The 144,179-nt window shown below is 41.6% G+C and overlaps 2 protein-coding genes and 1 long non-coding RNA gene across 3 annotated transcripts; 2 read left to right on the top strand and 1 right to left on the bottom strand.

Moving 5' to 3' along the window:
• Positions 1-18,904: 18,904 nt before the first annotated feature.
• GOT1 (glutamic-oxaloacetic transaminase 1) lies at positions 18,905-36,680 on the top strand. The gene is made up of 9 exons (XM_075843080.1): positions 18,905-19,171; positions 28,708-28,889; positions 29,413-29,536; positions 30,543-30,655; positions 31,818-31,922; positions 32,192-32,342; positions 32,922-33,087; positions 34,165-34,307; positions 34,951-36,680. Exons 1-9 carry the CDS (start codon positions 19,051-19,053, stop codon positions 35,088-35,090), a joined length of 1,245 nt encoding a protein of 414 aa, XP_075699195.1. The 5' UTR covers positions 18,905-19,050; the 3' UTR covers positions 35,091-36,680.
• An 8,259-nt stretch (positions 36,681-44,939) lies between these two features.
• CNNM1 (cyclin and CBS domain divalent metal cation transport mediator 1) lies at positions 44,940-70,276 on the bottom strand. The gene is made up of 12 exons (XM_075843079.1): positions 68,732-70,276; positions 61,793-61,936; positions 59,683-59,823; positions 58,723-58,892; positions 58,502-58,601; positions 58,012-58,059; positions 56,387-56,449; positions 53,549-53,712; positions 50,313-50,496; positions 48,648-48,755; positions 47,693-47,800; positions 44,940-45,576 (listed from the first exon to the last, which is right to left on the bottom strand). Exons 1-12 carry the CDS (start codon positions 70,113-70,115, stop codon positions 45,500-45,502), a joined length of 2,691 nt encoding a protein of 896 aa, XP_075699194.1. The 5' UTR covers positions 70,116-70,276; the 3' UTR covers positions 44,940-45,499.
• LOC142664118 (uncharacterized) lies at positions 69,359-142,892 on the top strand. The gene is made up of 5 exons (XR_012851203.1): positions 69,359-70,505; positions 84,372-84,503; positions 111,832-111,908; positions 138,800-138,845; positions 142,847-142,892. It is a non-coding gene; the product is annotated as an uncharacterized LOC142664118 (long non-coding RNA).
• The last annotated feature ends 1,287 nt before the right edge of the window (positions 142,893-144,179 follow it).

Genomic DNA, 144,179 nt, shown 5'->3' with positions numbered 1-144,179 from the left:
TAGACATCACGTCCTGGCTGGAGGTGATGTATATTCACTGTCTAAACACTTCAGTATCGTTAATATGTCAGTATAAGACACCACATAGTCATCTAGCAGGATCCCTATGCGCTGAGTAAATGAATGGAGAGAAGTGCATGACGCTGATTGGTCAGCGTCATACGCTTCTCTCCACGACGCCCACATGGTAAAAAGTAAAAACACGCCCACTTGGGCATTAAGAAAGTAATTAGCATAAAGCTAAAATCGCTCCTAACGTGGTAAAAATAGAGTTTTTCTAAATAAAAAGCACTGCTGTCACCTACATTATAGCGCCCATCACCTTATGTAGAAGATACGGCACTTATAATGTGGTGACAGAGCCTCTTTAAAGCGAGGACACATCGGCACCAGGCGACAGAGGCTACAGTTCATTCTGCAGCAGCATCGGCGTTTGCAGGTAAGTCAATGTAGCCTCTGTCGCCTGGTGCCGATGTGTCCTCGCTCGTCCGACACGATGCAGGACCTGGGGCAGGAAGTGACGTCACAGCGTGATCTCTCGAGAATACGCTGTGTGTCTGTGCACTGCCAGAAGTTGGGTGTTAACGAAGAGAAGTGGATGATGCTGATTCGTCAGCATCATACACTTCTATTCACAACGCCCAGCTAGTAAAACATGTAAAAACGCCCAGATGTACACCCACAATACACGCCCACTTGGACATAACTTTAAACACGCCCAGTTGTACTTAAGAAAGGCTCATTTGCATAAATATAAAAATGGTCATAACTTGGCCAAAAATGCTCGTTTTTGAAAAAAAAAAACAAACGTTACTGTAATCTACATTGCAGCGCCGATCTGCTGCAATAGGAGATAGGGGTTTGAAAATCTGGTGACAGAGCCTCTTTAAGTGGAAAAGTGCCATACAGTGGTTAAAGGCGGTACTGCACCTCTTTTATATTTTCACTTTTAGGCCTCATACACATGGCACTTTTTTTTTTTTTTTTTTTACTCCTGTATGACTGTGGCATACGAAGGTACAGAAGACCCCAACAGAATTTTTTATGAAATTAATAACTTTTGATGGCAGCATTGCAAGATTGGGTTTACACTACTGCTTTCCTTGACATTGCTGTGACAAGTATAAGAGCATAAATAGAATTGGTCCCACTGAGAGCTCCGCCAAATGTGCTACACTGTTAATTAAAATAATTTCCACCATTTCGTTGTACTAAAGTTCTGTTCCAATAATTTCCTAATATATCTGTATAGGGGAGCTAAATAAAATATATAATTCTGGCTGCATGCAGCCACCACTAGAGGGAGCTAACGGCATATGGGTTTATACAGCTGGAATTGAACTCAAAGGAAGTTGTATACAACTGTATGCAGTGAGCTCCCTCTAGTGGTGGCTGGAGGTAGCTACTATGACAGCGTCAGGACAAGCAGGGAAAGCAGTTCAATGCTGGCTGTTTCTCATAATTTCATTTATTAAATATCCCATGACACATTCATAAATATCTTGTCGATTCAGGGGCATGTAATTAAAACATAACGCTTGATCTTTGATGTCTTTGAGTCCTGTAACTGCAAATAACAAAACAAATAGTAGAAAATAAATAGGCTATAATAATTGTATTATATTTAATTTGATTAGCTATTAGAATGATAGAGACCTTTGTAGAAGTTTTTTTTTTTGCCTCTGCCTTTCTCTACATTCACAATGTCCAGTCTTATATGTACTTAGATATAAGACTATTGAGAGCAGAGCCGATAACTCCCGGCCTCCCTCTGTTTTGTCATAAAGCGAGCTGAAAAGTTGTTCTACTTGTTTGCAGGTATAACTTTAGCATTATATTTCTCAGCAAGGCAGAAGTCCACTAGCGTGAACGCCTCATTGAGACCATTTTCCTGCTCAACCATCTGTGTCATTGTTTACAAAGAATGCAAGGAATCCAAGAACCGTGCTCATTTTTATGGTATTGCGGTTCCTAGTTATATAATATAAATGCTATGTACAAATAATAAGTATGTATATAGAAAGACATGTATATGTCTGCAGCCAGTAGTGCCATACAAATGGATCAATAGCGGCACCTGCTGGTAAGAACTGGCAGAGACTACGTCAGCGAGTATGTTTTTACTAGCGTTTGGATCCCTTGAAAACCAGTGTAATATTTGATAAATTAAAGAGGTTTTACAGGATTAGAAAACATGGCTGCTGTTTTTTTTTTTTTTTTTTTTAAAAACAGCACCACACCTGTCCACAGGTTGTGTGTGATATTGCAGCTCGGCCCTATTTACTTCAATAGAGCTTAGCTACAATACCAGACACAACCCATGGACAGGAATAGATTTCAAAGTACTGCACCTCTTAATAAATTTGGCGCATTTTATTCCAATGAATAAGTATGACGTTTTAGTAAATCTATCCCTATATCTATGCAGGGGATTTGGAGCACTGTATATAAAAAAAAAGCAGAAAATAATCATCACAGAATGTGGAGCGGGTATTAAAAGGTGAACGTTCACTTTCATTTAAGGATTCCCATGAATTTTTGGAAAGACAGTGAATAGAATTTAGTTACCAACAAACGGCATAAAACCCATCAGGGTGAAACTATCCGTATCGGAATTTCCTCCGCAGATGATTAAACTGGCTAAAAATGAAGTCTGAACTCCAGGAATTTAATTTATGTAAACTCAATTTTTCAAATGGGAAAATTTTGTTTTCCCAAGAAAAACTTGATGATAAATAAGCTGGAGGACTGACCCGGGAATATAAACTGATGACAATTTATGGGATCAGAAGTAAAAAAAAAGAAAAAAATCCAACTTCTCTTTCTATAAAGTTGGCAAGTAGTTCTCCACACATTGGCTATCCTGAGCTATTAACTACATAGCTCACTGGCGCCACACGCTGGCTTTAATTTGATTTGTCAGTTTCTGAAAATAAAATACAGAAACTATGGACATATTACATATTTGGCTCTGTTCTCATCTGCGTCGGAGGCTAGCTGTGCTATTTTGTCTAGCAAAATGGCGGACACCATGATGGAAACCCGACAGAATCCATTAAAGTCAATGGGATTGGTCGGGCACCATTCGTTTCCATCATGCTCTGCTCCTATGATGGAGCAGAACAACGGAAAAACCGAAACGCAGAGGTGAACGAAGCCGAACAGTGATTTATTTAAATAGCTCCAGCGCATTAGGCCAAGCTGTGCATGTAAAGTAACAATGGAAGAACAAGAAGGAAATGATGTCGTATTTATTTCCTTTACGACTGGTCTAAATAGATAAAACAAATGAAGTTCTTGTGCCCCAAAACAATATCTGTAACAAGGCCCTTAAATATGACAGGTCATATATTGCACTGGTACTAAGCAGAGGGACCTTTGGAGCCCCCTCAGCCTCCAGAGCCTCAGCCTCTTCACCCCCTATTACGCCCCTGGTTTTACCAACCTACCACTAAGTTTTCTGTCCCATTCAATAGAGAAGAAACAAAAATCCATTGTGACCTGTGATGATCATCTTTCTGAAGTTAGGCTCTGCTCATATCTCAGAGCTGCACTGCAATCAACAGCGCCCCCCTGGTTGTAGAGTAGGGAGCACCCCCCCTGGTCGTAGAGAGCGCCCCCCCTGGTCGTACAGAGCACCCCCCCTGGTCGTACAGAGCACCCCCCCATGTCGTACAGAGCACCCCCCCTGGTCGTAGAGTAGGGACCCTCTTAAAGGACACCTGGGGGGAGCTTATTCAGTTTTTTCAAAATATTTACTAAGAAACTCATGCTCATTTTGGAAAATTTTACTTAGCAGAAAAAGATCACAAACAATATTGGATGTGTGGAACATTTATTTTAAAATAAAATAAAGTAAATTAAATATGCCATAAATGACTAAATGATGGAAGTCCAATCCATTGGGACCACCTATAATACAGAGAAAGGGGGACGTACAGTCACTCTCCATTTTAGGGAGTGTCAGGTTTGGAAACATCTGAGTGAGTTAAAGAACTTTCCATTTACTGTTCTGTTACAGGCTATGTCCATCTTCATCATCCAATTTTTTTATTGCGCCAACAGCTCCTATGCACACCTATGCATCTCCATGGTAACAGATTACAAAAAACACCTGTGTAGTCTGATGCTGCATTCATATTCTCTTCCATCTATCCCCTACTACTTTTTGCTAAGCTACCAAATATGCATTAGCATAGAATATAGGTTACCATGAAGACACATAGGTCCCGGCTTTCATACACTTATCACCTATCCTGCTAGACAGTATAACAGCACGTTGTATGAGTAAAGTCCGTCGCAGCAGCTCCATGGATTTAGTTTTCATTAAGCAAATTTTCCAAAATTAAAAATATCCTTCAAGTCTTCTGTGTGTTATAATAGTATTTACCCTCTGCACATACGCCCCCTTGTGTCAACAGTTTAGACCTGCATCTCCTGCCATGCCATCCATAGTGACAAGAAGGTTATGTCAGGATAAAATTAGCTATTGGCCTCAGAGGCATGTGTCCTTGACAAGGTCGGAGCAAACATCACAGACACGTTAACCTTTGGCAAGTCATCTCAGGACTATGAGTAGTGATCGCGGGCAGACATTTGTGTGAACTTCCTGTCAGTAATACCGTAGAAATACCCTGCAGTCAGCCTCTCCGCAGCCTGAAATGGTTAACAACAGGGAATGATAGAATAACTTCAAATAGAGATATGATAGACTTCATGTTTTAAAGAGTAACTGCACTTTCACAAAACGTTTGATATGTCTAAGAGACACATCTAAGAGACACATGAGAAGTTTTGATGAGTGTGGGGTCCGAGTGCTGAGACCCCTACCATTGCTTGCGAGCAGGGTCCTCACTCCCCAGGTTTGAATTGTAAATGAACTTTGTCACTATGTAATGTCTGATATTGTTTTCATGTTCCCTCTACATTGTAAAGTGCTGCGTAATATGTTGGCGCTATATAAATAAAGATTATTATTATTATTATTATTAAGGTACAGAAGCAGACAGCAACTTCGGTTGTGATCGCCACTCCTCGTTAGGCTGAAGGCTCCTAATGAGGAGTGCCAATCACGACCGAAGGTGCAGAGCGCTCAGCTTAGCGTTTCTGCATGTTCGTTTCACCAACATCTGGACCTGGACCCCACCAATCAAAACTTCTCATGTGTCTCTTAGACATATCAAAATAAATGTCCAGCAGAGTTTCCTTTAATAAACGATGCCAGCAGAGTGCCCTCAATAATCACTGGCAGCAGAGTGCTCTCAATAATCACTGGCAGCAGAGTGCCCTCAATAATCACTGTCAGCAGAGTGCCCTCAATAATCACTGTCAGCAGAGTGCTCTCAATAATCACTGGCAGCAGAGTGCTCTCAATAATCACTGTCAGCAGAGTGCTCTCAATAATCACTGGCGGCAGAGTGCCCTCAATAATCACTGTCAGCAGAGTGCTCTCAATAATCACTGTCAGCAGAGTGTTCTCAATAATCACTGTCAGCAGAGAGCTCTCAATAATCACTGGCAGCAGAGTGCTCTCAATAATCACTGGCAGCAGAGTGCTCTCAATAATCACTGTCAGCAGAGTGTTCTCAATAATCACTGTCAGCAGAGAGCTCTCAATAATCACTGGCAGCAGAGTGCTCTCAATAATCACTGGCAGCAGAGTGCCCTCAATAATCACTGTCAGCAGAGTGCCCTCAATAATCACTGTCAGCAGAGTGCCCTCAATAATCACTGTTAGCAGAGTGCCCTCAATAATCACTGGCAGCAGAGTGCTCTCAATAATCACTGTCAGCAGAGTGTTCTCAATAATCACTGTCAGCAGAGTGCCCTCAATAATCACTGGCAGCAGAGTGCTCTCAATAATCACTGTCAGCAGAGTGTTCTCAATAATCACTGGCAGCAGAGTGCTCTCAATAATCACTGTCAGCAGAGTGCCCTCAATAATCACTGTCAGCAGAGTGCCCTCAATAAACACTGCCAGGAGAGTTCCCCTTAATAAACAGTGCCAGGAGAGTATCCACTGATAAACAGTGCCACTGGTAAAATCCCCTCAAAAATTAATGGAAAATAGATGAAGATGAGAATTCCATTATTTTATCATCCTTTAAAGAGGTTATTTCATCACAGACAAACCCATTCAGATTGAAAACCGTGGGTACAGCTTTTGGAACCCTTGGCTAATTTTGCCATGTGAAGGCACTGCCAGCCTGAAATGTAGTGCCATGTGTCGGCCAGTCAGGTAACGGCTGTCCATGTAATAAATGGATGGTTTGAGTCCTACAATGCAGCTCATCTGTTTGGCTCATAGATGGGGTCCAAGCTTTTATGATGGTCATATATACTAAAAGCACATATGGACTTTAAAACGTTCTAATCTAGTTACAGGCGTTTAAGCAAATGTGTATGCTGTAACCCCCATTACCAGATGTATGTAGAGATGATGTAAAATCATAAAGATATTAAATAACTACAAAACTGCAGCTTTTGTTGTCACATTGCACAAAAGTAACGAAATTTAGAGAAATAGTTTGGGGTCCATCAGATTTCCTGTAACTTTTCTGCTAGCGTTGCGTTAAATGACTAGAACCCTGATTACACAATGGTAGATGAGGCGTCAGTCCTGCAGGTCTAGAAATTCAAGTTATTCTCACAATTATCTTGTCTGGGATTAGGGAACTAATTTACACTACAGAAAAATCAAGATAAACCAAATTACGGCTGTCCAAAAACCATGGGAGAATGGACACATAAGGGTATGTTCACACGCAGTGTTTTCAGGCGTATTTCGGGGCCTGAATACCTTGAAATACTCCTTGTAAAACGCTACTGAAATGCAGACCTTCACATTGTAATCAATGGGAAAAACGTAGTTTAGTTCAGACGGGGAGTTTTTTTGACGCCGTTGTTTTAAAAAAACGGCACATAAAAAAAGCTGCGTAAAAAGAAGGAGCACCTCACTTCTTGAGACGTTTTTGGAGCGTTTTTTGTTAGGGTCAATTGAAAAACAGCTCCAAAAATGTCTGGGTATGTTCACACTGAGTTTTTTGCAGGCAGAAAATTCCGCCTGGAAAAATCAGCTCCGGTTTTTTTTAAGTGCTTTTGCATCACATGCGTTTTTTACCGCCGTTTTTCTTTACCTATTTCTTCAACAGACAAAGCGAAAAACCGCAAGCTTTTTTTGCCGAAAGACGCATCAAATAAACGCGTCACAAAAAAACATTTATTTTTGTCTCCCATTGATTTGGTTTTTGAGGTGAACGCCCCAAGATAGGACATGTCGCTTCTTTTTCCCATGAGCGTTTTATTTTGCTCGCTGGAAAAAAACGCCTCCACCTCCTATTGAAATCAATGGGTCAATTTTGACCCTTTTTTTGCGGCAAAAACCTCCATGTGAACAGGGCCTTAAACTCTTCTGCTTCAAAGACAGCTAAAAATCAGGGGCTGTATTCCCTTGAAAACAGCTCCGTTATTTTCAGCCGTTTTTACTTGTGCGTATGAACATAGTCTAAGTTATAACTAGAAGCTTGTGGATAAATGTGATTTGACCTGTCACCAAGACAGATTGCCTTTAGAATAGGGCATTTGCCAAAACTGAACTAGTGGTCACATATGCAAACACATGGGAACCTGCACTGAAAATCACGGGGACAAAATAAGTCCTGCCTCCCAGACTCTAGAAATAGAACTCCTCTTGTGTCTAAGGAGTCGAGGCTGGAGATGTCACGTGACTCCCACAGTTCTGCAATCAATATTGATTATGCTGCTTGAGGGGTTACCCCCTTGAGGACCCGAAAAACATTTCCATATTTGCTTCCTTGCAATCCGACGGTCATAGATTTTTTTTATCTTTGTCGACGTGGTTGTATGAGACTGTTTTTTGCATGATGGGCTAAGAATTATGTTAACATTATTATATGGGTTGTGACACTAACAGCTCATGCACATGACCGTTGTGCCACTCTGGCCGTTTTTGATGCCATCCGAGTGGCACCCGATAGTCTTCACGGATCCATTCACTTTAGCGGGTGAATCGGGTCCGTGAAAAATGATCCGAGTCACTGATCTGAGGAAAGTTAGGACATGTTCTATCTTTCCTCGGATCACTGATGGGACTCGGCCGGCGCACACTGAGCGTTATGTGTTTATGGAATCTGCATATGTTACGGTTTTGTGACGTTTATTCAAATGGTTATTGTTATGTTGTATTGTGTTTTTGTTTTTTTTGCAAATTTATTTTACATTAACCCCTTAATGACCGGGCCTGAAAAGACCTTAATGACCAGCTAAATTTTTCTGTTTTTGCTTCTCTGCCTTCCAGCAGTCATAACTTTTTTATTTTTTCATTGACGTGGCTGAGGCCTTGTTTTATGTGAGAGAAATAAAAAAAAATTTCCACGCAGTTTGGGGGTAAACATTTATTTTGATCCCGTTCACGTTTCACGCTAAATAACCTGTTAAATTAATTTGTCAGGTTATTACGGTCGTGTAGATACCTAATATGTGTAGGTTTTTTGTTTTTATGTAATGCGGGGGCAATAAAATATATTTTATGCAAAATAGTGACTTTTATTTGGGACTTTCTTATTTATTTATTTTTTTGTTACTTTTTTTTTTTAATCCCATTAAAGGGGTTGTCCCAAGTTGACTCAAATTTTTTTTTTAAACATTCTAAGCAGGAAATGAATTTTAAAACATTTGCTGTTAAAAAAAATTAAAAATTCATTTCCTAAGTGCCTTTTTTTTACACTTGATAACTCAGCAAGTGCTGGTTATCTTTTCTAAAAAGGGGCATGAGCGGCTCGATGTCAATCAAGCCGCTCCGCTCTGCAGTGTGCGCGCTCCCGATGTTGCTAGATACTGTAGTTCTAGCAACATCGGGAGAATGTTCGTCTCAAGCGGGCATGGTAAGCCAGATTGAGACGAATTTACCGTGAATGTCAACTACACTACACTACACTACATTCACCCCGTTTCGGCAAACAACTTCTCCCCCCCCCCCCCAACCCAACCCTGTCACTACATGTAATTCTTGTACCCGCCGCATCGGTGGTGCATCAGCACCCGGCGAACAACTAAAAATATATAAAAAAAATAAACTCACCTAAGACGTTCTAACGGCGCTCTGAACGGTCCCGTCACTTGCCATCTTCCTTCTTCTTGGTAACAATGCGTTGTGGCGCAGATGACGTAATCATATCAGGCCCACGTGATTACGTCATCTGCGCCCACCGCTCTGTTATTGTGAATGGGAGAAGAAAAGTGACGGGACCGTTCAGCTCTTCGTGGGAACGTTTGAGGTGAGTTTATTTTTGTATGTATGTTGTCATGTATGTGTATATGTGCATGTATGTTTGCATGTATGTATGTATGTATGTTTGCATGTATGTTTGCATGTATGTATGTTTGCATGTATGTATGTATGTTTTCATGTTTGTATGTATATATGTGCATTTTATGTTTGCATGTATGTATGTTTCCATGTATGTATGTTTTCATGTATGTATGTATGTTTGCATGTATGTATGTTGTCATGTTTGTATGTTTTCATGTATGTTTGCATGTATGTATGTTTGTATGTATGTTTTCATGTATGTATGTTGTCATGTTTGTATGTGTATATGTGCATGTATGTATGTTTCCATGTATGTATGTATGTTTGCATGTATGTATGTTTTCTTGTATGTATGTTGTCATGTTTGTATGTTTTCATGTAAGTATGTTTGCATGTATGTATGTATGTTTTCATGTATGTATGTTGTCATGTTTGTATGTGTATATGTGCATGTATGTTTGCATGTATGTAAGTTTTCATGTATGTATGTTTGCATGTATGTATATATGTACATGTTTGTATGTATGGTTGAATGCAAGTATGTATATTTGCATGAATGTATTTTTGCATGTATGTATATTTGCATGAATGTATGTTTGCATGTATGTATGTTTGCATGTATGTATGTTTGCATGCATGTTTGCATGTATGTTTGCATGTATGTATGTTTGCATGTATGTTTGCATGTATGTATGTTTGCATGTATGTTTGTATGTATGTTTGCTTGTATGTATGTTTTCATGTATGTATGTTGTCATGTTTGTATGTGTATATGTGCATGTATGTTTGCATGTATGTATGTTTTCATGTATGTATGTTTTCATGTATGTATGTGTATATGTGCATGTATGTATGTTTGCTTGCATGTATGTATGTTTGCTTGTATGTATGTTTGTATGTATGTTTTCGTGTTTGTATGTGTATATGTGCATGTATGTGTATGTTTGCATGTATGTATGTTTGCATGTATGTATGTTTGCTTGTATGTATGTATGTTTGCTTGTATGTATGTATGTTGTCATATTTGTATGTGTATATGTGCATGTATGTTTGCATGTATGTATGCATGTATGTATGTTTGCATGTATGTATGCATGTATGTTTGCATGTATGTTTTCTTGTATGTATGTTGTCATGTTTGTATGTGTATATGTGCATGTATGTGTATATGTGCATGTATGTTTGCATGTATGTATGTTTGCATGTATGTATGTTTGCATGTATGTATGTTTGTATGTATGTTTGCTTGTATGTATGTCTATATGTGCATGTATGTTTGCATGTATGTATGTATGTTTGTTTGTATAAATGTCTGTATGGCCATGTATGATACTCTCTGCTGGCGCCCTGTATCTAAGCCAACTTTGCCGCAGGCTTCTATACATGGTATAACAGTCAGTATCACACATGAAAGTGAAACTAAGCCTACGACATGTTTTATTTCATTTTTTTTTTAATATTTTTTATATTTTACAGGTTTGGTGTTTGGACTACGTCGGTTTCGAGGACTACTTAGATGACGTTTTTTTTTTTCATCAATAAAATGGTTAATGAGGGTTGTGTTGGGGGTGCTTTATTTCAATAAAATTTTTTATCTATATCTTTGTGCTTTATTTTCAAGTTTTATTACTATCACTTTAGTAATGGCCGCTGTCTGAGTGACAAGGTCCATTACTAAGGGGAGGCTTAGTGTTAGCCGGTACAGAGGCTAACACTAAACACCATTATTACCCCGGTACCCACCACCACCAGGGGTGCCGGGAAGAGCTGGGTACGATCCAGTACCCGACCATCTATTGTGATGGTAGGGCTCTGGGGCGGCCGCAGGCTGGTATTATGAGGCTGGGAAGGGCCAAAAACAGTGGACCTTCCCACCCTTGTAATGCTAGGCTACTGCTGCTGTGTTGTATCGGGCTGGTTATAAAAATGGGGGGGACCCCACGTCGGTTTTTTTTTATTATTTATTTATTATTTTTATTAAAAAGACATGGGGTTCCACCCAATTTATCATAACCAGCCACAAACAACACAGTGTTATTAGCCTGGGAATGTACTAAACCAGTGGCCCTTCCCACCCATGTAATGCCAGACTGCTGCGGCCTTGTATATGGCTGGTTATTAAAAATGTGGGGGACCCAACGTCTATTGTTACATTTTAAAAAAAAAACGACGTGGGGGTCCCCCACATTTTTATAACCAGCCCGATACAACACAGCAGCAGCAGCCTAGCATTACAAGGGTGGGAAGGTCCACTGTTTTTGGCCCTTCCCAGCCTCATAATACCAGCCTACGGCCGCCCCAGTACCCGACCATCACAACAGATGGTCGGGTACTGGATCGTACCAAGCTCTTCCCGGCACCCCTGGTGGTGGTGGGTACCGGGGTAATAATGGGTGGTTAGTGCTAGCCTCTGCACCGGCTAACACTAAGTACCGCCTTAATAATGGACGCTGTCAATCAGCCAACTGCCATTATCTAGGCACTAATAAAGTTTGAAAAAAAAACACAAAGACAATTTTTTTTTATTGAAATAAGAAATCCCCAACAAAACCCTCGTTAACCATTTTATTAAACACACCCATATATTACACAAACACACACATAAACACATACACACAAACATATACAAAAACACACACATATACACACAAACACACACATATACACACAAACATATACACAAACACATGCACACAAACACCCATATATACACAAACACACAAACATATACACACAAACATATACACAAACACACACACATATACACAAACACACACACATATACACAAACACACACACATATACACACACATAAACACATACACACAAACATATACACAAACACACACATATACACACAAACACACACATATACACACAAACATATACACAAACACATGCACACAAACACCCATATATACACAAACACACAAACATATATACACAAAAATATACACAAACACACACACATATACACAAACACACACACACATATACACAAACACACACACATATACACAAACACACCCACATATACACAAACACACCCATATATACACAAACACACACATATACAAAAACACACAAACATATACACATGCACAAACACACAAACATATACACAAACACATGTACACAAACTCACCCAAATATACACAAACACACATACACAAACACATACACACACACACACACACACACACACACACACACACACACATATACACACACAATCATATACACAAACACATGTACACAAACACACCCAAATATACACAAACACACATACACAAACACACACACGCATACACACCCATATATACACAAACACACCCATATATACACAAACACACACACACACATATACACACAATCATATACACAAACACATGTACACAAACACACCCAAATATACACAAACACACATACACAAACACACACACACACATACACACCCATATATACACAAACACACCCATATATACACAAACACACATATACACACACACACACATATACACACAAACATATACACAAACATATGTACACAAACACACCCAAATATACACAAACACACATACACAAACATATACACAAACACACCCATATATACACAAACACACCCATATATACACAAACACACCCATATACACACAAACATATACACATATACACACAAACATATGTACACAAACACACCCATATATACACAAACACATACACAAACCCACACATATACAAAAACACACACACAAACATATACACACAAACATATACACACACACACACACACACACACATACATATACACAAACATATACACAAACATATACACATACACACAAATACACCCATATATACACTCACACATAAACACACACACACACACACACACACACACAAACAAACACACCCATATATACACAAACACAGACACACACACACACACACACACAAACATATACACACTTACCTTTAGCGGAGCCCAGACTTCTCCTTGCGACGGGTGCCTTCCACTGCATCTTCTGCGCATGCGCCGAGAAGCGCCGAGATGCGCGTTCACGAGTAAATGACATCCTGTGCTCCGGACGCAGAGGATGTCATTACGCATGCGCGGCCACCGCTAAAGGTAAATAGCGGTGGCCGGGAACCTAGGCAACGAGCAGGATACAAAGAGGGACCGACCGCAACTTCAATCAAGAATAGGAAGAAAACGACATCGCTGGACGACGGACAGGTAATTAGAATTCTTCTTATTTTTACATGGGGGAGCTTTATAGCTCCATTTATCAACTTGGGACAACCCCTTTAAGGGATAACTTTATGTTTTACTTGTAATGTATTAGCATACTCCTGTATGCTAATACATTATACTATAACACAGGCTGCTGATCGGGCAGCCCATAGTGTGCCCGAACAGCAGGCAAACGGAACAGACATCCCTGGGGTCCTTTGTTGGTCCCCAGGGCTGAGTGCAGAGGGATTCCCCGGTGTTTGATCGCATCACCGGAATCCCGGCGATGCAATCAAAGAGGGGAATTCCCTTTGATCATGCCGCGGTCACGGACCACGGTAATCAAAGGGTTAAACAGCTGGGCTCCTAGCGTCGTACATAACTATGATGCTAGGAGCCCGGCTCCCTGCACTGTGTACGGTCCGGTACTTGCGGCCGAAATACGTCCGTCAATTACGGACGTAATGACCTCGTGTGAACATACCCTGAGAGGACGAGCGCTCACACGAGCGCTCATCAGCCTCATCTACAGTGACGCCAAAAGACGTCATTGTAGACTGGGGACCTGCACCGCCTGATGTCAAAAGACGGTGGGCGGTCGGGAAGGAGTTAAAGAAGTTGTTCAGAATTAGAAAAACATGGCTGCTTTCTTTCAAAAACAGTGCCACATCTATCCATAGGTTGCATGTGGTATTGCAGCTCAGTCCCATTTACTTTATTGGAGATGAGCTGCAATACCAGACAAAACCCATGGACAAGTGTGGTGCAGTTTTTGGAAGAAGGAAGCCATGTTTTTCTAATTCTACAACCCCTTTAAGTCTATTCCCCATGGAATGACTAGGACAAAAACATGGGTTGCAGGAAACATCTCCCACCTAGGCAGTATATATTTTCATCAAGGAGCGTCAACATGCACCTTTTCAGAATAGAATATCTGGTTTTCTGGAATTTGGGCTCCTGGTATTCCAATCATGTGGAAATAAAGAAGACTTAGATTAATAAGGGTAAACTATACACACACCTGCAGAAACTCACAGTTAGGCCTGATTTACAAGAGCGTGTGTTTTGCGCACGCAAAAAACGTGGCGTTTTGCGTGCGGAAAAGGCACTTAACAGCTGCGTGTGTCATCAGTGTATGATGCGCGGCTGCAGGACAACTGTCCCGTACTGAAAACATGATTACAGTTGTCCTGCAGCGAGGCAGGGACTCCTAGCGTCGTACATAAGTATGATGCTAGGAGCCCGGCTCCCTGCACTGTGTTCGGTCCGGTACTTGCGGCCGAAATACGTCCGTCAATTACGGACGTAATTAGTGTGTGTGCACATACCCTGACACTCCGTTTGGATGTTTGTAAACAGAAAAGCACGTGGTGCTTTTCTGTTTACAATCAGAGTTTGACAGCTGTTGCGCGAATCACGCAGTTCGCACGGAAGTGCTTCTGTGCGGCATGCGTGGTTTTCACTCACCCATTGACTTCAATGGGTGCGTGATGCGCAAAATACGCAGAGATATTGACCATGTCACGCTTTTTGCGCAGCGAAAAAAACGCTGCGCAAAAAGCACGGACTGTCTGTACTGCCCCATAGACTTGTATTGGTCTCTGCGTAGCGCGTGAAAACCACGCGGCCCGCACGGACGCAATACACGAGCACATTACGTCCGTAATGGACGGAACGTATTTCGGCCACTAATCCCGGACCAAACACACTGCAGGGAGCCGGGCTCCTAGCATCATAGTTATGTACGACGCTAGGAGTCCCTGCCTCTCCGTGGAACTACTGTCCGGTACTGAAAACATGATTACAGTACGGGACAGTTGTCCTACAGCGAGGCAGGGACACCTAGCATCGTACATAAGTATGATGCTAGGAGCCCGGCTCCCTGCACTGTGTTCGGTCCGGGATTAGTGGCCGAAATATGTTCCGTCCGTTACGGACGTAATATGCTCGTGTGAATCCAGCCTTAGGCCTGATTTACACGAGCGTGTGCGTTTTGCGTGCGCAAAAGGCACTTGACAGCTCCGTGTGTCATCCGTGTATGATGCGCGGCTGGTGATTTTCGCGCAGCCGCCATCATAGAGATGAGGCTAGTCGACGTCAGTCACTGTCCATGGTGCTGAAAGAGTTAACTGATTGGCAGTAACTCTTTCAGCACCCTCGACAGTGCATTCCGATCACCATATCGAGTAACCTGTTTAAAAAAAAAAGAGGTTCGTACTTACCGAGAACTTCCCGGCCGTTGCCTTGGTGACGCGTCCTTGGTGACGCGCCTCTCTTGACATCTGGCCCCACCTCCCTGGATGATGCGGCAGTCCATGTGACCGCTGCAGCCTGTGCTAGGCTTGTGATTGGCTGCAGTGGTCACTTGGTCTGAATTGTCATCCCGGGAGGTCAGACTGGAGGAAGAAGCCGGGAGTTATCGGTAAGTCAGAACTTTTTTTTTATTTACACGTTCACGTATATTGTAATCGGAAGTCACTGTCCAGGGTGCTGAACCAGTTTAACTCTTTCAGCACCCTGCACAGTGACTGTCTCCTGCCGGGTTCGGTCAAAACGAGTTCGGCCGAACCCGGTAAAGTTCGTTTCGCTCATGTCTATGACACTCCGTTCGGATGTTTGTAAACAGAAAAGCACGTGGTGCTTTTCTATTTACATTCAGTTTGACAGCTCTTGCGCGAATCACGCAGTTCGCACGGAAGTGCTTCCGTGCGGCATGCGTGGTTTTCACGCACCCATTGACTTCAATGGGTGCGTGATGCGCGAAAAACGCACGATTATAGAACATGTCGTGAGTTTTACGCAACGCACTCGCGCTGCGCAAAATTAATGCATCGTCTGCACTGCCCCATAGAGTAATATAGGTGTGTACGACACGCGTGAAAAGCATGCGCGTTGCACGCGCGTATATTACGCTCGTGTAAATGAGGCCTTAGAGGGACTTGTACGGATGTTGACATGAATAGGGCAGCCATAGGGAAGATTTATTATATTACATCCAAATAACAACAGTAAAAAAATAAATAAATTAAAAGCAGACACTAGGTTATGATGTATAACAAAGAGAATCTGAGATAGCGTCGGACTGAAACCCACTCACCCCAATATGATATAGAACAGACTTGACTACACTCCAGAATAGTCTGGGAGTCTTCTGAAAATAGGGGAATTTCCTGAACTCCAGAAAAAGCAGGCGGGTCTCCTGCAAAGCTTGCTGGGAGCAGTCCCTACACACAGTAAGGCCTTATTTACACAAACGTGTGCATTTTGCGAGCGCAAAAAACACGTTTTTTGCGTGTTGCAGTTCCGTGTGTCATCAGTGTTTGCTGCGTGATTTTCGCGCATATGGCATCATTATGACACGCGGTTTTGTGGTTTAGAAAAATAAATGAAGGAGGTGGTTTTATTTTTTCCTTCATTTCTTGATCTACTGTTGTGCGAATCACGCGCAGCACACGGAAGTACGTCCGCGTGCTGCGCGTGATTTTCACGCACCCATTGACTTCAATAGGTGTGTGATGCGCAAAAAACGCTCACGTATAGGACATGTCGTGAGTTTTACGCAGCGGACATACGAGTGAAAAACACGGAATGTCTGAATGGCCCCATTGACTTACATAGGTCCGTGCGACGTGCGTGATTGTCACGCGCATATCACGGACGTGAACTACGCTCGTGTAAATAAGTTCACACAGTGCTGATATGCTGCAGATTAGGCATGCATTTTTTAAAGCCCAAATCAGAATTTAATCCAGCAGAGCAGAGCTATAGGGCCTTCCTTTATATCGTTTTTCTGTTTAGGTTCTGTTCCTGGTTTTGGCTTAAAAAACAAAAATACTTGCACAATCTGCACTGTGTGAACAAGGCCTATAAGGGATACATACCTGATCGCTGGTGGCCCCACCGATGGGACGCCCCACTATCACTAGAATCACGAGTCCCCCTATTCCCCTTCACTGCACAACCACAGTGAGGAGGAGTTTGAATAAAGCGGCGGTTGAGCGTTTGCGCTGCCGCTCCATTCAAAGTCTAGCAGAGTGCAGCACACGGATGTTTCCGTCAGCCCCATAAACTTTGAATGGCGCGGCAGTGCACATGACCGACCGCTGCGTTATTCAAACTCTTCCTCACTGCGGTTCTAGTGACCGGAGGAGTCCCCGGGGATCAGACTTTCATCACCTAACCTGCGCGTAAAGTGATAAATGTCGATCTTTTGATAAGCCCTTATTCACACTGTCATTTTTACGAGGCGTTTCTCTAATTCAGCAGCGTACAAAATACGTCTCATACGACCTACAGTGTATTTCCCATTAAAAACAGCTGTTTGCAGGTGTATTTCCAGTGTACGTTGCGGTGCGGTATTTCGGACGCAATTTCCACTGCGTAAAAAGCGCTCATACTTACCCCCTCCCGCCTTTGACGTCCGCTCCAGCCTGTGATTGGCTGCAGCGGTCACATGGGAAGAAACATCATCCCAGGAGGCCGGACTGCAGCAAGGAGTTCTGGGTAAGCATAACATTTTTTTTTTTACGGAATTGCGATTTTGGCGACTTAAACGCTGCGATTACACCGCAAAAGTCGCAACACTTGGCTTTGTTGCGGGATTTGCATACCCATTGAATTCAATAGGGAAAACCTGCAACAGAAAATCAACAAAAACGCAGCCTAAGTTGACATGCTGCAGAATTAAATTCCGCACCGCAGGTCAATTAACGTTTACGCTGCGTTTTTTTTCCGCAGCGTGGGCATGAGATTTACTAAATCTCATCCACTTTGCTACTACTGTAAATGCTGCGGAATTTCCGCTCAGAAATTCCGCAGCGTTAACGCTATGTGGGAACCCGGTCTTAACGTGCAGAGGTTAAATATCTATCCTGGTCCTGTGATGCTTACACAGGTGCACGGCTCATTACTAGATCTGGAATGGGCCCAAATAATAGAAGGACACATCTATTTGATTTAAAGTGCATAGACTAAGGGTATGTGCACACACACTAATTACGTCCGTAATTGACGGACGTATTTCGGCCGGAAGACCCGGACCGAACACCGTGCAGGGAGCCGGGCTCCTAGCATCATAGTGATGTACGATGCTAGGAGTCCCTGCCTCGCTGCAGGACAACTGTCCCGTACTGTAATCTGATACTCTACGCACTGGTGCCTCTCACACTGGCACATGTCTCTACCGTTCGTTGTTATTGGTTACTGAGGCTGTGACGCCCGGGAACCAATCAGCAACTCTGTCTAATAAGTCTCCGTCTAGCCAGCCAATACCTGCTCGACTATTATGAATTTTATAATCCGCTCTTTGATTGGTCACTTCACACAGCCTTAGGGGAGTGACGCAAAGGACCGAGTTTTGACAGGCGCTGTCAGCTTCTAGCGTTCTAATTGGCTGCATGTGTCCCCGCCCCCCATATTAAGCTAGTGAAGGTGAAGGTGAACGCTGTAGTGTGTGGTTCCCTGGTAACTGGATACGGTTGTCGCTATGGCTTCTTCTTCTTCCATCTTCGTTGCTGTTCCTCAGGCTCCTCCAGTGGCTGTTTTTAAGCTTACAGCGGACTTCCGCGCAGACAGCGACTCTCGCAAGGTCAACCTGGGAGTGGGAGGTGAGTGAGGCCCTAGGAGCAGTGTATGAGTGACAAGGCATGCTGGGACATGTAGTTCCGCTGTGGTAGAGTTGTCCAGAACAAGTGCTGTAGTCTGGTATGTTCCGCTCAGAGGTGAACTTCTTTTAGGGAACATCATGATCGCTGCTCCTACAAATTAAAGGGTCTGTCCATTTTAACAACCCATGTCCAGCAGCTGCTCCCTCTACTGTAGTGGAGGATTTAGTTGATGCCGCTGTGGCCCCCGCTTTTATTGCACGCCTCTGTGTGTTGTATGGACGCATTTGGGTTCACCAGAGTGGCTTGTAGTGACTACTCTCAGCTAATAGAGGGGGTCCTGTATGTTTGACCCCTGTCTTCCCTCGTTATGCCGAACAGGCAATATAAAAAGTGGACTATCCCTTTAAATCCCACTCTCCCCATGTCATACTGGTGTGTGTGTGTGTGTGTGTGTGTGTGTGTGTGTGTGTGTGTGTGTGTCTTGACTGAATTTATAGGTGTCACGTGAGGTTAGGCTTCAACTCAGGGGTTATGCTACGACTTCTAACATTGCAATAACATGACCGGTGCCACGGATTGCTTTGCACTGCCATCTTTTGTTATATTGTACAACGTTTCCATTGGCTTCTATGACACACCCTGTACCGATCCCGAGTTACATCCTGTATTAGGGCACGGCCAGACGTGGCGGATTTCCTCCGCAGCTGTCCGCATCAATGCCGCACCTAATCCGGGTTGCGGATTACGGCTGCGGATCTGCCCAAAATGTGCAGTAAATTGATGCGGACTAGCTGCTGCGGACTGCGGAAAAAGTGCTTCCCTTCTCTCTATCAGTGCAGGATAGAGAGAAGGGACAGCACTTTCCCTAGTGAAAGTAAACGCATTTCATACTTACCGGCCGTTGTCTTGGTGACGCGTCCCTCTTTCGGCATCCAGCCCGACCTCCCTGGATGACGCGCCAGTCCATGTGACCGCTGCAGCCTGTGATTGGCCTGTGATTGGCTGCAGCCGTCACTTAGACTGAAACGTCATCCTGGGAAGCCGGACTGGAGACAGAAGCAGGGAGTTCTCGGTAAGTATGAACTTCTATTTTTTTTACAGATACATGTATATTGGAATCGGTAGTCACTGTCCCGGGTGCAGAAACAGTTACTGCCGATCGCTTAACTCTTTCAGCACCCTGGACAGTGACTATTTACTGACGTCTCCTAGCAACGCTCCGGTAATTCCGGGAGCCCCATTGACTTCCTCAGTCTGGCTGTAGACCTAGAAATACATAGGTCCAGCCAGAATGAAGAAATGTCATGTCAAAAAAGCAAGACGCATCCGCAGCACACATAACATGTGCATGACAGCTGCGGACTTCATTGCGGAATTTAGAATCTCCATTGAAGTCAATGGAGAAATTCCGCCATGAGTCCGCAACCAGTCCGCCACTGGTCCGCAACAGACAGAGCATGCTGCGGACACCAAATTCCGCTCCGCAGCCTATGCTCCGCAGCGGAATTTTACTCAACGTCTAAACGAACACTTCTAAATAGAAGTGGAAGTCAATGCAGAAACGGCTCCGCTGCGGATTAACGCTGCGGAGTGTCCGCAGCGGAATTCAAGTGAAATTCCGCCACGTGTGAACCCAGCCTTATACTCCAGAGCTGCGCTCCCTATTCTGCAGACTTCTAATCTGAAATCTCTCAGTATTCCCTGCTTGTTCTTTACAGTCCAGAAACTGAAGTCACAGTATAGTAATCTGATGTAGCAAAAACTGTTAATAGTGTGTCTGCCGACCAGCTTGCTGACTGTTTCCAGAAGCCTCCAACAGAACTTTAAATTCAGCTCTGGACTATAAAACCGGCTGTAGCTCCTTACAAGAAATCATTGTAGCAGATCCAAGCCCAGTGGTTGACCACAGTCTAATCCCCCCCCCCCCGACACCCCAGTAGGGTATATGATGTAGTGCGGGATCCGTATTATGTGAAAAACCTTTTAAGCAATCGCAATAGGTTTGTTCCTCCTTCATACAGCCATTTTTTTTCCTCCATATACTTTTCTATCATATCCCAGTATAAATGAGTCAGTGGTCCCCAACCTGTGAATCTCCAGCTGTTGGAAATGACAACTCTCAGCATGTCCTCACCGCTTCTGCTTGTCAGAGCATTCTAGGAGTTGTAGCTTCACAACAGCTGGATAGTCACGGGTTGGGGACCACTGAGTGCAGGCTGCAGTTCTGGTTTTTTTCTTTACTGCTTGGGTTGTCCCTGTGATCCTCTGTCCTTGTTCCTGGCAGAGATCATGTGCTGGATAGAATAGTCCGGTCTCAGCGATATATTACATCCTGTTCATTGTCCGACGGACTCGTGTTCAAAGATTTCTAATGACGTCGGGTCCAGAGAGATAATCCAGACCTTGCGTAACCTGGTGCAGTGAGAAAGCGCACGGATCACCCACCTGCACCAGGCCACGTGGTTTGCTATGACCCAACACCCAGCACTGCCCCCCTTCTGCATCCATAATTCTTTTCACGACCGTGGGTGAGCGTTTCCAGTCCTATGATGGGTATAACCTACAGGTGGTGCGCGCATCTATACAACCAATCCTGTTTTGTTGCTCTAAAAAAGTTTTTCCAGTACATCCCTCATGACAGCACTACAGGAGGTTGCCCTCTTGACCTCTGTAGGGACAGGAAGACAGAGAGGTTAAAAGGCCCCTCCCACCACCCACTTGCCAGTGTTCTTCCTGTCCCCACAAGGGTCAGGAGCAGAGAGCGTCGCTCCTGTATTAGTGCAGGAAAAAACTCGGGCAGGGGGCAAGATCGGGGGGTCCGTGCACTCCCCCTTCTCTTCCCCCTAAAGCCCAGGCTAACACCCCTCATACGACGGGTCCCTTAGCTCCCTCCCTAAGACACCTACCGGAGGAATCCTAGGCAGGGTTCTGGTAGTGTGTGGGGGCTGGGGTTTCCCAAGCAGGCTTCGGCCGGACCGCGGACCAGGCGGGGACCGGCAGCTCCATAGGCATGGACGCACCGGCAGGGATCCTCGCTGCACCGCATAGCAAGCCTTAGCGCCGGCTATGGCGGCTGCACTCCAGGTACACGCTGGACGAATAGCCGACCGGATATGACGTCGGGCTACTTCCGGTCCGCGGCCATCTTGGAAGGCGGGAAATTCAAAACGCCCGCATTTAAAGGGACACGCACAGGTATGTAGTTAGAGCTGATAACTCTAACTTGGATTTATTTTTTGTGGTTTGCATATTGCATTGCCTGTTACCTGTCGCGATATGGAACTTCCTCGTCCTGATGGAACTCCAGATATGTCCCAGGGTCACGTGAGTCTCACCCTTGGGGAAGGGTATGACCCCTTATGTATGTACACCATACTTTACCTACCTTCTGTTTTCTCTAGGAAAAAGATTTCTCTCAGAGACAAACTGATAAAAAGAAGGTTAAAAAATGTGCGACTTGTGCAAAAAAATTGCCAGAGTCCCATAAAAAACAATTGTGTCAGGATTGTATTGCCAAAATACTAAAGGAGGAACAACCAACGTTCATGTCCGAACTTAGGACTATGATTCGTGAGGAAGTGGGTCAGTCAGTAGCCTCCCTCGCCCCTCCGCAAGAAACTCCCTCACACTCCCGGGCAAAAAGACCACGGATTGAAGTGGATCAAAAATATTGGCCTCCTTCTCAGGGGTCGGACTCTGAACAGGAGTGCTATTACCTATCGGAAGATGAGTTAGAAGAAAGAGACGAACTCTTACCTTCAACTTCTTCCACTCAAGAGAAAAAAATTTTCTTCTCTTCCGAGATGTCTGATACCCTAATTCAAGCAATACGGGAAACTATGGATATTCCCGAAGTGGACCAACCACATACCATCCAGGATGAGATGTTTGGAGGTCTAACGGGAAAGAAAACAAGGGTTTTTCCGGTAAACGAAAATCTTAAAAGAATGGTGACAACTGAATGGGAAGATTCAGAAAAAAGGCTCTTCATTTCAAGAGATTTTAAGAACAGACTTCTCTTTGATCCAGAGGACACTAAGCCTTGGGATGAAATCCCAAAAGTAGATGTCCCAGTCGCCAGGGTTGCTAAAAAAACCGCAATCCCCTTTGAAGATTCCTCTCAGTTGAGGGACGCCATGGACCGAAAGGCAGACGGACTACTAAAAAGAGCGTGGGAATCTTCCTCTGCCTTGATCTCAACTAATATCGCGGCCACATCCGTAGCAAGAGCAATGTTCATATGGCTAAACCAGCTAGAGACCCATCTGATGATGAAGACATCACGACAAGAGCTACTAGAATCTCTACCGTTACTAAAAATGGCAACCGGATTCTTGGTAGACGCTTCAGCAGAATCTATTAGATTTGCTGCCAGGAATGGGGCTCTCTCAAATGCTGCTAGAAGAGCATTATGGCTCAAAATGTGGTCAGGAGATACTAAGTCCAAAAACAAGTTGTGTTCTATCCCATTTACAGGGTCTCTGATGTTCGGTCCTCTCCTTGATAACATACTGGAGAGTGCAACAGATAGAAAAAAGGGGTTTCCTGAAGAGAAACCAAAAAAACCCCCTCAATTTGGAAGATTTCGCCAACAGAGGGATCCTACTTCACAGAACTACAGCGGGAAAGGGAAGTCAGGTCGCTGGAGTTACCCCAAAGGGAAAAGGGGTCGAGGATATCTCCTTAACCCAAATAATTCATTCCAGCCCTCAAAGCAATGACGCCAAGAGTGTGGGGGGAAGACTCCTACAATTTTATCCCAAATGGTCGAGAATAACCCAGAACCCCTGGGTTCTAAAGATAATAGAAGAAGGATACAAAATAGAATTTTCCTCCATTCCTCCAGAGAAATTCCTAATAACCCAGTACCAAGCAAAAGATCTTCATCAGGTACTTATCCAGGACGTCCAGAAATTACTCAGATTGAGAGCCATTTCCCCAGTTCCCCACAACGAGATATGCAAGGGCCACTATTCGAAAATCTTCTTGGTCAAAAAACCAGATGGTTCCTACAGGACAATAATCAACCTGAAGTTCCTAAACAAATGGGTGAATTATCGGAAATTCAAGATGGAGTCTATCAGATCGACTATTCCTCTAATAAGGGAAGAGGCATCAATGTGTACGATCGATTTAAAGGATGCGTATTATCACGTTCCTATCCACCCCGCGTTCCAGAGATTCCTCAGATTCGCAATTCAGGACGGTCCTTCCATTCTCCACTTCCAGTTTGTCTGCCTCCCCTTCGGCCTTTCCTCCGCCCCCAGAATTTTTACAAAAATTATGGCAGAGATCATGGCATTCATAAGAAGTCAAGGTATAGTAATTATCCCATATCTAGACGACTTCTTGTTGACAGCAGATACTCCTGCTATCTTAGTCAGTCATCAGTCACAGGTTCTTTCCCTACTACAAAAATTGGGATGGATAATCAACTTTCAGAAGTCGAGTCTTCCTCCCCAGAAACAGAAGGTCTTCTTAGGAGTACTGCTAGACTCCTCCCTTCAACATTCCTTCCTCCCAAGAGAGAAACAAATACTCCTACTGGCAGAAGTAAGAAAATTTTGGGGGAAAGATGCCTGTTCCATAAGGGAATGTATGCGGATGTTGGGAATGATGACATCTTGCATCCAATCTATTCCATGGAGCCAATTTCACTCCAGACCCTTACAGAATCTGATCTTGTCCCGGTGGGATCGAAAACAAAACTCCCTGAATTTAAAAATGCAAATTTCCGAGACTGTGAAATCATCTCTCCTGTGGTGGCTCTGCACAAACAACATAGACAAGGGAGTCCCCTGGAGAACTTCTCCTTATGTAGTGATTACCACAGATGCCAGCAAACACGGCTGGGGGTCAGTAATCCAAGACCAACACTTTCAGGGCACATGGACTGGTCAAATGAAGATGATGTCTTCAAACTTCAAAGAACTAAGAGCTGTATGGGAGACACTTATAAGAGCTTCACCCACCATAAAAGGGAAGCATATAAGAATTTTATCGGACAACACGACAGCAGTGTCCTTTCTTCGCCATCAAGGGGGAACAAGACACACTCTTCTTCAGGGCCTCTCTGCACAAATTTTCAGTTGGGCAGAAGAAAACGTCCTATCAGTCACGGCAGTCCACCTAAAAGGCTCAGAGAACCTATCAGCAGATTTCCTGAGTCGGGAAAAAGTAGACCCAGGAGAATGGTCCCTAAACAAGGAAGTCTTTCGTTGCCTAACCCGAAATTGGGGTTATCCACAAATAGACCTGTTTGCCACGAGGAAAAACACTCAAGTAGAGACATTCTTCTCCCTAAATCTCAGAGACAACCCATTGGGAGTAGATGCATTGTCCCAACACTGGGACATGGATCTGGCCTATGCCTTTCCTCCGTTTCCTCTAATACCAATGGTATTAAGAAAAATCCAGGAAGATTTGACAAAGCTCATCATTATTCTTCCCTATTGGCCGAAAAGAAGTTGGTTTCCAATCGTACAATACCTAGCGTTGGAAGATCCTATCATGCTCCCAGTCAAGGAGAATCTTCTCTCCCAGGGTCCCTTATTCTTCCAGGGAATAGAGACTCTGAAATTGTCAGCCTGGATCCTGAAAGGCAGATCTTGAGGAACCACGGTCTGTCAGACGAGGTAATTTCAACTATCTTATCAAGTCATAAAGAAGTTACCTCAAAAATCTATCAAAAGATTTGGAAGAAATTCTGTTCCTGGCATGGAATCCCAGGACCAGATCCCTTTTCTCCCAACATTGCAAAAATCCTAGATTTTTTACAATCGGGATTCAAAAAAGGACTTAGCCCTAGTACCTTAAAGGTACAGATTTCAGCCTTAGGTAATTTTTTTAACACTCCTCTGGCTGAACATCGGTGGATCAGAAGATTCTGCCAAGCGGTCTCTAAACTGAAACCTTCCCTAAAGAAATCAGTTCCTACCTGGGATTTGAATGTGGTGCTAACGACTCTTTGTGAGCCCCCCTTTGAGCCGCTCGACAAAATTAGTATGCATTTTTTAACTCTAAAAGCTGCATTCTTAGTCGCTATTACTTCAGCAAGAAGGATTGGAGAAATCCAATCTCTATCAATCATAGAACCGTACCTAAAAGTACAAGAGGATAAGATCATCCTAAAGCTGGATCCCTCATTTATTCCAAAGGTATCTACCGCTTTCCATAGAGAACAAGAAATAATTCTACCTTCCTTTTATCCAGATCCAAAAAACCAACAAGAAGAAAAATTCCATTGCCTGGATGTCAGGCGAACAATTCTTCAGTATCTGGATAGAACCTCCTCCTGGAGACGAGATAAAAATCTATTTGTCCTATTCGGGGGAAAGAATAGAGGAAAGAAAGCCTCAAAAGGCTCTCTAGCGAGATGGGTAAAAACCACCATACAAGAAGCCTACAAGTCCCAAGGACTATGTGCCCCACAAGGCATCAGAGCCCATTCAACAAGGGCAGTCTCGGCATCCTGGGCAGAAAGAAGAGAAGCCTCTATTGACCAAATCTGCAAAGCTGCCACTTGGTCAAGCCATCATACGTTTTACAAACATTATAGACTCGATGTGCTGTCCGATACGGATTTAAGTTTTGGACGGAAAGTCCTCCAATCCATAGTCCCGCCCTGAGCATTATAATCTGGTATTGCTCCTGTAGTGCTGTCATGAGGGATGTACTGGAAAATAGCAATTAGACCTACCGGTAATTGTATTTCCAGGAATCCATCATGACAGCACCATTATATTCCCTCCCTTATTGAATTCTGATTTGTGCATTTAACATGTCAGTTATTATCCCTAGAAATAAAATAGGGTTGCATCCATCCTGGTGTAGTAATTGAAAAACACTGGCAAGTGGGTGGTGGGAGGGGCCTTTTAACCTCTCTGTCTTCCTGTCCCTACAGAGGTCAAGAGGGCAACCTCCTGTAGTGCTGTCATGATGGATTCCTGGAAATACAATTACCGGTAGGTCTAATTGCTATTTTTAGCAACTACTCCATTTTTGGATGAACTCCTTCCAGACCTGCACCGTATGTTGACAACACTGGCAGAAGTGCCTTAAATCAAAGCATGAGATGTATGGATATGTGATTGACAGCTGTCGCCTGGCAACCGCAAGACCCGGGTTTAAAGAAAACGCTGATCCCTTCTATTTAACCCCTTAGATGACTATGGGCTGTAAAGAAAGGGAGAGGGCTCTCCGTTAGCCTTGGGATTGCCATCACTGGGGCTGATGGTTTCACAGTGATGGATTTCCAGGGCTGACCGGTGATTATGCCGGTTTGGCTAGGGGCTACGTGGCGACTTTGGCTGCGACGCAGGTGGCACAACATCATTTGTGACCCGCAAGTTGCTGCAACGCCACAGTCACGAGGAAGACAAACCTGCTGGACTTCTTGCAACATTGATGTCGTGGTTGTAGCAACTTGACTTTTAATACCTATAATTCAGACAGCGCAGCACAGCAATATTTGGCCGTGCGATGGCCAAGGTCACCGTGTAGCCGTAGGGCATACTTTTTTTTAATAATTTTTTTTTTACTGCAGTCTCTCTTTAAAACAAGATGATATAATATGAACGGCGTTTTATTTACCCTAAAATGGTGACATAGAAAATGTAACTCCTACTGCAAAAAAAAAAGCCAATCCAAAATAAGCAGAAGGCCTCACGCACAAGACCGCAATATATCTGCAGTTACGGATCCGTAAGTGCGGATAAAAATACTCATCCATTCCTTTCTCGGGGCCGCGGATACCTTCCCGTATATTTACTGGAAATGACCGTTGAAATGACCCACAAAAATAAGACTTGTCCTATTTTTAAATTTTCTTATACCCAATGTTCTTATACCCAATGTGAGCGTGGGTGACACTCCGTAGCCTGACCATACTTCATGGACGTGTTCATGGGGTGTATTTCTATGTTTTTGGGATTGCAGGGTAAAAAAAAAATAGTTTTTGTGTATACAGCTCCTGTCTCCATGGTTCCCTGTGTGGGGTCGGCTGCTGCAGTCATGTGTTACTCTTCTCTATAGGTGAACAAGAGGGGGACATGGAAGAGTTACACATGACTGCAGGATCAGACTACACGGTTTGATTGTAGTCTGTAACCATGGAGACGCATGGGTCTGCACAGGAACGGTAGACACAAAGATGCTTTTTAATCATGCAATTTTAGCCTGATGTTTTTGGATTTATAACTATAGATCACTCGCCTAGATGTAGGTTGTGAGAGGTTTACATGGAGATGTCGGTCATAAAGAGCAGCGGTCCCAGTGCCGTGTTAATAACTGACTCGCTGCTGTATTTCTTATAGAGGATCAATGATGTGTGGGGGTTGTTGCATCTGTGTGAGTTGTGTAATCTGATTCATGGTTGTGTTGCTCGGTGCCACGCTCTGTTCTCCGTACTTTGGATCACAGCCTGTAATAAAACTGATCTTTGATCGTCAGGCCTCCTAATGACTTGTTTTTGCAGTTCTGGAGTATTGAGTGTGTCAGTGATACAGAATATTCCCATAATCCTTATACTTCTGCAGCCTACCGTACCGATGACTCTCAGCCCTGGGTCCTGCCAGTGGTGAAAAAGGTGGAACAGAAGATCGCCAACGACAAGACATTAAATCATGAGTACCTACCAATCCTTGGATTTCCAGAGTGTCGTGCCAGTGCTTCCAGGATTGCCCTGGGTGATGACAGTCCAGCCTTAAAAGAGGATCGGGTATCTATTTATTTGACTACCATATTGACCTGGTCTTTGGTTGTTTACAATTTTTAGAAAGGGCCTCGATCATTCAAGTGTCCTGCTGGCCATAAACCTGAGATCATGCGCGATCAATCGATCCCTCCCCATTAATTCAATTTTATGGGTGGGGGGGGGGACTGCTTTCAGACACCGCTGGCACCGCTTATCTCCTGGTGGAACCATAGAGGTGGATGGGTAAAATTCCATCTGGTCTGTTTCTGGCGTCATAGACCTTACATTGTAGGTGGATGGTGTAGAAGTTGATGGGATCTGCTCACTAAAATCTCATGTTTTTGGTCATGCAAATTTGATAATTGTGTCTCAAAGTTCCCCCGGAAGATGAGCTCGGCCAATGGTATCCGACAGCAGCTTATCTCCCCTTTGAAATAAATATGCAAGCAGATCTGTTCTTGTGTTACAAAGAATTCGCTACTACATATATATTTCTCCCTAGAAAATAACTTGGTTAAAATGCTCTTTTTATATTCTATTTTTGAAGGTAGGTGGTGTCCAGTCTCTCGGTGGTACCGGGGCTCTACGCATTGGAGCAGAGTTTTTAAGACGCTGGTACAATGGAACCAATAACACTGCAACCCCCATCTACATCTCCGCTCCTTCCTGGGGTGAGATTATCGTGTTGTATTTGTGCACACATTGTTGTACCAGAGCTCGAATGTTGCATTTTCCACATATTACAAAAAAAAATTGAATTATTTGCCATTATTGGGTTTGAACAAATGTGCTTTTTACCCCAATTTTTTTTTTTAAAAAAGTCCCTTAGTCATGGACCAAAGCCTGAAGCTGCTGAACTGAGAAACATTAGAATGAGAATTGTTTTAATGGAGACTGTGGATCCAAATCACATTTACGTAAATATCTGCACCTTAATTGGCTTGAGTTGTGACCGGACCAATCACGACACTGCCCCTGACAAAAACGTCAAGGTGACCTGTTATCAGAATCTCAGTAGTGCAGCCTCAGGCTTTAGGCCTGTAACTTCAATGCCCGTATATCCGCATAAAAGTAATGCTGTGTTCACGTTTGCTTCGAAGTCTCTGTTGCAAATTCCATCATATTTCCCAGGAGGAATAGCGCTACGTTCTGCTCTATTCTTCTAGTGAAAATGAAGGAACCCATAAGTGAAGGGGGGGGGGTCCGTCGGGCATTACCCATAAGGAACGACCAGACCTGTGAAGCCACCTCTCCACCAGGAAAGGAGACTCAGGCACCCCTGTTTTCAGGATGGCCGTGGTAATTCTAGTAGTGGGACCCACGCTGATCAGATATTTTTGACATGTTCTATTGATATTATATACATGTCTCTTTAAATATCATTAAATGGAATCGTTGTCCATAATTACTTGCAGTTCCGCTTCTATATTATAAAAACATCTGTATTCCAGGCTCAAGACCTGGACCGCCTGTTCTGCTGAACTGAACCCAGACCCCCCTGTAGTGAGCCACGTTTGGTTCAGTAGAATCACAGGCGGTCCACATCTCGGCTATAATGCGGGCGTAAAAATGGGACTGGATTACTGCCTTCTCTGATTGTCCTAACTTGTAATATGATTGCTGGATCAGGACTATTCTCTTTCCTTTAAACTTTGGTCTGTTACTTTATGTCTACAGAGAACCACAACGCTGTATTTATTGATGCTGGCTTTAAAGATATCAGAAGTTACCGGTACTGGGATGCTGCTAAACGAGGACTGGACCTTAAGGGATTCCTGGAAGATTTAGAGGTGAGCGTGGGTCTAAGGCTCTGTTCACACGTAGCGTATTACAGTTGCAGCAAAGTTGATGAGCTTTTAAAATTTGCAGCACGCGTTATTCCGTGTGGATATTTTCACCAGTGTGTGAATTGGGTATAAAATAATTTTCTATCTAAGCTATGAGTTCTGAAATAAAATAAGCGCAGACTTTTCCCTCACGTAATATGCAGCATTTGTGAAAAAAACCAATGATCTTCGGCTCTTGGTCTGGGAAAGTTCCACCATTTGATAATTACTATTCATACTTAAGGGATTGTCCGGGCACGGGGTGGTTTTTCGTACTGATGACCTATCTCATCCGTATATAATCAGTGGTGGTCCAACACCCAGACCATGCACTGATCTGCTGTTCTGGCTGCCTCCAGTACCGGATGCTATGCAGTGGCTGGTGTTGGAAGCAGTTGGCTCCGTACACTGTACAGCGGCCGTGCTGCAGAATTGCAACTCTGCTCCTACTCACTTGAATAGGAGCAGCACTGCAGCTCGGCCGCTATACTGTGACGGGAGCCGTCTGCCTCCGGCACACGGACGTCCGGTCTCCAGAGGCAGCTGATCGGTGCGGGGTCTGGGTGTCGAATCCCAACTGATTATATACTGATGAGATCGGCCATCCGTATGGTAAACCAGTCCATGCTCTGACAACCCCTTTTTTAAAGGGGTATTACAGTTTCTGAAAATCGTATTCTTTGTATAATTAAGTTATACAATTTCCCAGTATGATTTCTGTATTTGCTCATCATTTTCAAGGTCTCTGCTTGCTGTCATTCAGCAGGGACCTTCATGATTTACTTCCAGTGGATAAAAATCTGTCCTGGTCATGTGGCGAGCACACAGCTGCACGTCTCGTCACAAGACTGACTGGCACATCCGTTCATTACACGGACAGCTCATTGATTTCTATGGGCAGCATGTAATTCTTCATGGGCGCTGTGGTTCCCCTGCAGATTACAGCTGATCACTGGTCTTTCAGCGATCCATTTAGGTTTGGTAAAATGTGAAGAACCCCGTTACGTCTATTGTCAGATGTGCGTTAATGTTTCAGAGGATTATAGGAATAAAAGAAAATGCCATAATAATGTGAATGATCCTACGACCCGGCCATAACTCTAGTTGTGATGCATTTCCCTTCCAGAATGCTCCGGAGCACTCCATCTTTGTTCTGCATGCATGTGCACACAATCCCACTGGAACGGACCCCAAACAAGAGGAGTGGAAGCAGATTGCTGATGTCATGAAGGTATGTCAAGAGGCCGCCAGGCAGAACTTATTTATTTTTTTTTTTGGTAATTATTCAGTTGAAAAGATACTGTATGTCCCATTAAATAACCTTGCTGGATCACCTTTTTTTTTTTTTTTTTTTTTTTTTTTAACCAAAAAAAGTTGCCCCAGTATTGTTTTATGGGGAATATAAGTATATAATAAAACTATATTCATATGCCTGACCGTCCTCTAGTGATTCCTGCTAGACCTCTGTAACCGGGTCTTTCATCTTCCTGCCTTTTTCAGAGACGCTATCTCTTTGCATTCTTCGACTCCGCCTATCAAGGGTTCGCCTCCGGAAATCTTGACAAGGACGCCTGGGCCATACGCTACTTTGTGGCTCAGGGCTTTGAGCTGTTTTGCGCCCAGTCATTCTCCAAGAACTTTGGTTTATACAGTGAGTACTGGAACCGCGCGTTACATCGTCACAGGAGTTTTCCTACAAAAGTATGTTATGATGGGTTAATAAGACGTGTGATAAAACACGGATGAGCGTGATTCTGGCTCCTGAGACCCCCCTCGCCAATCATAAGAGCAGGCCCGATTAAGAATATTTGGTACTTTCTGTAACTTTTTCATTTCCGTGGAGTTTGACTGCAAGTGCGACCTGCTCCTTACCAACTAGCAGGACTGTAACATCTCATTCTAGGGGTCGGCAGGTCGGTCCCAGTTACCAGTCTGCCACCCAGAGGTAGCTCCAGGTATATGTGGATCCTTGGGTGACAGTCACAATGGACCCTCTCTTCTATGCCACCCTCAGCTGATGAGCATAGAGCTTCTTTATGCAGACCACCATGGGTACCCCAGATTGCAGGGGGCCCTGCCGTCTGCTCAGGTTTGACCGCTGCCTCCACAGACTACTGTTCTGACTTGCACTCCAGCTCTTTTTGAATGAAACCCTTTAACATTTTTATGTAGTTGCATTGTAGTAGACTTGGAATATTGAACAATACTTCTACTTTTTTTTTTCTTGTAGATGAGAGAGTTGGAAACTTGACTGTTGTGGGCAAAGACAGTGACAATGTTGGACGTGTTCTCTCTCAGATGGAGAAGATTGTGCGTACAACCTGGTCGAATCCTCCTTCACAGGGCGCTCGCATTGTTGCCACCACTCTGACCACCCCTGAACTTTTTGATGAATGGTAAGAATAGAATTGAGGTTCAATTTCCAAGAGGCCGTAAGATTAAAGTTTATTTTGTATTGCCCAATCTAATATATCTTCCACGCCCCCTCGTCTTACACTGTCAACCCCATTAGGTCACCTCCTAATTGTTCCTACCTCCAAAGACCAGCTGGAGCTTCTGTGGGTGTAAACCCACCCCTCTTGCCTCAATCCAATCTGAACCCGCCACCCCCCGGTTTAGGGGATTTTCACATTTGTCATATTCGACACGTTCTGTTTTTGATGGGGTTTGCAGAAATCCATGGACACGCTTCAGAAACAACCCCATTCAGATGTATGGACCAGATCTTTAGTCACAGAAATTTCTGAAACCATTTAGCGGAGCGTTAATATACCCTAAAGTGTAAGGCCGGACACAGGTATTCTCCACCATGGATTTCACTGAAAATCCGCTGCGAACCCCACCGCAAAATCCACATGTATTACACACAAATTTTGTTGCGGTTTTCACCCCATGCATTGCAAAGGGTACAAAATACAAAAAAAATCTGCAACAGTATTGACATGATGCAGATTTGAAAATCTGCATAATGCCCTTAATTCTGTGCTGATTTTTTTCTTTTTTTTCCCGCTACATGTGGATGGGGTTTAAAAAAACAAACAAAAAAAGAAAAACACTCTGATCCACTTGTATTGCAGATTTGCGGTGTGGAATGCCAGCTAAAAATCTGCAACGTGTGAATTCGGCGCAATACTCCTCGTGGAAACTGCTTTACTCCTCACCCATTTTTGGCTATTTGCATGGAGTTTGTATGTTCTCCCCCTGTTTGCATGGCACGCTGCCAAAAGCTACAGACTGCGTCATTGGCTTCCTGTGAAATTGGTCCTGGTGTCTGAGGTGGTCGTAAAAATCTCTGTACAGCGATGCAGAATATGTTGGTGCTACAGAAGCGGCAGAAATAAATACTATAATGGGGTTACTGAGACCTTCTGTCGCTCTTTATAGACGTGTGATGTTTTCTGTAGCCCTTTTAAATGTATTGTAGTTCAGTATTGCTATTCATGTATAAACTTTCCATCGTCCTCTGACCACAGGAGGGACAATGTGAAGACTATGGCAGAACGAGTGCTTTTAATGAGAGCAGAACTGAAATCCAGGCTGGAGGCTCTTAACACACCAGGAACATGGAAACATATTGTGGAGCAGATAGGAATGTTCAGCTTTACCGGCCTCAATCGTAAGTAGAGATTCATGTTTTTTGTGTGTCGTCTTAATGACTGACCAATCACCTTTCTACGATGGTCATTAAGGCCTTGTTTACGTAGTGCAGATTTGTTTCAGATTTTGCTTGTATTTTTCAAGTCAAAACCAGGAACGGAACCTAAACAGAAGAAATATATAAAGGAAGACCTTCATAACTTTTCACCTATCCACAGAATAGGTGATAAGTGTTTGGTCGCTGGGACCCCACCGATCTAGAGAACAGGGGTCCCGAATCCCCTTATGACTGGATTGGCAGGTCACGCGTGCTGCTGCTGCTCCCTTCATTCTCTGTGACTGCCGGAGATAGCAGAGTACAGCGCTCTGGTATCTCCTGCAGTTCCATAGAGAATGAATGGAGCGGCAGCATGTGTGACCTGCCACTCCATTCATAAGGGGATTCGGGACCCCTGTTCTCCTGATCGGTGGGGTCCCAGCGACCAAACACTTATCACCTATCCACAGGATAGGTGATAAGTTGTTGTGGGGGAACAACCCTTTAAGGCTAAAACCGGCATGGTCATGAAGAGGTTAAGTGACTTTACTAGCTGTTATGTCGGGGGGCTATGTAGTAACAACATGGCTGACAATTTATTCTTTGCATTTTTTTTTTCTTGCAGCAAAGCAAGTTGAATATTTAATTAAGGAAAAGCACATTTATCTGATGGCGAGTGGACGCATCAACATGTGTGGGCTGACCACCAAGAACATCGACTACGTAGCCCAGTCTATTTATGAAGCAGTCACCAAGATCCAGTAGACAAAAGCCCCAAACGGCAGTGATTGGTGTCTGTTAATGTGTTTTTTTTTTTTTTTGTTTTTTTTTCATGGCTTTAAATTGAACAAAGTAATGCAGGGAGAAAATAGTTACATATGTGATGTCCCGTCTGACCAGAGCGGGGACAGGTGAGAAGATCCTACACTTGTGTTGTGCTTTGTTCACTTGGATAGGTCTCACCTTTGTCACATCAGAACGGTTTGGCCAGTAACAGCCTCCGGTTTTGCACTGTAGAATGACATGCTTTGCAGAGCATGCTGGGAGATGTAGTGCACCCCAGAGTATGTTATATATGCTGTCTGCTATGAGTGCTATAAAATCCGTATTTAAGATGATCAATTCTAAGGTTTTGTTATTTCCCCCCCCCCCCCCCCATTCCAGTTTCACACAGCCCCCACAACAGTGGCCTAATTTCTGGTGCGTAGTCACACTGGCTGGTTGTGTGCTGTGCGTTTTTACCATGCATGTCAGCGCTTTTACAGGTGAAACACCTGAAAGTACAGATTTGACATCGCCGTGGTACTGGCACATGTGAATACATCCTCCATTAAAAATAGTAAACACAAAGGGGTAGATTTAGTAAGTGTCGGAAACTGAGACCACATAAAACTAGATGAGTTGGGCTGCAGATGCACCAAATTTAACACCTTGGCACATTCTGTAAAATTTGGCGCATATCCCAATTTTTTTTTAATGCCATGTCTTGTGTAGTTTATACGTCATAATGCTAATCTGTGTCTAAATTATGGTGCCTGGCAGTAATCTGGCGGAAAATCCATTTAGAAATGCCGTTCTTTCTAGGGGTTGTCCTCTGGATAGGCCATCAATATCTGATTGGTGGGGGCTGACTTGGCACCCCCTGCCGATAAGCTGTTTTGTAGGGGCTGTGGCGCTCCCCTGCATTTCTTATCTGCTCGTATTGTGAATTGCTGACACTTGAATGGAAGGCTGTAATACTGTGAACCGCCACTACAAGTGTGTTGGCGTTTCACAGGAGCAGATAAGGAATGAAGGGGGAGCCGTTCTCATGAGCGCTGCGAGCCCCTTTAAAACAGCTGATCGCCGGGGGAGCCGAGAGTCTGACACTGACCGATCGCATGTTGATGGCCTATCTGGAGGACTGGACAACTCCTTTAAAGTGTGTAGTGTGGCGCAAAAAGTAAATGTGGTGCATTATGAATAGTAAATTTGCCCCAGAAAGTCAAGAACCCATGAGGACAAATGATATTGTTTCAATGATGTCTAAGCCATGCTAAAAAACTATCCTCTAACCTCTGCCCTCCGTACTCCGCTGCGCTTTGTGATTGTGTCATGTTGTAGTGAGTGATGGCTGCCGGGCTCTCCCACAAACTTGCCTTTATTTTGATAGCCTCCTTCTCCACTTTCCAGATCCTCCTGCAGACATGGAATACGTGACACTGCAATAGTTGATGATGGCCTCACACGGCCTGTAATATTGTGCAACTCTAAGAAGCCAAAAATCTGTGTAAAAAATCTGTGTAAAAATTGCTGGGAAATTAAATATAATAAAGTAAATGTCAAAACTGATGTAATAAATGCCATTCTATGGTGGATTGTGACTGATTTATAGAAAACGTCATGTGGTGACTTCTACACTGGACGCTTGAATATGAAGTCCAGGGCTTTAGGACTGTGCGAGGTTATTCTCTTCATATTATTGAATTGTGACTGGAGGTAAACGTGCAAATATATTTGGGAACTGTATGCTGTGCGTGTGCGCGTGTGTCCATAGTGTCCTGAAATTTAGAAAATAAAATAGACAAACTAGACTACCATGAAGGTTGTCTGTAAGTTGCTGTCTGTCACCAATGGCCACTGCAAAAACGTTTTTTTACCTTGAAGCAGGAAGAATTGAGTATATGAGAAGATAAATGGCGCTACGTGTAATATTAGGGCAGGACTGCATACTGCTGGTCCCCCTACATTTCTGGATGTCTTTCCTAGGAAAGCCGAGCAAACGGTGTACAGATTCATAGACTTTCTGTTGAGCCCGTTCACCGCTCTGAGGAAAGCTGATCAGAAACAAAGCGGCATGTCATTCACCCGAGCGCTTCTGCCGGTTCTCTTCAGCAATCGGTGGGGGTCTTAGTGCTTAGACCCCCACTGATCAAAACTCCTGACATGTCAAAAAATTTAGTTACCATTTAATCGGTAGACGGCCTTTTTTTTTTTCTTTCTATTGGTGTTAACTGCTTGCCACTCCAAGAACCTTGCTTGCTGTCAGTGAATAGGAACATTATTTACATCCAGGGGTTGGAAACCTGTACTGACATAATACTTCTCACAATGGAGAATGTGGCAATTTTATCCGGTCTGGACAATCCTCTGGGTTACACAGCCTGGATAGATTTTACCTGCACTGAAATCTATGATAAAATAGCAGAACTGCAGAGATTTACGCTGCGGATGGATTTGGCGAAGGCTAGAGTCACATTTCTTACATAGAATAGACCTGTCCCTGTAATATGCTGACATTAGGGCGTCATATTGAGCTGACAGATCTGCTTTTGTGTGTAAATCACAAGGAGTATCAAAGTGTCTGTTATTGTTTTTTTCCCCCCTCTAGAAACACTAGCCCACTTGGCCACGGGTCATGTCTGGTATTTCACCTGAATGTTACAACACCAGACGTGGCTTCAGGGACTTTTGTCTAATCTCGTACATTACATTAATGTGGTCAGTATAGAATTAACTTCTCACCTGGAACTCAAGAAGACTGGATGAGCTGTGACCTGAGAGCGACAAAATCACCAGTAAGACAAATGGCAAATCATTATTTTTTTTTTTTTTTTTAAATTCTTTATTTAAAAATTAAACTTCACAAATTAGGAAATTGTGTCTTTTTAATGTAACGTGTTCATTCCAGAATACATTGATTGAGGATTTCTCCCATTTTCTGCATGACATGTGAATAAATTCCTCTATTTGAGCCTGTTACACATAGTGGGTAAACATGTCGTGGAATGCAAGCCGAACAGAACAGAGCAGGCGCTTCGAGGCTGGATTCCCACGTGTCTTATTTTTACGCCACAGGTTTGGCCGTAGCAAATCTGCCACCAAATCTGTGTGATTTTTACCTGCAGATTTGGATGCAGAATCGCTGCAGATTTCACCCCTTTGGCTATGTTCACACGCACGAGTAAAAACAGCTGAAAATTACAGCGCTGTCAATTTTCAAAGCAGAAAAAGTTTTTAGAGGTGTTTTTCACTTGACCCAATGAAAAACCGCTCCAAAAAAATGGCTCAAGAAGTGACGTGCGCTTTACCTGCTGTTTTTAAAACCGCGGCGTAAAAAAAAAAAAACTCCTTCTGAACTAAATGCCTTTTTTTCAAGATTACAATGGGAAGCTGTTTATCAGCGTTTCACTAGCGTATTCCAAGGCGTTTACCCCTGAAAACACTGCGTGTGAACGTACCTTTTACATTGCAATGGGGCGAATCCACAACATGAAGATTTGCTGCTGCCAAATCTATGGCGTAAAAATACGAGACGTGAATCCACCGATAAGCCTGATACTACTAGTGACTAAACAATTACCAGGATCTAGCTTCTTCAGGCCCCGTGGTCTGGCGTGGCTCTGTATGCTGTCATACCGTGTGTAGTTGACTGCCACATTCATGGAGCTAGTCTCTCCTAAAAGCAATGCTGCTTCTAGTAGAGGATCGCTCTGTGCATACAGCATCTGATAGAGAATTTGGATTTGTACTGAAAACTAGGAGATCTAGTAAGGCCCAATGCCCCTCTATGGGTGCCCTATAACGGCTCTGTACAAAACGGACTCATAGTATGGATGTGTGGGAGGCCTCGTAGTGTGGGTCAGGCCATAGGGGCCTAAAATTTAGAAAATAAAATATCTTGATCTATTCTGTTATCAGTGGGTAAGGTTACAGGCCTTATTTGAGAACCTGTGCCTATATCTCCCATGACAACACTTCCTGTTCCAATGTGCTGCTGGTCCTCCTGTCACCCAATCAGAAAAGTCTTAATTTTTTTTTTACCTTTTACCTAAAAATGATTAGTTGAATTGTGTTATAACGCTGAGCTATTTGTGTAAAGAAACAAGAAATGTTCTCATGGGGACAGAAGCTGCTCTCTGACGCAGCCTGTAACTTCAACTTAAAATTACTCTAAGAAAAAATATTTTAAAATGTAAATACACTTACAAGGCTTAACCATCAGTAACTAGTGCCATATATTTGAAAAATCTGATGCAGTCTATTTTTTATGTGTCGATGGAGAGTTAAAAACCTGGTTGCTTCTGAATGTCACCAGTATTATAAAGGAGCAGTCTCATGTAATTCTGTTTCCTTCCTATACAACAGCCCATCGGTGTTGGGAAGTAGGAAATCCTTAACTTTTGGAAAGGTTTTCCTACTTCCCTCTGCTGTGATCGGTTTCCTTTTTAGTCCACAGAAAAAAAAATAAAAGCACAAACCATGGACTGAAAATACAGCGATGTGAATGCAGCCAGTAAACTAAGGCCGGGATGGCGAATGAGATGGCTTAACTAGTGGCAAGTTACTTTGTCCCCTCTGGTTTCCGTAAAAATGACAATTTACACAAGGTAAACTGGTTGCTAGGGATGTAGAAGCCCTAACTACTACAGCCTTTCAAACTAGCCTGTGCGTCATTGGATCCTTGGCCACAACCAGTCTCGCCACTTCAGCTAATGGACATATTGGCGCTAAGCTCGCGGCAGATACATCAGGCATGGTAGTACTTACTGCCCTAACAGATTCTTGTAAACAAAGTTTGGCCTCGTTCACACTTGTGTATTTTGCATCACTATTTGTAAGCCAAGACCAGGATTGGAGAATAAACAGAGAAAACCGATAACACCAAGATGTGCGCCTCTTCTGTGTTTTGGACCCGCTTCTAATTTTGGATTCCAAATACAGGTGCAAAATACTGCCCAAGATCCTGCGGTGTGAAAGCTACCTTAGAGAATGTCTTTCATAAGTGACACTTTATCTTATGCTGTGGACATTGTGACTGACAACAGACACAGGACATCATTAAGGCCCTTTTACACGGGCCAATGAGGGTTCATTGGCTGATCTGCTGGTTTATGCTGCAATAAATGCTGTCGGTGTTGAAATAAAAAAAAAGATGTGCTGCCGACAAACGAGCGTACTTGTCCCCATACATAACCAAGCGTTGCTCCTTGTGAAAGGAGCCAACGAGCTGCCTCGTTGATCGGCACTCGTTTTCACGGCCCAGATTGGGCCATGCAATGGTACCTTAACTTTCTCTGCATAGTGCGTAAAACTTCTATAGAACAATAGCAGCAAGAAAAATTCCCTTTTAAAGACCGTCACCATGTGCTTTTCTCAGATTACGAGAAGAGCAGCAAACTGGTTAGTGCAAGACTATGGCGGCAGCGGGACTGTACTCCCTTCTGTTTATCTTAGAAGCGGGATCATAAAGCAAGTTTTAAGATTATGTTCCCTCTTCCGCGACACTTTCCTGTTATAGGAGAGAGGGAGAGCTTGAGCCTTATGATTGTTGGACGCGGCCATGTTTTAGAGTCCATATTATGGCCATAACACCCAGACCCCATGAACCAACTTAAGACCACCATAGGGTTATCATAGCTCTGTGCATGAGCCATATTTTAAGCATCAAGGACTGGTCTGAATCCCGTCCTGTGGGATCAGGAAGCCTTTCTCAAAGCCTTGTTTAGGACCCGATCTCGTCCTTGGCTCTAATTTATGGCTATCGCCATATGGCTTAATGTATATTAGTACTAGGAAAACATACAATCTCTAATACTGTCCTACTGAAGATCTGTTCACCTTTTGTGGACTTGCGTTCTCTCTTACAGTTAATCCGTCCAACATGCTATTCAACATAGTCACCACAACATCTTGCCAACCTATAAACCGTTAATGAGGTTGCTAAGCGGGATGTCTTTATATCATTCATGGACTGCAGATGCTGAGAACATGCCTAGAACATACCTATAAAATGTGCCCTTATCTATTCTGCCTTTATGAAGTATAATTCTGCTGATCCTGTTCAGTGCCTACAGGGACCAGCAGACAGAACAAAAATTCTGTACAATAAACTAATCTGAAGTGTCAGCTGAATATACGTCTTTGGTGTTTTAACCTATTGGACAAGAAGTGAGTACTCTGGCATAATCTCCGCATATGCAAACAAGGTCTTCTGAAATAGAGAAGAAACCCGAGAGCTCCTACCGGGGTCTGTTTTGCAGTACAATTGCCCACCTGGCTCTTTGCAAGAATGTTAAAATAATTCAAAAACATTCAGTCCCCCCCAAAAGGTGTATGAAGCTGCAGTTTCTTTCTGTCTTTTTGCTAGACTGATTGCTGTGAGAGGGGAGGGGGGGGGGCGGGGGCGGTGCAGAAATGGGGAGTCATTGGCATCCCACTCGTGAGGTAACGTTTTTAAGAAGCCCTTATTCAGCCCAGTTTACTTGGATTGTTTTACACAGGGAATAAGTTGGTCATTAGCCATAAAAGGCAACAGGACTGGCTCCAGGTGTATGTGGCTCCTTGGCCAACAGAGTCACAGTATGGCCTCTGTCTACACCTCCCTTTGCTTGACAAGCATAAAGCGTGTTTATCCAGATCACCATGGAACCCCAAACCCAGTGGGCCCTGCCACCTGCCCAGGTTTGCCTGACCCTGAATGACAAAATCTCAGCTTTTGGCCTTGACTTGCACCAATGGGTCTAAACCTTCCTCCTTGTTTACATAGCAAGAATCTGACATTTATAGACTTCCTAAAACGACTCACTAGCGAATAATAACAAGGGGCACAATGAGTTTCCACAGCTGTACTGGTTCTGTATTTCTAAATCTGATGAAGCACAAATACCCCACATGTATTCCAAGTACTAGAAGAAGAAAAAAAAAAAAAGGATTCCCACGTCGTGTCAAGGTATACATTGCGTAATATGGCTGCTTTTGTTTTGAGGTCATATTCCCATGTTGAGTTGCAACATGATTTATAATAAAATGTCTTCTGTATTGGTATTTTTCATAACCGATAAAAATAAACTTTTGCTAAATATACCTCTGTATAATAATGTTCATGCTACTGAGCCGTGGAGGAGAGCACAGTATAAAAGGATCATTTAAAGTATTTTAATAATAGAACAGTTTTCTCTGCTTCCTTTCTATCTTTCCTATTCAAAATATATGTTTCTATTTCCATCATAAATTAAGAATATCCAACCTAGATATCTGAATATAAATGATTAATTCTGGTAGAATTGTGCCATCGGATAAGACTGTCACCAGCCGTTACATGCAAGTGGTTGTGTGTAATGTGCTTTACATTATAAATTCAGGTTGGTTTCAGTGAAAACAAGAAAAAAACCAAAACTTAAAGTGAATCTCCCCCTTTTAACACTAGGTTATTTATAGATTCAAAATTCTGTGTTGATTAATTTCTTAATATATCTTAAGAGTGGTCAGAGCTTTGTTTTTCTGATACAGAGCTCCAAATCCCCTGCATAGACAAAGACTTATATGGACACTAATATGTTAATCTAATAGTATACCTGATATGGATCTAATTTGTAATTTATTTACTGTTACAAAAAATCTGTCCATAGTTATTAAGCAGTATTGACAGACTACAGGAAGTGGGGAGTGTCTCTTCACTTCCTGCCCATACAAGCTTATGGAGAGGGGAGGGGGAGCAGGGACACAAAGAGACATAGACAGGCTGCCCATAGAAGTCTGTGGAGAGGGGAGGGGAGTAGAAGGAGGGAGCAAAGAAAGAGGCAGCTAAATGCTGCCCATCAAAGTCTATGGAGAGGGAAGAGGGAGAGCAGAATGGCAGAATGTTATGTTTTAAATATATGTCTATACAGGAGATTTAGAGCTCAGTGTGAGAAAAACAGAGCTCTGGACGCTATATGTATTTGGAAATTAATCAGCACAGTATATTAAACCGACTTAGATTAAAAAAAAATTGCATCTAAGGGTGGATATTTACATTAAAAAAAACATGCACTCAGTGATAAAAAATAAACCACAGCAACCTTCTGTGCCACTCAATATCCAAATCTATAGGCAATGGCAAATGCAGATGCTTAAACTCCATCATGAATGAATATTGCTTTACATGCTGTCTAATGGATTATGAAATTTAAGAGCTGTAAAATTAAGATAAAATTAAAGTCCACCATACAGGACGTTCAGTAGGCTATTTGGCACTGCATTCTCAGACGATACAGAACGTCTGGGCCCCTGAAAAGCACAAAATCTGACAGCTTCAATATTGGCAATCAACGTGACATTTCCAAAGACCTAGAGTATGATGCTTGGGCTCCATGTAATATATAATTTTTAAAACAAAGCTGAATCAATGATATCATCACCATCAAATTATAAAAATATTATTTACAGTTTAAATCCGTGTTCGCTTTTTTCATATATCTAATGTTTGTCTACTTACCCGTTGCTTTTCTCTGTATTTTTTTTATGAAAAATATATAACACAAATCTATTTTTAAATTTTATCTAAATGTGTTTCCGGACATGATGTCCTAGGTCTTTCTTAAAGTGAATGTCTACGCTTTGTTTTTTCATCTAAATACGTCTTAAATTCTGTGCATATTAATTTCACAATATATTTATAATGGTCGGTGCTTTTTTTTTGATGCAGAGCTCCAAATCCTATGCATAGGCAAAGCTAATTGATAAAATTCTGGCTGTCTGTAGCCACCACTAGGGGGAGTTTACAGCATATAACATTGAACTCAATAATAAAACGGTATGCAGAAAGCTCCCCCTAGTGGTGGAGATATGCAGCCAGAATTTTATCACGTAACTGTGTGAAGGGAAGCAGGAGATTGAGTTTTGTATCAGAACAATGAAGCTCCAAACTGTATAAACATATATTATGGAATTAATCAGCACATAATGTTGGGCCTAAAAATCAAATGGACATTCACTTTAAACATGTGATTTTTGGTAGCGCATTCACTTTCTAAATACTTAATTATAGTCTATGGAGGTGACCTGATCAGTCAGGAACATTGAAGCACTTTACATGCCCTGCAGCATGGTTGTAGGCTCCTATAGACTATAATCAAGGTTCTGATACAGGTGATCAAGTAGTGAAAACTGCCCATGTCGATTAGGGCTAACTCAGAAACTAGAAAGACTTCCTACATGACCATTTGTGCATGGCACCAACAATCATTATTAAAAGAAGACTTGTCATCAATATCTCCCCCATATAAGCAATACTAATGGAGACCTTTCTATTTTCTCAGTTGGTCTATGGGGGAGATTTGTGCCTAGAAAGGTTTCCAATTACTGATGTATTTAACGGTTTATTTGCAAGAATATTGTATGGCTCCGTGCAGAAGTTGGATATTCAGTGACAAGCTTGAGATCTGATCCCATCCTTGGCACTAAATATACGGTCCCTGCACGGAGCTGTAAGGGTGAGTACATTTTGTTGTCGATTTGACGCGGATCTCACTCTTTGCATTACATGTGAACTCAGCCTAGGAAATCGATTTGCTTTTTTGTTTTTAGTAAATCACATGTGACATAGAATTACTTAATTATAAAAGCGTATCCGGCACGCCAATTTTGAAACAAAGGTATCTTTTATTTTGTTTTTAATGCCAGTGGCAGAGTGCGACGTTTCGGTCTAAGTGACCTTCATCAGGCACTGAGCCGTGCTGGGAAACTGAATAGACGAGCGCCAGCCGCTATCAGCACCACTAGCGCTCGTCTATTCAGTTTCCCAGCACGGCTCAGTGCCTGATGAAGGTCACTTAGACCGAAACGTCGCACTCTGCCACTGGCATTAAAAACAAAATAAAAAATACCTTTGTTTCAAAATTGGTGTGCCGGATACTCTTCTAGATTTATGTTTGGGTTGGGCCCCTATCCGTGCAAAACCTCACCCTTCCACGTATCTGGTGCTGTCTGAACCTATACACAAGTAGAATTACTTAATGTCATTCACTAAAAAGCTGGAAATACTGTAGAAGGTAAAACCAGGACTCTTTTCTGCCCAGGACCTCTACAAACCTGTTTTCCTGGGAACCAAAAAAGATTTTTAGGCAGTCATTGCCCCCATAGACTTGACTTAAAAAAAAATAAACAGGTCAATATTAGTATTACTTAGAGGACACTATACATTGAGATAAGTCATGAATTTGCAATATATGTGCTAAGTTTGCATTTCATAATCTTTGTTTCATTCCATTCTGCATCTTCAAGTACGTGTAGAAAAGGTGTGTTCAGAAAAAGAAAAGTGCATAGGCATGGCAAACAGGCGGCTTGTGTAGAGCAGAAGAGAAGAGGAACTTGTGAAACGCCCATCAATAATCCCGCGATCACATTTGTCTTTTTACATGGATTTGCCTTCATTAGGTCATGAGGTGCAAAACTGAACTTTCTTCGGGACTTTTCTCTGCATCTCTGGATTTTTTTCTTGTTTTGCCACCTGCAAAAAAACAAAAACACACTAACTGTTGTTTTAGGAAACTTTTGATCGGTGAGGGTCCGGTTGGCGAGACCCCCCACTGATCGCTATAAAGAACAGGCATAAGCGCTCACCCGAGTGCTTCTGCCTCTTGGGCTGTGTTCGGCAATGCTCGTATGCCGAACGACGGGCTCACATAGAAAGTCTATGAGCGCGTCCTCAGGCTGATTTTTTATGTGAACATTTAAAGCTGTAAACACACAACATTGATGTTTCAGCTTTGCTGTAATATTGTTTTGCTCCACCCATGTTAGTCCCTAGAGCCTGGGGTTTTCACTTCCCTGTGTAAACCAGTATCTCCAGGTTCCTGCACACTACTGGGGGCCACTGCGGGCATCGTTCTGTGATAAAAGTTTATCTGTTATAAAATATAGAAAAAGTGAAAAATAACAAAGCTAAAATATATTTACACTTCATACTTTAAGGCCATTAATTTCAATGGATGTCGGATTCTTCTTTTTCCCACTAGATTTTTTCAGCTAGTAGACAAAAGAAGCGTCCTGCCTGATCTTTGCGTGGATTCTGCCCGAACCTACCATTGAAGTGAATGCGAGGAGGAATCTTCCTGCCGACGGCAGGAATAATTCCCCGGCGAGTTTGAGTCAGGACCTGCCAAGCAAATTCTGCATGTGAACTGACTCCAAGAGAACCTGTCACCAGATTTCACAATACAAACTACATACATTATTAAATAGATCTCTTAGACCTGATGAGGCTGGTGTACTTACTTTGAAATTCCATGTCAAAATTACTGTATAATCCTTTCCTGCCTGATATTAAAATTAGCATTTTTAGAGTTCAGGTCTCTGACCATCACAATTTGGCCCTTGCCATAGTCGCTCAGATCCTTACACTTACCCATTTTTCCTGCTTCCAACACATCAACTTCAAGAACTGACCGTTTACTTGCTGCCTAATATACTCCCCCCTTGTAACTAGATCACCAATGTTATTCACTCCAGTTGTTTTGTTTTTCCCGTTCACTGGTTTTAATGTTAGGGTTGAACAGTGTATATTAGGAACCTTAGGGATAAGTATATACAATCAGATACAGTACTGCTCTTAAAGGGATTATCCATGTTTAATAATAACAAAATCCATGGTATGAATAAGCAACTTAAATGAACCAAACTATTAATCTCCTATTATGTGGGGATCATGCAATAAAATGGTAAAGGATGTCCTGGAGTTGGAAAAAATACAAAGAAGAGCGACGAAGCTAATAAGCGGCATGGAGAATCTAAGTTATGAGGAAAGATTAAAAGAATTAAACCTATTTAGTCTTGAAAAGAGACGACTAAGGGGGGACATGATTAACTTATATAAATATATGAATGGCCCATACAAAAAATATGGTGAAATCCTGTTCCATGTAAAACCCCCTCAAAAAACAAGGGGACACTCCCTCCGTCTGGAGAAAAAAAGGTTCAACCTGCAGAGGCGACAAGTCTTATTAAGGCCTTATTCACACGAACGTGTTATACGTCTGTGCTATGTGTGTGATTTTCACGCACGTCGCACGGACCTATGTTAGTGAATGGGGCCGTTCAGACAGTCCGTGATTTTCACGCAGCGTATGTGCGCTGCGTAAAACTCACGACGTGTCCTATACTTTCCCGTGTTTCGCGCAGCACTCACCCATTGATGTCAATGGGTGCATGCAAATCTCGCTCGGCACACGAAAGCACTTCCGGGTGACGCGCGTGATTCGCGCTACAGCTGGTAAAGAACAGAAGGGAAACGTAAAATCCCCTCCTTCTTTACTGTGTCGTCACATAAAAAGGGAGTGTCATAATGATGCTGGCTGCGTGAAAATCACGCGGCCACGCACCATATACAGATGTCACATTGAACTTTTGCGAGCACAAAACGCATAGTAGCAGAAGGAAGATACAGCTGTAATAACATGGGGACGTGGCTAATAAACCCAAGAAAACGGCGCTGAACTGCATATAAAGTCAATGGTACGTTTACTAAAATGCGGTTTAGAATGCACTCCTGATAGTTTTCCTAAAGTGTCCAACCCCCTTAAATGTAAAACCTCTTAGATCAGTCACAAAATATATGAAAGACATACTCAGTGTTCTCAATAACTTCTTGCCAAGTGTCTCGTCTCCGCTGTTTAATGTGATCATCTCGCCGCCGCTTTGCTCTATTTCCACGGTGATACTGCAGGACTCCGGATCTGTCATGAAACACGTGCACAATTATTCTTGTGAAATCTCTGTTTGCTGAAAAGATCAACTTTCTCATATTGACAACTCGTTAACAAAGTGTATGACGTAGAGTTCGGGTCCTTTTACACTGGCCAATGTAGACCGTAACAATGAGTGTCGATCAACGAGACAGCTTGCTGATCGGTGCTTGTTTGCGCCTTTCACAAGGAGAGATGATCGGTCATGTATGGGGACGAGTGATTGTTACTACGATCGCTCGTCCCTGTGCATTTCCATCATGTCGGCAGCACGTCTCTGTTTACACTGGGAGATTTGCTGCAGACGATCATATTTTTTCCTGCATAAACAATACGATCAGCCGATGAACGAGCTTTTGCTCGCTCGTCGGCTGATCGTTGCCTTGTTTACATAGGACAATGATTGGGAACGAGCCATCATATGAATGCTTGTTTTCCCGATCATTGGCCTCTGTAAAAGGGCCTTTAGAAATAGATTTTGGAAGCCCAGTGAAATAAATAGCTTTAGTTTTATTGGACCTCACCGGTGAAAAGCAATAATGGAAAAATCCTGTAACTATGGGTCTGTTTTTTTTTTATTTTTTATATCTATTATGATTTTTTTATTTGCACTGTTATATCATTTCACATGGCTGTAATAAGGCGGAATATCACAGCCGCAACACCTGGACGACTCGCGTTTCTTCTAACGGTAATTAAATCACCATAGGGATTAATGATGATCTAAGTTCCCCCCCTTTGACATTCATATGTCCTAATACAAGGTTGTTTATTTATTTAGATCATTAACAAAAAATTGTTACATTTGGGCCAAGTGACAATATTTCTAGAAACCTACCTGTGCAGTTGTAAACGTCTGCCAGCTCTTCCCTTATTTGAGGGATATCTTCCATATGTAAGAACACAGAATCATTTGGACTTTTCAAAACACTTGATCTGCTGCCGGCTGATGAGAGAAGACAAATTACACTCTCCAAGTACCGACACATGAAAAAAAAAAAAAAGGATTTATTTACATGATTTTTATTTAGGAATTCTATCCTAGGTCCCGACTGGTAACTGTAAAGTGAAGCCAATCAGAAGGGGAGGACTAATGCAGGTCATTCTAGCCACAATGATACAATGTCTTACAAATCAACTTTAAATGGGTTGTATGGTTTTAAAAATCCTTTTCATATGCCCTATTACGTAATTCAGGACCCTCAACTATTAGCCAGCACCGGGCGCGGCCACAAGGTGTCTCTTACTTTGGAGGATCCAGCACGTCTGTGTATTACGTGGACAGCCAATTGATTTCAATGGCAGCCGTGCAAATCCTCATTTCCCCTGTGGGGGTGCTGAAGGGGAATTGGACTCTTGCAGCCGGGTTCTCTCACAGATTACAGCTGAACGCTTTGTGTGGTTTTACACGGGTAGACGCCTGCCTGGTAACGAGCGCAGTTCGACGTTAATAACATATCAACCGGCGCTCCTTTGCTGGAGCAATGATCGTGGCTATACGATCGTTAATACGATCATTCGTCCCCATACACTTTTCATATTGTTGATAGCACATCCACTGTTGTCATGTGCTGCCGACAAACAACCATTTATGGCGGTATGAAAGATGCGATCAGCAGACAAAGGCGTGTTTGCTCGTTCGCCTTCTGATCGCTGCCATGTTTACATGGGCCAATGATCTGGAACGAGCGTTAAGCGTAAGGGTAAGTCCACAGATTTTACCTGCCGATTTGCGTGGGTGAAATCATCAGCGGGTGAAACCAGTAGCAGGCAAGTGTTAAATCTCATCCACATGCTGCGGATTTTTAAATGTGCAGCGAGTGAAGTTCTATCGTGGATTGAACACGGATTTATTTCAGACTTTCTGAATTGACTTCAATAGGAAAGAAAACATCTGCAATCAAATCTGCAGGTGATGTAGTGTTGCGGATGCGCAGCAAATCCATTAAGAGCGCATTTTAAATGAATGAATATTTTATTTTGCTCCTTAGGAAACCCGCAGGAGAATTCAGTGTCAAATCCGCACCAAAATCCGTACAATTTGGTGCAGATTTGCCCCTGTATATTTTCCTGTGGATTTGCTGCGGAAATAATACGCAGCAAATCTGACCCGTGCCGATTTTTGCAGCTGAGAGCAGCTATGAATGATGCACGGATAGGAGCGGTGGCTGCAGAGACTGCGTTGACCCACATCTGCTCTCTTACTGGTCCCCATTCCTTATGGCTGCTCTCTTACTGGTCCCCATTCCTTATGGCTGCTCTCTTACTGGTCCCCATTCCTTATGGCTGCTCTCTTACTGGTCCCCATTCCTTATGGCTGCTCTCTTACTGGTCCCCATTCCTTATGGCTGCTCTCTTACTGGTCCCCATTCCTTATGGCTGCTCTCTGTTATGTGTATTTTATTTAGTCTTAGTGCTCCTTGTATCTTTTAATATTCGTTCAAAACCCCCTTTAATATGAAACAAATAAAATAAAATTCTTATGCAATAAAAATGATTTTACCTAAGTTGCAAATTCTGTCACTCACTAATGTGGTCACGGTGTCATCTTTTGGAGATTCAGATACTCTGTGATGCTTTGTAACTTTTGTGGAATCCCCATCACTGAATACTTCTATTTCTGGGGACTGCGGAGAACTGTCCATGCGACTGGCAGCCAATGCATTTTGATACTGCTGCCTTGTAATCTATTGGGAGAAAAATAGAGCAGTCTTAGTCCTCATGCACACGACTGGAAAGGTTTTTTACTGTCCGCAAATACGGTTCCGACGGCTACGGATACACATCCGTAGCCGTCTGCAATTGTGGGCAAGAATAGGACAAGTTGTATATTTTGGGGATAATTTCCGTAAATATACGGAAAGGTGTCCGTGACCAATAGAAATGAATGGGTCCGCAATTTCATCCGTAATTACGGATGAAAACTACGGTCGTGTGTATGGGGGCCTTACTATCAAGGCACAACAGACAAGACGTCTCCAGTACAAACGGCATGGATATGTATTGTAATGCTGTTCAGATGTTCTTTTGACCCCTTGTCGCTCAATAAGAGACATTCTTTTTACTTAAATCTGTTGTACATGCTGAAGAACAAGAATAATTTTTATGCACTTTTTTTATTTCAAATGGAGTTCTACGGGTATGTTTACATGTGGCGGTTTCAGAGCAAATCTGTGTTTTTTTTAAATTGTAGCTAAACGTTTGACAAACTTCTGACATGTCATAAGTTTGGATTGGTGGGGGTCCGAACACGGAGACCCCCACCAATCGCTAGAACGAAGCAGCTGTAGCATTCGTGTGAGCGCTCAGCCGCTTTGTGCCTGTTCGGCTTTTTCCGGAAATAAATGTATCGGAGTACGGGCTCAATAGAAAGTCTATGAGCCCATACTCCGATACATCGGCTTTCCGGTAAAAGCCGAACAGACACGAAGCGGCTGAGTGCTCACACGAGACAAATAAGACATACTTTTGGTTTTTTTTTACTTTAAGATTCAATTTTGGCTTTGACTAAAAGAAAACACATAAAAAATGAAACCAAATGAACAACAGTCGCATACCCATTCCTGATTCTAGCAGAAAGTGGAATATGTGCTTGGTTCTAGTACGACGCCGCAATATAGTGATATTAGTTGTACTGCATGAAGGTAAAAGGTACTTAATCAAGCAAACATTCTCATAAATGTCAACCATCGTACATTACCTACATTTATACCGTGTTCCAAATTATTATGCACATTGGATTTAAGTGTCATAAACATATAATTATTAGTTTTTCAATTAAACTCATGGATGGTATTGTGTCTTAGGGCTCTTTGGATCAATGTAATCAATCTCAGACACCTGTGATAATTAGTTTGCCAGGTGTGCCCAATCAAAGGAAAACTACTTAAAGAGGCTCTGTCACCAGATTTTGCAGCCCCTATCTGCTATTGCAGCAGATCGGCGCTGCAATGTAGATAAGAGTAACATTTTTATTTTTTTTAAAACGAGCATTTTTGGCCAAGTTATGACCATTTTTGTATTTATGCAAATGAGGCTTGCAAAAGTCCAAGTGGGCGTGTTTAAAAGTAAAAGTCCAAGTGGGCGTGTATTATGTGCGTACATCGGGGCGTTTTTACTACTTTTACTAGCTGGGCGTTCTGATGAGAAGTGTCAACCACTTCTCTTCAGAACGCCCAGCTTCTGGCAGTGCAGACACAGCGTGTTCTCGAGAGATCACGCTGTGTCGTCACTCACAGGTCCTGCATCGTGTCGGACGAGCGAGGACACATCGGCACCAGAGGCTACAGTTGATTCTTCAGCAGCATCGGCGTTTGCAGGTAAGTCGATGTAGCTACTTACCTGCAAACGCTGATGCTGCTGCAGAATCAACTGTAGCCTCTGGTGCCGGTGTCCTCGCTCGTCTGACACGATGCAGGACCTGGGGCAGGAAGTGAGTGACGTCACAGCGTGATCTCTCGAGAACACGCTGTGTGTCTGCACTGCCAGAAGCTGGGCGTTCTGAAGAGAAGTGGATGATACTTCTCATCAGAACGCCCAGCTAGTAAAAGTAGTAAAAACGCCCCGATGTACGCACATAATACACGCCCACTTGGACTTTTACTTTAATCACGCCCACTTGGACTTTTGCAAGCCTCATTTGCATAAATACAAAAATGGTCATAACTTGGCCAAAAATGCTCGTTTTTTAAAAATAAAAACGTTACTGTAATCTACATTGCAGCGCCGATCTGCTGCAATAGCAGATAGGGGTTGCAAAATCTGGGGACAGAGCCTCTTTAAGAAGGACGTTCCACATTATTAAGCAGGCCACAGGTTTCAAGCAATATGGGAAAGAAAAAGGATCTTTTTGCTGCCGAAAAGCGTGAAATAGTGCAATACCTTGGACAAGGTATGAAAACATTGGATATTTCAAGAAAACTTAGGCGTGATCATCATACTGTGAAAAGATTTGTAGCTGGTAGGCCCCTTTAGGGTCCCTGACTGTGTGAAAATGCCCTCTTAAAGTACGTAGAGTTTATGACTGACCACTTTTTTCCGTGGTACAAAAAGAAGAACCGTGCCTTCCGTAGCAAAATTACCTTCATGCATGACAATGCACCATCTCATGCTGCAAATAATACCTCTGTGTCATTGGCTGCTATGGGCATAAAAGGAGAGAAACTCATGGTGTGGCCCCCATGTTCCCCTGACCTCAACCCTATTGAGAACCTTTGGAGCATCCTCAAGCAAAATATCTATGAGGGTGGGAGGCAGTTCACATCAAAACAGAAGCTCTGGGAGGCTATTCTGACATCCTGCAAAGATATTCAAGCAGAAACTGTCCAAATACTCACAAATTCAATGGATGCAAGAATTGTGAAGGTGATATCAGAGAAGGGTCCTATGTTAACATGTAACTTGACCTGTTAAGTTTTTTTTTATTGAAAGAGCTTTTGATTTCTGTAAATATGACCTCCTGATGCTGCAAATTCAACAAATTACCATTTTAGTTCTCTTTACAACCTTTAGAATGTTTTGATCTCTGTTGTGCATAATAATTTGCATTTTGAGTTTTCTACTTTAAAAAAAAAAATCTGTTATCATTAGGATATTTGTTCAATAAAATTCGCATTATACTCCAACGGTTGATGGCTTGAAGATTATACTGACTGTCATTTGCATCGACTATTTGGGAAAATCAGCGAAAAATAACGTTTGCATAATAATTTGGAACGAGGTGTATGTTTGATGGGTTACCTTTAAGAACTGGACATCACACAGGATGTGGACGGAGTAATCCGGTATGTAGAGGTTGTTGTTGCTGTTGCTTAGCTGGTTGTTGCTGCCCCCGTAATCATTACGTTCTCTGTTAGGGGATTCAGAACGGTTCAAACCACTGCAGCGAGAAGGGGATCTGTTTACTATGGAGAGCAGGGGAGGGAGGAAAAGAAAGCAGAAAAATTGGACAGAAAATAGGATAAGGAAGACAGCAAGAAAGGAGGTTTACTTTAAAAGAAGGGAATGATCTCTTTCTTGAAAATGGAATATGTCAAGGAGAGTGAAATATAACATGATTTACTTTTCTAAGCACAGACTAATCTGATCTGGGGGAGAAACAGAACCTCTGGGGGAGATACAGAACCTCTGGGGGAGATACAGAACCTCTGGGGGAGATACAGAACCTCTGGGGGAGATACAGAACCTCTGGGGGAGATACAGAACCTCTGGGGGAGATACAGAACCTATGGGGGAGATACAGAACCTATGGGGGAGATACAGAACCTCTGGGGGAGATACAGAACCTCTGGGGGAGATACAGAACCTCTGGGGGAGATACAGAACCTCTGGGGGAGAAACAGAACCTATGGGGGAGATACAGAACCTATGGGGGAGATACAGAACCTATGGGGGAGATACAGAACCTCTGGGGGAGATACAGAACCTCTGGGGGAGATACAGAACCTCTGGGGGAGATACAGAACCTCTGGGGGAGATACAGAACCTCTGGGGGAGATACAGAACCTCTGGGGGAGAAACAGAACCTCTGGGGGAGATACAGAACCTCTGCGGAGGGGGCTGGCATAGATGAGTTGGGAGGGAACATGGGCGCGGGATAATTCGAAGGCAAAATACTCCCCAAATTGTTCAACACTGAAAAGGCTGTAATACTGACAGATTCAGCCTCCGGGCAGATGTGGAAATGCTTTGTGAAATTCTGCACCAAAATTTGCAACACGAATACGCAGCAAATACACCCCAAAACCTGCAAAAGTAATTCCGCCGTAGAATTACTGTTGCAGATTTTGTGCGGATTTTTTGTGCCATGTGTGACTGCATCCTAAGCGTACGTTCACATGGATCAAATCTGCTGCGGAAAACACCGCAGCAAATCCGACCCAGATACTGCAGGGAATTCTGGCCAGGAAAGCCAGATCAAATTATGTTTAATTTGGTGCAGATTTTCCGCTGCAAACACCAAATGAGGTGATAAAAAAAAAAGTCCATACTCCCCTCCCCCCGGTCTCCCATAGCAACACATCAATCCTCCTACCGCTGGTGTCTGTGCTGTCGCCCTCCTAAGATGATGTTTTTTCCCATGTGACCATTGCAACCTGTGATTGGCTGCAGCGGTCACATGGAATGAAACATCATCCCAGAAGGCCGGTAGCACTGCGACCAGATAGGAGTGAGGAGTCGCTGTGGGAGACCAGGGGGAGGTGTGTATTGACTTTTATTTTAAAGTGGAAATGTTTTTTGATTTTTTCTGCGAATTCTCAGTTCTGCAGCAAAAATCGGAACATTTGTTGCACAACTTCACTTCCCCATTTAACTCAATTGGGAAAGTCTGCAACAAATATGCCAACACTCCACAGCATAATGGACATGCTGCTGATAAAATTTCTGCCCTGAAATTTTCTGCAGTGTGTTTATGAAAAATCTGATTCACTTTGCAGCTACTGTAATACGCACTGTGTATTTTCTGTCCGGATTCGCTACGTGTGAACATAGTCTAAATTGGGTTGTTTCTGCAGCATGTGCATGGATTTCGGCATTCCCTGTTAAGATGACATTTCTGCAACTAATCTGCCCTCTGTGAATTTTATCCATAGGCTATGTTCACACGGACCGGATTTGCTGAACCTTTGGACGGAAAATCCGCATCTTATTACAGTAGCAGCTGTAAGAAATCTCATTCACACACTGCAGAAATATTTTGTGCAGATTTTTTAATCCACAGCAGGACAATTTATGCTGAAGAATGGTTACGTGTTTGTTGCAAAATTTCCCCATTAATTTCAATGAGAAAGTAAAAATCTGCAACAAACACCAACTATTTTCCAAATGCAAAAATCGCAAGTAAAAAAAAAAAGCCCATACTCACCTCCCCCAGCATTCCCATAGCGATGCCTCATTGCTCCCCCGTCTGGTCTCTCTGCTGTCAGCCTCCTGGGATGACATTTCATCCCATGTGATCGCTGCAGCCAATCACAGGCTGCAGCAGTCACATGCGACGCAACGTCATCCCAGTACTCTGGCTATAGAGAGACCCACGGGCGAAGCATTGATGTGTCACTATAGGAACGCCAGGAGAGGTTAGAATAGTCCTTTTTTTTTTACTTTCTCTTCTTCGCAGCTGCAAATCCGCTGGAAAATCTGCACAAAATCAAACACGATTTGTTGCAGACTTTCGTTTTCCCTGCGATATCTAGGTTGGATTTGCTGCTGAATATTCCGCAGCAAATCTGACCCGTGTAAACATACCCTTACAGAGCATCAGAGCTCTCTCTTATAATGAGAAGTGCCACTGTGTCAGGGGGAAATAATCAGGACAGGTTTTCAGCCTCTGGAAGTAAACATGAATGTTTCAATTCAGTGACAGCAACCAGAGATCTTGAAAAAGATCTTGAATTGTAACATACAGGCAATAAGGTTTAGTATAAAAACCATGCTAAAAAGAAATGCATATGTGACTTATATATTTTTCATATACACACCAACATATATTAAGAGTGAATTAGAATGAACTATATGCAGGATTCATTTACATATATGAAAACAAGCCATTCTCATATGATCACAGCCGTGCATGTTTACCTGGGGAGCCAGCCAAAGATTCCCCTCTGCTGAAAGCGAAGGTACGAGAGACTGACACAGGTACTGAGAGGGCAAAGCAAAATTGGGAAAAAGAAGAGTTTGAGGGATGACAGAGTAAAAAATGTAAATACAATACACACAACATTACAAATAATGTCATAGGGGGAAATGTTTAGCAAATCACCAATATATTGTAAGAACATCTTCAGTGCGGTCTGGTCTGCACCAACGACAATATATTAAGAGGTAACAGAAAAACTTCAAATAAGACCTAAAAAAGTTACAGAAGCTCGAAAATGGGTTGTGCCAACAACAGGGGGTTTCTGCAAAAGAAAAATATAATGCAATGGGGAAGATTTATCAAAACTAGTGACAGGGAAAAGTGGAGCAGCAACCAATGAGATTGTGCCTCTTATTTTCAATTGCTCATTAGATAATGAAATAAAAGCAGCGACCTAGTTGGTTACTATTGGTAATTCTTCTACTTTTCCCTTCCACTAGCTCTGATGAATCATCCCTATTATCACATCTGTATTGCAGTTCCTTTATGTATCATTGCAACTATATATATATATGTTCCCTGCACAAAAGACTTTAGATGGTGAACAATTCGTTCATGAGTATTTTTCCTCCCTGTCGTTTTGATATATTTAATTTGCCCATCAATAGCAGGGACTACCACCAATGAGTGAGGGCCCTACAAACTGCAGTGCCATGGCAGCTGCACCCAAAAGCAAGTGTGGCCTGTACTGGAGTTGTAGGGTGTCCTTCCCTTTAGTGGCTCCATGCTGGGTGATAATGCCAGATATGTAATGTCACGTGTAATTTCAGTGTGATAACCAGTGTAATGATGTCATAGGTGATGACATCAGCAAGGGGGTATTGGGGACATACAGAAGTAGCCATCTTTAACTTGATTTTTAACGCATTAAAAGTGGCAAGAAACTTTGGCTAACTAAACTTTCATACTGATATGTCAGAAGTTTTGATTGGTGGGGGTCCGAGCACTGACTCGTGTGAGTATCTGAGTACGGGCTCATAGACTTTCTATTGAGCCCGTCCTCCGATACATTGATTTACGGAAAAGGCCGAACAGACACGAAGCGGCTGAGCGCTCACACGAGCGCTTCTGCTACTTTGTTTTAGCGATTGGTGGGGGTCTCAGTGCTCGGACCCCCACCAATCAAAACTTCTGACATGTCAGAAGTTTGTCGAACGTTTAGTTACCCTTTAACTAGACTTTTTTCAATGGTCCAGGTAATAAGTTATCACGCAGAAAGTTTAAAATAAGGATTGCTACATCTGGAGCCTGATAATGTGATGGCATCATAATGGGCAATGCCAGGTATATGCCCCTTCAGCTTTTTTCCTAGTGCCTCTCTTGAACCAGTATTGTTATTGCAAAATAATTTCCGGCATGGCACTAGGTCAGGAGCTGTATTGTTAGGGGAAAATCGCATTGACTTCCATGGAAATTGTGTAATGCTTCATTTACCCTCTGGTAATTCTTCAGGGCAAATTGAACACTTGCTGCCAGGTTCCCCATAAATGACAGCTGGCAGAGGTATCTTGCTTAGACCAGCCAAAGAACCTAAAAAGTACCTGCTAGGAGTAGATCTACTTACAGAGAAAGGATGATCCGGCTAAACTTCCAACTTTTCTCACATCATTGTCTGCAAAGGAAGAAAAAAAACACCAGGAAAGTCATCTACAGTAATATCCACTTTTGTGGAGCTTCAAGGGATTTTATTCTATAAACTTCTACGAGTTATAGAACTGGAAATACTTTTAGATTTGGAATCTGATAATCCAGTGAGTCTGACAGCTCGTAATTTCCTTCCGGCAGAGAAAACCAAAGGCAGAAGAACGAGCAGTGATACAGTAACCAGTAAGGAAATTCTTCTAATTAAAATTTAAAGCTATAGTAGCGGATTTAAAGGGGTATTCCATTTAAAAAAAAAAAAAATGTAATTATTTATTTACAGAATAAGAAACCAAACAATTTTCTATTATAGCCAAGTTAAAAATTCTGCTAAATATTATTTGATAGTTCGTCTTCATTCTAATAGTGGTAAATTAAAGCCACAAATTAAAAAATATAACAAAAATCCTTACCAGAGGACACAGTGGTCACTATAGCAGGAACCCCGTAGTATGTGAAAGCTCCATTCTCAAATCGTAATCCCTCTTTACCAACTTCTACTTCTACTTTACCCTTTAAGGACAAAGAAAGGTTTTATTCTGGAACCTGGTCACCTGTTGGAGATGTTACATAACAAGGTAATCGTAACCTGGGCGGAAAAAAAACAAACCAACAAGCGACACATTATAGATACCTGGAGAATTAAAATAAAATAGTCCACTGGTTTATTGCGTTGGTAAAGGAAATGTTCTGAAGATCTTTTATTTTTGTCATCAAACTTCAGTTCTTGGATCACATTAGGATGTTTTAGCAGCCGTAGCAGAATTTTCTCTGACAGGTATGAGGCTTTGAAAGGCTCAATCTCTGAAATGGACATTTATGGATAATCTTTGTCATTTACATGAAGTAAAAATAATCTAAAAATGTTATTATAAAAAAAAAAGTGCACTAAAAAAAAAATTGGGTGCAAAGGTCTGGAACTGCAGGTCTATACCGTTCCACATGTCTGCTAATATGGAGAGGCAGTGGGAAAAGGGAGGATCCTGTAAGGCGCTGCTGCGTGGCTGTTGGTAGAATTCAACAATGGTAGACGGAGTGATATGAAGAAATATATGTATATTATAAAATAATAATGGCTACGCGTTTCAACGCTGTACCAGCGTCTTCTTCAGGCCATTGGTATAGCGTGGAAACGCGTAGCCATTATTGTTTTATAATAAACACATATTTCTTCATATCACGCCGTCTACCATTGTTGAATTCTACTAACAGCCACGCAGCAGCGCCTTACAGGATCCTCCCTTTTCCCACTGCCTCTCCATATTCTAACAAGCGGTGACCATTTGGTTTACCGATTTGGATCCTGGCAGCAGCATTTGTGGATTTTCTCATCACCTTATCCAAGCACTACCTGGGTGAGCATAATAGACTACGATCAATATTTCACCCCAACCTCATTGACCTGCACTATGTGGCGCCGTGCCATTTGCTTTTCTGTACATGTCTGCTAATGACTTCCATTATAAAAAAAAACTATGCCTTAATGTATGTTTGTGTTAAAACAAAAAAAAAGCCAATACGGGATCTGTCAACAGCAGCTATCCTGCAGGTAGATCTATGCATTCATATTTGAAAAGTCAACAATTGCACAAACCTGTTGCCATGAATCGATGTGTAGCCAGCAGAAGCTGAGGAGAAATCTTTACCTTCATCTCGCTGTCTGACAGCTTGAATAGGGAAAAGTCATGTTGTTTCCTCTCCCGATGGGGAATCCTTTCCTTCTTTCTGTTATCGGCTGTACAAAATGATGGTAAAATTATTGATTTCGGATTTTCATACCCAAAAATAAAATACAAACATTTCAAGCAAACAATGGGCAAGATTTATTATTTTTATTTAGATGGAAGAAACAGAGATTTATTTATCCACTTACTTATAAAGCAAAGTAATGCTGGAGGATATTCACTGATCACTAAACATTCAAAAAACTTCTGACATGTCATAGTGACATGTCAGAAGTTTTGATTGGTGGGTGTCAGAGCAGCAAGACCCCCACCAATCGCTAAAACGAAGCGGCTTCGTTTCTGTTCGGCTCTTTCCGGAAAGCCGATGTATCGGAGTACGGGCTCATAGACTTTCTATTGAGCCCATACTCTGATACATTGATTACGGAAAAAGCCGAACAGAAACTAAGTGGCTCAGCGCTCACACGAGCACTTCTGCCGCTTCGTTTTAGCGATTGGTGGAGGTCTCAGTGCTCGGACCCCCACCAATCAAAACTTGACATGACACTATGACATGTGAGAAGTTTGTGAAACATTTAGTTACCCTTTAAGCTCTTATAGGTAATGTCTAGATCAGAAACGTGCAACTTTGGTCGAAAGACCCCAGGGCCAGACTTCTTGCAAGCAGGGTTAGACTGACCCACCAGCGTACAATAGGATTCTCCAGTGGGCCCAGGTTCTGCCACAATAGTGGGCCTAAAAGAAGTAGAAGACGACCCCATTTGGAGTCAATCACCTGCCACCAGGGTCTTTTTCTTATGGGATGACATGTCCAATTAGACCTTATTGATATGTCCTGTGTGTACAATGATAACAGCAAAGATTACGATGCAATGAAAGGTGGACGTGCACATGTTCTATGTAGATGGAGGGTGACAATCATTTCCGACACTGCTTGCAAGGTTCGCAATAAGAAAAGTGGTGTAAAACTTTGCTAAACGAGTCGCAGTGACCGATTTTAAAGTCTTGCCCACTTTTTCGGACCAAGGCGCACATCAGAAAATGAGCTTCATAAATATATTCAGCCCGAGCCCCATGTCATTCAATGTATGCATTGATAGATCTAAGCTATATTGTCTACCAGTGAGGTGTAATGACGGGGTAGGGAGACAGACAGGTGAGCCCTAATCTACCCGCCACTCAGTCCCTGCCTACTTGCAACGGCCCGTCCTAGGCGACGGCGTACAACTGGGCGACGGTCCCTACGCTCAATAAGTGCACGACAGACAAGGGTACACAGAAGAAAAGGGAAATGGGGCAGTTGCCCACGGTAACACAGTGAGCAACAAGAGTAGTGAACGAGCCGAGTCAAACCAAGAGTGCACGAGATACAAATCGCAGAGCAGGAGCGTAGTCAGTAAAGCCAGGGTCAAAAATTAAGCAAGGTCAATAATCATGGCAGGAGCAGCAGAGCCAGGAAACAGAAAAGAATCACAGGCAAAGGAGGAGCTGGAAATGCAGGTATAAATAGACAGAGGGCGGGAGCTAGCTGAGTCTGGCCAGGCTGTGATAGGCTCTCCCACTCCTCAGCCTCCCAGCCTGACTGTAGAAGATCGTGTCACTCTCTCAGACTTAGGAGCAGGTGCAGACTAAATACCCATGGGCGTCGACACAGAAGCGGTGTCTGGCAGATCCTTTACTCGAGGTGTGCCTAAAACAAAGTAGTAAGATGGCTAAAAAATAGGTCTAGCAGTCTTAATCTATACACCCTATGAATCTGAAAAATGGCATGATCCCTTAAACCTTTTATTAAATCACTCCTAAGGTAAAATATCTCCTAAATACGGTGGCAGGTCGCATGCCGCTGGCTAATTAGTATGGATGAAGACTTATTTTTCTGTTTGTTAAAATAAAAAAAACTATGCACATAATTGGAAACATTTTGGACAAACACAGACAAGTCTTTATTGTGTTCTCCTTTGTGAACAGATATCAGAAAATACAGCAAAATCTGTAGCAAACGGTAAATGTAATACGTACTGTAGAGATCGGTCTCGTCCAGGATCTCTGACTTTATGATCTCTTCTATGATATCCTCCAGTGTAACGATTCCCATCACCTCATAGAACGGATCACCTTCTCCTTCGTTATTGACCCGCTGTACTATGGCCAGGTGAGATTTACCTGTGACAATCAAAAAGTAAAACGGCAGTCAAGCAACTTTTTGTCTACAACAGGAAAATATAAACTGTTACACTGTAACACCCGATACAAAACCTCTGTCAACAATGCTTTTATATCACGGATCCTATGGGAGAAACTGCAGAATGAAATAAACCAAAGAAATCGCAAGTTAGGTTATTTGTCTGTTGCTTCTCTCCTACACTCAATGTATATACAGTATAACTAGTCAATAGGAATATTGTTTTCTGGGGAATTTGGAGGCCAAGTCAACACCTTGGACGGTTTTTCGTGTTCCTAAGACCAGCCCTGAACAATTGTTGCCGTGTGGCCGGGCGCGTTATCCCGCTGAGAGCTCTGCCATTACGTTTTTCTTTAAGAAATTGCTTTTTTTCTGGCCACTTTTCCATAAAGCCGCACTCTGTGAAATGTACAGCTTAGGGCTTGTCCACACGGAACGGAATTCCTGCAGCAATTCCACAGAAACTAGCAGGATTTCCGCTAAGGAAACACCGCACCATTTCCTGCAGTTTTTACTGCAGAAAATGGTGCGGATTTTGCGGCGTTTTTCTCAATGTTGGGAGATGGTGACGTCTCCTCTGAAAAACGCAGCAATTCAGGCCACTTTCTGCAGTAGGGATTGACTTGCTGCGGTACGGAAAATACGCAGCGCAGGTCAATTTATGGTCGGAAATTTTACACGTGTGGATGAGATTTGTTAAATCTCACTAACTTTGCGGCATATTTTCCATCCGGATGGAAAATACGCAATTCCGTTACGTGTGGACATGCCCTGATAGTGGTTCTATGGAAAGATATTTCCATTTTCGCTTTTCGGAGCTCCTTCAGTGTTATTGGTGTCTGTTGAATCTGTGATCAATGCCCTCCTTGCCCGGTTTATGAGGTTTGGTGGGCGGCCTTCTCCTTATCAGGTTTGGTGGGAGGCCTTCTCCTTATCAGGTTTGGTGGGCGGCCTTCTCCTTATCAGGTTTGGTGGGCGGCCTTCTCCTTATCAGGTTTGGTGGGCGGCCTTCTCCTTATTAGGTTTGGTGGGCTGCCTTCTCCTTATTAGGTTTGGTGGGCGGCCTTCTCCTTATCAGGTTTGGTGGGCGGCCTTCTCCTTATCAGGTTTGGTGGGCGGCCTTCTCCTTATCAGGTTTGGTGGGCGGCCTTCTCCTTATCAGGTTTGGTGGGCGGCCTTCTCCTTATTAGGTTTGGTGGGCTGCCTTCTCCTTATTAGGTTTGGTGGGCGGCCTTCTCCTTATTAGGTTTGGTGGGCGGCCTTCTCCTTATTAGGTTTGGTGGGCGGCCTTCTCCTTATCAGGTTTGGTGGGCGGCCTTCTCCTTATCAGGTTTGGTGGGCGGCCTTCTCCTTATCAGGTTTGGTGGGCGGCCTTCTCCTTATCAGGTTTGGTGGGCGGCCTTCTCCTTATCAGGTTTGCTGTTGTGCTATTTTGTTTCCATTTTGTTATAAAGGATTTAATTGTGCTCCATAGGATGTTCAAAGTTATTGATATTTTTTTTTTCTAACCCAGCCCTGATCTTTACCTCACAACTTTGTCTCTGACCTGTTTGGAAAGCTCCTTGGTCCTCACGTTGCAGACTCGAGGGGGCGTTCAGAACAGGTGTATTTCTACGGACATCATGAGCCTCTATTTACTCGCAGGGTGGCCTTATTCAACTCATTGTGTGACTTCTAATGTTAATTGGTTTGACCGGACCTTATTTATAGGTTTCATAGCAAAGGGTGTGAAGAATACATAGGAACTCACAACTTTTACTTTTTTTTTTTAAATTAGGTATTTTTTATATTCCTCTGTAACAATTTTGATTTTTTTTTGTCAGGTCATAAATCATAAATCAAAGCCGTCTCACAGAAGAAGGGTCCACAGCAACCAGAGTTTAGCTTTTACATTCCCAGTGGAGATAGAAGCTGAAGTGGGATGGATATGGGTTACAAAGGACACCATTTCCGTCAGAGTTCTGAGGACTAGGAGTTTATGTAACGTGGATCTAGGACCTTTTTGCTGCGTAACAAAATTTTGTTTGCCTTGCGCTGGATGTTAAAATGTCATTTACTATTCACCAATATTGATATGTTTAGGTGCTGAAAGCAAATCTGGCAGGTATTTATGCCGGCCTGTCTGAGAGCAGCAAAAAGTAATGGCCGGCACGCTGATGTCAACAGCCTGTCACTTAGAGGGGGGGGGGGGGGGCAGAGGGAGCGTGATTATCATGCATATTATATGACGCACGCTGCAAATATAACATGTAAACTCTCCAGAACTACTAAACATTACTAAGGTTAGGGTCTGTTCACACAGAGTTTTTTGCAGGCACAAAACTCTGCCTGGAAAAATCAGCTCCAGGTTTTTTAAGTGGTTTTGCACCACATGCGGTTTTTGACGCATTTTTTTTTTACACGTTTTTGTTACGCGGTTTTTTTTAGACTTTTTTTTGGTTTTAGCTATCTCTTCAACAGAAAGAAGGAGTAACCGCAAGTTTTTTTTGCTGAAAAACGCACAAAAAAAATTGCGGCAAAACGCGTTTATTTCCGTCTCCCATTGATTTCAATGTGGTTTTTGAGGTGAAAATGCCTCAAGATAGGTCATGTCGCTTCTTTTTAGGAGGCATTTTCGGCCGTTTTTTTAAGGCGCTTTCCGCGTCAAAAAAAGTGTGAACTGGCCCTTACAGACCGTTGAAATCAGCATGTCTGTCCTCAGACAGCGCAGCATAAATACCTGCCAGATCCTCTTTAACCCCTTCCAGCTTTTGGACATAACTGCAAAGACATTCCAGAAGCTGTGCCCGCGCCATCCGCAGCGGGTGCTGGCTGTAATATATTGCCCACATTCCATTGCAATGGCCGGGATCTGAGTTACCTCCGATCCAATTTGTTTAAACCCTTAAATGCGGCATTCAATATCGACTTAGGCATTTAGGTGGTTAGACGGGAGGAGCGGGCTCTCTGTCACCCGTCAACGCCCCTGTCAAGGATCCCCGGGCCTGCCATAGCTGAATGCCTATTAGGCCGTGTTTTTGGTATACCAAGTATAGCAAAGCATTATATCAGCGATCAAATGATTGCATTGTAAAGTCCTCTAGTACAACTAAAAAATAAATTAAATAAAGCTTAATAACGTTAATGAAAAAAAGTGTTCACATTAAAAAAACGAAATTACATTTATTCCAAAAATAGTGGTTTGATTTTGCAAAAGTGTAAAAAAAATAAATAAACACACATGTATGGCATCGCCGAAATTGTAACGACCTGTATAATGAAGTTATTAACATTATTTAAACCGCACGGTAAACAGCGTAAAAAAAACAACCAAACGCATTAAAACAACATCGGGATTGCTTTTTTTTTTAATTCCCCCTTACAAAATATAATAAAAGTTAATCTGTAATTAATTATATGTACTCCAAAATGGTTCTATTACAAGATATGACTTGTCCTGCAGAAAACAAGCCCTCATATGGCTACATCGACGGAACAAGCTATGAATGTTGGAATGCAGCGACAAAGACATGAAATGTGATATTATTGTGCGAAAGAGGTAAATAAAAAAGTTATGGCTCTCAGAATGCGGCGATGCAAAAAATTCTGCAGTCATGAAGGCCAAAATAGGCTCAGTCCTAAAGTAGAACGGGCTAAGTCTGGGCTAAGTGATGATAATGGATGCAGATTATAATGTCCCGTTGCCGGGGACTGGTGATGCTGGGGACCGTAGTAAAGAGGTGCTGCGGCCATTGATAAGGGATACAGTTAATGCGGCGGCAGCGCTTATTTGCAGGATAACACGTGAATGGCTCTCATGTTGCTGCGGATTAAAAGTGGGTGAAGAATTTGTGATTTATTGCATTTACTCTGAACATTTATTTCCACACGGATTCTCTCTATTCTGGGACTAATGGTAAAGGTTTAGTGGAGGCCGGATTATCCGCAGTGGATCGGACACATCTGGAGACATTAGATTTTGTTGTAATCACTATATTTCACATACTAGATATGCAATGTAATAAGACGCAGACGCTGTGTGATGATCGCAGTGAGGAGATGACAGGTCTGTGATGTGAGGCAATAACACTAATAATAGGATAATACTACAAGCAGTGGCGTAGCTATAGGGGCCCCCGTTGCCACACAGCGCGCTAATGATTTAATACACCGCAAAATACAATACATTACAAACCGTGGGTCACGACCCCCTGGGGGATCATGTGAAGACCTCCGGGTGGTCGCGAGTCACTCACCGAGGTCCCCGTTCCTGTTGAATTCAATGCTGGAGCAAGGAGCTGACGGCTCCTTGCTCTAGCATTCACTGTGCCCTAAACCACTAGCAGCTCGGCGCTGACAAGCGCGATGTAGTGACGTCAGCACAGACCGCCTGGCGTGGGATCGGGGATAGGTAAGTAAATGTATTTTTTTTCTATTATGCACATATGGGGGGAATTATACTGTCTGGGGAGCTCATATGGGGGGGAATTATACTGTATGGGGGGGCTGATGTGAGGGGGGCATTATACTGTATGGGGACCTGATATGGGGGGAGTATTATACTGTATGGGGACCTGATATGGGGGGCATTATACTGTATGAGGGGCAGCTATGGAGAGCATTATACTGTGTGGGGAGCACTATGGGGGCATTATACTGTGGGGGGGCAGCTATGTGGAGCATTATACTGCGGGGGGGGCAGCTATGTGGAGCATTATACTGTGTGGGGGCAGCTATGGGGGGGGGCATTATACTGTGGGGGCCTCCATGGGGGCTGTGCATAGGTGCTCGCTGGGGTCTGGTGGTGTTAGGGAGGGGTAGGGGGGCCCAATCTGAATTATTGCCCCAGGGCCCATGAGCCTTTAGCTTTGCCTCTGACTAGAAGAATACAAGAAGTACTAGTGATGGTGGATGATGGTGCAGTAGATGAGTGAGGACAATAATTTTAGTCTGGCAATGAAGATACAAGCCGGTGACATGGGAGGAAAATATCTACATTACAGCAGGATGAAAGTAGAGATCAGTGAGGTCCTATTAGCCATAATAACAGTATAAAAGTATTCCATAATAATAAAAACCTATAGGATTAACAGCGGGGATAATAGAGGAAGATGCAGGGAAGTGAGATTCAGGAGACAGCCTGGGAGGGGAGATGAGCAGCGATGTTGAGCTGGTTAATAATAATAATTCCGGATGAATCAGGGGTTGCAGGAAATGGTGCAGCAGATAATGTAGCAGGAGCTGATTAATAATAATTTAGGAGAAAATGTAGAGAAGCAGCAGCTGGCGGATGCTGAGGATTGTACTGAGAAGGAGGATACACTCCAGGGATGGGGGATACTAGATATGTGATGTAGCAGGATGCCGCAGCTGGGGATGATACATGCTGGGGGATAGCAGCAGGAGCTGGGGATGCTGAGGATTGTAGTGAGGATACTAGATATGTGATGCAGCAGGATGCCGGAGCTGGGGATGATACATGCTGGGGGATAGTAGATATGTGATGTAGCAGGATGCCGGAGCTGTGGGATGATGAGGATTGTAGTGAGGATGATACAAGCTGGGGGATAGCAGCAGGAGCTGGGGACGCTGAGGATTGCAGTGAGGATAATAGATATGTGATGTAGCAGGATGCAGAAGCTGTGAATGCTGAGGATTGTAGCGAGGATGATACATACTGGGGGATAGTAGATATGTGATGTAGTAAAATGCAGGAGCTGTGGGATGATGAGGATTGTAGTGAGGATACAGGCTGGGGGATAGTAGCAGGATGCAGGAGCTGTGGGATGATGAGGATTGTAGGGAGGAGGATACAGGCTGGTGGATAATAGATGTGTGATGTAGCAGGATGCACGAGCTGTGGGATTCTGAGGATTGTAGTGAGGAGGATACAGAGTGGGGAATACTAGAGATGTGATGTAGTAGGATGCATAGGGATGTAGCGAGGAGGATACAGGCTGTGGATGGGGTTAATAGATTTGTGATATAGTAAGATGCAGGAGCTGTGGGATGATGAGGATTGTAGTGAGGATGATAGATGCTAGGGGATAGTAGATATGTGATGTAGTAAGATGCAGGTTCTAGGGGATGCTGAGGATTGTAGTGGAGGATACAGGTTGGGGGATAGTAACAGGATGCAGGAGCTGTGGGATGATGAGGATTGTAGTGAGGATGATAGATGCTAGGGGATAGTAGATATGTGATGTAGTAAGATGCAGGTTCTAGGGGATGCTGAGGATTGTAGTGGAGGAGGATACAGGTTGGGGGATAGTAACAGGATGCAGGAGCTGTGGGATGATGAGGATTGTAGTGAGGATACAGGCTGGGGGATAGTAGCAGGATGCAGGAGCTGTGGGATGATGAGGATTGTAGTGAGGAGGATACAGGCTGGGGGATAGTAGCAGGATGCAGGAGCTGTGGGATGATGAGGATTGTAGTGAGGAGGATACAGGCTGGGGGATAGTAGCAGGATGCAGGAGCTGTGGGATGATGAGGATTGTAGTGAGGAGGATACAGGCTGGGGGATAGTAGCAGGATGCAGGAGCTGTGGGATGATGAGGATTGTAGTGAGGAGGATTACAGATGCTGGATGAATATGAAGTAGCAGGGAGGGATGGAGGGAACGCTCCATGTTGAGTCCACAGCTGATATGATATAGGAATACACAGGGGTCGGGGGTACTGCCGCAGGCCGGTGATGTGAAGGCACAGCTGGGTGATGCTGATGACTGGGATATGGGCTGGGGATGGCAGATGCGGGTTGCGCGAGACCGGGGATGGGAGACGTTGTGCTCTCACCCTTCTTGAATTCCTCCAGCACCGCGTCCAGTCGGGTGTCATTGAAGACGCAGTGCAGCGGGCGGTGGTAGAAGCGGGTGACGGTCTGCAGCGGGGTGCAGTCGTCCGGGTCCACGAAGGCCAGGTCCTTGACGAACAGTATATCCACGATGTTGACCCGGTCGTCGCCCTCGTAGACGGGGATGCGGGTGTAGCCGCTGCGCAGGATCTCTGACATGGTGCTGAAGTCGAGCACGGCGTCGGAGCGCAGCATGAAGCAGTCCCCCAGCGGGGTGAGCACGTCCTCCACTGCCTTGGTGCGGAGCTCCAGGGCGCCCTGGATGATGTTCAGTTCTTCCTTCACCAGGTCGTTGTAGGGATCGGCCGCCCGCAGCATCTCCAGCAGCTTCTCCCGAGTGTAGAAAGTGCTGATCTCCTGGGGAAGGGCCCAGTCCAGCAGGCGGCTCAGTGGGTAGGATACCGGGAAGGTGACTGCCATGAGCAGGCGGGTGAGCCACAGGGTGCGGGAAGCGATGGCCAGGCCGTGCCGGGAACACACAGAGTAGGGCGCCACGTCCCCGCATAGAAAGACGCAGCCGGTGCACAGCAGCACTGCCAGCCAGGGCTCCGCGGGGAGGGACGAGCACAGCCAGCCGGCCAGGGAGGCGTTAGCCAGAGCGTTGCCCAGCAGCAGGGTACACAGGAGGTACGAGCCCCGGGCCCGGACCGACTGCACCCTCCAGGCATGCTCCTTCTCCGCTGGGGAACCGCTGTTCTGCAGAACCCGTAGCTCCACCGGGTCCAGCGAGAGCAAGCTGAGGCGGAGGCCGCTGAAGAGCGCAGACATGGCGAGCAGCAGCAGCGCCACCAGCGCCCGCAGCCAGGCCGACATCGCCTCGGCAGCTTCCCGGACCTCCAGAACGAAGTGCTCTCCTCCATGATGCTCCCAGTGCCGCCCGTCAAAAGCGCACAGGGAGAAGAACTTGCCCCGCTCCCCTTTCCGCAGTTCCCGGACTCTGACTTCAACAAGGGCCGAGCTTCCGTGAGGGGAGGGCTGCAGAGGGCCGAGCACCTCCACGTCCGAAGCCCAGGCTCCCTCGTCCAGACACGGGTCACCTCCTGCCCTCGGCTCTTCGATGAACACCAGTCTGGGAGGAGGGCTGGAGCCATTACCGGCGGGGTTCGGCTGCTGATGCTGCAGTTGCTGGGCCGATAGCGGGGGCTGGAAGAAGAGGCGCAGGGTGAAGCGGGTCCCCTCCGCCGCCCTTAGAGTGCCTCCTTCAAGGGACACACGACCGCCCACAGTGTCCTCCGGGCGGAGACCGAGTAGCCAGGAAGACGCGGGTCGTGGAGACAGGGAGATGAGGAAGAGGAGGACGGCACCGGGAGCGGCCGCCTCCGCCATCCTGAGCCCTCCTCACTGCTCTGACAGGGGAAAGGGGGCGCTGACTGCGCGGGGAAGCGGTTGCTTATCACATGACCCTCATTGCTCCTTGGATTGGTCAGTGTAATAACACGTGATTGTTGACGTGACAGCACACCCACAGGAGACGTCACCTGTGTGTGTGGAGAAAAGCTGGAATGGAATAAATGTTGGGAAGATTATGGATGACGTCACAATCTGACAGGACTGAGGGCGCTGCCTGCGCGGGGGAGAGCGGGTACAAGTCATGTAACTTTATGATTGGCCAAATAGTGACACGTGATTAGTGAACGGCGAATAACGGTGGGAGAGGTGAGGTGATGGAGGTTGGAAACTTTCTGTAAAAAATGGGGGGCAGTGTACAATTTTGAGGTAAGGTCACATAGGTATAATAATAGGTAATAATTGTTTTAGATAATTGAGCTGTATTTGGCAAAGAACAATAAGGCCATGTTTACAGGTTCAGTATTCCCTAAGGATATAGGAGTGAATTCTGCCCCTAAATCCTGACAGAAGCCGCGCAGATTCTGCCAGCAAATAGCAACCTATCAGATCTCAGCTTACATGTGCTGGATAAATTAAAGCTGCACTGTGATTGGTTGCTTGGGGAAACAAAATTTGCATTGAAGAGTGTTTTCCATAAATTCACCAGTAAATAAAAGTTGTGAACTAAAAACCGTCTCCAGCCACTTTTTCTGTGAAGTTTGGATGACTATTAATATGGCTGCCAGTACAACTCCTGCAGGGATGTCGCCTCAGTCATCAAAACTGTCTAATGGAAAACTGACCCTGTTGCCAATAGCAACCAATTACAGGGCAGTTTTCTTTTCTTAGACTGCTCTGGAAAAATGGAAGTTACATTGGGATTGGTTGCTTTTGGCACCCAGACTAGTTAAACCGTAAGACTCTGTTCACATCACATTGTCAGAGGTATACAACCAATGAAGGACCCGGGGCTGTCTGACCCATATTGCCAGGAACTTAGATATGTACTAACAACTGCCTGTGTACTATTAGGGTATGTTCACACGCAGTGACTGAAAAGGTCTGAAAACAGCTCCTGATTTTCAGACGTTTTTTTAAAGAGGCTCTGTCACCAGATTATTAAATCCCTATCTCCTATTGCATGTGATCGGCGCTACAATGTAGATAACAGTAACGTTTTTTGTTTTTTTTAAAAACGTTCATTTTTGGCCAAGTTATGAGCTATTTTATATTTATGCAAATGAGCTTTGAAATGGACAACTGGGCGTTTTTTTTTTTTCGTTTTGTCCAACTGGGCGCGTATTGTGTTTTTAAGGGCTGAGCATTTCATTGAATTCAGTCTTCTACTGTTTGTCTGTATGTTCATTACCCTGCACATAAACCAATCACGTTCTCCGAATATTCACAGCGCAACCAATCTGAAAGTTTACAGTGCTTGGGAATAAGTGACTGGGGCAGAAGAGGATGGAGGCGCAGCCTTATATAGTGGATCGAGCGAGTTCCCCAGCAGCATTTAAAAAAAACAGGATCCTGACCTGTCCACAGAGTTTAAGGCAGCACAGAGTATTTCATGAGCCGCGTTCTGCTCCCGTAGGTAAACGGGGTAGCAGCACTGTGAAGACCGCAGGATAGAACGTAGCAGCTAGATGAGGGGAACACACCCAGCTGCTAAGTGAGACACAGCAGGGCGCGCTTCCAACACAACCGTGCTGTTAGCTATACAGCTGACGGCTGTCAGCCGTGCAGTAGGATCTTGTGCGGGGTGGTGACTTGCCAATCATGTGAAGGTGTTATTGAGGACAGGAGTGGAGGAGAGGTAACAGACTGAGAGCTACGTAATGGTAAGAGCAGAGTTCACAGCAGCACAGAATATTTCAGGAGAGGAGTGTGCAGATATTGAGGAGTGTATGACGCTGACTGGTCACGGATTGGTCAGCGTCATACACATAAACACGGCCAGTTAAAAACACAATACACGCCCAGTTGGACATAACGAAAAAAAAACGCCCAGTTGTCCATTTGAAAGCTCATTTGCATAAATATAAAATGGTCATAACTTGGCCAAAAATGAATGTTTTTTTTTTAAAAACACGTTACTGTTATCTACATTGCAGCGCCGATCACATGCAATAGGAGATAGGGGTTTGAGAATCTGGTGACAGAGCCTCTTTAACTACTCGCGTTTTTCGCTGCATATTTTATGGCCGTTTTTGGAGCTGTTTTTCAATGGAGTCAGTGAAAAACGGCTCCAAAAAGTCCCAAGAACTGTCCTGCACTTCTTTTGACGAGCCGTCATTTTACGCGCCGTCTTTTGAGAGCGACGCATAAAATAAAGGCTCGTGGAAACAGAACACCGTAAAACCCATTGAAAGCAATGGGCAGATGTTTGTAAGCGTATAAGGGGCGTTTTTTCAGGCGTAATTTGAGGCGTAAAACGCCCTAATTAAATCTGAAAACAGTGCGTGTGAACATACCCTTAGTACAGTGGCTGATGTACTGGCATACAAATATATCACAGTACATTATAGCAAAACAATCAACATTTGTGATTTAAAAAAAATATATCAGTAAAAAAAAAACACACAAACACATTTTTTTAAAAATTGTATTAACTATAAGTCCCAAGTCACAACATAATATAGACATAGTTGGTATTCCCATAACCACAACAACTAGTATAATAAATGTATAACATAATTTATGATGATCAGTGTACTGTATAAAAAAACATAATAAATAATTGGAGTGGAATTGTTTAGGTAGATAATTTTTTTATGATGATTTAATATCATTTAAATAAACAGTACCAAATATGGCCACCTAAATAAAGTGCAACTAGTCCTGCACATAACAAAGCCTCATACAGCTATGTTGACCCAAAAAATGCTGACCACCAAAATACAAAGCAATACTATATTCTAAAGCAGTGATCTCAAGCACACGGCCCGCGGGGCACTGTAGCTCCCTCGGGAGAGCAGGCCGCAGGAGCAATGCACCGGCGCTTCTTCGTGACGTCATGAAGAAGTGCAGTCAGTTGGTGATAGGTGAGCAATGGCCACACAGCCCCCTGTAGATAGTGCGACCCTCCCTTTAGATATTGCCCCCTCCTCCCGTAGATAGCGCTACAATCACCCCGGGCCATACCTCCCAACCGTCCCAGATTCAGCGGGACAGTCTCGGATTCTGGGCGGTGTCCTACTGTCCCAGGCGGGCCGGGGGTATGTCCCGCTGTCAACTGTATCTGCGTCCTCAGGACACAGATACAGTTGAGCCCAATGCTGAAGCAAGGAACCGTTAGCTCCCTCCTTCAGCATTAGTTCAGAGCGGAGGAGCAGAGGGAGCTCCTCCGCATGCCCAGGACTCCCCGGGCACAGTGCTACTTTAAGCGCTGTGCCCGGGGAAGCCCTTGATGTCACTTTCCATATATGGACAGTGACGTCAGTGGCTACTCCTGGAGAGGAATCCCCGTTGCTGACGCTCTGGCAGGGGATTTCCGCTCCAGGAGTAACTCCTGACATCACTGTCTACATATGGACAATGACATCAAGGGTTCCATCTAGGAGCGGAATCCTTGGCCTATGCTCTGGCTGGGGATTCCACTCCTAGAGGGTGTCCCAATGGCACTATCTACAGGGGGGGGTGGCGCTATCTACAGAGGGCACTGTGGCATTATCTACAGAGTGTACTGTGGTAGTATCTACAGAGGGCACTGTGGCATTATCTACAGAGGGCACTGTGGCATTATCTACAGAGGGCACTGTGGCATTATGTACAGAGGGCACTGTGGCATTATCTACAGAGGGCACTGTGCTAGTATCTACAGGGGGCACTGTGGTAATATCTACAGAGGGCACTGGCATTATCTACAGAGTGTACTGTGGTAGTATCTACAGAGGGCACTGTTTCATTATCTACAGAGGGCACTGTGGCACTATCTACAGAGGGCACTGTGGCATTATCTACAGAGGGCACTGTGGCACTATCTACAGAGGGCACTGTGGCATTATCTACAGAGGGCAGTGTGGCATTATCTACAGGGGGCAGTGTGGCATTATCTATAAAGGGCACTGTGGCACTATCTACAGAGGGCACTGTGGCACTATCTACAGAGGGCACTGTGGCATTATCTACAGAGGGCACTGTGGCACTATCTACAGAGGGCACTGTGGTAGTATCTATAAAGGGCACTGTGGCATTATCTACAGAGGGCACTGTGGCAGTATCTACAGAAGGCACTGTGGCAATATCTATAGAGGGCACTGTGGCAATATCTATAGAGGGCACTGTGGCACTATCTATAGAGGGCACTGGCAATATCTATAGAGGGCACTGTGGCATTATCTAAGAAGGGGCTGTCCTCTTGAAATACATAAGAGAGAAGGTTCAGATATGGAAAAAACTGGATACAGGGTTTGCTGCAAGGGTGTCGCTGATTAAAATGATCTTAAAATGTTATATGTTTTGTCCGATTGGGTTGGCACTTTTGATAGTTTGTTCTCAGAGTTAGTTTAGAGGGGGAAACGTCCTAGAATAAAACTTGAACAGCTGAGGAAACCGGTTGATAGGGGTGGTTTGACAATTTCAGCAATGAGAGACTATTTTTTGGCTGCTGCAAGTTAATAAGATTATTAATACAAAAACTGATCATGGGTTAGGGCCCTAGGATATAGATTCCCATTCTGGCAGAATTATAACATGCTTGAAATTCTGGAATCTGGAATGGGGAGAAGATACAGGATTGAGATTCCCTCTTTGTATATGTTCACTATGGTATGGAAAGTAGTAGCTAAGAGACTGGAAGCAGATGGTTACTATAGTGGTACGCCTATATTTGAGGAGTACAAATATGGGAGATGATTACTTTACTAATGAGTATACATTTTGGAATCAGAAGGGGATATATAAATTAGGACAGATCCTTAAAGAAGGAGGACTAAAACTGTTCCATGAGCTAACGAGGGAATATGGACTTGAGGAGAAAGATGGATTATGGTTCTTACAGCTCAGACCTGCACTTGGTCATAAATGGAGGGAAATGACCAAGGAGTTGGAGGAGAACCCATTTGTAACGTTGATGTTGGGAATAGAGGAATGTGGTAGGAAAGGGAGACTCTCAAAGATATATAAAGAAATGGGTGATAAAAAGAGTCAAAGTATTATAATCCCTGTTCAGGTGAGATGGAAACAAGATATGGGGAAGATACGAGAGCTCCAATGGAAGAGAATACTTGGAAATATTCCTAAACTATCTCATGGACCTCAGCTTAGGGTCACACAACTCTTCTTTGTTAATAGGGCGCATTATTCACCATATAGGTCGGCTAAAATGTTTAAAGATCGGAAAGAAAACTGTCCTAAATGTGCAGGGGAAGAGGCAGACGTAATCCATATGTTGTGGTCATGTCCCCAAATAAAGAGATTCTGTAAAGGATCTGCCAGGCACAGCTTCGGGGTTAACTCCCTTAATTAATCAGTCAGCACCTGAATCTACATCCCTGAGACTGACTCCAGCTTCCACCACTCAGGCTGGCAGGCTTAGGAGTGGGAGAGCCTATCGCAGCCTGGCCAGACTCAGCTAGCTCCCGCCCTCTGTCTATTTATACCTGCATTTCCTGTTCCTCCTTGCTTGTTATTTTTCGTGTGGTTTCCTGGCCCAGCTACAGCTCCTTCTATTTTGTTCCTGCTCCATACAGACCCTGGCTTGCTGACTACTCTTCTGCTCTTTGTTTGGTACCTCGCACACTCCTGGCTTGACTCGGCTCGTTCACCACTCTGGTTGCTCACGGTGTTGCCGTGGGCAACTGCCCCTTTCCCTTGCTTGTATTCCCTTGTATGTTTGTCGTGTTTGTCGTGCACTTACTGAGTGCAGGGACCGCCGCCCAGTTGTACCCCGTCGCCTAGGGCGGGTCGTTGCAAGTAGGCAGGGAAAGAGTGGCGGGTAGATTAGGGCTCACTTGTCCGTTTCCCTACCCCCCGGTCATTACATAATAACAAGCCCATACCTAGTCTACCCTGGTCCCTGACACCACTATGGACCCCCGTGAGACCCTGGCTCAGCAAATGCAGGGCCTCTCCCTACAGGTCCAGGCCCTGGCTCAGAGGGTCAACCAGCCTGATGCTACCTTGGTAGTTCCCCTCACCGCACCTCTTGAACCCCACCTCAAGTTGCCCGACCGGTTCTCAGGGGACCGGAGGGCTTTTCTCTGCTTTCGGGAGAGTTGTAGGCTTTACTTTCGTTTAAAGCCTCATTCCTCAGGTTCTGAGAGCCAGCGGGTGGGTATAATTATGTCCCGGCTCCAGGAAGGGCCCCAAGAGTGGGCCTTCTCCTTGGCTCCTGACGCCCCTGAACTTTCCTCCGTTTATTGTTTCTTTTCTGCTCTCGGACTTATTTATGACGAGACTGACAGGACTGCCTTTGCCGAGAGTCAGCTGGTGACCTTACGTCAGGGTAAGAGACCTGTTGAGGAGTATTGCTCTGACTTTAGGAAGTGGTGCGTAGCTTCTCGGTGAATGACCCTGCCTTAAGGTGCCAGTTTAGGTTGGGTCTGTCGAATGCCCTGAAAGACCTGCTAGTTAGCTATCCCTCTTCTGACTCCCTAGACCAGGCTATGGCTTTAGCGGTACGACTTGACCGACGTCTCAGGGAACGACAACATGAACGTTTATGTGTTTTCTCCTCCGACTCCCCCATGATGCCTCCCGAAGTTCCGTTGCTTCGTTCCTCCAGGAAAGACTCAGAGATACCTATGCAACTCGGGGCCTCCGTGTCCCCCCAACAACGTAGAGAATTCCGCAGGAAGAATGGTCTCTGCTTCTACTGTGGAGATGACAAGCATCAAGTGAACAACTGTCCTAAGCGTAAGAATGCAGCCAGAGAACTTCCGCGCCTAAGTGATCATCGGGGAGGTCACTTGGGCGCACAGGTATTTCCAGTAAATAGGAAACGTACTAAGATCTTGCTTCCCTTTCAGGTCTCTTTTGGTGGTAGGTCTGCTACCGGCAGTGCCTTCGTGGATTCAGGGTCCTCTACTAATATTATGTCTGTGGAATTTGCTATGTCTCTTGCTATGCCTCTGATTGATTTGCCTAAACTTGTCCCGGTAGTGGGTATCGACTCCACTCCTCTTGCTAATGGTTATTTTACACAGCATACCCCTGTTTTTGAACTCCTTGTTGGCTCCATGCATTTGGAGCAATGCTCTGTACTGTTGATGCAGAGATTATCGTACGATTTGGTTCTAGGCCTTCCCTGGTTGCAGTTGCATAATCCCACGTTTGACTGGAATACTGGGGAGCTAACCAAATGGGGTAATGAATGTCGTACGTCATGTTTTTCTGTTAATACTATTTCTCCCCCTGAGGAGGCGAATACGCTACCCGAGTTTGTTCAGAGCTTCGCTGATGTTTTCTCTAGCGAGGCCTCCGAAGTGTTACCTCCTCATAGAGAATACGATTGCGCTATCGAATTGGTACCAGGAGCTAAGCTTCCTAAGGGTAGGATATTTAATCTTTCTTGTCCCGAACGTGAAGCCATGAGAGAGTATATCCAGGAATCCCTAGCCAAGGGTTACATTCGTCCCTCTTCTTCTCCGGTAGGTGCTGGCTTCTTCTTCGTGGGGAAGAAGGATTGTGGTCTTAGGCCATGCATTGACTACCGTAGCCTGAATAAGGTCACGGTAAGGAACCAGTATCCCCTTCCTTTGATTCCTGATCTCTTTAATCAGGTTCAGGGGGCCCAATGGTTCTCTAAATTGGATCTACGGGGGGCGTATAACCTTATTCGCATCAAAGAGGGGGATGAGTGGAAGACTGCGTTTAACACGCCCGAAGGCCATTTCGAATACCTCGTCATGCCCTTTGGGTTGTGTAATGCCCCTGCGGTCTTCCAGAATTTCATAAATGAGATTTTGAGAAATTTCCTGGGGATATTTCTTGTAGTGTACCTTGATGACATACTGGTGTTTTCCAAGGACTGGTCCTCCCACATTGAGCATGTCAGGAAGGTGCTCCAGGTCCTTCGGGAAAACAAACTGTTTGCCAAAACCGAAAAATGTGTGTTTGGGGTACAGGAGATACCATTTTTGGGTCAAATCCTCACTCCTCATGAATTCCGCATGGACCCCGCCAAGGTTCAGGCTGTGGCGGAATGGGTCCAACCTGCCTCCCTGAAGGCGTTACAGTGTTTTTTGGGGTTCGCTAATTATTACAGGAGATTTATTGCTAACTTCTCGGTCATCGCTAAGCCTCTTACGGACCTCACTCGCAAAGGTGCTGATCTCCTCCACTGGCCTCCTGAGGCTGTCCAGGCTTTTGAGGTCCTTAAGAAGTGCTTTATCTCGGCCCCGGTGCTGGTTCAGCCCAACCAAATGGAGCCATTTATCGTGGAAGTTGACGCATCTGAGGTGGGAGTGGGGGCTGTCTTGTCCCAGGGTACCAGGTCCCTCACCCATCTCCGCCCCTGTGCCTACTTCTCCAGGAAGTTTTTGCCAACTGAGAGTAACTATGATATTGGCAACCGCGAACTCTTAGCCATTAAATGGGCATTTGAAGAGTGGCGCCACTTCCTGGAGGGGGCTAGACACCAGGTAACGGTCCTTACCGACCACAAGAATCTGGTTTTCCTAGAATCTGCCCGGAGGCTAAACTCGAGACAAGCTCGATGGGCGTTATTTTTTACCAGATTCAATTTTTTGGTTACCTATAGGGCTGGGTCTAAAAATATTAAGGCTGATGCACTGTCGCGTAGCTTCATGGCCAGCCCTCCTTCGGAGGAAGATCCTGCTTGTATTTTGCCTCCAGGTATAATCATTTCCTCGATCGATTCTGATTTAGTCTCTGAAATTGCTGCTGCTCAAGGTTCAGCTCCCGGGAACCTTCCTGAGAACAAGCTGTTTGTTCCCCTGCAATTCCGGCTAAGGGTACTTAGGGAAAATCATGACTCCGCACTATCTGGTCATCCAGGCATCCTGGGTACCAAACACCTCATTACCAGAAATTATTGGTGGCCTGGGTTGCCTAAAGACGTTAAGGCCTACGTCGCCGCTTGTGAGGTTTGTGCTAGGTCCAAGACTCCCAGGTCCCGACCAGCGGGCTTACTGCGTTCGTTGCCCATTCCCCAGAGACCTTGGACACATATCTCCATGTATTTTATCACCGATTTGCCTCCATCCCAAGGCAAGTCGGTGGTGTGGGTGGTGGTAGACCGCTTCAGTAAGATGTGCCACTTTGTGCCCCTCAAGAAACTACCCAACGCCAAGACGTTGGCTACCTTGTTTGTCAAACACATCCTGCGTCTCCATGGGGTCCCTGTCAATATTGTTTCGGACAGAGGGGTACAATTTGTTTCATTGTTTTGGAGAGCCTTCTGTATGAAGTTGGGGATTGATCTGTCCTTCTCCTCTGCCTTCCATCCTGAAACCAATGGTCAAACGGAGAGGACTAATCAATCTCTAGAACAATACTTAAGGTGTTTTGTCTCTGACTGTCAATATGATTGGGTCTCATTCATTCCCCTCGCCGAATTTTCCCTTAATAACCGGGTCAGTAACTCGTCAGGGGTCTCTCCCTTTTTCTGTAATTTTGGGTTTAATCCACGGTTCTCCTCCGTTTCACCTGGTAGTTCCAACAATCCCGAGGTAGAGGTCGTTCATCGGGAACTGTGCACAGTCTGGGCCCAGGTTCAGAAGAACCTAGAGGCGTCCCAGAGCGTACAAAAAACTCAGGCTGATAGAAAACGTTCTGCTAACCCCCTGTTTATGGTCGGGGATCTGGTGTGGTTGTCGTCTAGGAACTTGCGTCTCAAGGTTCCGTCCAAGAAGTTTGCTTCCCGGTTTATTGGGCCGTATAAGGTCATTGAGGTCCTCAATCCTGTCTCCTTCCGGCTGGAGTTACCCCCGTCTTTTCGTATACACGACGTGATTCATGCCTCCCTCCTTAAACGCTGCTCCCCGTCCTTGGCTCCCTCGAGGAGACCTCCTGTTCCCGTCCTCACCCCTGAGGGGGTGGAATTCGAGGTGGCCAGGATTGTGGACAGCAAGATGGTCCAAGGCTCCCTCCAGTACCCGGGATGTTCACGCTGGGGTATTGGTCAGGAGGTTCCACCTGCGTTTCCCCAGTAAGCCAGGTCCACTTAGAAAGGGTCCGGTGGCCCCTCATAAAAGGGGGGGTACTGTAAAGGATCTGCCAGGCACAGCTTCGGGGTTAACTCCCTTAATTAATCAGTCAGCACCTGAATCTACATCCCTGAGACTGACTCCAGCTTCCACCACTCAGGCTGGCAGGCTTAGGAGTGGGAGAGCCTATCGCAGCCTGGCCAGACTCAGCTAGCTCCCGCCCTCTGTCTATTTATACCTGCATTTCCTGTTCCTCCTTGCTTGTTATTCTTTTTCGTGTAGTTTCCTGGCCCAGCTACAGCTCCTTCTATTTTGTTCCTGCTCCATACAGACCCTGGCATACTGACTACTCTTCTGCTCTTCGTTTGGTACCTCGCACACTCCTGGCTTGACTCGGCTCGTTCACCACTCTGGTTGCTCACGGTGTTGCCGTGGGCAACTGCCCCTTTCCCTTGCTTGTATTCCCTTGTATGTTTGTCGTGTTTGTCGTGCACTTACTGAGTGCAGGGACCGCCGCCCAGTTGTACCCCGTCGCCTAGGGCGGGTCGTTGCAAGTAGGCAGGGACAGAGTGGCGGGTAGATTAGGGCTCACTTGTCCGTTTCCCTACCCCCCGGTCATTACAGATTCTGGGAGAATATCCTTAAAGAGATTGTAGAGAGATATGGGGTTGACATCCCCTGGGATCCGGTTATTTGCGTATTGAGTTATGATGGACTTAAGGGTACAAGGGATATTATTTAAAAAAAAAGTCCTATTGAAACTGCTATATTGGGCGCGTGAGACCATTATGTTTAAATGGATCAAGCAGGATCCACCTACGGGAAATTGCTGGAGGAAATATGCGAGGAGGATGCTACAATACGAAAAAATCGACTACCTAGCGAACAGTAGGAAGGTAGAGTTTGAGGAGTTGTGGGGAAGTTGGTTGCAATAGGAGGTTGAATCAGTGGCGTAACTACCGCTATAGTAGATGTAGTGGCTGCTACGGGGCCCGCGGCATGAGGGGGCACGTGTCGCCCGCCGGCACGGGCCCCCACCATGGCCGGAGGCTTCGCTAGCAGCCGCTATGGCTGCTACAGCGCGACGCCACTGAACCCTACGGCAGAGCAGGGAGGTATCTCCCCGCTCTGCCACTAAACAAAAGACATGTATCCCCTATCCACAGGACAGGGGATACATGTGTGATCGCTGGCAGTGATAGGGAGAACGGGGGACTGAAAGTCCCCTGAAGTTCTCCATCACAAACCTCGGACTTCCGGGGTCTGTGTCAGCAGCTCCGTAGAAATGAATGGAGCGCCGGTCGCGCTTGCGTGACCAGCGCTCCTTTCATTTTTATTGAGCTGCGCAGACGCCGGAAGTCAGAGGTTAGTCATGGAGAACTTCAGGGGACTTTAGGTTCCCCAGTTCTCCCTATCACTGCCAGCGATCACACATGTATCCCCTGTACTGTGGAGAGGGGATACATGTCTTTTGTCTTTTCACACTGTAGGTCGCATTTTTTTGGGGGGTTGGGGACGCTGTATGGCGTTCCCTACAGGGGGGGGCTGTATGGCGTTCCCTACAGGGGGGGCTGTATGCCGTTCCCTACAGGGGGGGCTGTATGCCGTTCCCTACAGGGTGGGGCTGTATGGCGTTCCCTACAGGGGGGGGGCTGTATGGCGTTCCCTACAGGGGGGGCTGTATGGCATTCCCTACAGGGGGGGCTGTATGGCATTCCCTACAGGGGGGGCTGTATGGCGTTCCCTACAGGGGGGGGCTGTATGGCGTTCCCTACAGGGGGGGCTGTATGGCGTTCCCTACAGGGGGGGCTGTATGGCGTTCCCTACAGGGGGGGCTGTATGGCGTACCCTACAGGGGGGGGCTGTATGGCGTTCCCTACAGGGGGAGCTGTATGGCGTTCCCTACAGACCCCCCTGTAGGGAACGCCATACGGATCCCCTGTAGATAACGCCATACAGACCCCCTGTAGATAATGCCATACAGTCCCCCCTGTAGATAACTCCATACAGTCCCCCCTGTAGATAACGCCATACTGCCCCTTCTGTAGAGAACGCCATACAGCCCCCTCTGTAGAGAATGCCATACAGCCCCCCTGTGGATAGCGCCATACAGCCCCCTGTAGATAACGCCATACAGCCCCCTGTAGATAGCACCATACAGCCCCCTCTGTAGATAACGCCATACAGCCCCCTCTGTAGAGAACGCCATACAGCCGCCCTGTGGATAGTGCCATACAGCCCCCCTGTAGATAACGCCATACAGCCCCCTCTGTAGATAACGCCATACAGTCCCCCTGTGGATAGCGCCATACAGCCCCCCCCTGTAGATAACGCCATACAGCCCCCTCTGTAGATAACGCCATACAGCCCCCTCTATGGCGCCATCTACAGAGGGAGCTGTATGGCGTTATCTACAGGGGGGGGCTGTAAAAAAGGCACTATCTACAAATGGGGGGTTGTGTGACACCCAGGGGAGGGGGGCCCCAGTCAAAAGTTTGCTATGGGGCCCAGTCTTTCCTAGTTACGCCCCTGGGTTGAATGTATTCATTCGTGGAGGGCTGGGGGGGAGGGGAGAGAGATGGATATGTTGTGTTTTTTAGGGCATGGCCAGACGTGGCGGAATTGCTCTGGAATTCCGCTGTGGACACGTTTCACCATTGCTTTCCACAGTTTTGTGGTTGGGTTCATTTAGACATTGCGGACAATTCCGCTGCGGAGCATAGGCTGCGGTGCGGAATTTGGTGTCCGCAGCATACACTGGTTGTTGCGGACGTGTAGCGGACTTAAGCGGACTCTTTGCGGAATTTCTCCATTGACTTCAATGGAGAGTCGAAATTCCGCAATGAAGTCCGCAGATGTTATGTGTGCTGCGGAGCGTATTGGTTTTACTAACATGACATTTCTTCATTCTGGCTGGACCTATGTATTTCTAGGTCTACAGCCAGACTGAGGAAGTCAATGGGGCTCCCGTAATTACGGGTGACTACGTGTGTGCCCCCCTAATTATGGGAGCGTTGCTAGGCGACGTCAGTAAATAGTCACTGTCCAGGGTGCTGAAAGAGTTAAGCGATCGGCAGTAACTGTTTCAGCACCCTGGACAGTGACTTCCGATCACAATATACATCAACCTGTATAAAAAATAGAAGTTCCTACTTACCGAGAACTCCCTGCTTCTTCCTCCAGTCCGGCCTCCCGGGATGACGTTTCAGTCCAAGTGACGGCTGCAGCCAATCACAGGCCAATCACAGGCTGCAGCCAATCACAGGCCAATCACAGGCTGCAGCCAATCACAGGCCAATCACAGGCTGCAGCGGTCACATGGACTGCCGCGTCATCCAGGTAGGTCGGGCTGGATGGCGAAAGAGGGACGTGTCACCAAGACAACGGCCGGGTAAGTATGAATTTCTTTTTACTTTTACTAGGGAAAGGGCTGTCCCTTCTCTCTATCCTGCACTGATAGAGAGAAGGGAAGCCCTCTTCCCCTCAATACGCAACGGCTAGTCCGCATGAATTCAATGCCCATTTTAGGCAGAGCCGCAACAGAATCTGCAACGCAGATTCTTTGCGGCATTGATGCGGACAGTGGCGGAAGAAATACGCCACGTCTGGTCATGCCCTTATGTTGTTTTTGTGTCTACTTTTTTGTTGTTGTTTTGTTTGGTGATGGGATAATAATAAAAAAAAAAGGTTGCAATATGGTAAGATAGACAAGGACGCTTCATACGAGTGTACCTGTAGTGGGATCTTTATTAGGGGGACGTATATTTGATGTTTGTTTCCTGCTGTATGTTACTGTGAGGGGGGATATCCTAATGGGACTCACTAGAATTAAAATATAAAGGGGATGATGATAATATATAGAGAAAAGAAAAAGTCTAGTTAAATGGGTGGACAATTTTTTAAGGGTGGGTTTAGAGGTCCCAATGGATCCTTATTATGTGGAAAGGGTGTATTTTGATAGTTTAAAAAGTATTGGGTTGGTTCGGGGACAAGAGTCCGATTCCCATAACCCCTTTATAGATTAAAAGTGTATAGGAAGGAAATTGGTGTTAAAGATTCCTTAAATAAATGGATATATTATATGTTGTCTTGCAATGTATGCTTACTGATTTGTATTTTTACTAATATCATTATAATAAAGAAAAACTTAAACTGCCCAATCTTGACATTCTTGTGTCTGACAAACGCTGCCAACTGAGCCGCCAAACTGCATTTACCGACACTTAAACTGGATTGTTAAAATAAGCACATGGAGTAAACTCGCAAATTTCTGGTAAGTTTAAACCTAACGGTGTTATTATAGTAATGTAGTATTATAGTAATATATTATAGTAATATAGTATTATAGTAATGTAGTATTATTATAGTAATGTAGTATTGTTATAGTAATGTAGTGTTATAGTAATGTAGTATTGTTACAGTAATGTAGTATTATAGTAATGTAGTATTGTTACAGTAATGTAGTATTATAGTAATGTAGTATTGTTATAGTAATGTAGTATTATAGTAATGTAGTATTATAGTAATGGAGTATGGTTATAGTAATGTAGTATTATAGTAATGTAGTATTATAGTAATGGAGTATGGTTATAGTAATGTAGTGTTATTATAGTAATGTAGTATTATAGTAATGTAGTATTATAGTAATGGAGTATTGTTATAGTAATGTAGTATGGTTATAGTAATGTAGTATTATAGTAATGTAGTATTATAGTAATGTAGTGTTATTATAGTAATGTAGTGTTATAGTAATGTAGTGTTATTATGGTAATGTAGTATTATAGTAATGTAGTATTATTATAGTAATTTAGTATTATAGTAATGTAATATTATAGAAATGTCGTATCATAGTAATGTGGTATTATAGTAATGTAGTATTATTATAGTAATGTAGTATTATAGTAATGTAGTATCATTATAGTAATGTAGTATTATTATAGTAATGTAGTGTTATAGTAATGTAGTATTATAGTAATGTAGTATTATTATAGTAATGTAGTATTATAGTAATGTAGTATTATAGTAATGTAGTATTGTTATTATATTAATGTAGTATTATAGTAATGTAGTATTGTTATTATAGTAATGTAGTGTTATTATAGTAATGTCGTATCATAGTAATGTGGTATTATAGTAATGTAGTATTATTATAGTAATGTAGTATTATTATAGTAATGTAGTATTATAGTAATGTAGTATTGTTATTATAGTAATGTAGTGTTGTAGTAATGTAGTATTATAGTAATGCAGTATTATAGTAATGTAGTATTGTTATAGTAATGTAGTATTATAGTATTATAGTATTGTTATTATAGTAATGTAGTATTATAGTAATGTAGTATTGTTATAGTAATGAAGTATTGTTATAGTAATGTAGTATTATAGTAATGTAGTATTGTTATTATAGTAATGTAGTATTATAGTAATGTAGCAATGTTATAGTAATGTAGTATTATAGTAATGTAGTATTATTATAGTAATGTAGTATTGTTATAGTAATGCAGTATTATAGTAATGTAGTATTATATTAATGTAGTATTATAGTAATGTAGTATTATAGTAGTGTAGTATTATTGTAATGTAGTATTGTTATAGTAATGTAGTATTATTGTAATGTAGTATTATTATAGTAATGTAATGTAGTATTATAGTAATGTAGTATTATTATAGTAATGTAGTATTGTTATAGTAATGTAGTGTTATAGTAATGTAGTATTGTTACAGTAATGTAGTATTATAGTAATGTAGTATTGTTACAGTAATGTAGTATTATAGTAATGTAGTATTGTTATAGTAATGTAGTGTTATAGTAATGTAGTATTATAGTAATGTAGTATTATAGTAATGGAGTATGGTTATAGTAATGTAGTATTATAGTAATGGAGTATGGTTATAGTAATGTAGTGTTATTATAGTAATGTAGTATTATAGTAATGGAGTATTGTTATAGTAATGTAGTATGGTTATAGTAATGTAGTATTGTTATAGTAATGTAGTATTATAGTAATGTAGTGTTATTATGGTAATGTAGTATTATAGTAATGTAGTATTATTATAGTAATTTAGTATTATAGTAATGTAATATTATAGAAATGTCGTATCATAGTAATGTGGTATTATAGTAATGTAGTATTATTATAGTAATGTAGTATTATAGTAATGTAGTATTATTATAGTAATGTAGTATTATTATAGTAATGTAGTGTTATAGTAATGTAGTATTATAGTAATGTGGTATTATAGTAATGTAGTATTATTATAGTAATGTAGTATTATAGTAATGTAGTATTGTTATTATATTAATGTAGTATTATAGTAATGTAGTATTGTTATTATAGTAATGTAGTGTTATTATAGTAATGTGGTATTATAGTAATGTAGTATTATTATAGTAATGTAGTATTATAGTAATGTAGTATTATTATAGTAATGTAGTATTATAGTAATGTAGTATTGTTATTATAGTAATGTAGTGTTGTAGTAATGTAGTATTATAGTAATGCAGTATTATAGTAATGTAGTATTATAGTAATGTAGTATTATAGTAATGTAGCATTGTTATAGTAATGTAGTATTATAGTAATGTAGTATTATAGTAGTGTAGTATTATAGTAATGTAGTATTGTTATAGTAATGTAGTATTATAGTAATGTAGTATTATAGTAGTGTAGTATTATAGTAATGTAGTATTGTTATAGTAATGTAGTATTATAGTATTGTTATAGTAATGTAGTATTGTTATAGTAATGTAGTATTATAGTAATGTAGTATTGTTATAGTAATGTAGTATTGTTATAGTAATGTAGTATTATAGTAATGTAGTATTGTTATTATAGTAATGTAGTATTATAGTAATGTAGCAATGTTATAGTAATGTAGTATTATAGTAATGTAGTATTGTTATAGTAATGCAGTATTATAGTAATGTAGTATTATAGTAATGTAGTATTATAGTAGTGTAGTATTATTGTAATGTAGTATTGTTATAGTAATGTAGTATTATAGTAATGTAGTATTATAGTAATGTAGTATTATAGTAATGTAGTATTATTATAGTAATGTAGTGTTATAGTAATGTAGTATTATAGTAATGTAGTATTATAGTAATGTAGTATTGTTACAGTAATGTAGTATTGTTATAGTAATGTAGTTTTATAGTAATGTAGTATTATAGTAATGGAGTATGGTTATAGTAATGTAGTGTTATTATAGTAATGTAGTATTATAGTAATGGAGTATTGTTATAGTAATGTAGTATGGTTATAGTAATGTAGTATTATAGTAATGTAGTATTGTTATAGTAATGTAGTGTTATAGTAATGTAGTGTTATTATAGTAATGTAGTATTATAGTAATGTAGTATTATTATAGTAATTTAGTATTATAGTAATGTAATATTATAGAAATGTCGTATCATAGTAATGTGGTATTATAGTAATGTAGTATTATTATAGTAATGTAGTATTATAGTAATGTAGTATTATTATAGTAATGTAGTATTATTATAGTAATGTAGTGTTATAGTAATGTAGTATTATAGTAATGTGGTATTATAGTAATGTAGTATTATTATAGTAATGTAGTATTATAGTAATGTAGTATTATAGTAATGTAGTATTGTTATTATATTAATGTAGTATTATAGTAATGTAATATTGTTATTATAGTAATGTAGTGTTATTATAGTAATGTCGTATCATAGTAATGTAGTATTATTATAGTAATGTAGTATTATAGTAATGTAGTATTATTATAGTAATGTAGTATTATAGTAATGTAGTATTGTTATTATAGTAATGTAGTGTTGTAGTAATGTAGTATTATAGTAATGCAGTATTATAGTAATGTAGTATTGTTATAGTAATGTAGTATTATAGTAATGTAGTATTATAGTAATGTAGTATTATAGTAGTGTAGTATTATAGTAATGTAGTATTGTTATAGTAATGTAGTATTATAGTAATGTAGTATTATAGTAGTGTAGTATTATAGTAATGTAGTATTGTTATAGTAATGTAGTATTATAGTAATTTAGTATTATAGTATTATAGTAATGTAGTATTATAGTAATGTAGTATTATAGTAATGTAGTATTGTTATAGTAATGTAGTATTATAGTAATGTAGTATTATAGTAATGTAGTATTGTTATAGTAATGTAGTATTATAGTAATTTAGTATTATAGTATTATAGTATTGTTATTATAGTAATGTAGTATTATAGTAATGTAGTACTGTTATAGTAATGTAGTATTATAGTAATGTAGTATTGTTATTATAGTAATGTAGTATTATAGTAATGTAGCAATGTTATAGTAATGTAGTATTATAGTAATGTAGTATTATTATAGTAATGTAGTATTGTTATAGTAATGCAGTATTATAGTAATGTAGTATTATAGTAATGTAGTATTATAGTAATGTAGTATTATAGTAGTGTAGTATTATTGTAATGTAGTATTGTTATAGTAATGTAGTGTTATAGTAATGTAGTATTATAGTAATGTAGTAATGTTATAGTAATGTAGTATTATAGTAATGTAGTATTGTTATAGTAATGTAGTGTTATAGTAATGTAGTATTATAGTAATGTAGTATTATAGTAATGTAGTATTGTTATAGTAATGTAGTATTAGGGCATGACCACACGTGGCGGATTTCCTCCGCAACTGTCCGCATCAATGCCGCACAGAATCTGCGTTGCAGATTCTGCTGCGGATCTGCACAAAATGTGCAGTAAATTGATGCGGACTAGCTGCTGCGGACTGCGGTAAAAGTACTTCCCTTCTCCCTATCAGTGCAGGATAGAGAGAAGGGACAGCACTTTCCCTTGTGAAAGTCAAAGAAATTCATACTTACCGCCCGTTGTCTTGGTGACGCGTCCCTCCTTCGGCATCCAGCCCGACCTCCCTGGATGACGCGGCAGTCCATGTGACCGCTGCAGCCTGTTATTAGCCTGTGATTGGCTGCAGCCGTCACTTAGACTGAAACGTCATCCTGGGAGGCCGGACTGGAGACAGAAGCAGGGAGTTCTCGGTAAGTATGAACTTCATTTTTTTTTACAGATAGATGTATATTGGGATCGGTAGTCACTGTCCCGGGTGCAGAAACAGTTACTGCCGATCGCTTAACTCTTTCAGCACCCTGGACAGTGACTATTTACTGACGTCTCCTAGCAACGCTCCCGTCATTACGGGAGCCCCATTGACTTCCTCAGTCTGGCTGTAGACCTAGAAATACATAGGTCCAGCCAGAATGAAGAAATGTCAAGTTAAAAAAGCAAGACGGATCCGCAGCACACATAACATGTGCATGACAGCTGCGGACTTCATTGCGGAAATTAGAATCTCCATTGAAGTCAATGGAGAAATTCCGCCATGAGTCCGCCACTGCTCCGCAACAGACAGAGCATGCTGCGGACACCAAATTCCGCTCCGCAGCCTATGCTCCGCAGCGGAATTTTACGCCTTGTCTAAACGAACACTGCTAAATTAAAGTGTAAGTCAATGGATAAACGGCTCCGCTGCGGATTAACGCTGCGGAGTGTCCGCAGCGGAATTTAAGTGAAATTCCGCCACGTGTGAACCCAGCCTTATAGTAATGTAGTGTTATAGTAATGTAGTATTATAGTAATGTAGTATTATAGTAATGTAGTATTGTTATAGTAATGCAGTATTATAGTAATGTAGTATTATAGTAATGTAGTATTGTTATAGTAATGTAGTATTATAGTATTGTAGTATTGTTATTATAGTAATGTAGTATTATAGTAATGTAGTATTGTTATAGTAATGTAGTATTATAGTAATGTAGTATTGTTATAGTAATGTAGTATTGTTATAGTAATGTAGTATTATAGTAATGTAGTATTGTTATTATAGTAATGTAGTATTATAGTAATGTAGCAATGTTATAGTAATGTAGTATTATAGTAATGTAGTATTATTATAGTAATGTAGTATTGTTATAGTAATGCAGTATTATAGTAATGTAGTATTATAGTAGTGTTGTTATAGTAATGTAGTATTGTTATAGTAATGTAGTGTTATAGTAATGTAGTATTGTTATAGTAATGTAGTATTATAGTAATGTAGTATTGTTATAGTAATGTAGTATTGTTATAGTAATGTAGTATTATAGTAATGTAGTATTGTTATTATAGTAATGTAGCAATGTTATAGTAATGTAGTATTATAGTAATGTAGTATTATTATAGTAATGTAGTATTGTTATAGTAATGTAGTATTATAGTAATGTAGTGTTATAGTAATGTAGTATTATAGTAATGTAGTATTGTTACAGTAATGTAGTATTGTTATAGTAATGTAGTATTATTATAGTAATGTAGTATTGTTATAGTAATGTAGTATTATAGTAATGTAGTATTGTTATAGTAATGTAGTATTGTTATAGTAATGTAGTATTGTTATAGTAATGTAGTATTATAGTAATGTAGTATTGTTATAGTAATGTAGTGTTATAGTAATGTAGTATTATAGTAATGTAGTATTATAGTAATGTAGTATTGTTATAGTAATGTAGTATTATAGTAATGTAACATTCTAGTAATGTAGTATTGTTATAGTAATGTAGTATTATAGTATTGTAGTATTATAGTAATGTAGTATTATAGTAATGTAGTCTTGTTATAGTAATGTAGTATTATAGTAATGTAGTCGTGTTATAGTAATGTAGTATTATAGTAATGTAGTAGTGTTATTATAGTAATGTAGTATTATTATAGTAATGTAGTCTTGTTATAGTAATGTAGTATTATAGTAATGTAGAATTATCGTAATGTAGTAGTGTAATAGTAATGTAGTGTAATAGTAATGTAGTATTATTATAGTCATGTAGTATTATAGTAATGTAGTATTATTATAGTCATGTAGTCTTGTTATAGTAATGTAGTATTATAGTAATGTAGTATTATAGTAATGTAGTAGTGTTATAGTAATGTAGTATTATAGTAATGTAGTATTGTTATATTAATGTAGTATTGTTATAGTAATGTAGTGTTATAGTAATGTAGTATTGTTATAGTAATGTAGTATTGTTATGGTAATGTAGTAGTGTTATAGTACTGTAGTATTATAGTAATGTAGTATTGTTACAGTAATGTAGTATTATAGTAATGTAGTATTGTTATAGTAATGTAGTATTATAGTAATGTAGTATTATAGTAATGTAGTGTTATAGTAATGTAGTAGTATTACAGTAATGTAGTATTATAGTAATGTAGTATTGTTATAGTAATGTAGTATTATAGTAATGTAGTATTGTTATAGTAATGTAGTATTATAGTAATGTGGTATTGTTACAGTAATGTAGTATTATAGTAATGTAGTATTGTTATAGTAATGTAGTATTATAGTAATGTAGTATTATAGTAATGTAGTATTGTTACAGTAATGTAGTATAGTAATGTAGTAATGTTATAGTAATGTAGTATTATAGTAATGTAGTATTATTATAGTAATGTAGTCTTGTTATAGTAATGTAGTATTGTTATGGTAATGTAGTAGTGTTATAGTACTGTAGTATTGTTATAGTAATGTAGTATTATAGTAATGTAGTATTGTTATAGTAATGTAGTATTATAGTAATGTAGTATTGTTATAGTAATGTAGTATTGTTATAGTAATGTAGTATTGTTATAGTAATGTAGTGTTATAGTAATGTAGTATTATAGTAATGTAGTATTATAGTAATGTAGTATTGTTATAGTAATGTAGTATTATAGTAATGTAACATTCTAGTAATGTAGTATTGTTATAGTAATGTAGTATTATAGTAATGTAGTATTATAGTATTGTAGTATTATAGTAATGTAGTATTATAGTAATGTAGTCTTGTTATAGTAATGTAGTATTATAGTAATGTAGTCGTGTTATAGTAATGTAGTATTATAGTAATGTAGTAGTGTTATTATAGTAATGTAGTATTATTATAGTAATGTGGTATTGTTATAGTAATGTAGTATTATAGTATTGTAGTATTATAGTAATGTAGTATTATTATAGTAATGTAGTCTTGTTATAGTAATGTAGTATTATAGTAATGTAGAATTATCGTAATGTAGTAGTGTAATAGTAATGTAGTGTAATAGTAATGTAGTATTATTATAGTCATGTAGTATTATAGTAATGTAGTATTATTATAGTAATGTAGTATTATAGTAATGTAGTATTATAGTAATGTAGTATTGTTATATTAATGTAGTATTGTTATAGTAATGTAGTGTTATAGTAATGTAGTATTGTTATAGTAATGTAGTATTGTTATGGTAATGTAGTAGTGTTATAGTACTGTAGTATTATAATAATGTAGTATTGTTACAGTAATGTAGTATTATAGTAATGTAGTATTGTTATAGTAATGTAGTATTATAGTAATGTAGTGTTATAGTAATGTAGTAGTATTACAGTAATGTAGTATTATAGTAATGTAGTATTGTTATAGTAATGTAGTATTATAGTAATGTAGTATTGTTATAGTAATGTAGTATTATAGTAATGTGGTATTGTTACAGTAATGTAGTATTATAGTAATGTAGTATTGTTACAGTAATGTAGTATAGTAATGTAGTATTATTATAGTAATGTAGTATTATAGTAATGTAGTATTATTATAGTAATGTAGTCTTGTTATAGTAATGTAGTATTGTTATGGTAATGTAGTAGTGTTATAGTACTGTAGTATTGTTATAGTAATGTAGTATTATAGTAATGTAGTATTGTTATAGTAATGTAGTATTTTTATAGTAATGTAGTATTATAGTAATGCAGTATTGTTACAGTAATGTAGTATTATAGTAATGTAGTATTGTTATAGTAATGTAGTATTATAGTAATGTAGTATTATAGTAAAGTAGTGTTATAGTAATGTAATGTAGTATTATTATAGTAATGTAGTATTGTTATAGAAATGTAGTATTATAGTAATGTAGTATAGTTATAGTAATGTAGTATTATAGTAATGTAGTATTATTATAGTAATGTAGTAGTGTTATAGTAATGTAGTAGTGTTACAGTAATGTAGTATTATAGTAATGTGGTATTGTTATAGTAATGTAGTATTATAGTAATGTAGTGTTATAGTAATGTAGTAGTATTACAGTAATGTAGTATTATAGTAATGTAGTATTGTTATAGTAATGTAGTATTATAGTAATGTAGTATTGTTATAGTAATGTAGTATTATAGTAATGTGGTATTGTTACAGTAATGTAGTATTATAGTAATGTAGTATTATAGTAATGTAGTATTATAGTAATGTAGTATTGTTACAGTAATGTAGTATAGTAATGTAGTATTATTATAGTAATGTAGTATTATAGTAATGTAGTATTATTATAGTAATGTAGTCTTGTTATAGTAATGTAGTATTGTTATGGTAATGTAGTAGTGTTATAGTACTGTAGTATTGTTATAGTAATGTAGTATTATAGTAATGTAGTATTGTTATAGTAATGTAGTATTTTTATAGTAATGTAGTATTATAGTAATGCAGTATTGTTACAGTAATGTAGTATTATAGTAATGTAGTATTGTTATAGTAATGTAGTATTATAGTAAAGTAGTGTTATAGTAATGTAATGTAGTATTATTATAGTAATGTAGTATTGTTATAGAAATGTAGTATTATAGTAATGTAGTATAGTTATAGTAATGTAGTATTATAGTAATGTAGTAGTGTTATAGTAATGTAGTAGTGTTATAGTAATGTAGTATTGTTATAGTAATGTAGAATTATATTAATGTAGTAGTGTTATAGTAATGTAGTATTATTATAGTAATGTAGTATTGTAATAGTAGTTCACATAACTAATTGAATAACAATAATTTTGTTATATTAATGTAGTATTGTTATAGTAATGTAGTGTTATAGTAATGTAGTATTGTTATAGTAATGTAGTATTGTTATGGTAATGTAGTAGTGTTATAGTACTGTAGTATTATAGTAATGTAGTATTGTTACAGTAATGTAGTATTATAGTAATGTAGTATTGTTATAGTAATGTAGTATTATAGTAATGTAGTATTATAGTAATGTAGTGTTATTATAGTAATGTAGTATTACAGTAATGTAGTATTATAGTAATGTAGTATTGTTATAGTAATGTAGTATTATAGTAATGTAGTATTGTTATAGTAATGTAGTATTATAGTAATGTGGTATTGTTACAGTAATGTAGTATTATAGTAATGTAGTATTGTTATAGTAATGTAGTATTATAGTAATGTAGTATTATAGTACTGTAGTATTGTTACAGTAATGTAGTATAGTAATGTAGTATTATTATAGTAATGTAGTATTATAGTAATGTAGTATTATTATAGTAATGTAGTCTTGTTATAGTAATGTAGTATTGTTATGGTAATGTAGTAGTGTTATAGTACTGTAGTATTGTTATAGTAATGTAGTATTATAGTAATGTAGTATTGTTATAGTAATGTAGTATTATAGTAATGCAGTATTGTTACAGTAATGTAGTATTATAGTAATTAGTATTATAGTAATGTAGTATTATAGTAAAGTAGTGTTATAGTAATGTAATGTAGTATTATTATAGTAATGTAGTATTGTTATAGAAATGTAGTATTATAGTAATGTAGTATAGTTATAGTAATGTAGTTATATAGTAATGTAGTATTATAGTAATGTAGTATTATTATAGTAATGTAGTAGTGTTATAGTAATGTAGTAGTGTTATAGTAATGTAGTATTGTTATAGTAATGTAGAATTATATTAATGTAGTAGTGTTATAGTAATGTAGTATTATTATAGTAATGTAGTATTGTAATAGTAGTTCACATAACTAATTGAATAACAATAATTTTGTATTGTATCAAATTTGAAAGTAATTTGTCCCGTCAACTTCAAATTTTGTGTATGTGAAACCCCTGTACTAAAGCCACTAGTGGATGGATCAAGGTTGCAGTACTACTAGTCACCACTAGATGGTAGTCCTCTCCAAGATATTCACACAAACTACAACAATCACGACAACAATACTATTCTATATATTTATAATTTGCTTACTAGATTTACTACATGTCCCAATTATTGATGCTTATTATGTACAATATAAACAGTAATATTATGTTTAATGTAGTTTCCAAAATACTGACAACTTCGTCTCAAATTGTGGGGGGACCCTGAGTAAAACTGATTACAGATAGTGAAGGTCTCACTGGTGCCGCCACAATTACCTGTAATTTGTGGGGAAGGTGCGGTATAATTGCTCATGTTCCCTACGGTGCCTCTGACTAAGAAATTTGCTTTCAGTGGATGCCTGCTTTCCTCCAGAGCTGAAAGCCTTTAGGTTTAGTTCACAGGCAGAAGGTTGCCAAAAGTTCTTGCAGTGTTCTGCCACATAGTTAAACCCCAATCCTGTGGAAACTGAAACTCAACACATTATGTGATTATACCCTAAGTTTTTCATGGGTGTATGGGTATATGCACTTATTATTTGGTCCCACGTAGCGGCATCCACATGTGGCCAAAACCCCGCTCACTTGCCTATACTACTCAGCAAAATCATTTGGCCATTGGCCACTGCAAGGGAGCAGGGTTTTGGCTGCATGCGGGTGCTGCTATGTTGGACCGTTCCCTTTCAGTAACCCTACTAGATGTACCCACTAATTAACCCAAATCTGCCAATTATGTACTAGGAACTCAAATCATCTGGGATTTTCACACATAAGAGTCTCTTGAGCTTGAGACTGTTGAAACTAAAATCATGACTTCTGCTTATCTTTTTTGTGGGATTATCGTAACGATGGCTTAATCCCAATGTTTCCCTAAGAAATATAAATTGCAAGTGACCTTGCAACTATCGCATAAAATCCGACTGTGTCATCCCATCATTTTACTATAATTTGTAAGTGATCTTTATCTATATTTTTTGTGTTTAACTTATGGTTTTCAAGTGGGCCTCGAAACTCAATACACACTGGCATATATTGCTAACTGGAAATGATGATCAATAGTCATTGTAGATTTTTTTTATACTTATAACAAATAAAATGTGCAGGTATAATAGAAAATAATCATTGATTGCATGAGTAGGTTCTGGAATATGGCGCTGGCTGGCATGTTTGAATAATTTGTTTTTTCATCGCCTGGTCTCCTCAAGAGTTATCATCCCCAATATGATTCCCAATACAGAATACTTATGTGCCAAGATGGGTGTGAAGTCAGACACAAAGGGGATCATTTATAAAATATTATGTAGCCAATGTTTAAGAGTAAAATTGGGGCAAAATGGTGTACACATATGTGCCATATTTACATAATGATTGGGCTTTATTTTTTTATCCCTTTAGCACTTGGTCGACAGTTTTATATTTAACAATATTGTCCAAAATGGCATATGTCCCAGTTATAAAGGATATGCAACATATTCTACTCCAAAATACTTTCAACCAGATTACAAAAGGGTCTTTTTAAGAGGGTGAAATGTTGCATGATGACATGTTAGATGAGACATTTATCAGTTATTTTGTGACATTTCGATTATTCTTTGTCAAATAATATTCTAAGTGTATTCTGCTACCCGAATAGATGGATAGATAGAGAGATAGATAAATAGATAGTATAAAGTCTATGTGCCAACTCTGCGATATTGTGCACTTTTGATAAAATAGACTCTATTACAGACAGAAAGCTATTATTAGTGTGTCTGAAGGTCTTCTAACTAATACTGCAAATTCTCTAATATTTCATCATTTAAAGGGGTTGTCCACTACAGGACAACTGATGACCTATTCACCGGATAGGTCATCAGTATATCATCGGTGCGGGTTGGACACCCGGACCCCGCACCGATCAGCTGCTTCAGCTGCCTCCAGGCACCGGATGTTATGGTCCATTATGCGATGTACGGAGCCGGAAGCATTTGGCTCCATACATAGTATAGCGTACATAGCATAGCGGCCGTGCTATTTCTTTGCGAGGTTCAGCAGTGTGATTTAGCAGAGCCATAGGCAGAGACATTTGTCTTTTCTTTGCAAGGTTCAACACTGTGACTCAGCGGAGCCACAGGCAGAGACATATGTCTTTTCTTTGCGAGGTTTAGTACTGTGACTTAGCTGAGCCATAGTTAGAGACATTTGTGTTTACTTTGCGAGCTTTACAATGTGACTCAGCTGAGCCACAGGCAGAGAAATGTATTTTCTTTGCAAAGTTCAGCACTTTGACTCAGCCAAGCCACAAGCAGAGACATTTGTGTTTTCTTTGCGAGGTTTATCTCTATGACTCAGCCGAGCCACAGGCAGAGATATTTACCTTTCCTTTGTGAGGTTTACTACTGTGACTCAGCCGAGCCACAGGCAGAGATATTTTCCTTTTCTTTGCAAGGTGTAGCACTGTCTTTTCTTTGTAGGGTTTATCTCTGTGACTCAGCCAAGCCATGAGCAGAGGCAATTGAGGTTTAGCACTGTAACTCAGTTGAGCCACAGATAAAGGTATTTGTCTTTTTTGCAAGTTTCTGCACATGGACTCAGCCGAACTAAAAGCAGAGACATTTGTCTTTTCTTTGCAAGGTTCAATACTGTGACTTAGCCGAGCCACAGGCAGAGACATTTGTCTTTTCTTTGCGAGGTTCAGCACTTTGACTCAGCCGAGCCACAGGCAGATACATTTTTATTTTCAGTGCGAAGTTTAGCACTGTGACTCAGCCAATACACAGGCAGAGACATTGGTCTTGTGTTTGCGAGGTTCAGCACTGTGACTCAGCTGAGCCACAGGCAGGGACAAATATTTTTTCCTTTCCAGCTTTAGCACTGTGACTCAGCCCTGCCACAGTTAGAGACATTTGTCTTTTCTTTGCATGGTTCAGCACTTTAACTCAGCCAAGCCACAGGCAGAGACATTTGTGTTTTCTTTGCGAGGTTTATCTCTATGATTCAGCTGAGCCACAGGCAGACATTTATCTTTTCTTTGCAAGTTTTTTCTACCTTGACTCAGCCGAGCCACAGGCAGAGATATTTTCCTTTTCTTATGCAAGGTTCAGCACTGTCTTTTTGTTGTAGGGTTTATCTCTGTGACTCAGCCAAGCCATAGGCAGAGGCAATTGAGGTTTAGCACTGTCACTCAGTTGAGCCACAGGTAAAGGTATTTGTCTTTTTTGCAAGTTTCTGCACAGGGACTTTTTCTTTGCGATGTTCAATACTGTGATTTAGCTGGGTCACAGGAAAAAAGACATTTGTATTTTCAATGCAAGGTTCAGCAATGTGACTCTGCAGAGCCACAGGCAGAGACAAATGTTTTTTCCTTTCCAGCTTTAGCACTGTGACTCAGCCCAGGCACAGAAAGAAACATTTGTCTTTTCTTTGCAAAGGTCAGTACTGTGACTTAGCGGAGCCATAGGCAGAGATATTTGTCGTTTCTTTGCAAGGTTTAACACATTGACACAGCGGAGCCACAGGCAGAGACATTTTTCTTTGTAATGTTTATTTCTTTGACTCAACCGAGCCACAGCCAGAGACATTTGTCTTTTCTTTGCAAGTTTCAGCACTGTGGCTGAGCGGAGCCACAGGCAGAGACATTTGTCTTTTCTTTTCGATGTTTAGTACTGTGACTTAGCTGAGCCTCGGGCAGAGACATTTGTGTTTTCTTTGTGAGATTTAGCAATTCGACTCAGCAGAAACACAGACATGGACAAACATTTTTCCTTTCCAGCTTTAGCAATGTGACACAGCCCAGCCACAGGCGTAGACACTTGTATTTTCTTTGTGAGGTTCAATACTGTGACTTAGCTGAGCCACAGGCAGAGACATTTGTATTTTCATTGCGAGGTTCCCCAATGTGACTCAGCAGAGCCACAGGCAGAGACAAATGTTTTTTCCTTTCCAGCTTTAGCACTGTTACTCAGCCCAGCCACCGGCCGATACATTTGTCAATTCTTTGCAAGGTTTCCATACTGTGACTCAGCCCAGGCATAGGCAGAAACCTTTGTCTTTTCTTTGTGAGGTTCAGCACAGTGACTAAACCAAGCCACAGGCGGAGACATTTTTTATTTATTTTGCAAAGTTCAACACTGACTCAGTTGAGCCACAAGCAGAGACAAATAATTTTTACTTTCCAGCTCTAGCATTGACTCAGCTTAGCCACAGGCAGAAACATTTGTCTTTTCTTTGCAAAGGTCAGTACTGTGACTCAGTGGAACCACAGGCAGACGTTTGTCTTTTGTTTGCGAGGTTTAGCATTGTGACTCAGCCAAACAACAGGCAGAGACATTAGTTTTTTCTTTGCAAAGTTCAGCACTGACTCATCCAAACCACAGGCAGAGACATTAGTCTTTTCTTTGCTAGGTTTAGTACTGTGACTTAGTTGAGCCACAGGTAGAGACATTTGTGTTTTCTTTGTGAGCATTAGCAATGTGACTCAGCAGAGCCACAGACATAGACAGATGTTTTTATTTTCCAGATTTAGCAATGTGTCTCAGCCCAGCCAAAGGCAGAAACATGTGTCTTTTCTTTGCAAGGTTCAGCACTTTGACTCAGCCAAGTCATAGGCAGAGACATTTATCTTTTCTTTGAAAGGTTTATCTCTATGACTTAGGCAAGCCACAGGCTGATACATTTGTCTTTTATTTTTGACGTTTACTACTGTGACTCAGCCGAGCCACAGGCAGAGATATTTTCCTTTTCTTTGCAAGGTTCAGCACTGTCTTTACTTTGTAGGGTTTATCTCTGTGACTCAGTCAAGCCATAGGCAGAGGCAATTGAGATTTTGCACTGTCACTTAGTTAAGCCACAGGTAAAGGTATTTGTCGTTTTTGCAAGGTTCTGCACAGGGACTCAGCCGAACTTCAAGCACAGACATTTTTCTTTTCATTGCGAGGTTCAATACTGTGACTTAGCTAAGCCATAGGCAGAGACATTTGTATTTTCTTTGCGAGGTTCAGTATTGTGACTCAGCAGAGCCACAGGCAGAGACATTTGTATTTCCTTTGCAAGGTTCAATACCGTGACATAGCCGCGCCACAGGCAGAGACATTTATATTTTCCTTGCAAGGTTCAGCCTTGTGACTCAGCAGAGCCACAGGCAAAGGCAATTGTTTTTTTCCTTTCCATCTTTAGCACTGTGACTCAGCCCAGCCACAGGCAGAGACATGTTTCTTGTTTTTTTTTGCAAAGGTCAGTCCTGTGACTTAGCGGAGCCATAGGCAAAGACATTTGTCTTTTCTTTGCAAGGTTCGACACTGACTCAGCAGAGCCACAGGCAGAGACATTTGTCTTTTATTTGCGCCGTTTAGCAGTGTGACTCAGCCAAGCCATAGACAGAGACATTTGTATTTTCTTTGCGAGGTTTAGTACTGTGACTTAGCTGAGCCACAGGCAGAAACATTTGTGTTTTCTTTGTGAGGTTTAGCAAATCGACTCAGCAGAGCCACAGGCATAGACAAATGGTTTTCCTTTCCAGCTTTAGCACTGTGACTCAGCCCAGCCACAGGGAGAAACATTTGTCTTTTCTTTGCGACGTTCAGCACTTTGACTCAGCCGAGCCACAGACAGAGACATTTGTCTTTTCTTTGCGAGGATCAGTAATGTGATTCAGCAGAGCCACAGGCAGAGACATTTGTATTTTCTTTGCAAGGTTCAATACCGTGACATAGCTGCGCCACAGGCAGAGACATTTCTATTTTCCTTGCGAGGTTCAGCCTTGTGACTCAGCAGAGCCACAGGCAGAGACAATTGTTTTTTTCCTTTCCATTTTTAGCACTGTGACTCAGCCCAGCCACAGGCAGAGACATTTTCCTTTTTTTTCCCGCAAAGGTCAGAACTGTGACTTAGCGGAGCCATAGGCAGAGACATTTGTCTTTTCTTTGCAAGGTTCAACACTGTGACTCAGCAGAGCCACAGGCAGAGACATTTGTCTTTTGTTTGCGATGTTTAGCACTGTGACTCAGCCAAGCCATAGACAGAGACATTTGTCTTTTCTTTGCGAGGTTTAGTACAGTGACTTAGCTGAGCCACAGGCAGAAACATTTGTCTTTTCTTTGTGAGGTTTAGTACTGTGACTTAGCTGAGCCACAGGCAGAAACATTTGTGTTTTCTTTGTGAGGTTTAGCAAATCGACTCAGCAGAGCCACAGGCATAGACAAATGGTTTTCCTTTCCAGCTTTAGCACTGTGACTCAGCCCAGCCACAGGGAGAAACATTTGTCATTTCTTTGCGACGTTCAGCACTTTGACTCAGCCGAGCCACAGACAGAGACATTTGTCTTTTCTTTGCGAGGTTCAGTAATGTGACTCCGCAGAGCCACAGGCAGAGACATTTGTATTTTCTTTGCAAGGTTCAATACCGTGACATAGCCGCGCCACAGGCAGAGACATTTCTATTTTCCTTGCGAGGTTCAGCCTTGTGACTCAGCAGAGCCACAGGCAGAGACAATTGTTTTTTTCCTTTCCATCTTTAGCACTGTGACTCAGCCCAGCCACAGGCAGAGACATGTTTCTTGTTTTTTTCCGCAAAGGTCAGTACTGTGACTTAGCGGAACCATAGGCAGAGACATTTGTCTTTTCTTTGCAAGGTTCAACACTGTGACTCAGCAGAGCCACAGGCAGAGACATTTGTCTTTTCTTTGCGAGGTTTAGCACTGTGACTCAGCCAAGCCATAGACAGAGACATTTGTCTTTTCTTTGCGAGGTTTAGTACTGTGACTTAGCTGAGCCACAGGCAGAAACATTTGTGTTTTCTTTGTGAGGTTTAGCAAATCGACTCAGCAGAGCCACAGGCATAGACAAATGGTTTTCCTTTCCAGCTTTAGGACTGTGACTCAGCCCAGCCACAGGGAGAAACATTTGTCTTTTCTTTGCGATGTTCAGCACTTTGACTCAGCCGAGCCACAGACAGAGACATTTGTCTTTTCTTTTCTAGCTTTAGCACTGTGACTCAGCCCAGTCACAGGCAGAAACATTTGTCTTTTCTTTGCGAGGTTCAGCACAGTGACTTAGCTGAACCACAGGCAGGTTTGAACCAAATCATGGTCAAAAACAAGTACGCTCATCTCAGAACTCTTCGATAGAATTCGAGGAGGCCAAGGTGTTCAGAAAGCTGGATCTACGCGGGGCTTATAACTTGATCCGTATCTGCAAAGGTGACAGGTGGAAAACCGCCTTCAACACCCGGGACCGTCACTACGAATATCTCATGATGCCCTTTGGACTTTGTAACACTCAAGCTGTGTTCCAGGAGTTCGCAAATTACATCTTCTGGGATCTGCTGTATGTCTGTGTGGTGGTCTATGTGGACGACATCCTGATCTACTCACCTGATTTGTCGACACATCGGAGGCATGTTCGCCAAGTTCTGTCGCAGTTATGGGGGAATCATCTATATGCTAAACTCTTAAAGTGTGTGTTTGAGAGTAACTCTCTGTCCTTCCTGGGCTACAACGTATCTGCCTGTGTACTCAAGACGGATCCAGAGTAGGTGAAATCCGTCTTAATGTTGTAGCCACAGGGTCTTCGGTCTATATAACGTTTTCTGGAATTCGCACACTTCTATTAGCAATTTATCCCGAACTCTTATGTCTGACTGATCCAATCTCTGCCCTCACCAAGAAGGGGGTGAACGCCAAGGTTTGGCAGAGTCAGCATTCACCAACCTCAAGAGCGCTTTCACCATGATGCACCTCAGCAGTTCTTTCTGGAAGTGGACACATCTTCCGTTGGTGCTGGAGCAGTACTATGTAAAAAAAACTCAAAAGCCAAGATGGTGGCCTGCGGCTTCTTTTCAAAATTATTCTCTGCTGCAGAGCACAAATATTCCATCGGGGAGCAGGAGTTGCTGACTGTCAAGTCGGCATTAGAGGAGTAGAGATACTTGCTGGAGGGCGCGGTTCATCCTATTATAATTTATACGGATCACAAGAACCGCACGTACCTACAGTCAGCACAACGAATAAATCCTCGCCAAGCCAGATGGTTGCTGTTCTTCGGTCGATTTCAATTTTTGCTTCACTTCCGTCCTGCAGACAATAATGTGAAGGCTGATGCCCTGTCTCGATCATTTGAAACTATTGACTCTAAGGAAGTTCCTCAATATATTATAGAACCTTCTAGGATTATTGCTGCTAACCCCCTTCAAATTAGAGACATTCCTCCCGGAAAGACTTTTGTTTGTCTTGCAGAATTCTCTGCTGGGGACACAGCTCCAATCTTGTGGGGCACCCTGGTGTTTGAAAAACTCAGGACTTGATAGCACGTCATTACTGGTCGCCCACGCTGCCTAGAGATGTTGCAGACTATGTCTCTTCATGTATGAACTGAGCCTCGAACAAGTCTACCCGCTCCAAACCTGCTGGTGTGCACCTACCCCTGCCTGTCCCTGATACTCCTTGGCAACATATCGCTATGGACTTTATTACAGACCTTCCCTCAGCAGAATGTACTACGGTCTAGGTAGTAGTGGATCGTTTCTCTAAATTGGCACATTTTATTCCGTTGACTGGTTTACGTCTGCTCCTCGCCTGACAAATCTATTTATTCCACACATTTTCTGTCTGCACGAACTTCCTCTGCATATTGTCTCGGATCAGGGTGTAGAGTTTACGTCCAAGTTCTGGAGAGCCCTGTGCAACCTGCTAGATGTTAAGCTGGACTTCTCTTATGCCTATCGCCCACAGTCCAATGGTCAATCGGAAAGGACCAATCAAATTCTGGAGAATTATTTTCGTCATTTCATTTCCACCCAACATGACAATTGGGTACAACTTCTGCCTTGGGCGGAATTCTCCTACAACAATCATACAAGTGAGTCTACTGCCTCTTCACCTTTCTACATCACTTGCATGTTCATGCCACCTGTACTTCAAAATCATCTCCAGAATCCAACCTTTTCTTACTTATAAAACAGTCAAAAGTTTTACTATTCCTAGATTCATTCTTGTCTTGACTGTAGCGCATTACTAATCGGTCTTCCCCTCCCTAAACTCTCCAATCTTTAATCTATCCTGAATGCAGCAGCCAGGGTCATCTATCTGTACAATCACTGAACAGATGCCTCTACCTTGTGCCAGTCATTGCATTGGTTGCCCATTCACTTTCGAATTCAATGTATACTTAGTACTCTCATTTACAGAGCGCTCCACACTGCTGCACCTCCTTACATGACCTCACTCATCTCTGTCTACCACCCCACACATGCTTTATATTCTGTCAATGATCTAAGATTAACGTCCTTCAAAATGTGCTAGAGGTACCCTGGAAAAGGCACACAATTACATACCTTTCAATATTCAAAAATGCAAATAGATCACAGCATTACAGTAACTTCTTGACGTAAAAACGCTGTTCATTCCATTACATCTATATAACAGTGCAATGTTTCGGCAAAATAAACTGCATTTTTCGATCATGTTTGAAAAAGATAGTTTATCCTGTTTATATGAATGCAATTGAATAAACAGCATTTTTTTTTTTTCACCAAGAAGTTCCTATGATGTTGTGATCTATTTGCATTTGTGAATGGTATGGGATTAGCACCCCAAGGATTACGGGCATAGCAGGACTGAAACCCAGTGATGGTTATTTTACCTACAACCCTCCAATAATCAAATATCAAAATAGTTATAACACCAGTAACAGTAGTCAGCCACAGGTGACCCCATAAAAAGGATTGACATGTTGATTTCAACATGTCCGGTCCTTTGTTCCCACAGGAGAAGGGAAAAAGCATTTGGTTGACACCTAAAGTGTATGGGCAGCTTAAAAAAACAATGCCAAAATGTTCTTACATTTTATTATAGACTTTAACCCTTTCACCACAACGCTAACATCTTCTTACATTTTATTATAGAATTTAACCCTTTCCCTACATCCGCTATATGTATACGGTGCAGGTCTGGGGGGGAGTATGGAGTGGGTTCATGGGCTGAACCCGCTTAATAGAACAAGGGGGTCGGCTGTGTGTAAAAACCGACACTTCAGTGTAACGTGTGAGATCTCGCTCGAGCGGGATTCTGATCATTTAACCCCTTAGATACCGCAGTCAAATGCGACCACGACATCTAAGTGGTTACAAACACCACTGTGATTTTGCATCGGCCCCCCACCCTGTGACACGATCGCAGGCTGCCGATGGTTAACATGGCAGTCTGGGGCTTGATGAAGGACCCCAAGGTCTGCCATCTTTGTACTCCTGTAAGGCCCCGACTCCGGCAGCACTTCATAGTAGACTTTCAGTGTAACGATATATTGCAATACATTAGTATTGCTTTATATCATGCAAGCGATACAACAATCACTGGTTCAAGTCCCCTAGCGGGACTAGTAAAAAAAAATAAATACAGTTAAATAAAGTATTTTTAATATATATAAAAAAAATATTAAAAGATAAAAAAACGCCCTTTTCCCATTTTTCCTTAAGTATTTTTTTTTTAAAATGAATATAACTGGTATTGCCGCATCTGTAAAAGTCAGAATTATTACAATATAACATTAGTTAACCCACACGGTGAACACCATTAAAAAAAAAAATTCTAACTCCAGAATCGCTGGTCAATTTTTCATCACTTCATCTCCCACAAAAAGTGAAAAAAAAGTAATCAAAAAGCCTTGTGCACCCCATAGGCCATCAGTACCTGATCGGTGGGGATCAGACTCCCGGCAACCCCGCCGATCAGCTGTTTGGAGAGGCTGTGACGCTCGTACGAACACTACTTCCCCTTCATTTCAACCTGCTCGTACTGTAAATCTTTGACACACTTGTAGCAGCAGTGCATTCTGAGATACGAGAGCGCTTCTCCTTCTTCTGTGCACTCTTCTTACAGGACTTAAGATGACCATTGCAGCACTGGAGAGCATTTGCAGGCACCAGTAAAGCAGGTTCAGATACAGGACAATATGTTTCAGGGACAAAAGGGACAGTAAAGTAGGAGTGGATCTACTTTTTCTTGGGAGAAAGGTCAATCCGGCCTAACATAATAATTTGTTTTGCTTTGGTCAGAAAGCTCTTCCGGCCTAAGAGGATGAATAGGGCAGTTTGATGACCCCTCTGATCACAGTAAAGGCACCTGAGATAATCTCTTGAACCTCCCCATCAAGGACAAAGAAATATGATAAATTTGCATGGGCTTTTCATAAAAAGATAGTTTATCTGTTGTATAAGACATTTGTGTTTTGTCGAGGTCAGGAAGCTTATGTGGTAAACGAGGAGAATGCTAGTTTTCCTTAGCTTTCTCCCTCCACTTGACTAGCAAGGGAAATAATGTCATCAAGTAAAGAGAGAATATCTCAATTAACCAGTTCATTTTTGATATGAGCTGTCAGATGGTAGCGTACAGGGCTTTATTATCCCAAGCTAAATCTGAAGCTGGGGTATGACATTTTATTGAATATTGACTGACAGTCAAGAGCAACAAAGTGTAGGTTGCAGAAGTAATTCGGCGTGGTTCCTCAAAAATAATAAATGCAATTTTTAAATGGTCAAAGGGAAAAAGAGCGGCACAAAAGTTCAAATTAAATGAAGAGTGGTTAAAGAATCCCCGACAAGTTTTAGAATTACCATCATAGGGCTGAGGAGTTGGGAGGTAAGACCTGAATAGAAAGTCTGGAGCAGGAGAATGATTAGGCAACCTTGAGAGTCTATCCAAACAAGAGAAAATTTGCTGAGGCCACTGGAACAATTGATCTTGGCAGGTGCGTTGCTGAGAAAGTTCATGAGCCAAGTCAGAGGGTCCCAGGCAAAGGAATGTCAGAAGGATCCATGGCCAGAGCAAACTGTCACAGGGCCAGCTGTGGATAATGTGAACCCTCTGTGATGCCAACGGATTTAACGTGGTGGTAATCCAGGAAGCAAAGTCTAATGGATTCCCAGGTGTTCACCCTTTACCCTCTGTACGGGGATGTGGTCTTCACTGCTAGGAATCCCCGGGTCGCTACCCCAAAAGTAGTCTCTGTTGGCAACGGTCGACGAACTATGGTATGTGATATGCCGATATGGCAGGGCAGACGATAATTTAGGTTAGACAGGCAGAAGTTAGGGCAGGTGGAGTATGATCACCACGGTAAGACTGGCAGAAGGTCAGGGCAGGCAGAATTCGGTCACTACGGTAGACTGGCAGAAGGTCAGGGCAGATGACAGACAATAAACGTAATCAGTAAACAGGCTGGGTCAATAACAGGAAATCCAACACAGAAGTACTGAATAAAGGGGAATGTCACCTTAAATAGTCTGGCAAAAGCTGAGTAAAAGAGACGGAGCAGTGCTTAACCATTATTGAACTGCAGAAATTAGAGTGTGGTCGCAAGCCCAAGAAATTTAGAGAAAGGTCAAGGTAAAGGAGAAATCCAAAAAAGGCTAAAGTATTGAATAAGTCATCAGCATCCAAGTGTTACTCACAGCAGGAGAGAAAGAAAGTGGCCAGGAGGTGGGTAATAAACCCTCCACTGGACACCACCACATAGTCTGATACCAGCACTTCAGTGGGTTACCTGCAGGGAAGAGGACAAAGGTGTAGAGTCAGGACCAGACGGGCTGAAATTCAGGCCTGGCATTTGAGAGCACACAGGCCCACCCGCTGTGTGGAAAATGTGAAATATGTTTGCGCGCTTGTAGGTTATGAAAAGCTGTGGTAAGTGCAGCATATACATCGTAATCATATACACTATAGCCATGGCTGTGCCTGTTATTACAGCTCAGTGACATTCACTTGAATGGGAGTGAGCTGCTCTGAGATGTAATACAGGGCACAGCTGCTACTAAAAGTATGGACTTCACACTCCGTCCCCCTCACTATTTTTCCTGCATTCCCTCCTCAACCACATACTGTGGAGAGTTTAAATTTGCTGTGTAGCGTGCACCATATCACCTAACTAGGTGTATAGGTAACGGAGAATATGTAGTATGGGCTAATGAAGAATGCCAGGTTGTAAATACCAAGCATAATTCATTTCCACTTTAACATAAAAGTGATGGCAAACTTTAATATTTCACACATGGTATTAATTGAAATACATATAGCTATGCTATCCTGACAGCTCTATTTGTTAACAATGAATCTATTATGAGTATTGATTAAAGAAAATCTGCTGAATATCATCCCATTTTACCATACTTTCCAAGCTCCTTAGAGAAGAAAAAGTAACAGCAATGTCTTGTGCAGGGGTAGACAGATCATATGTGTAACCTGCACAGGGAGTTCAGCAGGTAATGGGGTCCACTGCTACACTGAAAAATATGGTGTTCAGACTGAGCGCTACTAATGTCTACCCTTACCTTTTGTTGAATTTGTCACAAAACAAATTCAATACAATATTGCGACATGCTAGCAAAGCCCTTGACAGGCTGCAACCTACATCACAACCACTGGGTGGCCACATACAGACACATACAGAATAGTACAGACATTTTGTGACATCGCAAAATCATGTTTTTTTTTCAAATCTAGTCATCTCGTGCCAGACATCTCAGGATATGTTGAGATAAGAGGAGAGGTAACGAATTACACATCTGTATATATGAAGCACCTGTTTCATTTTTTCGACATTTCATACCAGTCAAAAGTTTGGACACAACTTTTCATTTCATTGTAGATTCATATTAAAGACATGATAATTATGAGGGGACACATATGGAATTAAAAAGTAAACAAAAAAGTGTTAACCAAGCCAGAATATGTTTTATATTTTCCATTATTCAAAGTAGCCCCCTTTTGCTATGATGACACCTTTTCACACTCTTGACATTCTCACAATCAGCTGCATGAGATGAGGTAGTCACCTGGAATGGTTTGCCAACAGTCTTGAAAGAGCTCCCTAAGGTGCTGAGCACTTGTTGGCTGCTTTTCCTTCAGTCTGCAGTCCAACTCATCCCAAACCATCTTAATTGGGTTTAGGTTCAGTAATTGTGGGGGCCATGTCATCTGACACAACACTCCATTACTCTCCGTCTTGGTCAAATAGCGCTTAGATAGCCTGGAGGTGTATTTGGGGTCATTGTCCTGTTGAAAGACAAATGATGGTCCCACTAAGGGCAAACCAGATGGGATGACATGTCAGCGCAGGATGCTGTGGTAGCCATGCTGGCTGAGTGTTCCTCGAATTTTCAATATATCACCAACAGTGTCACCAAAAAAGCACCCCAGACCAGCACACCTCCTCCTCCATGCTTCACTGTTGGAACCAAACACGTAGAAGCAATCCGCTCGCCTTTTCTGCGTCTCACAAAGACATGGCAGTTGGAACCAAAAATCTCAAATTTTGTTTTACAGACCAAAGTACAGATTTCCACTGGTCTAATGTCCATTCCTCATGTTTTTTGGTCCAAGCAATTCTCCTCTTCTTGTTGTTGTTCCTCCTCAGTAGTGGCTTCTTTGCCTCAATTCGACCATAAAGGACTGATTCTCGCAGTCTCCCCTTAACAGTTGATGCTGTGATGTGTCTGGCACTTGATCTCTGTGAAGCATTTATGTAGCCTCTAATCTGAAGTCCTGTTATTTTGCTATTTCTGAGGCTGGTAACTCTAATGAACTTTTCTGTGCAGCAGAGGTATCTCTTGGTCTTCCTTTCCTGGGGAGGTCCTCATGAGAGCCAGTTTCATCGTAGCGCTTAATGGTTTTTATGACTGCACTTGAGGATACCTTTCAAAGTTCTTGACATTTTCCGGATTGAATGACCTTTATGTCTTAAAGTAATGATGGACTGTCCTTTCTCTTGACTTAGTTGAGTGGTTCTTGCCATAATGGGGATTAGAACAGTAGTTGAATAGGGCTAAACACTGTATAGAAGTGTGTACCAATTCTACCTCTGCACAACACAGCTGATGGTCTTAAACACATTATGAACGCCAGAAATTCAACAAATTAACTCTTGACAAGGCATACCTGTTAATTGAAAATCATTCCAGGTGACTGCCTCATGAAGTTGATTGACAGAATGCCAAGAGAGAATGCTGTCATCAAAGCAAAAGGGGGCTACATTGAAGAATCTAAAATAAAAAACGAATTCTAGTTTGCTTAATACTTTTTTGTTAACCTCTTAATTCCATATGTGTTCCTTCATAGTTATCATGTATTCAATATGATTGTACAATGTAGAAACAAAAAATAAATAAAAGAAAAACCATAGAATGAAAAGGTGTGTCCCAACTTTTGACTGGTACTGAAATAGTCGAGTAATGTTTGTGAGGCTCCAGAGTCGTTCGGAGTACGACGTGTTTAATTTTTACCTAGTAAAGTGTTGGAAAAAGTAAGACCATTTTAACTCAAGCCAGATTTATCAACAGGGAGTGCACCCCAATCTGCTACTAGTTACATAGGGGAGAGACACTGACACACCATTCATATGCTGCATCTCTAATAACAGAACTCCCCCTATAAAGATCTGATATAATATTACAGTAAACATTAACTTAATAAAAAACGACTACATTTTTTGGGGGATTGTGGCCGATCCTAAGTTTTAGTATGAGACCATATGATCTCTGTTTACGCCCCTGTCCCCAACCTGTCCGCCACTGTACACACAGCCTCTCCTTCCCTGCCTCCTGTAAGCACTGAGCATAACTCACTGAGCAACTTGAGATCCACACAGGATTCCATGCTGCTTCTTCAGATTTCTCGGAAGTACGGAGGCTGTATTGTCTGCCCCCAAACTGCCAATTCACAGTGCTCGCTGCACTACACAGCCACCTACAGTCAGTGACTGTAATAGTTTGTGTAGTGCAGAAAGTGCACTGTGCGTTGCTCTGGGGTAGCCAGCTACCAGGGAGGACGAGTAGAGCGGCCAAATGCAGATACTGGCCAATCCGGTCTTTGCCACAATTGCCAGATAGGCAGTCTGACCTTGGTTCCCACTGAAATCAATGGGCAGTCTGTGTAATGCATGAATGTATCAAGAGTCCCTAATGCATGGATGTGTCATGAGCTCCTAACAGGGTATTTAAACATGTGTTTTCTATCTGCGTTGGCCACAGTTTTCGTCAGATTTGATGGGAATGCCGTGCAGTGCTAATCCTGCCGTCAAAATAATGGAAAGACAATGAACCTGATAGATACTATTATAAGTCAAAGGGGTCTGTCGACCATTGGTGGTTTAACCGCAAACTAAGACCCAAATGTGAACAGGGCCTAAACAAGACAACCCTTTTAAAAGTAACTTCTGTGTTGCTTTTTTACTTTAAGTGCCCATAATGCCATTTTTCTTGGAGTTTCTTAACATTATATTATTGAACATATATTCCTAAAACATTATTTTTATCGTGACACGTCATCTGTAGTGTCTACTTCAATTAAATTGGCCTATAATGATTTCAAACAGATCTTTTGATTGGCGTGAGAATTGATGTAAAACAGACAGCATGTAGAATGTATGCCGACATCAATAGAAGCCTTAAAAAGAATGCGGATAAAATATATGTGCAGTTATTATTAGACACGTGCGAGAGCCGTTTTCAGATGTGGAAATTCAGTTTGTTAAATGAAAAGAGATAAACGAGATTTACTAAGCTATGTATTTACACTGCTATCCCAGAGATTAATATAAAGTCATGTTTTTCGTGTCATTTAAAACGTAATTGCATATGTCTCCACATCCATTACATGGAAGATCTTAATAGAAGTCTGTTTTTTTTCAATGTCCTGTACAGGAATGAAACCAAACCCGCAATATAACTGTGTCAAAGATGAAGCGCTGCTTAAGCTTTGATAATCTTTTTTGATGTTGGTAAGCACAGAAAATGTTGTTAAAGTCTTTATTTATTTGCTTATTTTCAATGCTTACAGATTTTATTATTATTATATATAATTATTATTCGTGTACAGGAACAGAATATATTTTATGCAGGTTACACTTAAGCTTTGTTCACACTTATGGTTCCGTTTTGTCAGGTCTCTGTTGCACTTGACGTTTTTTAAAAATGTGAATTGTCTGTTCACTTGCTTCCTCATGACAACATTCCCTGCCCTGCATCCTAGTTGTTTGGACTGGTTGAATGGACAAGTTACTATCCACACCAATGGTGGAAGAAGAGTGTGCTTTCGGTGCTATCACCACATAGGAAACATTACCATTTTTAAAAGTTTTATTAGTCTTAATAATTAACGTGTTTCAGGGTTACTTGCCCCTTCCTTAGGCCCCATGCACACGAATGTATTTTTTTCCTCCCGTAAATACTGGCGTAAATACGGGTCCTTTGTCACACGTATTTGACCCGTATTCCACCAGTATTTACGGACCCGTGCCCGTAAATACGGGTCTGTTGTCACCAGTATTCCACCCGTATTTACGGACCCGTTTTCTCTGCACTAATCGGCAGCCCCTTCTCTCTATCAGTGCTGGATAGAGAGAAGGGGCAGCCCATTCGGGCAGAGTTTCCGCAGCGATTAAAAGAAGTTCATACGTACCCCGTCCATTATCTTGGTGACATCCAGTCTGACCTCCCTGGATGACGCGGCAGTCCATATGACCGCTGCAGCCTGTGATTGGCTGCAGTGGTCACATGGGATGAAACGTCATCCTGGGAGGCCGGACTGGAGGAAGAATCAGGGAGTTCTGGGTAAGTTAACTTTTAATACTATTAACTCCAGCGGTAGTCACAGTCCCGGGTGCTGAAAACGGTACTGCCGATCAGTTAACTCTTTCAGCACCCTGGACAGTGACTATCCCCTGACGTCGCCTAGCAACACTCCCGTAATTACGGGTGCACACACGTAGCCGCCCGTAATTACGGGAGCCCCATAGACTTCTATGGGCCTGCCTGTGCCGTAATTACGGCCTGAAATAGGATATGTTCCATATTTCTCAACGGCCCAGGCACCTTCCCGTAAGCAAACCGGAAGGTACCTGTGGCCAATAGAAGTCTATGGGCCCATAATTACGGGCCATAATTACGGGCGTTTTTACGTTCGTGTGCATAGGGCCTAAGATTGTTGAAACAATATACAAAATATATTCCTGTGCAATTTAAATTGGGGGCAGGCTAGAGCGAGGTTGTCTGGCTAAACAATACATTTGTAAAATTCTCAAAAATATATTAATACTTATTATAGTAGTAGAATAAATGAATAGGTTTGTCTAGTATTTTCTATTGAGACAATGAAAAACAGCTCCAAAAATAGCTTAAGAAGTGACATGCACTTCTTTTTATGGGCCGATATTTTTACGCAGCGTTTTTTCAAACGGCCGCGTAAAAATACGCCTCGTCGGAGCAAACCGCCGTTTTTCCCATTGAAATTAATGGGCAGATGTTTGGAGGCGTTCAGCTTTCGTTTTTTCAGCCATATTTCAATGCGTTTACGCCCCGAAAAATGCCTGAAAACACTGTTTGAACATACCCTAATAAGACTTTCAAAATCTCCAATTCTTGTGTTTCCTATGTGCGGATAGTGCTGAAAGTCAACCTTTTTGCACTCTTCTTCTTCCATTTGTCTGATGCGTGGACACTGAACTCCACGGAGAGACAAGGCTCTGGCCAAGCAGTCATCCTCAATTACCCATTACATTTGTGTCACAAGCTTTTTTACTTACCTTGACATGGTGAGTGTATTTCCTACTGGCTATAAAAGGGCCTATTTTATTGTTCAAAATGTTTTGCACGAAGAGGCACCTGTGTCTTGTTTTTTATCTATAGTGCTCTACACCAATCCATATCTACACCAAAGTCCACATCATTTCTGACAATTGAAATTTTCCCCAAAATGTTTTTTCTCTGCTCATGATTACAAAATAGACCTATTACATGTGTATTATGGAGCAGAACGGGAGTAACTATAAAGGGTGCGGAGGCTGTGGGCGCACCTGGACTCAAGCCCAAAATGTCCCTCTGCCCTATATGAGGAGACCAATACTATATATACTATACTATAGCATGTTAGTTGGGGGGCCATGTTACAAATTGTGTATTGGGGCCTAGGGGCAACAAGGTAAGCCTGTGTGGAATAGCTGTAGGAGAAGACTAGTAGAAGCAGTAGCAGAAGATGTAAATCCTGTCACACATTTCTCCTCAGTGTGGTGTGACTGCTGCTTGCTCTGTGTGTATGTAGTTGGTCAGGTCATGGGTCGGATGACTACTGTTTTGGAAATAGGTGCGAGTCCAGAGATGTGACCCGCATCTATCAGACATTTATGGCATATCCAGTGGATATGCCATAAATGTTTCAGTTGGGAATACCCCCACCTTTAAGTCTTTACAAGCAACTGTCTTCTCTTTTACGAGATTAACCCTTTATAAGCAGCTGTCTCCTCCTCCTCTAGCTGGGCTGCATAATGCACAGGGAAATCTTATTATATGACTGATAAAATACCAATATTCTGCATGAAGTAATGCTCAGGCTCCTGACTGGAGGCGGGGAAATTCTTCGCCTGATTTGCATTTTGCTCATTCCCCCCGCCAATTCTGAGACATTGGGGAAATATTTCACCAGGTTTGAGTTTTGCTTTTGGCGAATTTATGAGAAAATTAGGGGAATAGATTCTCCAAATGTATTCCATGGACAAACACATTGACAAAATGGCAAAAATACCCTGGATCCCGGCCAGATCTGACTACAAGGCTCTACTTTACTCATGAGATTTAAACGTCACGCTCCTGAAAAACGATGTTCTGTAATACTGAGGGAAATCCGCTTTTCTGCTAATAATATGTATAGGAAATAATTCTAATGATTTCATCTACTGTCACTTTTTTCTCAGAAGCAATAGGTCATTTTTAAAGTTTTAGAAATGTATTACTATATGAGACATAAGTCCAATGATGAGGAACATATTGTAAAAATAAAATGGAACAGATTCACTTTAATATCTGATAAATAATTATAGGAGCAGAACAAGTCTGGTAATTGAGCCAGCGTCATGTACGGTCTACCATAATGTCTTTATTTTTGACACAGTAAAAGCCCAATGTTGGCTCCCAATGAAAGGCCCTGGTTAATTGAAAACCGAGCAGATTTATGTCTTGTTCTAATTAACATAATGTGTGTTGTGTTGTCATTGCCTTTTACTTCGTTTACAGACATCTGTGTTTAGATGTCAAACCAGCTTTTCTCTGCTTAAGTTTCCATAACTTTTCTTGTTAAGAAAAAATAAAATTTTGTTTATTATGAAAACATCCTCATAACATGATTGCCTTCAAATGCCCAAGTAAAAAAATCATACCCATTATGCCTCACTTCAAAATAGATCCTGTTTTATTGACATGTTACTAGTTATATGATAATTCCTGGACATATTGAGGATGTTATGTCACTCCAAATGACTCTTTATATGTAATGTTGTGCAGCTTACCTTGTGTAGGAAACAAACTTTTCATGTGAGTCTAAAACCTACAAGCCGAGAGCAATGTAATTATCTAATTGGAAAGTGAAGATCTCTAAAAAAAAATTGTATGTAAACTGTAAACCCCTTTCACACAGTTTTTTGATGCGTTTTTGGTGGCGTTTTTTACGGCATTTTTTTGGGAGGCAAAAAAAAACCCCCAAAAAAACTGCAGCCAGATGTTAGCTTAAAGTCTATAGTGAAATATGAGAATGTCTACATACAAAGCATTTTGGTTTTTGGTGTTCTTTTTTTAAAACCGCAGCATGCTCTAGGTATGGCTTTATATGCTTCTACATAGAACATATACGTGCTCGGTATTAGGGTTATCCTGTGACCAGTATTAGGGTTATCCTGTGTGAAAGAGGCACACAAGAGCCAATGTCAAACGAGCTGTCAGTCCAGCAAACTGACTGATTCGGCTTACAGCGACGCTATGCATTGTCTATGTATAGTGCATACATAAAAAAAGTAAAGCAAATGTTTAAATTGTACCTATACTTTCTAAAAAGTTTTGATTGGTGGGGGTCCGAGGACTGTGATCCCCACTGATCGCTAAAATGAAGCATCAGAAGCGCTCAAGAGAGTAATGTGCCACTTAGTTTCTGCTCGGCTTTCCTTAGCGGTGTACCGGCTCAATAGAAAGTCTATGAGTCGGTACACTGCTCGCTGTACTTTACGAGGAAAGCCGAGCAGAAACTAAATGGCACAGCGCTTCTGTCGCATCTTTTTAGCGATCAGTGGGAGGCTCAATGCTCGGACCCCCACCAATCAAAACTTCTGACATGTCACTATGACACGTCAAAAGTTTTTTGAAAGTATAGGTACACTTTAATAAATGTCAATTTGAAAAATGTTTTTAATCACATTGCACATACATTTCATTAAAAAAAAGGCTTCAAAGCATTTAACAAAGCAATTCAAAGCCCCAAAAAAAAATAATATTCCGCTTTGATTGAAATTCGCCAAACCCTAATTACATTCAGGGTATGTGCACACGATGAGAGGCTTTTACGGCTGAAATGACAGACTGTTTTCAGGAGAAAACCGCTGCCTCGTTTCAGCCGTAAAAGCTCCTCCTCGTATTATGCGAGGCGTCTGTGACGCTCGTAAATCTTGAGCTGCTCGTCATTGAGTTCAATGAAGAACGGCTCAAATTACGTTGCAAAGAAGTGTCCTGCATATAATGTATAGAAGTGTCCCGCATATAATGTATAGAAGTGTCCTGCATATAATGTATATAAGTGTCCCGCATATAATGTATAGAAGTGTCCTGCATATAATGTATATAAGTGTCCCGCATATAATGTATAGAAGTGTCCCGCATATAATGTATATAAGTGTCCTGCATATAATGTATAGAAGTGTCCCGCATATAATGTATATAAGTGTCCCGCATATAATGTATATAAGTGTCCCGCATATAATGTATAGAAGTGTCCCGCATATAATGTATATAAGTGTCCCGCATATAATGTATATAAGTGTCCTGCATATAATGTATATAAGTGTCCTGCATATAATGTATATAAGTGTCCTGCATATAATGTATATAAGTGTCCTGCAGATAATGTATATAAGTGTCCCGCATATAATGTATATAAGTGTCCTGCATATAATGTATATAAGTGTCCCGCATATAATGTATATAAGTGTCCCGCATATAATGTATATAAGTGTCCCACATATAATGTATATAAGTGTCCCGCATAAAATGTATATAAGTGTCCCGCATATAATGTATAGAAGTGTCCCGCATATAATGTATATAAGTGTCCTGCATATAATGTATATAAGTGTCCTGCATATAATGTATATAAGTGTCCTGCATATAATGTATATAAGTGTCCTGCAGATAATGTATATAAGTGTCCCGCATATAATGTATATAAGTGTCCCGCATATAATGTATATAAGTGTCCCGCATATAATGTATATAAGTGTCCCGCATATAATGTATATAAGTGTCCCGCATATAATGTATATAAGTGTCCCGCATATAATGTATATAAGTGTCCCGCATATAATGTATATAAGTGTCCTGCATATAATGTATATAAGTGTCCTGCAGATAATGTATATAAGTGTCCTGCAGATAATGTATATAAGTGTCCTGCATATAATGTAGATAAGTGTCCCGCATATAATGTATATAAGTGTCCCGCATATAATGTATATAAGTGTCCTGCATATAATGTATATAAGTGTCCTGCATATAATGTATATAAGTGTCCCGCATATAATGTATATAAGTGTCCCGCATATAATGTATATAAGTGTCCTGCATATAATGTATATAAGTGTCCTGCAGATAATGTATATAAGTGTCCCGCATATAATGTATATAAGTGTCCCGCATATAATGTATATAAGTGTCCTGCATATAATGTATATAAGTGTCCTGCATATAATGTATATAAGTGTCCCGCATATAATGTATATAAGTGTCCCGCATATAATGTATATAAGTGTCCTGCATATAATGTATATGTGTCCCGCATATAATGTATATAAGTGTCCTGCATATAATGTATATAAGTGTCCCGCATATAATGTATATAAGTGTCCTGCACTTCTTTGCCGAGGCAGTCAATTTACGCGTCGTCGTTTGACAGCTGTCAAACTACGACGCGTAAATGATAGGTTGTCTGCACAGTACGTCGGCAAACCCATTCAATTGAATGGCCAGATGTTTGCCGACGTATTGTAGCCGTATTTTCAGACGTAAATCGAGGCATAATACGCCTCGTTTACGCCTGAAAATAGGTCGTGTGAACCCAGCCTTACACTAGACTAAGCATCTAATTACACTGGAGAATTCAATTATCTGTCTATGAAAAACTGAGGCCATGTTCACACGGCATATTTTAAGGTGTAGTTCGGAGCATAAAATGCTTTTGTTACGCACCGAAAAAGACTTGAGATACGCCTGTAAACAGCTTCCTATTGATTTCCTGAAGCATTTTGCCATTTCGCATTGAGACGTAAAAAAATCACTTAAAAAATACGCTTAACCTACGCTTGAAAAAAATAAATAAAAAAAGCTTTAAAAATGGGGTCCAAAAATGCCTGGATTTCAGAGGCTGTTTTCTCGCGATATCAGACTTGTATTTTTCAGCCAGAACATATGCTGTGTGAGCATGGCCTGGGACAAAGGGCACAAGGCGCTCACATAGGATTTTAATTAATTAAAGGGGTTGTCCACTACCGGACAACTGATGACCTATCCACCCGATAGGTCATCAGTATATGATCTGTGGGGGTCCGACACCCAAATCCCGCACCGATCAGCTGTTCCGGCTGTCATTGCACAGTATGCAGTGTACGGAGCTGGAAGCACTTGAATAGGAGCAGAGCTGCAGTACTGCAGCATGGCCGCTTTTCCGTGACTGGAGCCATCTGCTTGTTCATCCGGTACCGGAGGCAGCTGGAGCGGCTGATCGGTGCGGGGTTTGGTTTCAGACCCTAATAGATCATATACTGATGACTTATCCGGTGGATAGGTCATTAGCTGTCCAGTAGTGGACAACCCCTTTAAAGGCTATGTACACCTTTGAAAGTTTTTTTTGTTTTTTTAAATAAAACTGTGTGTAATTGGTGCAATTTTTTAATTAGACTTTATTAAAAATTACTTTTACTTTTTGAGATACAGCTTCTTTGTATCCTGTATAGGGCACTGACAGGAAATAATACACTGCAATACAGAACTATTGCAGTGTATAATAAAAGCGATCAAAAGATCGCAAAGTGAAGTCCCCTAGTGGAACTAAAATAAAAGTTAAATAAAGTTTATAATAAATAATTAAAAGTCCCAATTAAAAAAAATTTTAAAAACTCACTTTTTCCCCTTACAAAATACTTTATTACGAAAAAAAGTATAAAGTTACACATATTTGGTATCGCCGCGACCGTAACAAGCCCAAGTATAAAAAAATTACATTATTTAACCCACAGGGTGAACGTTGTAAAAAATAAAATAAAAAACAATGCCAGAATTGCTGTTTTCAGTTCATGCTACAGTAAAAAAAAAAAAAAAACTCGCATATACTACAAAATGGTAACAATATAAAGCCCTCATACAGCTATGTCAGCAGAAAAATAAAGATGTTATGGATCTTAAAAACAAATAATTTAGAAAAAAAAGTGTTTTCACTGTGTAAAAGTAGTAAAACATTAAAAAACTAGATAAATTTGGTATTGCCGCAATCGTAACAACCCGCTGAAAAAAAGTCATTATGTTATTTATACCACACAGTAAACGACCTAAATTTAAGACACAAAAAAGAGTGGCAAAATTTCAGGTTTTTTTCCTATTACCCCAGCAAAAAAGTTAATAAAAGTTAATCAATAGATTATATGTACCCCAAAATGGTGCTATTAAAAAATACAGCTTGTCCCGCAAAAACAAGACCTTATACAGCTATGTCGATAGAAATATGAAAAAGTTTTCTTTACCAAATCTCATGGATACTCTTACCCGCTTTGGGTCTTACTCGAGACTAATTGTAAATCCGTTTAAATCCACAGCAATGCAGATTCAAATGTCGATGGAGCAGGTGGACTTGTTAAAACTTAACTTTGGATTTCAGTGGAAACACTCCCGCATGACATATTTAGGAATAGCTCTAGTTAGAGATCCAACTACTTTATACTTAAGTAACTATCCTAAAAAAATTGCGTCTATCAGGAAACTATTAGAGGAGTGGTCTAGGTACCATATATCTTGGATGGGCAGACTCATTGCAGTTCGAATGACCATTCTACCCAAGCTGCTGTATTTATTTAGGGCCCTTCCAGTAAGGGTTCCGCTTTATGCCATCTCACATATACAGCGGATAATAAATAAATTCATATGGGCGAATAAAGGATCAAGAGTTGGTAAGTCCACCTTACATCGCTCCACGGTTAGTGGGGGACTTAGTCTTCCAGACCTGAAATTATATTATTATGCTGCTCAAATCTCGCAGATCGCAGCATGGAACTGTGACCCCAACACCGTAAAATGGGTTCTGTTTGAATCCCTTACCACATCTCCATCCTCACTAAAGGCACTGATGTGGTCTCCGGTTTTAAAATCTCACATTCCTGGCATTGATAATAACATTATCAAACACTCCCTCACACTTTGGTTACTTTGTCGGGAAAAGTTTAAACTGGTATCTAATCCATCCGCATTACAACCATTATTGCTTAATCCTGATTTTCCACCGGGATTGCACCCGGAGGCCTTCCAGTGGTGGACCTCATTAGGTTTCACTTCATTACTTAAATTGTGCAAGGATGGTAAACCCCTTCCTTTTGAGGCCCTACGTCAGGATTCTCAAATCCCGCTCAGGGAATATTTTCGATATCTACAAATACATCATCTTCTCTCGGGATCTGTTTTTCTACCAACGACTCTAGTATAACCTTCTACGAAGCTAACTGTCGAGACTCCCCAAGGGGGAAAGGGCTGATTTCAGTTTTGTACTTCCAATTCAGAAGCGAACCATACAATGGTCCTACTTCATATATGTTGGCTTGGGAACGGGTAGTTCTGATGCTTGTTTCAGAAACTGTGGGGAGAGGGGCACTATGGCTCATATCTGGTGGTCCTGTCCAGTAGTACAGGCTCATTGGAAACGAGTTGAGCGCCTTATTAATTCTAAATTACAGTTACAAATCAAATTAACCCCTTGGTCAGCGGTACTGAATGCAGAAATTCCTGATGTACCCAAACTAAATCGAAAATTAATCTCGCATATTTTATCAGCAGCCAAATGGACAGTAGCCATTAGCTGGAAATCACTATCTATCCCATTCCTGAGGACGCTGAACAAAATTAAAGAGATACACCAATTTGAGAAATTAATTAGTAGGGTATGTGCACACACACTAATTACGTCCGTAATTGACGGACGTATTTCGGCCGCAAGTACCGGACCGAACACAGTGCAGGGAGCCGGGCTCCTAGCATCATACTTATGTACGACGCTAGGAGTCCCTGCCTCTCCGTGGTACTACTGTCCTGTACTGAAAACATGATTACAGTACGGGACAGTTGTCCTGCAGAGAGGCAGGGACTCCTAGCACCGTATATAACTATGATGCTAGGAGCCCGGCTCCCTGCACTGAGTTCGGTCCAGTACTTGCGGCCGAAATACGTCCGTCAATTACGGACGTAATTAGTGTGTGTGCACATACCCGTATTCTGGAAAACAGATTGCCACAATGTGAAGCCCAGTGGATCAGTTGGACCTCATAGAAATCGCTTAGAGCCTTCTGTTAGTTTTGAGGACTCATCAGTTTAGGACAGAAATAGATTCTTTACTATGGATAGCTGCACCATGTTTAGTCGGTTTTGGTTTAATTGTTGTTTCTTCCTAGCCGGCCTCTATAATCGTGGGCTGGAAAACCCTACTTTTTCTAGAGACACACATTTACTAAGTTTTACTTCATCATACACTAGGAAGGGGTTATGTGTTTTATCGTTACACTATACTCATAAATATTATTTAATGTATTGATATATCAATGTTTTCGATAATATGAGATATTCCTGCAACATCTGTTTAGAAATTAATCTCTATCACAATGTTTTCTTCTGAGAATGTTATCAAAGCTCTACGTAGCGATATGATCTGATATGTGGGAATGTCTACTGATTTATTATGTCTTCATTACCAAATAAAGAGTTTATAAAAAAAAGAAATATAAAAAAGTTATAGCTCTGGAAACGACGATGGAAAAACGTAAAAAATGTCTTGGGTTGTCCGAGATTTAATGACTTTGTGTTAATGCTTGTAATTTATAAATGTAAATACATTTGCAATATACTTACATTTCCGTTTACGTTTCCAGATCCTGCCGTGGGGAACTTGACGGGTAACGGCACTCTCTGCACTAGCTCCGGCCGCTTTGTTGATCTTCAATTCTTTTCCGGGTATACGACACGTCACTTGTGACGTGCCCTATATGGGCTGCTCTGTTGTAATGCGCATGCGCGGTCCCTGCTGTATCTCGAGAACAGCAGGGACCGGGAGAACAGCAGGAAGCACGCATGCGCGTTACCGGCTGGGCAGCAGAACAGCCCATACACGTCACGTCACAAGTGACGTGTCGTATACCCAGAAAAGAATTGAAGATCAACACAGCGGTGACGTCACCCGTCAAGTACCATGTCTCTACACACTGACACTGCTGAAAGTGTAAGGCTTATTCCTATTCTATAAATAATGACATTAGTTGTTATAACTAATAAATCATATTGTGTGACTTATGTTGAGAAATAATTCATGATGTTGAGTGTTTAAGTAAGGGTCTTGTAGCTTTTTCTTGGTGGCTAACAACAAAGCGGTCAGATAGTCAGTAGGGGAATATGTTTTCTACGCACCATGCCTTTTTGTTTGTGGCTTTTTTCTTTGAAGTTTTTTTTACGCTGGTGATATTTTTTCAGAATGTAGCATGTTCTAGATGTGGCGTTTTTTAAGGGGGTTTTCCACCCATAGACCTCAATTTAAAAAATAAATTAAAAAAAAAGCAAATATCTGTGTGACATGGGGAGCAGTTTTCATAGCATTATTTTGGTGTCTTCTTAAGCAGGTTTTGTTGTGCATTCCAGTGGATCCAGACAAAAATAATTTAGAACCAAATTGCAAATATACCTGTTTTTTAATAATGGAAATCTACCCAGCATGTCATTGGGACATTGTAGCAGATTGCCTTTCTGGAGTCCATGATTTCAGACCACCTAAATTATGGAGCAATGAAATTCATGAATCTTACTCTGACATTCTGTAACCAGAGGTCATACAATTCAGCGGTGCTTTGCTTAGAATGTTGCGTTAGATATTTCCAATTAATTAATTTATTGCTAGTGCAACTACCGACAGTCAGACTTTTAAATCTATGTCTTAATGAATCTCAGAACTAAAAAGTCATGGAGTTATGGTGTTAATAATTTTAGAGTCAAGATACTGTAATATGTATACCTGCTTTCTAATGTACTGTATTTATCAACAAGCCTCACCTAATATTTAGTCATTGTTTAATCGAATGCATTTGTTGAAAGTAAAGCTGGAGATAAATCCTGCCATACATTTATAGTGGAAAATAACCTTTAATCGTTTGCTTTCAGTGCGCCACGTTGACCTCTTTTTTTTTCCATGGTTCTTCTCTATATTGAGCTTCTATTTGTTTGCCAGAACTTAGAAGTTATTTGTCTTTCTGGCTGGAATTAGTGTGGAGAATGTTACCAATGACCGGCTTTCTACTTCAGTAATGTCTTTTTCACTTTTTTCCTTATGCCTTATGGGAAGCCACCTCTGTCTTTCTGCTCTTTCTTAGAGTTCGACATACTTTTCACTAATGAACAGATCTTTTAATAATGTTTTTTAAACTCTTGTAATATTTCGCAGATGCATCTCGGATGCTTTATATTTTCACACATGGGTCATATTCTGGAGTTCACTCACCCCCTAATAGCACATGGAATATATTCTGCTTTCTTTCTTGGCCAGCGATTTCTGAGATCTGTACACTACAGCCTTATCCATTCTGATGAACATAACATAGATAAAACATAAGTGTTTGATTACTAAGCTTGACATGAGACTTTTTAACAGAGCTTTACAAAGTCCTGACATTGGTGTAAACCTCTTATTCGGCTCCAGATGTATTAACTCCAAAATAGAGCTTTAATATTTTGTGTTCCAACATAAATAGGACATATTTACTTTTGTTTGTTCATAGACCAGTGATTCCCAAGTTCCCCCCACGTGGAACCCTACTACTACCTTATCCCTAATGTAAAAGTGTAAGAGTTCCTGCTCTTGATGTCTTCTGGGCAACCCCTAGCCAGGTCCCAAGAAGCCCCAGGATTCCATAGGGTAAGGCTATGCGCAAATCACATTTTGGCCCTACATTTAGCGTGTACGTCGGAAAATATCCTGATGTTCACACTAAATGTTTCCCTAGGGCTCCATTAGTCAAATGGAGCCCAAAAGAGTGTAATATTGTCCTCAGTCAGGCTAGTATACGTTGGTATACCTTTTTTTTTTGAGTAGCGGAGTAGACTACACTTTTATATCCCGAGTGATCTGGCAAAAAAAGTTACATATTTTTTTCGAACTTAGGAGCCTATGGGTGATGTATGTCACTCTATGACATACATCACAGTTATACGTTTAACATATACATGATGGGCTTTTCAACAGACTTTCATGACGTATATGTTAAACAGATACCATTACAGTCTTTAGGCAACATATGTGTTAAACAGACACGTACTAGTGGCATCCGTCGTCCACAGACTATAATGGTATACGTTTAATGTATACGTCATGAACAGGGTCATAAAAGTTCATGACATATACGTTTAAGGTATACCATTAAACTTTATGGTGAAGGACGCCACCTACATTTTACATATCACTCTTTTTCCTGACACAGGTGCAAGCATAGCTTGGACCGGAGTTTATAGTAAACCTAGATTATAGCAAGGAGTGTACCAAAGAGAAGTGTTTCGACAGTCCGACTTTTGACCACCAGTAGTGGTTTTAGGGAAGGAGTACAGCAGAAGACAGCAGCAGAACAAGTTTTGGAAGCTATTCGCCTCTGAATAGTGTCCTCAATGAACTTTGAGGAAGGGGCTGGTAGGACTAATGTGTGGAGAGACCTATCTGTTTATCTACACTGTTAATTATAAATTAGGAAGAGCTCTGGGACTAATTTATATTTTACTGACTTGTTATTTACTGGACTACAGTAGACCAGGTGTCCCGTTGCAGTGCTGCCTCCTCCAATTAAAATGTGTCTACATTTGCTATTTACCTAACACTGGCATAGACCTTCAGCCCATAGACAACCCAGTGTCTTGGCAGGGCAATAAAAATAATGGAGTGCTCGCCTTTTGATATGGCATCAACTTTTAGGTGGGTGCTATCCAAAAGAAAATGTAGAACCAGCTTCATCTCTAAAGGTGAATTCACATAAGGTCTGGAAATATCTCAGGAGCCAAGTAGCTAATGTGCCTAGCTTTTTGGGATATGTATAATGATGTATATAGAATTTCATATTGCCTGGCTGTGGCTGCTATAAAAATATCAAACTGGTTCCTGAACTTGAAGGGGTTATCCGGGATTTGAAGGCGCTGCAGCCTCTTCATTGTTTACATCTATTTAATTTCTGATCATACTTGCATGCGCCGTTACATTCGTGTCGGATGTGCAAGGTTTTGCAGCACTGTCTAATTCACTTTCCTGAAATGTAGTGTTACATTGCAGCCACTCAGATGAATGGCATCGACGCCTTGTGTCCCTGAAAGTGGGACCGACTCTTACGGAGTCATAGAATAGGGTCCCAAGTGGAGGACCTCCCTCTATGTCATCCATATGCTCAAATAGGCATGTCTTTATGACACAAGGGCCATTTTAAAGATACTTCTTGCAGAAATCTTTAATACGACACCTAGAAAAATCTATGGGACCATACTGTGCCTCCGTGTGCCTTCGATTTCATACGCATACAAAGGTTTATTTTTATTCATGGATTCATACGCAATCTGTGAGAATTTTTTTTTGCCATATTCCATTGGATATTGTATTACAGGGGTATTATGTAGCGTCCATGGCCACGGGCCGTCGGGTTTACTCACCACCCGACGCCCGCAGCCATGGATCCGTGAGGAGTGCTGGTCCCCATCTCCTTCCTAGAAGACGACGCTCACTTCCGCTCCATTCTGCTGTGTCCCGTAGGGTGCGCGCGCACGCTCGTGCCCGGCCTTAAAGGGCAAGCACATCAGGAAATCATCATCATCAACGGCCCATGATTTCCTGGTCTGTAAGAAGGCCCCAGCCCTTCTGATCCTTGCCTGAGCATTGTTAGTTATCCCAAGTCTGTCTTGCAAATTGTCCCTTAGTGTTTCCCGTTCCAGTTGTTACCCGTGCCTTGTTACCTGTTCCTGTATCCCGTGCTGTTCTTGCTCCTGTGCCTATTAGAGACTAAACCAAGAAAATATGATCGACTACGGCACACAATGATGAAAAAAATATACAAATTTTATTAAATTACAAACATAAGACAATTTAAAAGATGGAATAGGGAATAAGTCACACAATAAAAAGACGTTGCATCAATCAAAAGGTCGGATATGAGTATTGTGTCAACATGTAAGCAGTTTACATTATAACAGCAAGAGGGAATGCATATGATCACAGAGGAAACTGTGTCCAGTTGAGATCACAGTAAATAAGAGCCAGACATGTCCAAGAACAGCGATATGGTCAGTACAAAAATGAGGTACTAGTGATTGTAGCGATATCTGAATAGGTGTGAGAGGTAAGTATAAATCGCAGGAAGTTTAGATAAACGATGTTATAGGACAGTGTAACATATCAAATATATTTGGAATCAAAGGGAGGTAACCAAAGATGATGGACAAAACAAGGCAATGGCTGCTAGACAGAACAAAAGTTATGAAACATACCGGTGGACATGATGGAAGTGTGAGATGAGACGCCTGTGCCTATTAGTGTCGTAGTCGTGTCATGTCCTGTGTCATCTGCCACGTCCGGAGGAATTCGCCACGTCTCGCGCAACCTGCGGCCTCTGTGCCATCCGCCACGTCCTGTGTCATCTGCCACATCCGGAGGAATTTGCCACGTCTGGCGCAACCTGCGGCCTCTGTGCCATCCGCCACGTCCTGTGTCATCTGCCACATCCGGAGGAATTCGCCACGTCTAGCGCAACCTGCGGCACCTGTGTCATCCGCCACGTTTGGCGTTTCCTGCTGCACCAATCTCCATCTGTACCAGAGCTGCAGCCACTGTCTGGACTATCCAGGTACCCTTGTGCCGGGACATTGTATTCTGGGGTTCCTGTTGTTTGGCCAGCTGCCTCCCTGCTACAGCGGTACGGCCTAGTGGGTCCACAAACCCGCTACGTGACATATTATACCCCTTCCCCCAGGTGCATGTACATGATGTTGCGGAGAGGGGTTAAATTGCATCTCTAATCCGTACACCACCTTAGTACGGTTATACTTAGTTAAATAACTGACCAGAATGGAATTTTAGCGCAAGATTCCCCCCTCTTTAGTGATGTAATGTCATTAATAAATCTGCTACAATATTTTTTATTTACAATCATCGGTAAAATATTAAATATAATAAAACATCTCTTTGCTTAGTGTCACTTAGTGCTTTTATAGACTGTACTAGAAGTGGTAATTTTTTTCAGAACCAAACAAGCATGTCATATAACAGCACAATCTTACTTTTAATGGCCACACTAAATCTCCACACAGATGTACTTGTACTGCCAGGCATTTGGGCATTTCAAGAGTGTGCACACGCCAGTACAAATATTTCAAACTCCGCTGAAAAGGTTTCCTTTGAAGAGCAGTATTCCAAAAAACCATAATTCTCATTCAAGATATTTGGCCATTTGTTCTCAGATGGAAAATCTATATTTCTGTAGCAATTAATTCACTGATTACCGGCCATTAAATGTCATTATTTCTGGAGTTCATGTTTGTTATGATATTGTGACAGAAATTTATGTCCATGGGTGTGCCTTCCATTTTATACTGCCAAATGTTTGTACTTTGTGCTAAAATAAAACTATTAGCACTGACCTAAAACTGGTACCTCAGAGTCAGTGGCGTACATAGAAGAGAGAGGGCCCTATAGCAAAGATAAAAATGGATCTTCCATTATGGAGTTGGGATTCGCCACCCAGGATAGAAGGGCTTGGTTTTGTTTCCCCTCCAAACCCTTTTTTTTGACCCTTGGGACAATTCCCCACACTCTTGTCTGCTAACATTGCACTTCTCTTTCTAGGGGACTCCTGCAGAGGTTCTCGCCAAAGGGACAATAGCAAAGGCTATGGGACTGACCAAGGCTGGACCCCCTCACCTAGGTTACCACCTCCAATGGCCCCCAGAGTCCTCACATTATTTAGCAATGCCTTCAGAGAAATTAATCAATATCTCTACTTTTCCAAACATTTTTATATTGGTCAAATGTATCTTACATAAAAATTTAAGCATCTTTGCAAATAGTCCTGATGATCAAATATCCTACACTTTTGTGTATAAAGTTCCTATGCAGAGCTATGTGTCTCCACGGTTACAGACTACAATGAAACCTGTGTGTAGTCTGATCCGGCAATCCTGTGTTACCCCATTCCCTCTGCCCCCTCTTTTTGTTAACCTACAGAAAGTAGAAGACAGGGCAGATGGATGGGATCCTTGAGAAAACTAAAACGTCCATTGCTGCTGGGGCCTTGCTCACGCACCTACATACTTACACAAGTCCTACAACAAGCTGGTATTCAAATGAAGAAACGAAAAAGATGAATTAAGTTGTGAGTACCAAGGGATCTATTCTCTTTATGGGCATTCTAAAGATATGGTTTTCAGATTTTGTTTTGTATCATGCCTGACGCACGAAAGGTACTGATTCTCCTTGCAGGTAGTCTGTATGGTAATGCCCCCAGGAAAAAATCGTGCAAAATAACTCTCCTCTAGAAGGAAGAAAACTGTCTAGTTCCGGCAATATTTGGCTACCCTATAAGTTAATGTCTGACCCGTTAAAGGGCTCGTCTGTAAGAGCTGTGGCACTGTGGTGGACCCGGCCCGTCGATGCATTAAATGGATGGCTACTCATATAATTGGCCACCATGCGGAGTTCAGACGTGGCGGAATTGCTGTGGCGTTCCGCTGTGGACTGTCCGCAGTGGAATTCTCCAGCGGCCGTTTTTTACATTTGTTTCAATAAATTTTTAGGAAAGTTAGTTCAGACATTGCGGGAAAACTCCGCTGCGGACCATAGGCTGCGGTGCAGAATTTTCCCTCCGCAGCATGCTCTGTCTGTGGTGGAGAAGAAGCGGAATTTCACTGCGGATTTCAGCCTTTGCAATGCAAAAACTGAAATCTGTGGCAAGTCCGCTGTGATATCTGCAACGTCTGAATTACCTGTCAAATATGCAAATGTTGGTGCAGATTCGTTGCGTAATTGCCCCAAATCTACACCAACACTTGCAGCGGAAAAATTATGCCACGTCTGAACATGCCCTAATGCTACATATCTGTTTAGAAGTGGCTTCCTTCAGTGATAATTGCAAAATGAAAAAAGTTCTGGACAATACTCACGCACAGCCAACATACATGTGAACAAGGTATATATAGAAACAGTATACAGCATAGTGGGGGGAGCATCCAATAAAACAGTGCACTTAGTGCAATCAATATAATAATCATTTTCAACATTTTGTACAGACATCAATGACACACAGCATAATCTTATAATGAAACGATATGTGTGTGTAAAATATTAGTGTAATAATTGTGAAATACAAGGTGTTTTTTTTGGATAGTAACTGAAAACTATGGACTGAAACTGAAAACCCCGGCATTCTTCCACCGTGCCCAGAAGTGAATTACTGCGCATGTCAAGTAACACATAATCCAATAGCATGCAGGTCAATCTGACGTACAGCCACTAGGGGCAACCTATCGCACATGCCCAGATGCGCAGCAAGCACCAAACTAAAGTTACTATTATATTTCAGGCATATATAGTATTAGTGTAATAATTGTAAGATACCAAGAGATTGGCGGGGATTAGAGAAGCTGGATCCATGTCTTCATGAGACAACCCCTCAAGTTACCGTAACTGTGATTCCACAGTCGCAAGCAGTCCAGCAGGTTTGCGTGTCACAAAGCTAACACATTGACTTTCCTGCGATGCAAACAGGGCGAAAGCGATCTTTAACCACGCAACACATGGCATATCACACAGCCAATTAGAACCCTACTCTGTACTGACGAGGAGCAAAAACTCCAAAACAGTGCTGTCTATAGATGAGTGTCTCTGGTTTTGCTGAGTCATATTTGAAGGTTCTTTAAAGGGTCAGACATTGACTTAGATGGTAGACACCTATAGATGGTACTAGAGAGACAGTTTTCTTCATCCTGGAGGAGAGCTGTTGTAATGGCCGCCGCTGCCTCTTGCTCCCGCCACCACCATATACTTATTGGTTTCCGGTGCTGGCTCCTGGCTAGCACCGCTCCTCTCCTCCACTCAACTGCCGCTTCTCCTACCACTGCTCCTAGTGGGCGTGCAGGCTGACTCTTCTCCTCTTAAAAGGCCAGAGCGCTCCAAAATTCTACCCAGATTTCCTTGGATTAAAAAGGTCCCTCCTACATTGCTCCATGCCTAGGCAATGAAGGTTCCATACTCTAGCTGTTGTATTTTCCTAAGACTTGTATTTTGATTATCTTTTACCCTACCTGAACCTGACCTCGCCTGCTTGCCGCCTGCCCTGACCTCGCCTGCTTGCCGCCTGCCCTGACCTCGCCTGCTTGCCGCCTCGCCCTGACCTCCGACTTTGCTAAATGTGAGTGAATCTCTGCCGACTGCCGTGATCTATGCTATACCAGACCCTGCTCCCTAGTTTAGCCCCATGACAAATCCATTGGCAACACACCATCCTCAGTTGGCCCTGTGACAGTCAGTACTTCTACGGGCCCAGTGACAGCTGTTTCGAATGTCATGCCTGACAAACGAATCAAATGTGTTTTGGAACATTACATTATCAAAAAAATTACCTATGAACTTTATACTAGCTAAATGAAAAGCAATAAACACTCTTTGTTAAAAAAAATTTACCTTTTACTTTTCAAGTCAGGAATAGAAAAAATATTTCATGGGATAGCTTCCATGTTTACTATCTTTATCAGCTGAAGTCCATATCAGTTTTAAAATAAATCTGGCAGATCTTGAATACAGCACCTACTAAATTATGCTATTTACTGCCAAAAGAAAATGCTGTTTTTGAGAGTAGAAATGTATGGTATGATAGGGTGCGAGATACAGTCCTTATCCGCTATCGTGTTCACAGAAAGATCATGCACAATTTTAGTAGTCAAGCTGAGCCCTGTGTGTGTGACTTTTAGTTTTCTTACATACAAAACAGACTATTTTGTATAATAAAAAAAAATAAAAAATAAAAAAATATATATATAATTTATTTATTTTTGGGGGTGTCAGAAGATTATTATTTTAATTATTATTAATAATGACAAACTCATGTCCCCTGCCTAAAAGACTGAGAAACCCTTGTTCCAGCCCTGGGGAGTGGTCTGCTGGACTATAACATTTTGGGGCTGTGTCTATAGGCATACACAAGCAGGGGGAAGTTATGAGGTGGGTAAAATATGGCACTATGTGTGGGCACTCTGACTTTATTTGGACACTATATCTGCGAAGTGTGGCACACGTGCCAATGTGTACGCACATTATATTTTGGAAATGCCTATACTGGATACAGTTGCAGCAAACCCTTGATAAATATTATGTCTGTACATGTTTTCAGTCTCTGCATAAAGACCTGTTCCATCCACTGACAACAAGCACATACGTGGAAAAGGGTAAGAAAATGGTGATATAGATGACAGATTTGTATCAGATTTGTATCAGCATTATATCTATTGTTATAATTTGTTTTGCATAAATCACTAGTACATATGAAACGTTGTAATCTGTCTTATTAGGTGAACGCGGCATCTTCCTCACCTTCCAGCAGACTGTAGTTGACCTTTTCCTGCCTATAGACTCTCTGTTAGGCCTTATTCACACGAACGTGTTTAACGTGTGTGAAAATCACGCGCGTCGCACGGACCTATGTTAGTGAATGGGGCCGTTCAGACATTCCGTGATTTTAACGCAGCGTGCGTCCGCTGCGTAAAACTCACGACATGTCCTATACTTGGGCGTTTTTCGCGGATCACGCACCCATTGAAGTCAATGGGTGCGCGAAAATCACACGCAGTACACGGAAGCACTTCCGTGGGTCACGCGTGATTCGCGCAACAGTAGATAAAGAAATGAAGGAAAAAATAAAAGCACTTGCTACATTTCTTTTCTAAACAGCAAAACGCGTGTCATAAGGATGGCATATGCGTGAAAATCACACAGCCACGCACAATTCACTAATCACACACGGAACTGCAATGCGCGCAAAATGCTGCGTTTTTTGCGTGCGCAAAATGCACACGTTCGTGTGAATAAGGCCTTAATCTTGAGATAGTACAGTAAATAGGACAAGGAAAAAGGGTGAGAGACTGCAAGGTGTGAGGGGGGTAGAAGTCAAGAGTATTGTGCCACTGGCGTAGCTATAGGGGTCGTAACTGCGACCGGGACCCTAAGCCTATACTGTTTGGCGAGCTGCACATTCTTTTTATCGTATCTTACTGATGTTTATGTGAGCTTGAAATTTGTCCTTTTTGTGAGTATGAAATAAAATTTGCGTGACGAATACAGTGTTGAAGGGTATTGCACTATTATTATTCTTTTTCCATACTGGAGACACGGCTTCTTTCTTGGTAAGGAAGACGTCGATGAATTGGCTGCATACACGTGGAACTACAAGTACCAGTGATACCATCTATACCCGCACGGATTATCTATCACTACTGGAATAATTTGTCCATAGGAATGACATGTTGGACTGCTTTTACGGTGCCGTGTGAGCCGTAATAACTTTCCTTTTTTCTATTCACTACCGTGGTGTTTTGGATTTCACCTGATTTTTACCTGCTCCGACCTGAGGAAGATTTATTTATATCTGTTGTTAGTTACAGAGCCAGGTTTTTTTTTGTGTATTTGTGTATATCTGCCTATAGTTTATTTTTAAGGTATTCTTCCAATGCCTGGCAGGCTTAGGCTCTGTTCACACTGTGACTGTGTTCTGTTTTGTCAGAGTTTTCTATAGCAAGAATATGGTGGCCTGCAGTGCTATTCTTGCAGCTAAAAATGCCAGAACCCCCAAAGCAAACCTGGAGTACCTTATCATAAGTCAATGGGATCCATCAGGATTTATAATACTGGTCATGGCCCCATTAAGATTGAAGGCCATGACGGTAGTGTGAACAGAGTCATACAGCACATAAGCCAAACTTCTTTGTATATATAACAGGAACTGAAGAATAATACAATTGTTAGACTCGTTTTTTTTTCATCAAATTTAGCATATGCGCCATCAAAAATCCCAACGCATGCGCTCACCCTATGCATAGGGCCCCATGCACCCAGTATATGACAAAAGAGCCAACATACATCGCAGCCTTTCATTGGCGGTATACGTCGGTAATACTCCTGATGTATACCTAAGACTGAAGAAAAAATGGGTCTGAATAGAGCCTTACTGTCTTACTCATTTCGATAATTTTTCTGTCTCATTTTCATTTTAAATATAAGATTCCCATTAACACAGTGGCTAACAATTCTTGATTTAATCATAGTAAACCATACAAACAGTGGCAGACGGCTGATACAGCCTAATGTATGCGTGAAGAAGCTGTGCCAATTGAAAGCAAATTTTACTAAAACCTTATTGTGGTCTCCTTGTTATGTCTTTTGAAAAGCTTCTGAAGGAGAAACTGGTTACACACTTATTTTCTTTTTGTTATTTTCTTCCAACTGTGTTGAAATTTATTGGACCGCAAAAAAAAAGAAAAAATTATTTTGGATGAGAGTTGAGTCACATTTTTCTGTTATAGCTCTCCCCTGCTTTTAGCTGGAGCTCCTTATAAGAAACTATGTCAGACCCGTGGCCTCTTTAATTAAATCATTTTGTTTGTCTCTGTGTTGGTTACTTTACATCACGCAATATTTATTTACATCATCTGCTTTTTGTATTTGTCCAAAATCCTTGAGATTAGAGAAAGAAAGTGCATAACGTACAACCCCTTTTCATTTAAAAAGTACAAAAAAAAAGAAAAACTTGCTAAAATCGGTGGTGTGTAATTATGACTAGACATTGAGCTATGCAGAACATTCAACTTTGTCAATCACATAATGGCCCACGTTTACGAAGATAGGCGTATCTTACATCAGTCTAAGTAAAGGAAATGGTTGGCCCGATTTAGCCGGTAAAACAGTGATATGCGTGGGGTCCTTGCATAGGTGTAATGTCTGCGGTCACAGACCGCAGACTCCTATAATTTCTCCCCAGAGATGCCAGCAGATGCAGCCGTCCTGTCCTGCAGTGACCACTAGGGTGCGTGCTCGATCTCATTCCCGACCTTAATGGGCCAGAGCACACACATGTTTTGGATTGACTGATTGCTCCCAGATCACCCTGGACTATAAGAAGGGCCCTGCCCCTTCCTTCATTGCCTGAGCGTTGTTTGTTTTACCCTTGTTAGTCTTTGCAAATGGTCCCTTAGTGTCTTCCAGTTCCCAGTGTTCCTGTACCTGCTACCTGTATCCTGTATCCCGTGCTAACTGGTTCCTGTGCCGTAAAGAGTTGGAGTCGTGTTGTACCACCGATCTGTCTGCTGTGTTACACCACGCCTGGTGTCTGCTGCCAAGGTCCCATCTGAGCCTAGTCATCGCTACTGTCTGAACCACCACAAGTACCCTTGTTTGAACTATAGACTTTACTTGGTACTCTGTATTGGCCAGCTGCTATACCGGTACGGCCCAGTGGGTCCACATACCCACAGATCGTGACATTAGGCAAAGAAACTGTTTTTGATTGTTTTTGTAAGCCCTTGTATTTTTTTATTTTATTAACATGCTTTTCTGATATTGTATTGTTACTTATACTTGTTGATACATATATGCAATGTGGATATTTTGAGACATTTTAGATTTCTTGTGACCTATGGTTTGCTACTTATGTTTTACATGAGTGATTTGTCCTTTATCCTAACCAGTGGTTAGAACTTGGGTTTGGCACGTTTGTGCTTTTTTTATGTTTTTAATTGTTGTCTATTTTTCTTGTATTTTTTTTTGATACTGTAGTATGAGAGGTGCAGTCAAATATATGTGTTCTTCTCCGTTAGCTTCTTGTTGCTTTCCATATACTTGTTGACTGGCACTCTTTTCTACATTGCATATCTTTTTTGCGCTGCCCACTGTTTCTCTTATGCAACAAATGTATTAAAAGGGGCATGCCTCTTAATAAATCTGCCACATTTTGCACTGTTTGAGAGGCAGAAAAATAATTCTATACTTGCTATGAGAAGGTGTAGATTTGCACCAAAATTAGCGCCATTTTACGGCTTTCTATCTATTAAGTTCAATTAAACTATGTCTTCTTAGAGACCACGTCTACTTTCATCGTCAATATTATATATGTGGCTTGGATCTATGCCGGCTAGTATTTAGGAGCAGGAGTAACATTATCAATTTTATCCAATTCACTAATTATCTTAAAACTTTGAGTTGGGGAGCCCTCCATGACTCACAGCATGACCCGTGACAAAACACTTAGGGCTAATGTAGGGATGGTAGAAGGCAGCCTATAACACAAGCTATGAAGTTACCTTCTCCTACTATTGTTAGACTTTGCTCTATCAGCAATTTCTCTCTGTTCTGTCTAGCGAATGGGGAGATAAAATTTATTGTCAGAAAAAAATACATGCCGATTATATGTGCAAGAGTCACTGTGACTGCGATCTACAGAGTCTGATCGATCATTTTTAATATATCTCTGAGGAAGTTTACTTTGAAGCTCGTTTATACTTAATATTATGAATAAAAGTTATGTTGTAATGTAATCCCCATTGGACACATTGTCAGTGGAAATGTTTCTAACAAACATCGTTTCCAAATTCTGCCTCTGCTAAAAGCTTTTGTCATACAATGAATTTAAAGCTATAAGAGCAGGTATAAGTATTTAAGCGAAGGCTAAATTCACACTTCGTGCAGACGTCTGTAATTGTACACCTTTACATGTTGGTTTCCATATGTTTCTGTTTCGTAAATGTTCAGTTTATTTAGCGGAAACAATAGCACAGTCGACTACGCTATTGTTTCTGATAAAAAAAATCGGAAACCATACGGAATGAAGACAAACGGAAACCATTTGAAATGGTTTCCGTTTGGCTTTCCGTTCATGGGTTCCCCTTGACGGAAAGGTCTAATGGAACTCATGAACGGAAGCCCGACGATGATGTGAACGAGGGCTTAAAGGGGTTATCTGAGCACGGACAATTGATGACCTATCCATGGGATAGGTCATCAGTATATGATCAGTGGGGGTCTGACACCCGGACACTGCACCGATCAGCTGCTCTGACTCCCTCCGGGCACAGCGGATGGCTCCAGACACAGAATAGCGGCCGAGCTGCAGTACTGCAGCTCTGCTCCTATTTAGGTGAATAGTAGATTTGCAGTTCTGCATCAAGGCCGCTATGCAGTGTACTGAGCCATCTGCTTCCGGCTCCGTACACTGCATAACATCCGGTGCCCGGAGGCAGCCGGAACAGTTGATCGGTGAAGGGTCTGGGTGTCGGACCCCAACGATCATCTACTGATGAACTATCCTGTGGATAGGTCATTAGTTGCCCATGCCAGAACATCCTCTTTAAGTACTATATGGCCTGGCTGCAGCAGTTGTCTGGTCTTGGGTCTGATTTATTTATTTTTAATTCTCTGTTATTGTGACATATATTATCTGTGGTCTGAATATATATTGCTGCAATAATACTATACAGCCAGAGTAAAGTAATGGAAGAGAAGAGGTTGTTGTTCCGTAGACCATTGAGTGTGAATAGAGGGCCTGATTAATCCCTTCCCTCCACAGTCATTTTTCGGATTTTCACTTTTGTTTTTTAATCCCCACCTTTCAAAATCTATAACTTTTTTTTTATTTTTCCATCGATATAGCCGTATGGGGACTTGTTTTTTTGCAGGACAAGTTGTAGATTTTCATGGTACCATTTATTATACCATATAATATACTGAGAAACTGGGGAAAAAAATCTTTATAGGGTGGAATGTGCAAAAAAATAGCGATTCCTAAATTTTTTCTGGGGATTTGTTTTTATGGCGTTCACCGTGCTGTAAAAATGACATGTTAACTTTATTCTGTAGGTCAATACGGTTACAGTGATACCAAATTGATATTTGTTTTTATTTATCAAATTGACTGTATGTAACTATGTTGCTGGTACATTATTTTCAACTTTTAGGCCCCTCTTGTAATTTTGCCCAGGTCCACACTTTGCCTAAAACCGGCCCTGTAAAGTGAACATGTAATATTCAATGGCATCTAATGTGCAGATGGGAAATGATAAAATCCTAAAAATGGTATAGATATCCGGCATATCACAATAGACTTTACCCATAGATATCATATTATTCCTGGACACTTTTTTCTTTTTTCTTTTCTTTCTTCTGTTCTTCTATTTATTTTCTTTTACTTCCTTTCTGCTCTTTCATTCTCTTATTATGCCAGTATGAGTTTGTACCTTTTAACCAGAACTCCCCCTTTAAGTCACTTTAAACAGTCATTACTTATGATTCCTCAGTCTACACATCTGTGTTTCACTTTCTAGAATAATGTGCCTACCTTTACATATGTTATATGACAGGGAAATGGTTGAAAATAGGAGGAAACTGCACTCTGACAGACTGTTATTTTTACGCAGTTAATGTAACCCTGTAAATAGGTTGTTACATTTATTGTAGAGGCTCTAACGGTTACAAGGATACCGGATATGTGGGCTTTAATAGTCCGGATGATGATGTTCACATAATAAACATTGTAGTATGAAACGTTTGTATTGTTGTTATGTGTTTTCTTCTTTTTTTTATTGCACTTTTAATGCTTTCATATATGAAACATGCAGTTATTTAGGCTATGTTCACACGCACTGTTTTCAGGCGTAATTCGGGCGTTTTACACCTCGAATTACGCCTGAAAAAATGGCTCCATTACACCTACAAACATCTGGCCATTGCTTTAAATGGGTTTTACGATGTTCTGTTCAGACGAGGTATAATTTTATGCGTCGCTGTCAAAAGACGGCGCGTAAAAAGATGCCCGCGTCAAAGAAGTGCATGTCACTTCTTGGGACGTTTTCGGAGCCGTTGTTTATTGACTCCATTAAAAAACAGCTCCAATAACGTCCGTAAAAGACGACGCGAAAAACGCGAGTACTTGCAAAAACGTCTGAAATTCAGGAGCTGTTTTCGCCTGAAAATAGCTCTGTAATTTCAGACGTATTTTGCTACTGTGTGTGAACATACCCGAATACCTTAGCTAAATTTAGGGGACAATTAAACCATGAGACCCCCTTTTTTACCCTGGTAATGATGTTACCCATTTTGGAAATAAATAAATACATTTTGTTAACAAGTCACAAATGTATTAGTAGAAAATGTCACCTGTAGAAACGACAGGTATTTTCATATCACATTACAGTTGCTGCACATATCTTGATATATATGTTAAACACTATATTATTATATAGCCTTTGAACCTTTTTAAATGTTTTTAAAAAAAATATACCTTTTATCACTTTTTAGGTCCAACATTCTGTGCTGAACAATTTCTTAAAATATTTTTATAATGGTAAGAGCTAAGTATTATTTGCTTCTCTCTCTCTCGTGCTGAATGGAGCTCTTTACATCGTGTTTTATTATTAAAGGGAAAGTGTCGCTAGAAAAAAATGTATTTTTTTTTTTAGTTAAACAATTAGTGTGTAGGTGATTAAACATTGTTCTAATTTTTTTTATTTTTTTCACTAGTCAGGAAATATTATAAATTAGATTCTAATTTATAATATTTCCCAGCACTGGTCACTAGATGGAGCAATTCCCAAAATTGCAGCATTGCATGTGGTAAAACAACCACATTGCTTTATGCTGCAAAATTTGAGAAAACTCACTCGCTCTAGTGAGCTCTCAGAATCCCCCCCTCCTTTATCCTGGCTAGTGCCGGGAGAAACGAGGGGATTGAACGGTCAAACCTCCTACTGTGTGTCGCCATTTTTTGAGCTAACACACAGTGTAGTAGGTTAACATACAGTAGTAAACACACACTAAAACACGTACATACACAGAAATAACTTACATGCTCCTGCCGCCGCCGCTCCCTCCGGTCCGTCCGCTCCGTCTGCTACCGCCGCTCCAAGTGCACAGGTCCGGAAGCCGCGACCGGAAGTAGTAATCTTACTGTCCGGCTGCGACTTCCGGTCCACAGGAAAATGGTGCCGGACGTCGCACAGTTCAACTTGGACTGTGTGGGAGCGGCGCATGCGCCGTTCCCACACAGACGGCGTACACCATAGTGGATGGAACGGGCCCCGTTCGCATTCACTATGGGACTGGGGCTGCCGTACTCCATGTCTGTATGTGTCGTTAATCGACACATACGGAAATGGAGTAAAAAATGGCAGCCCCCATAGGGAAGAAAAAGTGAAAAAATAAAAAAAAGTAAAACACAAACACACAAATAAATAAGAAAATGTTTAATAAAACACTAAAATCAAATTGATCTAAAAAAATGTTTTTTCGTGACACTGGTCCTTTAAGTTTAAACAGTATGCAGTAAGCTCCTAAGCTCCCACTAGTGGTGGGTGCAGGTAGCCAGAAATGTATCATTTTAAGTGAAGTTCTAGGCCAGTTTCCATAATTTGTAAAATGGACCTCATATAACATACCAGGGCCAATAATTATTTTGTTCTGGTACTTCAAATGCAAGGTGCTCTATATACTATTGGTCCTTAACACCAGGGACAAAAATAAAATGGTTACTGAGTTGTACAGGAGAATTTGCCAAAACAATGCCCCCTTTTCTTAAATCACTTCCTCCTCTGCAGCTATTGGCTGAAGTTGCATCCCACAGACTTCCTGTCCTGCCCGCCCCCTGCCTACATTCTACACATAATACTGAGAGCTTTCTGATCCATTTTTGTGGCTATATATTTTACTAGTTTTATTGTTATTTATTGTAACTTTTTGTTATATTACTCTGGCATTATGTGTAGATACAGTACAACATATATATTATTTTATACTTTTGCATTTATGCTTTCCTTTTTATATATTTGGTTTATTCATTCAATGTTTTTTTTCTACAGATCTGAACTGCATGTTTTATATTTATTTGCCAGCATCTCTGTACATTTATGTTTGTATACCTTTTTAGAGATGCCCACACATGAGCTGCTTGCACTGGGTGACAGGATAATTCTTTTATTAGGCCACCTACGTTGGTGGCCAAGTTGGACTGGTCTGGATGTTCCAACCCTTGAGCCCACCAGCTGAATCAGTACTGGCTTCATTGCCGCATATTTGTGCAGACGGATGAAAACCACAATTACAACCCATTAAGCAATGTTAGCAGTTGATTTTAACATTTCAGTTTTAACCTATTCATAATCAGACAAGTAAATCTCCTTCTATAATACATAGTGTGAGTCTCAAACTTAATTCCAAGGCAACAGTGCTAACCACTGAGCCACAGTGCTGCCTATGAGATGGGACAACCCAACAGATGCCTGGAATAAGTGTGATAGTTGGTTTAATTGGCACCAACATAGAATTTCAGACGCAAAGCTCGATCAGAAAAGCCATAATATAGGAACATTGAAATCAATAGCTTTTTCTATCTAGCTGTTTTGTGGAATTAGGTTGGTATCAGGCAGCCATAACATGGGCGTATTTTAACATTCTCACAAAATTACCATTTATTGCAGCCCCTTCTTATCAGCTCACAGCTTATTATGGATCCCTCCTATTAGGCTTCATTGGTACAGAATCACACATACAGTTTTGATGCAGTTTTTGGCACAGGTTTTTGAGCCAAAAACAAAAGTGAACATAAAGAAAGGAGATGCATCAGTCTTTTCTGTATACGTTCCCTTCTTCTGGATCCACTTCTGGCTTTGGCTACAAAAATTGAGCCAAAAACTGCATCAAAACTGTGTGTGTGTTATCCTGGCCTAAAGAACTCTGGCTCTGCATCCTCATAAATAGGCTGAAATAAGGTGAAAGTACAGTGGTAACATAGACACAATATCACAATGATTTTGTCTGCATTTTGTTCAGTATTGTGTTCGTTTTCGGTTTCCTTTAAAGGGGTTTTCCACTTTCTGACAACTGATGACCTATCCACTGGATAGGTTATCAGTATATGATCGGTGAGTGTCCGACACCCGGACCCTGAATCGATCCGCCACACCCGCTGCCTCCAGGCACCGGACGATGTTGCTGGAAGCAGATGGCTCCCGTCAAAGAATAGCGGCCGAGCTGCTGTATTGCAGCTCTGCACCTATTCAAGTGAATAGGAGCAGAGCTGCAGTTCTGCCTAACGGCCACTATGCAGTGGTCAAGGCCATCTGCTTCCGGCTCCAACTACTGCATCCCGTTCCAAATATCCGGTGCACGGAGGCAGCCAGAGTTGCTGATCGGTGCAGGGTCCGGATGTCAGGCACGCACCGATCATATACTGATGACCTATCCGGTGGATAGGTCATCAGTTTTCAGAAAGTGGACAACCCCTTTAATGTTTTAGCGTTTTCCTCCAGTATTTTCATGTGTATTTGCTCCGATATTTCAGGTGAAAATAATAATCTGTTATATTAATGTCTTATAAATCTAAAATATGGATCCCTATTACAGATAAAAAAAAATTCTCTCTCCATTAACTTCTATTAAGCAAAATATAGCATAGCCATACAGCACTCTGAGTAATGAACAATAAAAATACATGTACAAATATGGCCCTAAGGAAATGGATGTATGAATAGCTCAACAGAATAAATCTTCGGGGCCCCCAAAAGAATAAATCTGTACAAGGGCCCCCAACTACCATGTACCATTTATAGTACTACTGTTGTTTTACATGGCAGAGGAGCCGTTGGGTCCCCTTTAGGCACCATAACTCAAGTGCAACTTCAACCTCTGCACCTCCTATTATTACCATCCTTTTAGACACAGACAAATGATACAATTTAGAGGCCCTTAACCTGATACCGTGCCGCAGAGAAGTGATATGAAGGAATAATAGAGCCGCCGACTATAAACACTACAGTTATTAAATGCATAATAATTAGCTCAGAGATACTAATGCTTTAAATTATTATCAAATTCTGTCTTTGCTCATTTTTTTCCTAAAATAACTGCATTCCCCGGTGACCCTAAATAAAGCACAATTTATGCGGTCAGCATATACAATATACTTACCCCAGACATAATGGTGTCAAATTATGATCTATCTGATATTATAGATGACTCTTTCTGTTGCTTTCAATTTTCTCGAATAGAAAAAAAATACAAATTGCCACACGTTTTCAAAGAATATCATTCAACCGATGCAGCATAGAAAAGTCGAAAATTGACAAGGAATTTTATCATATATCTCGTCACTCGCTCATTTGTGGTGTATACACAATGTGGCTCTTTATTTTACATTTATAACCCATTGATTCCGCTGTTGTGACTATTATGTGAGCAGTTATTGATGTTTAGTACATTGCAACATTAATTGGCGCCACTTCTACTTTCATCAATGTGCCAAATTGAGACCTTCACCTTGTAAAATTTTTGACTACACCTTTTAACTTCTAGGGTAACTTAATAGCAGGAGAGTATCCCTATTGTTGGAAGTGGTGAGTTGTGAGTATGATAACATTATAACTTATTATTTACTGGGCCAGTTTTAAAGCTCGACATATGAAACACTTCCATACCTATAGAGATCTTTTTTGCTTAAGAGGAGGAAATTGGTATTTTGCGATTTTACTAGGATTTTTTATTTCCAGCCTTTCGCTTCCCATTTCCTGCCAATAATATTCCTTCATGCAGCAAGCGAGAAAATCCTTTGACTGACATTACTGATTGCAAGAAGGAATATGCCAGAGCAGGGGTCTCAGAACAAAGATCCATGCTTGTTTATTAACTGCTAAAACTTCCCGAGAGCAGCAGTGTACCTTTATATCTAAAGGGGCCATGGGCAGATTTTTTCAACATGAGATAAGTCGTGATCAATCCATGCTGAGGCGGGGAGCAAAAACAGAACCAGTCCGGAGGAAAAAGGTAAATACGGATATTTTACTACTTATATATCTGCAGGTCTAACATATATAGAGGGAGAAAGAAAGAAAGAAAGAGAAAGAAAGAAAGAAAGAAAGAAAGAAAGAAAGAAAGAAAGAAAGAAAGAAAGAAAGAAAGAAAGAGAGAAAAGAAAGAAAGAAAGAGAGAAAAGAAAGAAAGAAAGAAAGAAAGAGAGAAAAGAAAGAAAGAAAGAAAAGAAAGAAAGAAAATGAAAGAGAAAGAAAGAAAGAAAGAAAGAAAGAAAGAAAAAGGAAAGAAAGAAAGAGGGAAAAGAAAGAAAGAAAGAAAGAAAGGTAATGAGAAAGAAAAATAGAGGGAGATAGGGATATGAGAGAGGGAGTGGATGAGATATATATACATACATAAGAATATATATGAATTTTACAGCGTTGCAATTACAACTAACGACCGTTAACTTTGATTGTTGTATTTGTTACTTGAACAATATTCAGTTCATCAATTGTAGCAGAGAATTTTTTTACAGTGATTTTTGTCATTCCTGATTTAATGCTACGACGGAGCCGTTCAGCTATTGTAGCAGCTCATGATATCTGCAGTGGTGATGATGATACAAATTCCCATCATTGCATATATATTGCAGTGTATGGCCCTTTAACTACCAGTGTCCCTAGTGAATAATATCGGTCAGATCGGGGGCAGATAGTCCTGTTTATCGGAAGGGCATCAGACTGGAGTCATTTCAGACTATATTTAGCTGTAGAATGCAGATTTGCAGCAGGTTCAGATGTTGCAAAATTTTAGTGCAAAGCTGGATTTTGCCCTGGATTTGCTGCAAATTTCACCCTTTGCATTGCAAAACACTAAATGAAATCCATGACATACAGGG

The sequence above is a fragment of the Rhinoderma darwinii genome, chromosome 11 (genome assembly GCF_050947455.1).
Source record: "Rhinoderma darwinii isolate aRhiDar2 chromosome 11, aRhiDar2.hap1, whole genome shotgun sequence".
NCBI lineage: Eukaryota > Metazoa > Chordata > Amphibia > Anura > Rhinodermatidae > Rhinoderma > Rhinoderma darwinii.
This window is presented reverse-complemented; position numbering and strand designations above follow the sequence as displayed.

Coding starts and splice junctions, on each gene's coding strand:
- GOT1 (XM_075843080.1), top strand. CDS start 19,051: ATGGCTTCTTCTTCTTCCATCTTCGTTGCTGTTCCTCAGGCTCCTCCA. Junction 28,890..29,412: donor CAGCCTTAAAAGAGGATCGG/GTATCTATTTAT, acceptor CTATTTTTGAAG/GTAGGTGGTGTCCAGTCTCT. Junction 32,343..32,921: donor CAAGAACTTTGGTTTATACA/GTGAGTACTGGA, acceptor TTTTTCTTGTAG/ATGAGAGAGTTGGAAACTTG.
- CNNM1 (XM_075843079.1), bottom strand. CDS start 70,115: ATGGCGGAGGCGGCCGCTCCCGGTGCCGTCCTCCTCTTCCTCATCTCC. Junction 59,824..61,792: donor GGACGAGACCGATCTCTACA/GTACGTATTACA, acceptor CATTTTGTACAG/CCGATAACAGAAAGAAGGAA. Junction 45,577..47,692: donor GAAGTTATTGAGAACACTGA/GTATGTCTTTCA, acceptor GTTTTTTTGCAG/GTGGCAAAACAAGAAAAAAA.